Genomic DNA, 144,179 nt, shown 5'->3' with positions numbered 1-144,179 from the left:
CGTTGGCTGACCTGGCTGTTACTGTGACTCCACATAGAACTCTCAACTCCTCTCAAGGTGTAATCTCAGAAAAGGAATTACAGTCTGAGACAGAGGTGGAACTTCTTTAGGCGCTTCAACCTCAAGGAGTAACTTCTGTCAAACGAATTGTAATCCGCAGAGCAAATGAAGAAATCCCAACCAAGCATCTTGTCCTAACATTTGACTTCACAACCCCACCCGAAAAGGTCAAAGTGGGCTTCCTAAGCTGCAATGTACGACCATATGTCCCTAATCCCAGGCGATGCTTTAAATGCCAACGATACGGCCATGGAACTCAATCATGTCGAGGAAAGCTGACTTGTCCTAAATGTTCAGAGTCCGACCATTCGTCGGATGACTGTCCAAACATCACAGTCAAGTGCCCGAATTGCAGTGGTCCACACGCTGCTTATTCGCGAACCTGCCCAAAATTCAAAGCAGAAAAAGAAATACTACAACTAAAAGTAACAGAAAACATCACCTTTGCTGAGGCACGCCAAAAGCACAAGCTGCTTTCGGCTACATCTTATGCAGACGCTGCCCGCCGGGGGCTGGGGCGGCGTTTGGTCAGCACAGCGACACAGTGCAGCCTTGCTGCTGATGTGTTGCTGTCCCAGCCCCCAGCTGAGCAGCCACCTGCTGCCTCTATAACACCTGTAGAGGCTGCGGGGGCCCCGCCTCTTGCCGGACTGCCTTCGGTAGTCCAGCGGTGTCAGGACTCGCCCAGTGTGGCGACTCCAGCAAATGTGGCGATTGGAATCGCCGCTGGGAGCTCTGCCGCTCTCACTGTTTCCTCTTCACCTGCCCTAGGGACACCTGAGGGCAGGGAGATGGAGACGGGGGGGCCCACAGCAGCGCCCATCCTAGCTCCACCGCCTGCCCCGCCCGCGGCGCAGGCAAAGAACACCCGACAGGGTACCAAGTCAAGGGGGCCCAGTCCACTGGTCACCCCCTTGCCTTCAGATGACGACATGGACGTCGAGCCCTTCCGCCCCGCACGGGGCACCTTGAGTATTCATGGTGACGGTGTTGGCGACACCGCGGACCCCGAGCCCCCAACATAAACTGTAACCTACCGTGGTGATGTGTTTAAAGGTGAAGGGTAGAAGCCTCAAACGGTGGCCGTCGGAGCCCAGGTCAAGCTCCGGCGGATGGGCTCCCTGTCTGTTTACCAGGCAGGGAGCTCCGGGACCTCTCAGGCTATCAGGGTAAGGTTTGAGAAGAAAGTACCCCCGTCCCCTGCTTTTTTCTATGCTGTATGGAAAATTCAAAACCCCCCTCCAAACGTGATCGGTCCCTGAAAAGGGGCCGCACCGAAGTATCTTTCCCTCCACTTTCAAGTATGAGCTTCCCAAAGCCGGACAAATACTCTCGTTTCCTTGTTGTCGAATCTCTTGATTCAGCTCGCCCTCTTGCTTCACAATCAGTATTTTTAATTACAAAATACCTTGATGGAATAATTGGGAAAACCTACAATGCCAAAAAACAACGCACAGGTGAAGTCCTTGTTGAAGTAAAAAACCAACAGCAGGCAACCACACTTCTTGGTCAGACGAAAATGGTCGATCTGGACATCAGGGTCACACCCCACCGCAGCCTGAATAGCTCGCAGGGTGTGATCTCTGAGGCAGATCTTCTTAATGAGACAGATGCCGACATTCTTGAAGGTCTAAAGGATCAGGGTGTCACAGCCGTGCGCCGCATCACGATGCGTAGAGATGATAAGGTAATCCCCACGAAACACATTATCCTGACCTTCAACTGCTCCTCACTTCCTGACCATATCAACGCAGGGTTCATCCGATGCTCCATTCGTCCCTACATTCCAAACCCGCGCCGCTGCTTTAAGTGCCAGCGGTTCGGGCACGGAACCAACTCCTGCCGTGGTCGTCTGACCTGCGCAAAGTGCGCTCAGCATGATCATCCTTCCGATAATTGTCCATCGTCAACCCTCACCTGCGCCAACTGCCAGGGACCCCATGCCGCCTACTCTCGAACGTGCGAGAAGTTTAAGCAGGAGAAGGCGATCATTAATGTGAAGGTAACTGAGAACATCACCTTCCCAGAGGCGCGAAAGAGGTTCGCCTCTTTCCCCCTGGGGAGGTACGCCGACGCGGCTCGCCGGGGGGCGGAGCGGCGTCTGGTGTCCACAGGGACCCAGTTCAGCGAGTCTGACCTGGTCCCTCCTCCGCCCCCCCTGGGGTGCCTCAGGCAGCCCAATCCCCTGCCACGCCGCTTGCTGAGGCAGCAGCGGTTGTGGTGACAACCTCTTCTGTGGGGACCGGTGCGGCTCCCGCCTCTGCCTCCCCGTCCTCCAGTGCGTTGGAGGTTGCCGACCGGATGGACACCGGGGGCACCGCATCGGCTCCCTCCGCCACCGCCCCTCCCGTGCCACCTCTGGTGCCCCGGACGGCCTCGGTGGTGGCAGCTCAAACGAAGGGCTCCCGAAAGGGGGCCAAGTCCGGGGGGCCTGGTCCGCCGGGCACCCTTCTGGCATCCGACGAGGAGATGGATGTCACGCCGTTCCTGCCTGCTACGCAGCGCAAGGAGCGGCCTCCGATGTCCAAGCAGACAGAAAAGCCTAAAAATCCTAGAATAACAGCCCCGAAAGACGACACATGAACAAACACACACACACACACACTCCAGTTATTCTTAAACTTAAATAATGGGAACAGAAAACATCATCCAATGGAACTGCAGAGGCCTCCTTAAAAATCTTGACGATGTGTATGAGATTCTGCATGCCAGTCAGCCAAGTGTCATGTGTCTCCAGGAAACCCACCTCAATTCTAAACAAACAAATTTCTTAAATAGGTACATGGTTTTCAGAAAGGACAGGGTTGGCTGCACACACTCTTCAGGAGGTGTGGCAATTGTCGCCCGGAAATCCTTAGCCTGCCACCTTGTCACTCTGAACACTGTCCTTGAGGCTGTAGCAATCCGTACGATAATATTTAATAGGTTAATAACGGTATGCTCCATTTACATTCGTCCTGATTTTGCACTTCTGAGCTCTGATTTCGAGGCGCTGGTTGACCAGCTGCCCGAACCATACATACTAACAGGCGACCTTAATGCGCACAACTCTCTTTGGGGCTCCTCCAGAACGGATGCCCGAGGTCGCCTGATAGAGAAGTTTCTTACATCCTCCGGAGCATGCCTTTTCAACAAAAAACAGCCTACATACCATAACTTAGGACACAATACATACTCGCATCTTGACTTGGCGATTGGTTCTGCAGTTCTCTTTCCATGTCTTGAGTGGGGTGTGGGTACGGACCCATATGGTAGTGACCATTTCCCCACTTCCCTAACGTACATAGGTAAAGGCCCGAGCAGTCCATCTTCCCATAAAAGGTTTAATGAATCGAAAGCAAACTGGAGTACATTCACACAAACATCTCAACTACACCACGCATCCATAAAACACCTACACGTGGAGGAAGCAGCCCAACTCGTCACGGCACACATACTCGACGCCGCCGAAAAGTCCATGCCCCAGGCCTCCAGTGCCTCCCGCAACCCAAGGAGGCCCTGGTGGAACGAGGACTGTAGGCGGGCGCGAGAGGCCCAGAACAAGGCGTGGGGTGTCCTTCGCCGGTACCCCACGTCAGATAACCTCATTTCTTTTAAACGGGCAAAGGCTTTTGGGAAGCGAGTGCGTCGTGAGGCGAAAAGGGAGAGTTGGCGCACCTTCCTCACATCTATCAACTCATACACTGACACACACAAAGTCTGGACACGAATACGAAAACTAAAAGGACAACAGACACACAGCCTGCCCCTGGTTAGTACAACAGGGGACACACTGGAAGACCAGGCCAACACGCTTGCACAACACTTCGAACACGTGTCCAGCTCTGCACACTACACAGACACTTTCCTGAAACATAAAAATACTTCTGAAAAAAAGTCCCTACATGACAATAACAGGTCAAAATCTGGTTATAATTCTGAATTTACACTGTATGAGTTGAGGGCTGCCCTGAGCACATGTAAACCTTCAGCTCCAGGCGCAGATCAGATTACATACACCATGATACAACACCTACACCCAGATACACTTGAAACACTACTACACCTATACAATAACATATGGCTTTCGGGGCACATCCCAAAATCTTGGAAGGAGGCTATTGTAGTGGCGTTTCTGAAGGAGGGTAAAGACCCTTCTTCTCCTGCCAGTTATAGACCTATCGCCCTCACAAGCTGCCTGGGCAAGCTTCTCGAAAAGATGATCAACAGGAGACTCGTGTACTTTCTTGAGTACAATGGTCTTCTCGAGAGCTGCCAGGCGGGCTTCAGGGCGGGGCGGTCTACAAATGACCAACTAGTAGCGCTAGAATGTTACATTAAAGATGCCTATCTTCAGAAGCAGTATTGCATGACCGTGTTCTTTGATATTGAAAAGGCATATGATACTACATGGCGCTATGGCATCCTTAGAGACCTCAAATCCTTTGGTATATCTGGTAACATGCTGAACACTCTGTCCAGCTACCTATCTTTACGAACATTTCGTGTCAGAGTTGGTTCGGCACTCTCAAACGTTCACGTGCAGGAGAATGGCGTACCTCAAGGTGGTGTTTTGAGCTGCACTTTGTTTATAGTCAAAATGAATTCAGTTCGGAAGGCATTGCCACCAACAATCTCCTGTTCGATGTATGTGGACGACATACAAATATCATTTAAATCGTGTAATATGTCCATATGTGAACGACAGATCCAGCTTGGGGCAAACAAGCTTGCTCGCTGGGCGGATCAAAACGGTTTTAGGGTTAATCCTGGAAAGAGTACCTGCGTCGTTTTCTCAAGGAGGCGCGGTATCCAACCCGACCCTGAAATTAAATTGAATGGTGACTTGATTCCTGTAAAAAAGGAACACAAATTTCTAGGCGTCGTATTAGACGAGAAACTAACATTCATCCCTCACATCACACAACTAAAACATAAATGCATCAAAGCAATAAACATACTTAAGGTCCTTTCACACCACTCCTATGGTGCGGACAAGCAACTCCTCTTACGTGTCTTCAGAAGCTTGGTGGGGTCCCGCTTGGACTATGGGAGCGTGGTTTATGGGTCAGCAACAAAAACAGCGCTGAAAATGCTAGACCCAGTGCTTCACTTGGGCCTCCGCCTCGCGTCGGGCGCTTTCCGTACAAGCCCCGTACAAAGCCTATACGTCGAGTGCGATAAATGGTCCCTAGATCATCAGCGAACATACATAGATCTTCTGTACGCTTTTAAAATTTCATCTATAACCGACCATCCTTTCAAACCATTTATTTGTGATGCACCCATGTCCCAACTTCTTCTTAATCGTCCATCTATCTCTGCTCCGTTCTCACATAGGGTGAGACAGGAAGTGTCAGAATTATCTATCACCTTTTCAGACACCTACAAATCAACCCTTTCCGACTTTTTACCACCGTGGCAGCTTCGCCCCGTGTCGTGCGATTTGTCGTTTGTAGCGATTGACAAAAAACGAGTACCCACAATTGTAATTCTTCAGCACTTCATGTTCCTTCAAGAGAAATACAAGTGTGCAGAATTTTTTAGCGACGCGTCAAAAACAGCCCGTATGGTTTCGTGTGCTGCGCACGGACCTGATTTTAGGGTATCTAACACCCTAAACTCCAAGAGCAGCATTTTTACGGCTGAAGCCTATGGCATATTTCTGGTTTTAAAGCACATAGTTCATCATAAAATTCCCAAGTCCATCATCTTTACAGATTCCTTGAGTGCAGTACGTGCATTGTCATCTAAGCAGCTTTGTAAAAACCATGTTATTCATTTAGTTTACAAAACCATTATGTCAGCATATGCATTAAGTCTTGAAGTGACCATATGCTGGGTGCCAGGTCACTCGGGTATCACCGGAAACGAGACAGCAGATCAAATGGCCGCTGCTGCTGCACTTGCAAACACAGTGGACATAAGAACAATACCATACACTGACCTTAAGTCACTCATTAGACAACACCTTCGCAATACATGGCAAGCACACTGGAATGAACAGGCAGACAACAAACTACACGTTATAAAGGCAGTCGTGGGAGCATACACCACTGACACACACAACAGGCACAATGAAGTTACCCTGGCTCGATTACGGATAGGCCACACGCATGCAACACACTCACACCTGCTCACGGGATCTCCAAGACCCTTGTGTAGCAGGTGTGGAGATGGCCTATCCGTGATCCATGTGCTACTTCAATGTAAAGCACTCCACACAACACGACAGAAACACTTCGCCGACCTCTACAGACAACACATTCCACTACACCCAGCATTGTTTTTAGGGGATGACCCCATGATTCCTGTACAACGCACCTTTAAGTTTCTTAGTGACATCAAGTTTTTACACCTCGTTGCCTATCACGCGTAGTTGCTTTTAAACACGATTTCATGCCACGCACAATCACAACCTGGCCTTTTACACCAGCCATCCTCATTGTCTTTTACTGAATTCATTTGTTTTTGTTGAACGGTTTTAGCGTTTACGGTTACATCCTTCATACCTAATCACCGTTTTGGCGCTCTTTGCCCTCGTCGGCCTTGCGCCATAAAACACCAAACATCATCATCATCGAGCCCTTCCGGCTTCCATCCCAGCGGAAGGAACGGGCTGCGGCGTCCAGGACAGTAGAGAAGGCCAGAAAACCCCTTCCAAGAGTCCAAGCCCCAAAAGACCCTACATAAATAGTCACACTCCAGTAGCTCCGAACACATCATAATGGGAAGAGAAAATATTGTTCAATGGAACTGCAGAGGCCTTCTGAATAATCTTGATGACGTGTATGAGATCCTGCATGCCAATCAGCCAAGTGTAATGTGTGTTCAGGAAACACACCTGAATTCCAAAAACACAAATTTCTTGAACAGTTACTTGATATACAGAAAGGACAGGGATGGCTGCACGCACTCTTCTGGGGGTGTGGCCATAATTGCCCGAAAATCTTTAGCATGCCACCCTGTCACTCTGAACACTGTCCTCGAGGCTGTGGCAATTCGAACAATAATATTTAATAGGTTGATAACGGTATGCTCCATATACATTCCTCCTGATGTCACACTTTTGAGCTCTGACTTCGAGGCGCTGGTTCACCAGCTGCCCGAACCATACATTCTAACAGGCGACCTTAATGCTCACAACTCTCTTTGGGGCTCTTCTCGCACGGATGCCCGAGGTCGCCTGATAGAGAAATTTCTTACATCTTCAGGAGCATGCCTTTTCAACAATAAACAGCCTACATACCATAACATAGGACACAACACATACTCATATCTTGACTTGGCGATTGGCTCTGCAGTTCTCTTTCCTCTTCTCGAGTGGGGTGTGGGCACTGACCCATATGGCAGTGACCACTTCCCCACCTCACTAACATACATAGGTAAAGGTCCATGCAGTCTATCTTCCCATAATAGGTTCAATGAAGCACGAGCTAACTGGAATACATTTACAGAGACATCCAAACTACACCACACATCCATAGGACACCTACACGTTGAAGAAGCTACGCAACTGCTCACGGCGCACATCCTCGACGCCGCCGAAAAGTCCATTCCCCACGCCTCTGGTGCCCCGCGCAACCAGCGGAGGCCGTGGTGGAATGAGGACTGTAGGCGGGCGCGAGAGGCCCAGAACAAGGCGTGGGGTATCCTTCGTCGGTACCCCACGTCAGGAAACCTCCTCTTGTTCAAACGGGCCAAGGCATACGGAAAACGTGTGCGCCGTGAGGCAAAACGAGAGAGTTGGCGTACATTCATAACATCAATAAACTCCTACACAGACACACGGAAAGTATGGACACGTATACGCAAACTCAAAGGACAACAGACACACAGCCTGCCCCTGGTCAGTACAACAGGGGACACTCTGGAAGACCAGGCTGACACCCTCGCACAACACTTCCAACACGTGTCCAGTTCAGCACACTACACGAACACTTTCCTGAAACATAAAGCCTGTTGTGAAAAGAAGTCCCTACATGACAACAACAAATCACAGACTTCTTACAACTCCCTGTTTTCACTACATGAGCTGAGGGCTGCTCTGAGCACATGTAAACCCTCAGCTCCAGGCCCAGACAACATCACTTACACAATGATACAACACCTGCACGCAGACACTCTTCTAACACTCTTACACCTATATAACATGATTTGGCTTTCGGGGCACATTCCAAACTCTTGGAAGGAGGCTATAGTTGTAGCTTTCCTGAAGGAGGGAAAGGACCCGTCGTCCCCCTCAAGTTACCGTCCTATTGCCCTGACGAGCTGCCTGTGCAAGCTCTTCGAGAAGATGATAAATCGCAGGCTCGTGTACTTCCTTGAGTACAACGGTCTTCTCGAGGGCAGCCAGGCAGGCTTCAGGGCGGGGCGATCCACGAATGATCAACTCGTAGCTCTTGAATCGTATATTAAGGATGCTTTCGTGCATAAACAGTATGTCGTAACTGTCTTTTTCGACCTCGAGAAGGCCTACGACACCGCTTGGCGCTACGGGATCCTTAGTGACCTGAAGTCTTTCGGTGCTTCGGGCCATATGCTCAACACTCTGGCTAGTTATCTGTCTCACAGAACGTTTCGCGTGAGAGTTGGTAGCGCACTGTCAAGGATTCATGTGCAAGAAAACGGCGTGCCGCAAGGTGGAGTTCTAAGCTGTACTCTTTTTATAATTAAAATGAACTCTCTTGGGAAGGCATTGCCACCTACCATTTCTTACTCTATGTATGTAGACGACGTACAGATATCTTTTAAATCTTGTAATATGTCAATCTGTGAACGTCAGGTCCAGCTTGGTGTTAAAAAACTTGCCAGCTGGGCCGACAAGAATGGTTTTAAACTCAATCCAGGAAAAAGTTCTTGTGTTGTGTTCTCCAAAAAGCGCGGGATCCATCCGGACCCAGATATTACTCTGAATGGCGTTTCAATTCCTGTTAAAAAGGAGCACAAGTTTTTAGGCATAATATTCGATAACAAGCTAACATTTGTCCCACACTTGAAACATCTTAAGCAAAAATGCCTAAAAACTATGAATATTCTCAAAGTTCTCTCTCACCAGTCATATGGTGCAGACAGGCAACTCCTTCTGCGGGTTTATAGCGCCCTAGTGGGATCCCGCTTGGACTACGGCAGTGTTGTATATGGGTGCGCAACAAAAACGGCACTGAAAATGCTGGACCCGTTGCTGCATTTAGGGCTACGCCTCGCATGTGGTGCTTTTCGCACTAGCCCTGTCCAAAGTCTCTATGTAGAATGCAATAAATGGTCCCTAGATCACCAGAGGGTGTACATGGACGTTTTATATGCCTCTAAAATCATGTCTATGACAAATCATCCTTTTACTCGGACCATTAATGATGCATCCTCACAGCAACTCTTTTTAAATCGTCCATCAATCTCCATGCCGTTTCATCTAAGAGTGCGAGAAGAAGCCTCTGAGCTTGAAGTCTCGTTTTCAGGCATTCACAAGACGCCCATCATTGATTCAATTCCACCATGGCATCTCCGCCCTGTGTCATGTGACCTGTCTTTTATGCAGTTTAGCAAGAACAGGTCACCAAGGATTGCGATTCTGCAGCATTTCTTGTTTGTGCAGCATAAGTACCGCTGTGAAGAGTTTTACAGCGATGCGTCCAAGACTGCAACTGCTGTGGCTTGTGCTGCGCATGGGCCAAACTTTAACGTCAGTAAAACAATGAACTTTTGTAGCAGTATATTCACAGCGGAAGCATACGGTATTTTAATGGTAATAAATCACATAGTCCAACATCAAATCGTAAAATCCATCGTGTACACGGACTCCCTTAGCGTTGTACAAGCACTTGCATCAGGAAAGCATTCTAAAAACTTTGTCATCAATCACGTTTTTAAGGCTATCATGTCTGCATATGCATCAAACCTTCAAATAACTTTCTGTTGGGTTCCAGGGCACTCTGGAATTGCCGGGAACGAAACTGCAGATCGAATGGCCACTGCAGCTACACTCTTGAATACAATGGACATTGCAACAGTGCCATACACAGACATGAAGCCACACATCAGACACCAACTTCGCAACAGATGGCAAACACACTGGAGTGAACAAACAGATAACAAGTTACACGTTATAAAACCACGCTTGGGACCATACACCACTGACACACGCAACAGATACACAGAAGTTGCCCTTGCTAGGCTACGGATAGGGCACACACATGTCACACACTCGTATCTCCTCACGGGGTCTTCAAGACCCCAGTGTGGCAGGTGTGGAGATGCCCTATCTGTAGTTCACATACTCATTCAATGCAACGCACTTCACACAACACGACGCAAACACTTCCCACAGCTATACAGACTACACGTCCCACTACACCCAGCGTTTTTCCTCTCTGACAATCCCATGTTTTCTATCAAGTGCGTTTTTAAATATTTAGAAGAAGTTCAATTTTTAGACCTCATTTCATACCACGCGTGATCACTCCCTGGCCCTATACACCAGCCATGCTCATTGTCGTTTTGTTATTTTACTTGTGTTTTTGCTGACTTTTCGTAGTGTTTCAGGTTTCACCCCGCATATATGACTATTGTCTTGGCGCTCTTTGCCCCAGTTGGCCTTGCGCCATAAACATCCAACCATCATCAAGAAAAGCCTCTTGCATCACAGTCCGTGTTCCTAATATCAAAATTTCTGGAGGGCATCATTGGTGACAAATATAAGGCCAAAAAACAAAGAACTGGAGAAATCCTGGTTGAAGTACACAACCAACAGCATGCAAAGATCCTCCTTGAACAAACTCGCATAGCCAATCTTGAAATCAGGGTGACACCCCACCGGAGCCTGAACAGTACTCAAGGTGTCATCTCCGAAGTAGACCTGATGAATGAGACAGATGCAGACCTGCTGGAGGGCCTGAGAAATCAGGGCGTGACAGCTGTGAGGCGCATAACTATGAGGAGGGATGACAAAGTAGTTTCGACCAAGCACATTATCCCTACTTTTGACCGGTCCACACTCCCAGAGTACGTCAATGCAGGTTTTGTACATTGTAATGTCAGGCCCTACATTCCAAACCCGCGCCGCTGCTTTAAGTGCCAGCAGTTCGGGCACGGAACGAACTCCGGCCGTGGTCGTCTGACCTGCGCAAATTGCGCTCAGCATGATCATCCATCCGATAATTGTCCATCGTCAACCCTCACCTGCGCCAACTGCCAGGGACCCCATGCCGCCTACTCTCGAACGTGCGAGAAGTTTAAGCAGGAGAAGGCGATTATTAATGTGAAGGTAACTGAGAACATCACCTTCCCAGAGGCGCGAAAGAGGTTCGCCTCTTTCCCCCTGGGGAGGTACGCCGACGCGGCTCGCCGGGGGGCGGAGCGGCGTCTGGTTTCGGCGGGGACCTAGTACCGCAAGTCGGACTTGGCCCCGCCCCCGCCCCACCCCCCCCCCCAGGGTTGCCCCAGGCAGCCCAACCAGCCACTGCACCGCTCGTTCACCCAGCAGCGGCTGTGGTGGCAACAACATCTGTTGGGGATGCCGCTGCATCCACTGCTTCCTCTCCACCGGCCCAAAGCACATGCAAGGGCACGGAGATGGAGACGGAGGCAGTCGCAGCGACCTCCTCCCTCGCCTCACTGCCTGTACCGTCTGTCGTGCCCCCCACGCCTTCGGCACTGGCAGCGCAGGCAAAGAACACCCGAAAGGGTACCACGCCAAGGGGGCCCAGTCCGCTGGGCACCCCCTTTCCTTCAGATGACAACATGGACGTCGAGCCCTTCCGGCTTTCATCGCAGCGGAAGGAACGGGCTGAGGCGTCCAGGTCAGTAGAGGAGGTCAGAAAACCCCTCCCAAGAGTCCAAGCCCCGAAAGACCCTACATAAACAGTCACACTCCAGTAGCTCTGAACACATAATAATGGGAAGAGAAAACATAGTTCAATGGAACTGCAGAGGCCTTCTGAGTAATCTTGACGACGTGTATGAGATTCTGCATACCAAACAGCCGAGTTTAATGAGTGTCCAGGAAACACATCTGAATTCCAAACACACAAATTTCTTGAATAGTTACCTGGTATACAGAAAGGACAGGGATGGCTGCACACACTCTTCTGGCGGTGTGGCCATAATCGTCCGAAAATCCTTAGCATGCCACCCTGTCACTTTAAACACTATCCTTGAGGCTGTAGCAATACGCCTAATAATATTTAATAGGTTGGTAACGGTATGCTCCGTATACATTCCTCCTGATGTTGCACTTACGAGCTCTGACTTCGAGGCGCTGGTTGACCAGCTGCCCGAACCATACATCCTTACAGGCGACTTTAATGCTCACAACTCCCTTTGGGGCTCTTCCAGAACGGATGCCCGAGGTCGCCTGATAGAGAAATTCCTAACATCTTCTGGAGCATGCCTTTTCAACGAGAAACAGCCTACATACCATAACATAGGAGGTCGCCTGATAGAGAAATTCCTAACATCTTCTGGAGCATGCCTTTTCAACGAGAAACAGCCTACATACCATAACATAGGACACAATACATACTCAAATCTTGACTTGGCTATTGGTTCGGCAATTCTCTTTCCATGTCTTAAGTGGGGAGTGGGCACTGACCCATATGGCAGTGACCACTTCCCCACTTCACTAACATATATAGGTAACGGCCCAAGCAGTTCTTCTTCCCATAATAGGTTCAATGAAGCACGAGCTAACTGGAACACATTTACAGAGACATCGAAACTACACCACACATCCATAGCACACCTACACGTTGAAGAAGCTACCCAACTCCTCACGGCGCACATCCTCGACGCCGCCGAAAAGTCCATTCCCCACGCCTCTGGTGCCCCGCGCAACCAGCGGAGGCCGTGGTGGAATGAGGACTGTAGGCGGGCGCGAGAGGCCCAGAACAAGGCGTGGGGTGTCCTTCGTCGGTACCCCACGTCGGGTAACCTCATTTTGTTCAAACGGGCCAAGGCGTTAGGAAAACGTGTGCGCCGTGAGGCGAAACGAGAGAGTTGGCACACCTTCTTGACATCCATTAATTCATACACAGACACACACAAAGTCTGGACACGTATACGCAAGCTCAAAGGACAACAGACACACAGCCTGCCCCTGGTTAGCACAACAGGGGACACACTTGAAGACCAGGCTAACACGCTTGCACAACACTTCGAACACGTGTCCAGTTCAGCACACTACACAAACACTTTCATGAAACACAAAACATCTGCAGAAAAAAAGCCCCTACAAGACAAAGACAGATCAAAAACTTCTTACAACTCTGAATTCACTCTCTATGAGTTGAGGGCTGCCCTGAGCTCGTGCAAACCTTCAGCTCCAGGCGCAGATAAGATTACATACACCATGATACAACACCTACACCGAGACACTCTTGAAACACTCTTGCACCTATACAATGAAATGTGGCTTTCGGGGCACATTCCACGCTCTTGGAGGGAGGCCATAGTAGTGGCTGTCCTAAAGGAAGGGAAGGACCCTTCCTCTCCCGCCAGTTATCGTCCCATTGCCCTGACAAGCTGCCTGTGTAAGCTCTTCGAGAAGATGATAAACAGGAGACTCGTGTACTTCTTAGAGTACAATGGTCTTCTCGAGAGCTGCCAGGCGGGCTTCAGGGCGGGACGATCTACCAACGATCAACTCGTTGCGTTAGAGTCTTATATCAAAGATGCTTTCCTCCACAAGCAGTACTGTATGACAGTATTCTTTGATCTTGAAAAGGCGTACGATACTGCTTGGAGGTATGGTATCCTCATCAATCTGAAATCCTTTGGCATAACGGGTAACATGATAAACACGCTTTCCAGTTACATGTCCGAGAGGACGTTTCGCGTGCGACTTGGAACTGCACTCTCTAGGGTGCATGTGCAGGAAAATGGAGTGCCACAAGGTGGAGTTTTAAGTTGCACCCTTTTTATTGTGAAAATGAATTCCCTCAGGAAGGCATTGCCACTGTCGATTTCCTGCTCCATTTATGTAGACGACGTACAATTATCCTTTAAGTCTTGTAACCTGTCTGTCTGCGAGCGCCAAGTCCAGCTTTGTGTTAACAAGCTAGCTGGTTGGGCAGACAGCAACGGTTTTAAATTTAATCCAGGGAAGTGCACTTGTGTCTTGTTTTCCAAGAGGCGTGGCATCCGGCCGGATCCAGACATTCAACTCCACGGTGTCTCGATTCCTGTCAAAAAGGAACACAAGTTTTTAGGTATAATCTTTGACGAAAAGCTCACATTCATCCAACACATAAAACAACTAAAACATAAATGCTTAAAAACAATGAATATCCTGAAGGTTCTCTCGCATATCTCTTTTGGTGCTGACAAACAGCTTCTGTTGCGTGTTTTTACCAGCTTGATAGGCTCACGATTGGACTATGGCAGCGTTGTCTATGGGTCAGCCACTAAAACATCCCTCAGAATGCTGGACCCTGTGCTTCATCTAGGGCTCCGCTTGTCCTGTGGCGCCTTTCGGACTAGTCCAGTCGAAAGCCTGTATGTAGAGTGCAACAAATGGAACCTACAACGTCAGCGAGCATACACAGACCTCCTCTATGCTTTTAAAATTTCATCCATGCCTCACCATCCTTTTAAATCAGTTTTTCATGATACCTCCATGGCTGAACTCCTTCTAAATCGACCATCGTTCTCTGCGCCCTTCTCTTACAGAGTTAGAGAGGAAGCGTCAGAGCTTGCTGTCTCCTTTTTAGATACCATCCAAAGTTCTGTAACAGATCTCATAGCACCATGGCATCTCCGCCCTGTCTCATGCGACACATCATTCACACATGTAGATAAAAACCGAGCTCCCACATGTGCAATTCTGCAGCATTTCTTGTATTTGCAGCAGCAGTATGAGTGCTCTGAATTTTATACGGACGCCTCTTAGACTTCCACCTCGGTGTCCTGCGCGGCGTATGGGCCCGGCCTTAGTGTCACTAGAACTCTGAATAGTCATACTAGTATCTTTACGGCAGAGGCTTACGGTGTACTTCTTGTTGTCAATCATATACTTCAAAGCCACATCCCACAATCCATTATCTATACAGATTCTCTCAGTGTTGTGCGGGCACTGTCGTCAAGAATGCCTTCGAAAAACCACGTTGTCAATCTGATCATCAAGGATATTATGTCGGTGTATGTACGCAAATTTGAACTGGTTCTTTGCTGGGTCCCCGGCCACAGTGGTATAGCCGGGAACGAAGCAGCGGACCGAATGGCTGCTGCTGTACACTCTTGAACGCCGTAGACATAACCACATTACCCTACACCGACGTGAAACCACACATCAGACAACAACTTCGCACAACATGGCAAACACACTGGAGTGAACAAACAGACAACAAGTTACACGTAATAAAACCTCACTTGGGACCGTACACCACCGACACACGCAATAGATACTCTGAAGTCGCCTTGGCCAGATTACGGATAGGGCACACACATGCAACGCACTCGCACCTTCTGACTGCATCTCCAAGACCTCTGTGCAGCAGGTGCGGAGAGGCCCTATCCGTGCTCCACATCCTCATACAATGTAAGGCACTTCACACAAAACGACACAAACACTTCAGAGAACTCTACAGACAACATATCCCACTACATCCATCGCTGTTTCTAGGTGACGATGCCAGTGTTTCCGTGAAACGTGTGTTTGAGTATTTGTCAGAAGTCAAGTTTTTAAACCTCATTTCCTATCACGCATAATCAAATCTGGCCCTATACACCAGCCATCACCATTATCTTTAATTGATTTTACTAGGTTCGGTTTACACGTTTTTTACCTACCCTTTTTCTGGTAAGCACTTCATTAAATAACCTTGTCTCTGGCGCTCTTTGCCCTTAGTCGGCCTTGCGCCATAAAAAAACCCAACCATCATCATCATGGAACACGCTTGCCAGTTACCTCTCTGAAAGAACGTTTCGCGTGCGAGTTGGAACTGCACTCTCTAGAGTTCATGTGCAGGAAAACGGTGTTCCGCAAGGTGGAGTTTTGAGTTGCACTTTGTTTATTGTAAAAATGAACTCTCTTCGGAAGGCTCTGCCACCAACCATTTCCTGCTCAATCTATGTAGACGACGTGCAATTATCCTTTAAGTCGTGTAACCTGTCTATCTGCGAGCGCCAAGTCCAGCTTGGTGTTAACAAGCTAGCTGGCTGGGCAGATAGCAATGGTTTTAAATTTAATCCTGGAAAGTGCACTTGTGTTTTGTTTTCCAAGAGGCGTGGCATCCGGCCGGATCCAGACATTCAACTCAATGCTGTCTCGATTCCTGTAAGAAAGGAACACAAGTTCTTAGGTATTATTTTTGACGAAAAGCTGACATTCATCCCACACCTAAAACAACTAAAACATAAATGCTTAAAAACAATGAATATCTTGAAGGTTCTGTCGCACATCTCTTTTGGTGCTGACAAACAACTTCTCTTACGTGTTTTTACCAGCTTGATAGGTTCACGATTGGACTATGGTAGCGTTGTTTATGGGTCAGCAAGTAAAACATCCCTCAAAATGCTGGACCCAGTGCTTTATCTAGGGCTCCGCTTGTCATGTGGTGCCTTCAGAACTAGTCCGGTCGAAAGCCTGTATGTTGAGTGCAACAAATGGAACCTACAACGTCAGCGAGCCTACACAGACCTCCTTTATGCTTTTAAAATTTCATCCATGCCTCACCATCCTTTTAAATCAGTTTTTCATGATACCTCCATGACTGAACTCCTTTTAAATCGACCATCGTTCTCTGCGCCCTTCTCTTACAGAGTTAGAGAGGAAGCGTCAGAGCTTGCTGTCTCCTTTTTAGATACCATCCAAAGTTATGTAACAGATTTCTTAGCACCATGGCATCTCCGCCCTGTCTCATGCGACACATCATTTACACATGTAGATAAAAACCGAGCTCCCACATGTGCAATTCTGTAGCACTTCTTGTATTTGCAGGAGAAGTATCATTATTCTGAATTTTATACGGACGCCTCTAAAACTTCCACCTCGGTGTCCTGCGCGGCGCATGGGCCCGGGCTTAGTGTCACTAGAACTCTTAACAGTAATACAAGTATCTTTACGGCAGAGGCTTATGGTGTACTTCTGGTTGTTAATTATATCCTTCAAAGCCACATCACACAATCCATTATATATACAGATTCTCTCAGTTTTGTGCGGGCGTTGTCGTCAACAAAGTCTTCAAAAAATCACGTTATAAATTTAACAGTCAAGGGTGTTATGTCTGTGTGTGTACGCAAATTTGAACTTGTTCTTTGCTGGGTCCCTGGCCACTGTGGTATAGCCGGGAACGAAGCAGCGGATCGAATGGCTGCTGCTGCTACACTCTCGAATGCACTACACATAACCACATTACCCTACACCGACGTGAAACCACACATCAGACAACACCTTCGCACAACATGGCAAGCGCACTGGAATCAACAGGCTGACAACAAACTACACATTATAAAGCCACTCCTGGGAGCATACACCACTGATACTCACAACAGACACAACGAAGTTACCCTGGCTCGAAAACGGATAGGCCACACGCATGCAACACATTCCCACCTGCTCACGGGATCTCCAAGACCCCTGTATAGCAGGTGCGGGGAGGGCCTATCCGTAGTCCACATACTAATAACATGCAAGGCACTTCACACAACACGACACAAACACTTCAGAGAACTCTACAGACAACATATCCCACTACATCCATCGCTGTTTCTAGGTAACGATGCCAGTGTTTCTATGAAACGTGTGTTTGATTATTTGTCAGATGTTAAGTTTTTAAACCTTATCTCATATCACGCATAATCAAATCTGGCCCTATACACCAGCCATCAGCATTACCTTTAATTGATTTTACTATGTCCGATTTACATGTTTTTAAATGCATAGCATTTTAGTAACTCACAATGTCACGCGGCGTTGGCGTGCCTTGTCGTAGTCCGCATGCGCGCCTTGTCGTAGTCCGCATGCGCGTCTTGTCGTAGTCCGCAGCCAGGAAGAAATAACAGTTTCCGGCGCCCGGTTTCGAACCCATGACGCCGCGGGCGGAGCGCAAGGTGCCCGGCGCACTACCGACCGAGCCACGAAACCCACACAGATTTCGATGCACCGAAAGCGCCTTATATCCTTCACTCATTTCTCGTTTGTTTCGAAAGCGCCACAAGTTGTCCCGCGCCTCCAAAAGATGGCGACACGGGTCCCGCGATCGAGAGATACGACTTGCCGGCGCACCCCCTCGGAAATGCTGTGCATTTGATCGTGCCCCTCGCGAGGGGGATGTCTTTTTAAACTAGCTTTGAGAGCGCAGAACGAAAAGGCTTGGTTACGCTGTAACGAGCTTTTCTCTTTTATACCTACCTTGTGGTAATCACTTCGCTTCATCATATAACTTCTTCTTTGGCGCTCTTTGCCCTCGTTGGCCTTGCGCCATGAAACACCAACCATCATCATCATCATCATCGAGATGCAACAGAAACTTGGCCTACAGCTTACTACCATCAGAGAGCGTCTTCGCTCGTTCGGGCTCCGCAGTAGAATATCCTGCCAGAGGCCACTTTTAATGCGACAAAACAAGGCGCATAGGTTGGAATTTGCCACTAGGCATCTTTTGTGGACAACTGAGGAATGGATGAACGTTGTATTCACGGATGAATCCACCTTCAGCAGCAAGTGGGACCAACAGCGGCGCGTGTGGCGCCCGTATTGTGCCCGGTAAGTCATTCAGTTTCCGGTGTTTACGTGCATAGAAGAGACAGTTTGACTTTGTACTTGTATTTGTTTTAGTCAATTTGTTAAGAAGAAATTATGCAGTGTTTACGGCAGCTGTGACAGCGCTAATTTTATTTTTTCTAGTTTTTGTATTCCTAGTAGCATCTGAGAGCTCTAATTAACTAGTTAACGTCTAATTTGAACGCTACTATGAGAATTTCCGGAAAGATTTAGGCTGCTGGGTAACAACCAAAATACAAAATGTCTATTATTTTTTGTTACAGGTACGAACCAGGGTACACGCAACACGTCGCCGCTAGCGGTCGCCGGTCCGTTAATGTGTGGGGTGTCATAACATACCGAGGGCTTGGACCGCTCATCCGGATAAATGGAGCACTCACTGCAGCAGCGTATGCGGACATCCTCGAACAAGTTCTCATTCCCTTCATTCTGGGTGGCCCATTTCCAGACGGCTGCTTGATTTTTCAACATGACCGGAGCCCCATTCACACCAGCAGGTATAATTACTGGCAACCTATATGCCCCCGGCACGGAAGGATTAGCCAAATATTTGCTGAAAATTGGTTAATAAATGTGATGATATGGTGTGAGTGTATTTAAATGCACAACTAAAAATCTTATTTGTTTGTAATACTCAAAGTGGAGATTCCCGGCGCATTTTTCTGTTTACGAATTATTGATAGCTCTATTTTGTACATAGGATCTATTATAAAGTACATTTCTGGCTAATTAATCAAAGTAGTTGTTATTAGTTGCTTTTTTTTTGGCTTATGAAACGGCACGTTCCAAAGAGATTCTGTTTTCTCAAACCATCTTTACAATATTTGAAAAAAAAAAACTATTCGCGAGGCCTCCAAGATTTCCCTTAAGATTATTTCCCTTCAAGATTTTATGGTGACCAAGGCTTCCGTGGGGAAGCCAAAGCGTTAATTCCTTTTAAACTCGACAGAACTCGTGGTCGGCGTCCTGGTCTTTCTTCTAATTCAAAATGCATCCCGACCAGACGGGCTTCCGTCATACCCTTGACTTCAGGCCTCCACATAATAGCGCTGAATTTCATTTAATGCAAGGTGATAAATTGTGTTTTGTTCTTATCCTTTGGATACTCGAATAGCTTTTTAAACTTGATGGACTGAAAATATGTCTAATTTTTTTAGAAGGCTAGTGAGGCAGAATATCGAGCAACTCTGCATTCAGGAGCTCCCATGGCCTCCAAAAAAGAGCGGACCTGAATATCATTGAAAACGTGTGGGGCCTGATGAAGCAGCGACTGGCAAGGCTGCACCTACATGGAGCGTCAACAGATCTGCTTTGGGAGGCGGTGAACAATGAATGGACGCGACTTCAAGGCCTCCCGGATTATGCAAGCACCCTCTACGCCTCGCTGCATGCGCGCACGCGCAACGTTGTGGAAGCTGGCGGAGCGTTCGCGCTTCATTAATACCCTTGCGTAGACGAGCTGATTTTAAATAATCAAAAGTCAATCAATTATTTTAATTTAAGTTGAAATTGTCTATCGTTCTGCAACTTTTTTTCTTGAAGTTCGGTAATAAATTTTGCAATTATGTCAGAGGCAATAAGGATGTAACGCTGTGCTGCGTTCATTTTTTTGCGGGAAAATAAACTCGCGTGTTGAAAGCGCTCGTTCTTGTGGCTTGCATTTTTACTCGTGCCGACAGCTTTTGACACTGTCGTCCAGCAAACTGCGAGCTTGGGTGAAAACTGCGATAAGAAAAAAACACCGCTGCTCCCAACGCCAGCTACAAAAAAAAAGAAGAAACGAAGGAACGTTCGCAGCAAAGTTGCCGCACGATTCTGCGGATAAGCGGCGTGCTAGCTATCATTTCAAATGCAAGCTGTTTGTGGGAGTGCTTAGCGCCGACCACCCCTTCTTAAGAAAATGGAATGTGCCTGGCACTGTCGCTGTAGGAGCGCTAAATGACAATATCACCGCCTGCCGCGATCATTCCGCTCTAGTCATGAATCACTTGTGTCAATCTTTTTCCGTTGAGACTGTACGCGCATATGATATTTTGCGTGTAAGGCATCAAGGAACACCACGTTTTCATCCCACCACGCGCATCAAAGTCCGCAAAGCTCGCCTAATTCCGCACAAAACACCCCCGAACAACCTTCCTACAGTTGGATTAAATTGGTTGGCACCTGGATTAAATTCGATGGCGTTTGGATTAAATTAGATGGCACTTGGATTAAATTCGCTGGCGCTTGGATTAAATTGTATGGCGATTGGATTAAATTGAGCGGGAAAACCTGCAGTCGTTCACCATAACAGACGAAGCCATCTGTTACGTAGAGTTCACTTCTTGAGTAGAAGGGCTTGACCGACGGGTGAACCTTCGAGATTTTGTTTGGCCAACCGTGCTCGATGTAGGTCATTACACGCTTCAGGGTGTCATCTGCTGCCGTGCTAGCTTGGATTTCAGCCAGCTTTGCCGTGGATGCTCGAACCAAGGTGCAGACCAGGACACCATGTTCTTCATCAGCTGTGCTGATGTTCTGTGCTGGGTCAGGCGTGCGAGAGAGTGCGTTGGCAACTGCCAAAAGTTTTCCAGGTATATGAACCAACTTCAGAGTGAAACGCTGAATGCGAAGAAGCAATCTCTGAAGTCTGGGGGAAACCTTGTGGAAGTCTTTTTTGTGTAATCCATGGGGGGTTTGTGGTCTGTCTCAACAACGATGCTGCGACCACAGATGTAGTAGTAAAACTGTTCACAAGCAAACACTACGGCCAACAGTTCCTTTTCAATTTGCGCATAGGGTTGCTGTGCTGGCGTCAGTGCTGCTGATGCGTATGCCCCTGGGTATCCGTTCTGGAGAAGGACGCTGCCAATACCATACGAGCTAGCATCGGTCGATATGACAATTGGTTGAGCTGGATCGAAGTAGTGCAGCACTGGTGCAGTTGTCAGGCTGCCTTTGATTTCGTTGAATGCATCTGACATCTCACGGGTCCAATGCCACGCGACGTCAGACTTCAGGAGCTCACGCAAAGGTTGCGTCTTTGATTAAAAGTTTGGAGCGAACTTCATTAGGTATGTTGCCATCCCAAGGAATCGAAGGAGCTCTGCCTTTTCAGTTGGTGGTTGTATGGCATTGATTGCCTTTACCTTGTCGGGGTCAGGGGCAATGCCGTCTTGGGTAAGCTGGTGTCCAAGGTAGGTTACTGAAGACAATCCCAGCTTGAGCTTGTCTTTGTTCAGCTTGAGGTTGTTGTTGCGTGCTGTCATAAGCACCTTTCGCAGATGGGTTGTGTGCTCACTCGATGTTCTGGAAGCTACCAAGATGTCGTCGAAGTACGGCATCACGATTGTTTGACGCTCAAAGACTCTGTCGGTGGCTTGTTGAAAAAGCTCTGGGGCTGTGCTGAGGCCATCTGTAGCGACCCCAAGGCGTGGCGAATGTGCACAGGTACGAACTCTCTTCATCAAGAGCTAGCTGCCAAAAGGCGCTCTTTGCATCAAGCACCGAGAACACAGTGCACCCAGATAGTTGTGCAAAGAGTTCTTCTGGAACTGGGATGCGGTAGCGGTGCCGCTTAACTGCTGCATTCAAGTTTCTTGGATCCAGACAGATTCGCTCAGTTACATCCTTCTTTGTGATGATGACGATGGGATGGACCCAATCTGTTGGTTCTGTCACAGCCGTGATGATGCCATTGTCTTCCATTTGTGCAAGCTCAGCCTTAACAGTCTCTTCAAGAGCACTTGGCACTCGGCGAGGGGCAGTCACTGTAGGCTTTACGTCAGGCTTGAGGTGAATGCTGTATTCTCCTGGTAGTCTACCGATGCCCTTGGATACATCTGGAAATTCTTGAAGGACGTCTTCAAAATCTGATGCAGGGTGAGGGGCCTTCTTCGTTGCCTCGGCGAGCCTCACTCGATGCAACAGGTCTAAGGCTGTGCACGCAGATGCTCCAAGTATAGGCTTGAAATTTCCTTTTACAAGCAAAAACTTGAGGTTGGATTGGGTGTTCTTCACAGTGCAAAGGAACTGGCACTCATTCTCGATGTGGAGTTGCTCTCCCAGGTAGGTCGTGACCTTTGCTTTAGTTTTCTTGACCGCTGGATGGGGCTTCCATTTGGACACAAGTTGCTCTGGGAGAATGTTGACATCGGATCCCGTGTCCAGCTTGAACGTCACTGGGTTGCCGCTGACGTTGACAGTCTCAAGCCAGTCCGAGTGCGACTCTTCTGTGATGTCGTTTACAGTCAGGCTGCCCAGTCCAAAATCTTGAACAGCTACATCTTCCTCCATATCTAACATTCGGACGTGCCGCGGTGCTGCTCGCTGTTTCTGTCGGCAAACGTTTTGAAAATGCCCGAACTTCCCACAGGCGTAGCAGGTTGTGCCATATGCAGGGCACTGTCGGGGCAAGTGGGTGGTTCCACACCTACCACAACTTTTCTGGGGCTTGGCTTCTGAATGTTGCGGCTGGTTGCTTCTTTGTTGAAACCGGAGCTGTCTTTTCGGCTGTTGCCTGTTCTGCTGTCGATGTGGCTGCCTTCCGCGGTTCAGGTTGTCGACCACCACTTCTTGTTTGTCAAGAGTCGTCGCCAGGGAAGACACGTGCTGTTTCGAGATCTCAGCCGCTCTGCATGTCGTGATGATCTTTTCTAGAGTCAAGTCCCTCTCCCGAAACAGGCGTTCTCGCAGAGCTGCGTCGCGGATTCCGATGATAATCTTGTCGCCTAAAAGGCGGTCGTGCTGGTCGCCAAAATCGCACTTTCTCGACTGGCACTGCAGCTCAGCTATGAAGTCGTCAACTGGATGATTTTCCTTTCGGTACATGCAGTTGAAAACAGCTGCCGCCTGCGTAACGTTTTTGTACGGCAGGTACTTTTCATCAAACTTCGCAAAAATGGCAGCGACGGTGTCGGTAATTGGCTCACCGCTTGCTGGGGCTGTAAAGCTGAAGGTGTCGACGATTTTCCATGCAGCGGGGCCGATATATAACGTGTAGTAGTAGTGCTCTCCTTGTTGCTGGTGGCTTTGTTGTGTACTCACACGCTGCTTCGTAGAGTTCGTAAGCCATCTTCCATTCCGACCACGTTTCGGCGGGCCCCGCACGGGGCACCTTGAGTATTCTTGGTGACGGTGAGTGGCGACACCGCGTACCCCGAGCCCCCCATACTTAAGCTGTCACCTACCGTGGCTAGAAGTTGAAAGGTGAAGGGTTAGAAGCCGGGAACGGTGGCCGTCGGAGCCTTGGTCAAGCTCCGGCCGATGGGCTCCCTGCCTGTCTACCAGGCAGGGAGCTCCGGGACCTCTTTGACTACCAGGGTAAGGTCAAAGGAGAAAGTACCCCCGTCTCCCTGCTTTCCAATGTATCATGTGGCATTTTCCAAACCCCCCCCCCCCCCCCAGACGTGATCGGCCCCCGAAAAGGGGCCGCACCGAAGTTTCCTTTCCACCACTTCCAGACTTGAGTCCTCCGAAACCGAACAACTATCCTCGCTTCATCGTGATGGAATCTGTAGACCAATCAAAACCTCTTGCTTCACAGTCCGTATTTCTCATTTCAAAGTTTCTTGACGGTATTGTTGGAGGGTCGTATAAGGCCAAAAAACATCGAACCGGTGAAATTCTTGTCGAGGTCAGTAGCCAGGATCAGGCCAAAAAACTTCTTCTGCAAACCAGCATCGCCGATCTGCCAATCCGAGTCACGCCCTTAACAGCTCCCAGGGCGTGATTTCCGACTATGACCTACTGAATGAAACTGAAGCCGACTTGCTGGAGGGCCTTCGTGGCCAGGGCGTAACAGCGGTCAGGCGAATAACTATACGAAGAGATGATAAACACATACCAACAAAGCACCTCATCCTAACCTTTGACAGGTCGAGCCTTCCGGAATACATCAATGCAGGTTTCGTGCGATGTCCAGTCCGGCCTTACATCCCGAACCCGCGGCGCTGTTTCAAGTGCCAACGGTTCGGGCACGGCACGAACTCCTGTCGCGGCCGACTTACCTGCGCGAAATGCGCCCAGCATGACCATGCGTCCGAAAATTGTAACGTGCAACAGCCTCTTTGCATAAACTGCCAGGGTCCACACGTCCTACTCCAGGAAATGTGAAAATTTTCAACTTGAAAAGAAAATCATAAACATCAAGGTAACCGAAAACATCACCTTCTCAGAGGCGCGGAAGAGGTTCGCCTCCTTCCCTCTGGGCAGGTACGCCGACGCAGCTCGCCGGGGGGGCGGAGCGGCGTCTTGTTTCGGCGGGGACCCAGTATCGCGAGTCGGACTTGGTCCCGCCACCGCCCCCCCCCCCCCCCCGGGTTGCCTCTTGCAGCCCAACCCGCCTCCGCACCGCTCGCTGGGCCAGCAGCGGCTGTGGTGGCATCCACATCCGTTGGGGATGCTGCACCCTCTTTTTCGTCCTCTCCACCTGCCCAAAGCACACGCGAGGGCCCGGAGGAAATGGAGACGGAGGAAACCGCAGCAGTTCCCACCTCCGCCGCACCACCTGTGCCAACCGGGGCGCTCCTGACGCCCTCGGCGGTCGCGGCCAAAACGAAGGGCACCGCAAAGGGTGCCAAGTCCGGGGGGTCCGGTACGCCGGGTGCCCCTTCCAAATCAGATGATGAGGTGGATGTGGGACCCTTCCTGTCTGCTTTGCAGCGGAAGGAGCGGGTCCCTCCATCTAAACCTCCAGAGGTGGTAAAGAAAACCCGTCCAAGAGTCCAAGCCCCGAAAGACCCTACATAAATAGTCACACTCCAGTAGCTCTAATACATCATAATGGGAAGAGAAAATATCATTCAATGGAACTGCAGAGGCCTTCTAAATAATCTTGATGACGTGTATGAGATTCTGCATGCCAATCAGCCAAGTTTAATGTGTGTCCAGGAAACACATCTGAATTCCAAACACACAAATTTCTTGAATAGTTACCTGTTATACGGGAAAGACAGGGATGGCTGCACACACTCTTCTGGTGGTGTGGCCATAATCGCCCGCAAATCCTTAGCATGCCACCCTGTCACCTTGAACACCGTCCTTGAGGCTGTAGCCGTTCGCACAATAATATTTAATCCCCGCACGGGGCACCTTGAGTATTCATGGTGACGGTACTGGCGATACCGCGGACCCCGAGCCCCCAAACATAAGCTGGATCCAACCGTGGCGATGTGTTTATAGGTGGAGGGTTAGAAACCACGAACGGTGGCCGTCGGAGCCCAGGTCAAGCTCCGGCGGATGGGCTCTCTGTCTGTTCACCAGGCAGGGAGCTCCGGGACCTCTCAAGCTATTAGGGTAAGGTTTGAGACGAAAGTACCCCCGTCCCCTACTTTTTTCCAATGCCACATGGATAAATCAAAACCCCCCCGCAAACCCGATCGGTCCCTGAAAAGGGGCCGCACCGATGTTACGTACCCACCCCTTCCAACTCTCACTCTCCCGAAACCTGATAACTATCCCCGATTCTTGATTATCGAATCCCTTGAAAAAGACAACCCAGTTGCCTCAATGTCCGTTTTTCTGACTACAAAATTCATAGAAGGAATAATAGGTAAACACTACAAAGCCAAAAAGCAAAGAACTGGAGAGTTGCTGGTAGAAGTCACCACCCAGCAACAGGCCACAAGCCTCCTGAGCCAGACCCGTATTGCCGATCTTGGCATCAAGGTCACGCCCCACCGCAGCCTCAACAGCTCACAGGGCGTGATCTCAGAGTCAGATCTGGCAAACGAGACGGAAGCCGATCTTCTAGAAGGCCTGAGAAATCAGGGTGTGACGGCAGTCAGGCGGATAAACATAAGACGAGACAATAAGGAAATACCTACCAGGCACATAATTCTCACTTTCGACCGTGCAACTCTTCCAGACCATATCAATGCAGGATTCATCCGGTGCTCTGTCCGAGCGTACATCCCGAATCCGCGGCGCTGTTACAAGTGCCAGCGGTTCGGGCATGGTACCAACTCGTGTCGGGGCCAACTAACCTGCGCCAAGTGCGCGCAACAAGGTCATCACTCTGATAATTGTCCCTCTAACCAATTGCTTTGTGTGAATTGCAAAGGACCTCACGGCGCGTATTCGCGAGCCTGCGAGACATTCAAAATTGAAAAGAAAATCATCAACGTCAAAGTCACGGAAAACATCACCTTCCCGGAGGCGCGAAAGAGGTTCGCCTCTTTCCCCCTGGGGAGGTACGCCGACGCAGCTCGCCGGGGGGCGGAGCGGCGTCTAGTTTCGGCGGGGACCCAGTACCGCGAGTCGGACTTGGTCCCGCCGCCGCCCCCCCCAGGGTTGCCCCAGGCAGCCCAACCAGCCTCTGCACCGCTAGCTCCCCCAGCAGCGGCTGTGGAGGCAACAACGTCTGTTGGGGATGCCGCTGCATCCACTGCTTCCTCTCCACCGGCCCAAAGCACATGCAAGGGCACGGAGATGGAGACGGAGGCAGTCGCAGCGACCCCCTCCCCCGCCTCACTGCCTGTGCCACCTGTGGTGCTCCCCACGCCTTCGGCACTGGCAGCGCAGGCAAAGAACACCCGAAAGGGTACCACGCCAAGGGGGCCCAGTCCGCTGGGCACCCCCTTGCCTTCAGATGACGACATGGACGTCGAGCCCTTCCGGCTTCCATCGCAGCGCAAGGAACGGGCTGCGACGTCCAGGTCAGTAGAGAAGGCCAGAAAACCCCTTCCAAGAGTGCAAGCCCCGAAAGACCCTACATAAATAATCACACTCCAGTAGCTCTGAACACATAATAATGGGAAGAGAAAATATTGTTCAATGGAACTGCAGAGGCCTTCTGAATAATCTTGACGACGTTTATGAGATTCTGCATGCCAATCAGCCAAGTATAATGTGTGTCCAGGAAACACATCTGAATTCCAAACACACAAATTTCTTGAATAGTTACATGGTATACAGGAAAGACAGGGATGGCTGCACACACTCTTCAGGCGGTGTTGCCATAATCACCCGCAAATCCTTAGCATGCCACCCTGTCACCTTGAACACCGTCCTTGAGGCTGTAGCAATACGCTTAATAATATTTAATAGGTTGATAACGGTATGCTCCATATACATTCCTCCTGATGTCTCACTTTCGAGCTCTGACTTCGAGGCGCTGGTTGACCAGCTGCCCGAACCATACATCCTGACAGGCGACCTTAATGCTCACAACACTCTTTGGGGCTCTTCTCGCACGGATGCCCGAGGTCGCCTTATAGAGAAATTCCTTACATCTTCAGGAGCATGCCTTTTCAACAATAAACAGCCTACATACCATAACATAGGACACAACACATACTCATGTCTTGACTTGTCGATTGGCTCCGCAGTTCTCTTTCCTCTTCTCGAGTGGGGTGTGGGCACTGACCCATACGGTAGTGACCACTTCCCCACCTCACTCACATACATAGGTAAAGGCCCATGCAGTCCATCTTCCCATAATAGGTTCAATGAAGCACGAGCTAACTGGAATACATTTACAGAGACATCCAAACTACACCACACATCCATAGGACACCTACACGTCGAAGAAGCTACCCAACTCCTCACGGCGCACATCCTCGACGCCGCCGAAAAGTCCATTCCCCACGCCTCTGGTGCCCCGCGCAACCAGCGGAGGCCGTGGTGGAATGAGGACTGTAGGCGGGCGCGAGAGGCCCAGAACAAGGCGTGGGGTATCCTGCGCAGGTACCCCACGTCGGGAAACCTTTTATTGTTCAAAAGGGCTAAGGCGATGGGAAAACGTGTGCGCCGTGAGGCAAAACGAGAGAGTTGGCGCTCATTCGTAACATCCATAAACTCTTACACTGACTCTCGCAAAGTCTGGACACGAATACGCAAACTAAAAGGACAACAGACACACAGCCTGCCCATGGTCAGTACAACAGGGGACAAACTGGAAGACCAGGCTAACACACTCGCACAACACTTCCAACACGTGTCCAGTTCAGCACACTACACTAGCACTTTCATGAAACACAAACAATTGGCTGAAAAGAAGTCTTTACGTGATAATGATAAGTCAACCTCCTCTTATAACTCGGAGTTTTCACTCCATGAGCTGAGGACCGCTCTGAGCACTTGTAAACCCTCAGCTCCAGGCCCAGACAACATCACATATACAATGATACAGCACCTACACTCAGACACTCTTCTAACACTCCTCCACCTATATAACAAGATTTGGCTTTCGGGGCACATTCCTCGCTCTTGGAGGGAGGCCATAGTAGTGGCTATCCTAAAGGAAGGGAAGGACCCTTCCTCTCCATCCAGTTACCGGCCCATTGCTTTGACAAGCTGCCTGTGCAAGCTCCTCGAGAAGATGATAAACCGTAGGCTCGTGTACTTTCTTGAGTACAATGGTCTTCTCGAGGGCTGCCAGGCAGGCTTCCGGGCGGGGCGATGCACAAATGATCAACTGGTTTCTCTAGAGGCCTACATAAAGGATGCATTCATTCATAAGCAATACTGTATGACAGTATTTTTTGACATTGAAAAGGCATATGATACAGCATGGCGCTACGGCATTCTTAGAGACCTAAAAGCTTTTGGTATCTCGGGTAACATGCTGAACACTCTTTGTAGTTACATGTCTTCACGAACATTTCGTGTCAGGGTCGGTTCGGCACTTTCAAATGTTCACGTGCAGGAGAATGGCGTGCCTCAAGGTGGCGTATTGAGCTGCACCTTGTTTATAGCTAAGATGAACTCTCTCCGAAAGGCACTGCCGCCAACCATATCCTGCTTGATGTATGTAGATGACGTTCAAATATCTTTCAAATCGTGTAACATATCCATTTGTGAACGTCAGGTCCAGCTTGGGGTAAATAAACTTTCTCGCTGGGCAGATGAAAATGGATTTAAACTTAATCCTTCTAAAAGTACCTGCGTTGTATTCTCAAAAAGGCGGGGCATCCTGCCCGATCCCGACGTAAAACTCTTTGGTGACTCGATTCCAGTAAAAAGTGAACACAAGTTTTTGGGTGTGGTGTTTGACGAGAAACTCTCATTCATACCCCACATAAAACGACTTAAACAAAAATGCCTAAAAACAATGAATATTCTAAAAGTCCTGTCTCACCAATCGTACGGTGCAGACAAACAACTCCTGCTTCGACTTTATGCCGCGTTGGTAGGGTCACGGTTGGACTACGGAAGCGTTGTGTATGGGTCAGCCACAAAAACAGCACTTAAAATGCTCGACCCAGTGCTTCACTTAGGGCTTCGCCTGTCTTGTGGGGCGTTCCGTACCAGTCCTGTCCACAGTCTTTATGCAGAGTGCGACAAATGGTGCTTAGCGTACCAGCGAACTTATGTTGACCTCCTATATGCCTCCAAAATCTCATCAACGAATAACCATCCCTTTCAACCGGTTTTTAATGATACGTCCACAACTAAACTCTTTTTAAACCGCCCATCTATTGCTGTTCCTTTCTCGCAGAGAGTGAGGGACGAGATGACTATTCATGACGTCTCCCTCTTAGACACATTCAAATCATCTCACGCTGATCTTGTAGCACCATGGCATCTTCGTCCTGTGGCATGTGACTTGTCTTTCGTACAATACAACAAGAACAGGACACCAAGAAGTGGGATTTTGCAGCATTTCATGCATCTACAGAATAAATACAGGGCTGCAGAGTTTTTCAGCGATGCATCTAAAACGTCCACTGCGGTGTCTTGTGCTGCGCATGGGCCTAATTTTGAAGCATGTAAAACAATGAATGTTAATACAAGTATTTTTACAGCAGAGGCATATGGCATATTTCTAGTTGTAAGTCACATAGTTGAACATCATATTCCTACATCCGTCATTTATACAGATTCGTTGAGCGTCGTCCGTGCATTATCATCCGGAAAGTCATCAAAAAACCATGTCATTAATCTTATCTTCAAAACGATTATGGTAGCTTATTCTTCAAACCTTGGGTTGACTGTGTGTTGGGTGCCAGGCCACTCTGGCATTGGCGGTAATGAAGTGGCGGATGAAATGGCCGCCAATGCTGCACTCCGAAACACAGTCGACATGGCAACACTACCTTACACAGACCTCAAGCCACACATTAGACAACAACTCCGTAAAACTTGGCAAGCAGACTGGAGCGAACAGACAGACAACAAACTACACGTAATAAAACCACACTTGGGACAATACATTACTGACTCACACAACAGGCACATTGAAGTTACCTTAGCTAGGTTACGGATAGGCCATACGCATGTAACGCACTCGCACCTGCTCACGGGATCTCCAAGACCCCTGTGTAGCAGGTGTGGGGAGGGCCTATCCGTAGTCCACATACTCATACAATGCAAGGCACTTGACACAACACGACACAAACACTTCAGAGAACTCTACAGACAACATATTCCCCTACACCCATCTCTGTTTCTAGGTGACGATGCCATGGTTTCTGTGAAACGCGTTTTTAAATATTTGTCAGATGTTAAGTTTTTAAACCTCATTTCCTATCATGCGTAATCATATCTGGCCCTATACACCAGCCATCACCATTATCTTTATTGATCTTACTATGTCCAGTTTACACATTTTATACATAGCTTTTGTGGTAATCACTTGTTTTCATTAAATAACTTCTCTGGCGCTCTTTGCCCTCGTCGGCCTTGCGCCATTAAACACCAACCATCATCAATAATATTTAATAGGTTGATAACGGTATGCTCCATGTACATTCCTCCTGATGTTGCACTTACGAGCTCCGACTTCGAGGCGCTGGTTGACCAGCTGCCCGAACCATACATCCTTACAGGAGACCTTAAAAGGACACTGAAGTGATTTGTAAACAATGCGGGATTACGAGCGCAAACTGTAGTCCGGAGTCCCTGGGCCCTGTTTCGACCACTCTGTGCGCGTTTACGCGAATTTATTTAGTAGAAAAATCAATTCGAAAATGCTGTCCTCCTCTCTTTACGCTCGCCCATTTTCTGTGGCGTTTTCGTGTGACGTCAGCAGGAGAGGAGCTGACAATTGGCTGCGCTACTGCACGGCTCGCCGACCTTCCGCGACCGAGTCAGTCGGCCCACCGTTTAGTCCGCCGGCCGCCGACGGGTCGTCGCAATTCGCTCGATCAGTTGAAACTAAACCACAACACGTTTGGGAATGGAAAAATGCGCCTTTCTTAACTTCGTTGTGTTGTTGTGTTGTGTTTTATGGCGCATAAGCAACTAAGGCTATCATGCGCCAAACAAAAGGTTTTGTGTTTTTTGTGGATAATAACCGATTGCTTTATCTTGTTATAGCTTGTTTAGAAGTGTAGCTTCCTTTAAAAAACTAAAGACAGAGGGAAGTTTGACAACAGCATTCTCTCCTAGAAGTAGGCTGGGGTGAAATGGAATTTGCTCGCTGTAGAACAGCCTAAAATGTTTTTTCCTCAAGGCCTCGAATTTCGTACATGAGAATAAGATGTGATTTACTGTAAGTTCCTGGTCACAATCTTCACATCTCGGTTTGTCTTGTTTCATAAGAAGAAAGTTATGTGTAAGATGTGTGTGTCCAATGCGGAGACGGCATAAAATCACTTCTTTGAGGCGTTCTTCATGTCTGCTTGATTCCCACTCTTCTATCGTGGGTTTAACCAGGTGGAGTTTGTTGTCGATTTCTTTATCCCATGAGGACTGCCAAGTTTCCCTCAGTTTGCTCTGTATAAATTTCATGCAGTCGCTGTGAGGAATCTGTACTGTCTCTATTGTTCCGTTACCCGCCTGTGCGGCACATACGTCGGCTCTCTCATTTCCTTTGATTCCCACATGGCTAGGGACCCAGCACAACTTAATTTCCTGTGTTTGTGTTGTGATTGTTACCAAATTGTGTATTATTTCTCCTACTAGAGGTTGAGCTGCATTTTTGTATTGCACTGCTGTGACTGCGCTGAGAGAGTCTGTATATATAATACTGCGTTTAATTTTATTCCTCATTATCCTTTCTACCGCCACAGCAATGGCATAACATTCAGCTGTGTAAACCGAAGCGCACTGGGGTAGCCTGATCACCTTTTCCCATTTCCCTTGCACTACTGCACTCCCAACATAGCATGATGTTTTGGAACCGTCTGTGTAAAATGAGGTGTAGTCTTTGTATTTTTCGTTTAGTGCCAAAAATTCCTGCAAAATATGTTCTTGCGGTGTCTGTTTTTTTTGAAGGCGTGTTAGTGTGAAGTCACATGTTGTAGGAAAACTATACCAAGGGGGTAGTTGGTTCTGTCTATGGGAAATTTGAGGTAATGTGTGCAGCGTAGTGAATTCTTGGCATCTCTCTTCAAACCGAAGAAGCAATGGTCTGATAGCTTGGGGTTTATTATTGAACAGTGTTCTAGATGGGCATTTTGTAACTATGGGGTAACACAGATGTTTCGGCAGTGAACGGATCTTTAGTACGTATGAGCATGTGAGCATTGTTCTTCTATATGTGAGTGGTGGTTCATTTGTTTCTACGTAGAGGCTGTTTATTGGGGATGTCCTATACGCCCCAGACGAGAGACGTAAACCTAAATTGTGAACGGGATCCAATCGTTTCAAGTAGGACTGTCTCGCGGAGCCATAAACAATGCTACCATAGTCTAGGCAGGAGCGAACAACGGAGCGATAAACTTGTAGAAGGCATGATCTGTCGGAACCCCAGTGTTTCCGTGACAGAACCTTAAGTATATTTACAGCTCGCGAAGCTTTCTTTTTAAGCATATTGATGTGGGGCAGGAAAGTGAGTTTTTTGTCGAACATTATGCCTAGAAATTTGTGTTCGTTTTGTATGGGTAAGTCGGTTTCCTTGAGGTGTAGGGTCGGATTGGTCTGTAAGCCTCTTTTGAGAGAGAAGAGAATAGCCACTGTTTTGCGTGCTGAAAACTGGAAACCATTTCTGTCTGCCCATGTTGTCAGTTTGTTTATAGTCAACTGTACTTGTCTCTCGCATGTTGCTACATTGGAAGATGTACAAGCAATTTGAAGATCATCAACATAGACAGAGTACATAATCGACTTTGGAATTATTTTGCATATGGAGTTCATTTTTACGACGAACAGTGTTGTGCTTAGAATACACCCTTGAGGGACCCCGTTCTCCTGTACAAATGTTCTCGAGAGGGTTGAGCCCAGGCGTACTTTAAATGAACGGTTTGCCATGAAGTCATTCAGGCAATTCAACATTCTTCCACGGATGCCTAACTCTACTAAATCCCGCATTATTCCAAACCACCACGTAGTGTCATAAGCCTTCTCCAGATCAAAAAAGACAGCAAGACAGTGTTGTTTGTGTATGAATGCTTCTCGTACGGTATTTTCGAGGCGGACAAGATGATCAGTTGTTGAGCACGCCTTTTTAAAACCGCACTGGTGAATGTCAAGAAGTTCGTTTGATTGTAGTACAAAACTTAGCCTGGTATTCACGACAAGTTCAAACGTTTTGGCTAGACAGCTCGTGGGGGCTATTGGTCTATAACTACTTGGGGAGGTTGGCGGCTTTCCGGGTTTGAGTAAAGCTACAATGAATGCTTTTTTCCAGGCTACCGGCATCCTTCCCGATACCCAAACTTTATTAAAAAACTTCAGAAGTACTTCTACAGAAGGACCCGAAAGATGTGCGAGCATTTCATAATGTATATCATCTGGGCCGGGTGCAGTCTGCTTACCGGCCGATAGAGCTCTCTTCAATTCTTGGAGCGTTATTAAACTATTATAAGGTTCGTTTATACCACCGTGTGTTGGAAGTTTTTGTTTCTCTACAGTGTGTTTGTATTTTAAAAATGCTTCTGCATAATGCACAGAACTGGAGACGCTGGAGAAATGTTCACCCAGTATATCCGCCTGCTCTTCTAGGCTACTTTGTACACCAGGTGCTGTTAGAAGAGGAACTGTAAAAGGGGAGCACGTGCCATTGAGTTTCCGAACTTGCTCCCACATTTTTTTTGATGTGACTGAGCTGTTTATAGACGAGACGTAATTTTTCCATGAATCTTTCTCGGCATTCCGCCGTATGTATCGGGCTTTAGCTCGTTTCCTTTTGAACTCTAATAAATTTTCTTGCGTTGGATATCTTCGCAAGACTCCCCATGCTTTGTTTTGCTGCTTTTTGGCTTCCTTACACTCTTGTGTCCACCATACTTTGTTGTTTTGTCTCACCATTCCCGAGGACTGTGGAATAGCTAAGCGTGCAGCCTTAAGAATGCAAGATGTAAACCTTTCATTCAATTCGTCGATGCTCAGTGTGTCCGAAAAAACTTGGTCTAAAGTAGCTTCGGAAGTAAAAAGACCCCAGTCGGCAAACTGAAGTTTCCACCTGCGTGGTTTTGTCGGGATAATGGTTGGTGATGATGATGTTACGCTAATGATTACAGGTAGATGATCGCTCCCGTATGGGTTATCAATGACATCCCACTTAATATCGCTAAAAACACTCGGTGAACTAAAGGATAAATCTATGCAGCTCATTTTCCCTGAGCTTGGAGAGCAGTATGTAGGTTTTCCGGTGTTTAAAAGACAAACATTATTGGATAAAATAAAATCCTCTAAAATCTGCCCCCTTGCGTCAGTTTTTTCGCTCCCCCAAAAAGAAGAGTGGGCATTAAAATCGCCAACTATTAAAAAAGGCTCCGGTAGTTGGTTTACCAAGTCTTCAAAATCTTGCAGTGTTACTGTGAGGTGTGGTTCAATGTACACGCAGCACACTGTAATTGTTTTAAATGCAAGCAGGGTGACCGCCACTGCTTCTAGCCTAGTTTTAAGTTTGTCTTCACGAGTTGCTATGCCATTTCGGACAATTATTGCCACTCCGCCCGAGAGCCTACTCGCCTGCTCTCGGTCGCAGCGAAAGACCTGGTAACCTTTGAGTATATTATGGTTCTGGAGGTTCGCTGGAGGTTCGTGCAGAACGCACGTGTGTCGAACTGTTTGACCTCACCGTGTGGGGTGAGGCCTTGGAGACTGCCGAACCAGGGGTCCGTGCAGCCCGCTTTGGAGGTGGTGGCGCAGCGCTAGCTGCTTCCACTGGGGGCGCGGGGTGCCTTGCTGGAACCTCACTCTGTGTGGCTTCAGCAAGCGCCGAAGACCGCTGTGATGCTGCGCCCTGTTGCACCACAACGGAGTAGGGTCGCGTATGCGCCGAGGAGAGTCGCCTCCGTGCTTCGCGAAATGTCAGGTTCTCTGTTACTTTGAGTGTTATTATCTCTTTTTCTTTTTTCCATGCAGGGCAAACACGTGAGTACGCTGCGTGGTTGCCCTCACAGTTAACACAAAGATATGTTTGGGCTTGACAGTTTTCAGGAGGGTGTTCATGAGAGGCACATTTCGCACATGTCTGTTGGCCCCGGCAGTTCAATGAGCCGTGGCCATAGCGTTGGCATTTGTAGCATCGCCGTGGGTTAGGGATGTAGGGTCGAAGTTTCATTTTGGTATAGCCCACCTCCACAGATTCTGGGAGGATGCTTGATGCAAAGGTGAGGACCCCCGCACGGGGCACCTTGAGTATTCATGGTGACGGTGAGCAGCGACACCGCGGACCCCGAGCTCCCAACATAAGCCGTGTCCAACCGTGGCGACGTGTTTAAAGGTGAAGGGTAGAAGCCGTAAACGGTGGCCGTCGGAGCCTTGGTCAAGCTCCGGCCGATGGGCTCCCTGTCTGTCTACCAGGCAGGGAGCTCCGGGACCTCTTTGACTACCAGGGTAAGGTCAAAGGAGAAAGTACCCCCGTCTCCCTGCTTTTTTCTATGCCATATGGATAATTCAAAACCCCCCCCCAAACGTGATCGGCCTCCGAAAAGGGGTCGCACCGAAGTTTCTTTTCCATCCCTACCAACCATCAACACTCCGAAACGTGACAACTATCCCCGGTTTTTGGTCCTTGAATCAGTAGATAAATCGAAACCCGTCTCCTCCCAGTCTGTATTCCTTGTCTCCAAGTTCCTTGAAGGAATCATTGGCAAATCTTTCAAGGCAAAAAAACTACGAACAGGCGAAGTACTAGTTGAAGTAAAAACTCAGCAGCAGTCCGCAATCCTCCTGAAACAAACCCGCATGGCAGATCTGGAGATCAAGGTCACACCCCACCGCAGCCTCAACAGCTCTCAGGGTGTGATCTCTGAGGCAGATCTCATTTCTGAAACCGATGCCGACCTTTTGGAAGGCTTAAGGGATCAGGGCGTCACGGCTGTAAAGCGCATATTCATACGCCGTGATGACAAACAAATAGCCACTAAACACATTATCCTGACCTTCGATAGATCCATCCTTCCAGAATCTATAAATGCCGGGTATATACATTGCAATGTCCGCCCGTACATCCCGAACCCACGGCGCTGTTTCAAGTGCCAAAGGTTCGGACATGGCACAAACTCTTGCCGTGGCCGACTTACCTGCGCTAAGTGCGGTCAGCATGACCATCCCTCAGAAAATTGTGAATCCGAAACCTTCAACTGTGCCAACTGCCAGGGATCCCATGCAGCGTACTCGCGAAAATGTGAAAAGTTCAAGCAGGAGAAACAGATAATTAATGTCAAGGTAACAGAGAACATCACCTTCCAGGAGGCGCGGAAGAGGTTCGCCTCTTTCCCCCTGGGGAGGTACGCCGACGCAGCTCGCCGGGGGGCGGAGCGGCGTCTTGTTTCGGCGGGGACCCAGTACCGCGAGTCGGACTTGGTCCCGCCCCCGCCCCCCCCTGGGTTGCCTCTGGCAGCCCAACCCGCCACCGCACCGCCTTCTAAGTCAGCAGTGGTTGTGGTGGCATCCACGTCCGTTGGGGATGCTGCTGCACCCTCTGTTTCCTCCTCTCCACCGGCCCGAAGCACATGCGAGGGCCCGGAGGAGATGGAGCTGGAGGAAACCGCAGCAGTTCCCACCTCCGCCGCACCGCCTGTGCCACCCGGGGCGCTCCTGACGCCCTCGGCGGTCGCGGCCAAAACGAAGGGCACCGCAAAGGGTGCCAGGTCCGGGGGGTCCGGTACGCCGGGTACCCCTTCCAAATCAGATGATGACATGGATGTGGGACCCTTCCTGTCTGCTTCGCAGCGGAAGGAACGGGTCCCCCCATCTAAACCTCCAGAGGAGGTAAAGAAACCCCGTCCAAGAATCCAAGCCCCGAAAGACCCTACATAAATAGTCACACTCCAGTAGCTCTAATACATAATAATGGGAAGAGAAAATATCGTTCAATGGAACTGCAGAGGCCTTCTAAATAATCTTGACGACGTCTATGAGATTCTGCATGCTAATCAGCCAAGTGTAATGTGTGTTCAGGAAACACACCTGAATTCCAAGAACACAAATTTCTTGAATAGTTACCTGGTAGACAGAAAGGACAGGGTTGGCTGCACACACTCTTCTGGCTGTGTGGCAATAATCGCCCGCAAATCCTTAGCATGCCACCCTGTCACCTTGAACACTCTCCTGGAGGCTGTGGCAATTCGAACGATAATATTTAATAGGTTGATAACGGTATGCTCCATATACATTCCTCCTGATGTTTCACTTTTAAGCTCTGACTTCGAGGCGCTGGTTGACCAGCTGCCCGAACCATACATCCTGACAGGCGACCTTAATGCTCACAACACTCTTTGGGGCTCTTCTCGCACGGATGCCCGAGGTCGCCTCATAGAGAAATTCCTTACATCTTCAGGAGCATGCCTTTTCAACAGTAAACAGCCTACATACCATAACATAGGACACAACACATACTCATGTCTTGACTTGGCGATTGGCTCCGCAGTTCTCTTTCCTCTTCTCGAATGGGGTGTGGGAACTGACCCATATGGCAGTGACCACTTCCCCACCTCACTTACATATATAGATAAAGGCCCAAGCAGTTCATCTTCCCATAATAGGTTCAATGAAGCACGAGCTAACTGGAATGCATTTACAGAGACATCCAAACTACACCACACATCCATAGGACACCTACACGTTGAAGAAGCTACCCAACTCCTCACGGCGCACATCCTCGACGCCGCCGAAAAGTCCATTCCCCACGTCTCTGGTGCCCCGCGCAACCAGCGGAGGCCGTGGTGGAATGAGGACTGTAGGCGGGCGCGAGAGGCCCAGAACAAGGCGTGGGGTATCCTTCGTCGGTACCCCACGTCGGGAAACCTCCTCTTGTTCAAACGGGCCAAGGCATTAGGAAAACGTGTGCGCCGTGAGGCAAAACGAGAGAGTTGGCGTACATTCATAACATCAATAAACTCCTACACAGACACACGGAAAGTATGGACACGTATACGCAAACTCAAAGGACAACAGACACACAGCCTGCCCCTGGTCAGTACAACAGGGGACACTCTGGAAGACCAGGCTGACACACTCGCACAACACTTTCAACACGTGTCCAGTTCAGCACACTACACGAACACTTTCCTGAAACATAAAGCCTCTAGTGAAAAGAAGTCCCTACACGACAACAACAAATCACAGACTTCGTACAACTCCCTGTTTTCACTACATGAGCTGAGGGCTGCTCTGAGCACGTGTAAACCCTCAGCTCCAGGCCCAGACAACATTACATATACAATGATACAGAACTTACACACAGACACTCTTGTAACACTTCTTCACCTTTTCAACAAGATATGGCTTTCGGGGCACATTCCAAAGTCTTGGAGGGATGCCATAGTTGTAGCATTCTTGAAAAAAGGGAAGGACCCTTCTTCTCCCGCTAGCTATCGACCCATTGCCCTGACCAGCTGCCTGTGCAAGCTTCTCGAGAAGATGATAAACCGGAGGCTCGTGTACTTTTTGGAGTATAACGGCCTTCTCGAGAGCTCCCAGGCAGGCTTTAGGGCGGGGCGATCCACAAATGATCAACTTGTGGCACTAGAGTCGTATATTAAGGATGCCTTCGTGCATAAACAGTTCTGTTTAACTGTGTTTTTCGACCTAGAAAAGGCCTATGACACCGCTTGGCGCTATGGGATCCTTACTGACCTGAAGTCATTCGGTGTTTCTGGTAATATGTTTAACACCCTTGCTAGCTATTTGTCGGAGAGAACCTTTCGCGTCAGAGTTGGTTCTGCACTGTCAAAGGTACACGTGCAAGAAAATGGCGTGCCGCAAGGCGGAGTTCTAAGCTGCACTCTCCTCATAGTAAAAATGAACTCCCTTGGGAAGGCACTGCCGCCTACAATTTCTTACTCCATGTATGTAGATGATGTGCAGATATCTTTTAAATCATGTAATATGTCCATCTGCGAACGTCAAGTCCAGCTCGGCGTCAAGAAGCTTGCCGGCTGGGCAGACAAGAATGGTTTTAAAATTAATCCCGGAAAGAGCTCTTGTGTTATATTCTCCAGGAAGCGTGGGGTCCACCCGGACCCAGACATCACTCTTGCGAATGTGCCAATTCCTGTGAACAAGGAGCACAAGTTTTTAGGCATTTTATTCGATGAAAAACTTACATTCATTCCTCATGTCAAACAGCTCAAATGTAAATGCCTGAAGGCAATGAATATTCTTAAGGTTCTCTCACATCAATCTTATGGGGCCGACAAACAACTCCTGCTGCGCCTGTACACAGCGTTGGTGGGGTCCCGGCTCGACTACGGCAGTGTCGTGTATGGGTCGGCGACAAAGACCGCACTGAGAATGCTCGACCCAGTGCTGCATCTTGGCCTTCGCCTCTCATGTGGCGCATTCCGCACTAGCCCCGTTGAAAGTCTTTATGTCGAGTGCGACAAATGGTGCCTAGGGCATCAGCGGGAGTATGTTGACCTGTTGTATGCATCCAAGATCGTGTCACTGACCAACCATCCTTTTAATCCCATCATGAATGATACATCAAATTTACAACTCTTTTTAAACAGGCCATCTATTCCCTTACCGTTCTCTCTCAGAGTTAGGGAGGAGGCTTGTGCTTCTGCACTCAATGTCCCCCTTTCAGACACGCACAAGACACCCATTCATAATTTTATCGCACCATGGCATCTTCGTCCTGTAACATGCGACCTGTCATTCATTCGTGTAGAAAAAAATAGGGTACCCAGGAATGCAATTCTGCAGCACTTCCTGTTCCTGCAAGACAAGTACAGGTGCGCAGAATTCTATAGCGACGCGTCCAAAACTAATTCTACTGTCTCTTGTGCAGCGCACGGACCAAATTTTAGAGTTATCAAAACAATGAATTTTCACAGCAGTATTTACACGGCTGAAGCGTATGGCATTTTACTCGTGTCAAATCACATCCTCGAACATAAGATTCCAAAGTCCATCGTCTACACAGATTCTCTAAGCGTTGTGCAGGCATTGTCATCAGGAAGGTCGTCAAAAAACTATGTAATCAATGTTCTTTTAAAGGTCATAATGACTGCATATGCTTCAGATTTAGAAATAACCATATGCTGGGTACCAGGTCACTGTGGGATCCCTGGCAATGAGACCGCTGATCAAATGGCTAGTGCTGCTGCTCTCATTACCAAAGTTGACATAACAACAGTACCTTACACCGACCTAAAGACACACATCAGACGACAGCTTCGTAACACATGGCAACTACATTGGAGTCAACAGACAGACAACAAACTACACGTAATAAAACCACAACTGGGACGCTACATAACTGACTCACACAACAGATACACTGAAGTTGCCCTGGCTAGGCTGCGGATAGGCCACACACATGCGACGCACTCCCACCTGCTCACTGGAACTTCGGGACCCACGTGTAGCAGGTGTGGAAAGGGCCTATCCGTAGTCCACATACTAATCACATGCAGAGCACTTGACACAACACGACACAAACATTTCCCTGAATTATACAGACGACACATTCCTTTGCACCCATCATATTTTTTAGCCGATGAACCAATGTTTTCTAGTCAACGTGTTTTTAAGTTTTTAGCTGAGGTAAACTTCCTGCAGCTCTTGTCATATCATGTGTAATCACCCTGGCCCTATACACCAGCCATCTCCATTGTCTTTTGTTTTGCATCACCTTTACTTTTAGTTACATGTTTTAGTACTTACGGTGTGATGAAAACTCAATAACTTCTTCTTTGGCGCTCTTTGCCCTCGTTGGCCTTGCACCATAAAACACCAACCATCATCATCAAAGGTGAGGACGATATGCCTTGTCTGAATTTCTTTGTTTTCTCTTTTGATTTTGATACGGTAGACATTTGTCACATTTTGTTCCTTCAGACCTTCTAGAAGCTCTTCCTCGGACACATACTTTAGGTCGTCATCTGAGATGACTCCGCGGACTGTATTTAGTGATCGGTGCTCACTGACAGTTACAGGAATTTCTCCGAAAGAAGTTAACGCTGAGAGCTTGTCGAGCTGATGTTTGTAAAGTACTTCGAGTAGAAGGTCTCCATTTGCAAGCTTCTTGATCTTATAGCCTTCCCCAATGGTGGCAGTTAGGGTCTTTGCGACTAGAAATGGCGATACAAGTCGGGCAGTCTTCTCTTCGTCACTGCTGTGTATTACGTGGAAGCGTGGAAAGTTGGCAACGTTCTTCGTGAAAAACTGGGCGGTTGCATCGGTGCCTCCTCTTTTACGAGAGGGATCAGATGGGCGAAAAAAGGAAGCCATAAATTGAAAAAACTGTTCGGCCATGGTGCCAGCCACCCACCATGGAGCCCAACAAGGGGACGGGACATGAACTCGTGACCAAGTCATGCCTACGCCAGCTGTACACCGCGACTATAACCAAATATGGCTGAACACAGGGTTGTCCGCCACACAAGGTTAACCCTAGCCGCCAGGAAAAAAGGAAACTGAGAAAGAACGAGACGACAGGAAAGTTGTTAGAGAGAAGATAGGAAAGTGAAAGGTTGAAGGGGAGGACAGGAAAAGGCGACTGCCGATTCCCCCCGGGCGGGTCAGACCGGAGGTGCCGTCTACGAGAAGCGGAGGCCAAAGTGGTGTGTTGCCTTCGCCAAGGGGCCTTAAAGGTCCAAGCACTCGGCGTCGGCTCAACCACCAGGACCCTCTTTTCCCCGGTCACGGCGCTGCCACGTACGGCTAGACGTGGGTGCTCGGGGTCCGTGGTGTCGCACAGTACACGCAAACATCTGCTTTAGCAGATGCCCCCTGCGGGGCCTTTCTTAACTTCGTTAGTTTGTACTCTGTATCTAGCTCCAAGTCAAGGTCGCTTCACTCAAGCGCTGCACAAGCGCACGTGCGACGCTTCGCTGACTGGTACGCCAGTAGGAAAATATAAGGCCTCTTGAATGGAGAGAAGAGTGAGCGAAGTCAATATAGGTACTAAGGAAATAAAATCAACTGATATTTTTACCGTACAGCGTAAAACTAGGGTGCGGGAAGCACTTTTTTGCGCTGGGCGAACAAGCAGAGCGGTCAGCAGCACGACTACGCATCTGCGAACGCTTTCCTGTCTACGAAATGCAATTGCTAGACGTAAGCTTTGTGGAAACTCGGGGGACACTTACTGCACGAGCGCAATACAACAAATAGTCACCTAAGCTGCTTGAAATACTAAAACGAAATAAAAGTGTAAACTGGTTATACATTATATACCCTATATTTTCCATCGCCGCCAGCGGCCCTCCGTGGCCTAGTCGTCTGGAGCGCTAGGTCTAGGTATGTCAACCCCAGTGTTTTGCCGGTCACAAGTTCGAATCGCTGCGGGTACATGCTTTTTTTTTGTGAGTTAACTTTTTCGTTTTTCGCCGATGTTTTCTATACTGAGTTCACCTTTTTTTGGGCCGCAACGTTCATTGCTCCACGAACTAGTCCACAGAACTCGCGCAGGCTGGCACTGGCGCGCTAGCGAGTTCTCGTTGGCGTGCTGTTGCCATAAGTACCGACTGCTTGCGGGCAGTGGGCACAGCCCAGAATCAACAGACCCTTGGCCTGGTGCGAACACGCTTTTTACAATACAGGCATGAGCAAGGCAAGCTCCAAATATGGGGGAAAAGCGCATGCATTTGAGCGTCTGCGGGAGGCGGAGGGCGTTCATGCAGGCCTCAGATAGTGAATGCTACGATTCCAAGCCGTCCTGGGAGGCTTATCTTATGCATTTTACAGCCGACAACATGCCAGAAGCGCGGTACTACGATAACTGGGATATTGAGAATGCCCATCCAACGACGCCATCGAATGTCAAACATGTTGTTTTAAAACCGAAACCGAAACTTGTTTGATTGCTAAGCTTGGGCATCGTCCAATCACGGCGCCCCTCCTCCTAACGTCACAGCTTAGTTTGTGCGGCCGCCGCAAACCGCACATGGTAGTTTTTCTTCTTTCGCGCTTTGTAGAATAATTACCGATTTGTCAACCGGATAAACGATGAAAAGTGTGCTAATTTGAGTCAGTCTACACAGTGCAAGCAAAAACGGGAGCTTGACAAATTCACTTCAGTGTCCCTTTAATGCTCACAACTCTCTTTGGGGCTCTTCCAGAACGGATGCCCGAGGTCGCCTGATAGAGAAATTTCTTACATCTTCAGGAGCATGCCTTTTCAACAATAAACAGCCTACATACCATAACATAGGTCACAACACATACTCACATCTTGACCTGGCTATTGGTTCTGCAATTCTCTTTCCATGTCTTGAGTGGGGTGTGGGCACGGACCCATATGGTAGTGACCATTTCCCCACTTCATTAACGTATATAGGTACAGGCCCGAGCAGTTCATCTTCCCATAAAAGGTTTAATGAAGCAAGAGCTAACTGGAATACATTTACAGAGACATCCCAACTACACCACACATCCATAGGACACCTACACGTTGAAGAAGCTACCCAACTGCTCACGGCGCGCACATCCTCGACGCCGCCGAAAAGTCCATTCCCCACGCCTCTGGTGCCCCGCGCAACCAACGGAGGCCGTGGTGGAATGAGGACTGAAGGCAGGCGCGAGAGGCCCAGAACAAGGCGTGGGGTGTCCTTCGTCGGTACCCCACGTCGGGTAACCTCATTTTGTTCAAACGGGCCAAGGCGTTATGGAAACGCGTGCGCCGTGAGGCAAAACGAGAGAGTTGGCGTTCCATAACATTCATAAACTCCTACACAGACACACGGAAAGTATGGACGAGAATACGCAAACTCAAAGGACAACAAACACACAGCCTGCCTCTGGTCAGCACAACAGGGGACACACTCGAAAACCAGGCTGACACACTCGCACAACACTTCCAACACGTTTCCAGTTCAGCACACTACACAAACACTTTCATGAAACACAAACAAATGGCCGAAAAGAAGCCTTTGCATGACAATGACAGGTCAGCCACTTCTTATAACTCTGAGTTCACACTTCATGAGCTGAGGGGTGCTCTGAGCATGTGTAAACCCTCAGCTCCAGGCCCAGACAACAGTATACATATACAATGATACAGAACTTACACACAGACACTCTTGTAACACTTCTTCACCTTTTCAACAAGATATGGCTTTCGGGGCAGATTCCAAAGTCTTGGAGGGATGCCATAGTTGTAGCATTCTTGAAAGAAGGGAAGGACCCTTCTTCTCCCGCTAGCTATCGACCCATTGCCCTGACCAGCTGCCTGTGCAAGCTTCTCGCGAAGATGATAAACCGGAGGCTTGTGTACTTTTTGGAGTACAACGGTCTTCTCGAGAGCTGCCAGGCAGGCTTCAGGGCAGGGAGATCCACAAACGATCAACTTGTGGCACTAGAGTCATATATTAAGGATGCCTTCATTCACAAACAGTTCTGTTTAACTGTGTTTTTCGACCTAGAAAAGGCCTATGACACCGCTTGGCGTTATGGGATCCTTACTGATCTGAAGTCATTCGGTGTTTCTGGTAACATGGTTAACACCCTTGCTAGTTATTTGTCGGAGAGAACCTTTCGCGTCAGAGTTGGTTCTGCACTCTCAAAGGTACCCGTGCAAGAAAATGGCGTGCTGCAAGGCGGAGTTCTAAGCTGCACTCTCTTCATAGTAAAAATGAACTCCCTTGGGAAGGCACTGCCACCTACGATTTCTTATTCCATGTATGTAGATGACGTGCAGATATCTTTTAAATCATGTAATATGTCAATATGCGAACGCCAAGTCCAGCTCGGCGTCAAGAAACTTGCCAGCTGGGCAGACAAGAATGGTTTTAAATTGAATCCTGTAAAAAGCTCCTGCGTTGTGTTCTCTACGAGGCGCGGGGTCCATCCGGACCCAGACATTACTCTTAATGGCGTGTCGCTTCCTGTGAACAAGGAGCACAAGTTTTTAGGTGTTGTTTTTGACCCCAAACTCACATTCATTCCACACATCAAGGAACTTAAAGGGAAGCTGAAGCACTTTCCAAAAAAATTGAGTTGGATTAACAGTTATGTAGTTTCTTGCGCGCTGATTCCGAATATCACATTGAAATTTATCGTACATGAGTCCAAGTGGCATTTATCTTGCAAAAAGCGCGGCCCCGTTTGAAAGACGCGCGCTTTTCGTCTTTTGACGCCCCTGATTGGTTACGCCCGTCATGACGTCAAAGGAGCACACCCTTCGGCCGCGCGGGTTGTCGGAAGCATTGCGAACGATCGCACGGTTGCCTTTGCGGCAATTTAGCTTGCAGGTTAATTTTCGCACATGACTGGAAGTTTGTTTTATAATTTCCCGTGCTGTTGGTTCAATTATCTAGGAGCTTAAATTTGCTTTACATGACAGAGAACCCCAAAGCAGTGACTGTGACGTCGACTAGTGGGTTCCATCAAAATATTTTTGAATTAGGCAACCAGCATAGGGGGATTTTATACATTATGTTAATATTAGGTACTGCCTTAACTGTTTCTTATTATACACAAAACCATTTATGCCGAAGATTAATGGGCGTTTTATAAACAATCTACCAACGAAAAGCACGTACGTGCACTGCGCGAAAAAATGGCGTTCATGCGCTGTAAACGTATATGCGAGATACATCTTGCCGGTACACGCATAAACCAACAAGCAGACTCTGCTTCCGCATTTCCTTTGCTCGTTGTCGACCACCCCAGCCCCGTTACTCATCCCCGTACACAGCCCCACACGCGCGCGCCATTTCGGCAGCGGCGCTACGGCCTCCGCGATTGCTAGCTGCACTTCGATGAGTGGCGTCTTACTGCTTCACATGCATTTATTCTGAAAACACTGCAGCTTACTAGTGCCTGCTCAGCATTATTGGCTGTAATAGGGCTTGATTTTCGCTTGTGCATTGCGCATTCTGCTACAATATTACGGCCACGTCGTTATAATTAACAGACCAGTCGGACAAGGCAGTTACGTTGTAGTTACGTTACTTTAGGTAACAATCACCAAACGTTTGTGATAATGAATCGTTGGCCTGTTTCAGCATTTCTAGATTTAAGCATTTACCGCGCTAGTCGGACAGAGGCCGTATATTTACTCTTCGCTCCTAATTTTTTTAGTATCATCATTATATATATCACCGACTATCACTGGAGCACACTTGAGGTTCAGTGACAACAAGTTGATTGATTGTGGGGTTTAACGCGCCGACGCAACGCAGGCGATGAGGCGCGCCGTAGTGGAGGGCTCCGGATTAATTTTGACCACCTGGGGATCTTTATCGTGCGCTGAAATCTCGTACACACGGGCGTTTTTGCTTTTCGCCTCCATCAGAAAAGCGGCCGCCGCGGCCGGAATTCGAACCCGCGACCTCGTGCTCAGCAGCACAATGCCTTAGCCACTGAGCCACCGCGGCGGGTAGTGACAACAAGTGCTTGCCAGGTTATAATATGCAGCCACACGGAATCTTGGGAAAAAAATTAGGCCCCCGCAGTCAACACAAATTATGGCACGGTGGTGGTTCGGAGTGGTGTTTTTTTTTTTAATTCCAGACAAACATCACCTTATCGTGACATGTATACTTGCAAAATAAGTAATCTGGTTGTCTTGGTTCTTTTACTTTGTAGGAATACTGTTTACCTCTTAGCCGGGAGAGAACTTCTATCAGGATTGGCCCCTTGTTTTAGTTTCGCCAAAAAACTGTTTTTTTGAACACTGTCCTGAGCCCATAGGGGAAGAAAACCGACGCGTTTAACGAAACAAGTATTTCCTGAACAAATGTGACTTGGTTTTCGGAATGGAACGAAACATCCCCGGCCAAAGTACAGCAGTATTCCCCATCCTTCCTAAATATAGAATCTAATGTGAAGATTCACGTCCGTCGCATCAAAAAAAAACGCATTGGAGCGGTTTACAAAGTATTTAACGTAGTGTAGTATATTCTCTGTCATCAAGCACAGCCACCTCGGCTGTCGCTTCCGTACGTTATCAAGCATCCCGGCGTGGCATTATTCTGCTTAGGAATACGGCATGATAACGTATGCCTCGTTTGGCGTTCGTGCATACTGTTTGAACAGGAAAATTGTACAAATGAGTGCTATCAACCACAACAACAAGTATCATTCACAAGGAAACACGACTAAAAGAGCATGGCCGAGGCGGTCGATCCGGCCGGAAGTCCAGGTCTGACGTTTTTCAGCCGGTTTTCGCCCGCGCTCTTCGGTCTTCCGGCATCGCGCGGCGAGATGGGGGCGGGGCATCGGGCCACTTTTGTTTGCTCATTGCGCCGCTTCTATTGCATGTATTCCGAAAATATTTCGTACACATGAACTATTCAATGTGCACTTGCTGCTAGTCAACTTTTCTTTTAATTCTAAAACCGCTTCACCTTCCCTTTAAACATAAATGTCTCAACCCCGCACGGGGCACCTTGAGCAATCTTGGTGACGGTACTGGCGATACTGCGGACCCCGAGCCCCCAAACATACGCTGGATCAACGCCGCCTGTATCAACATTGCCTGACGCGTCGCGCGCTTTTCAATGGGAAGGGTAGGGACGCTTAGTTCAGGCACTGATCCGCTATGTGGCGCGTGCCGGCGGACATCTCGCCTTACGTCACTGCTCGCGAGTCGCGAACGCTGCACCCACTTCTACGACGTGTGTCTGTCAGCTTGCCTGTTGGGCTTCAAGGGCCGTTTCGCTTACATCTTAGCCGTGACGGGGCGCTAGTTCTGTGGCGCACTGGGGATCTCGTTCAACGTGTCGCTCGCTTCATACTTGCTGCATTTTTCCAAAGATAAAGACGGAGGCGGACTGAAATAGTCTAAGAACATACTGATTGTCGGGTAGACATATAGCTAACAGAAAAACGATATTTTCGGATGGGGCAGCCATTATTTTACTGATATTTTTCTTTCTGGAGTATTTAGAGAAGAAAAAATTGCGTGCACGTTTTTTGTTCAGGCGCTCACTTCTACGATTACTTTCCAATAATATCACGTGCTTGTAAACTTCAGAAAATTATAGGAAACAAAAGGATAAGCAGCTTGGATCCCGCCACGCTGTCCGGGCGCTTCTACAGTACAGTCCTCAATTTTAGAAGTGCGTACCGATGCGGAGTGCGAACAGGGGGGTCAAAACAATACCTAAATGCGGAGGGGATAGAGGGGGGATGCCCCACTCAGAAAATTTCAGGGCCTGTGATCCGAGTAGATAAGCGCGCAAAGCCGGCATCAGCCTGCGGCAGCGCAAGGGATTTTGCTTCGTGACAAAGGAAGTTTTATCAGTGACAGACCAAGACAGACAGGCATGGTGAAAAACAAGAAGGCGTAGGAGCGCCGCCTCGGGAACGCTAAACAAACTTTCCACTATTTTGCATAGTTTCCGAGAAGCGGCGCTGGCTGGCGGACACGAAAGCACGCTGGAAGGCTACGGAGCGGGGAAGGGTAGGAGAGAGCAACAGGAGAGTGGCTGTTCGGCCATTTTTCGCTCACGCGTTAGGCACTGTTTATACAGGCGGCGTTGGCTGGATCCAACCGTGGCAATGTGTTTATAGGTGGAGGGTTAGAAACCGTCGGAGCCCAGGTCAAGCTCCGGCGGATGGGCTCCCTGTCTGTTTACCAGGCAGGGAGCTCCGGGACCTCCTCAGCTATCAGGGTAAGGTTGTGGAAGAAAGTACCCCCGTCCCCTGCTTTCCAATGTATCATATGGCATTTTCACACCCCCCCTCCAAACGTGATCGGTCCCTGAAAAGGGGCCGCACCGAAGTATCTTTTCCTCCTTTGTCTTCGATCTCCATTCCAAAGCCCGATAATTTCTCGCGCTTCCTGGTAATGGAATCCCTGGATAAATCAAACCCCATCACTTCCCAGTCTGTCTTTATCATCTCCAAGTTCCTTGAAAGCCTTGTAGGCAAATCGTACAAAGCTAAAAAGCTCACAACGGGAGAAGTCCTAATTGAAGTTCAAAACAAGCAACAATCTTGTAACCTCTTGAAGCAAACGCGCATGGTCGATGTCGACATCAACATCACGCCCCATCGCAGTCTTAATAGCTGCCAGGGCGTGATCTCTGATAGAGATCTAATAAATGAGACTGAAGCAGATCTGCTGGACGGGCTTAGCGATCAGGGCGTAACAGCTGTGCGGCGAATCACGATACGCCGAAATGACCAAATAATACCTACTAAACACATAATCTTGACATTTGACCGCTCAACACTTCCCGAATCGGTCAGCGCAGGTTTCCTGAGATGTCCGGTCCGACCCTACGTGCCGAACCCACGCCGCTGCTACAAGTGTCAGCGGTTTGGACATGGCACTAATGCTTGTCGTGGTCGACTAACATGCGCCAAGTGTGCACAACATGATCATGCATCTGACAACTGCCCATCACAAACCCTCATCTGTGCTAACTGCAAGGGACCCCACGGGGCCTACTCTAGAACATGTGAGAAATTCAAACAGGAGAAGGAGATCATCAAGGTAAAAGTGACTGAGAATCTTACCTTCCCAGAGGCGCGAAAGAGGTTCGCCTCTTTCCCCCTGGGGAGGTATGCCGACGCAGCTCGCCGGGGGGCGGAGCGGCGTCTAGTTTCGGCAGGGACCCAGTACCGCGAGTCGGACCTGGTCCCGCCCCCGCCCCCCCCCCCCCCCCCCCCGGGGTTGCCTTTGGCAGCCCAACCCGCCACCACGCCGCTTGCTGAGGCAGCAGCGGTTGTGGTGGCAACCTCTTCCGTCGGGACCGGTGCGCCGCTCCCGTCCGTGCCTCCCCATCGTCCAGTGCGTTGGAGTGTGCCATGGACACCACGAGCCCCGCACCGGCTCCCACCGCCACCGCACCGCCCGTGCCACTTCTGGTGCCTCCGACACCACCGGTGGTGGCGGGTCAAACGAAGGGCCCCCGAAGGGGGGCCAAGTGCGGGGGGCCCGGTTCGACGGGCACACCCAGGACATCGGACGACGAGATGGACGTCGTGCCGTTCTTGCCTGCAATGCAGCGCAAGGAGCGGCCTCCGTCGTCCAAGCCTACAGATAGGCCACCCAAAAAGCCCAATCCAAGAGTCACAGCCCCGAAAGACAACACATAAACATACACACTCCAGTAGCTCTCACACTAAATGATGGGAAGAGAAAATATTGTTCAATGGAACTGCAGAGGCCTTATGAATAATCTTGACGACGTGTACGAGATTCTGCATACCAATCAGCCAAGTGTAATGTGTGTTCAGGAAACACATTTGAATTCTAAACACACAAATTTCTTGAATAGTTACCTGGTATACAGAAAGGACAGGGATGGCTGCACACACTCTTCTGGGGGTGTGGCCATAATCGCCCGGAAATCTTTGGCATGCCACCCTGTCACTTTGAACACCGTCCTTGAGGCTGTAGCAATACGCTTAATAATATTTATTAGGTTGATAACGGTATGCTCCAATATTCCTCCTGATGTTTCACTTTTAAGCTCTGACTTCGAGGCGCTGGTTGACCAGCTGCCCGAACCATACATCCTGACAGGTGACCTTAATGCTCACAACACTCTTTGGGGCTCTTCTCGCACGGATGCCCGGGGTCGCCTTACAGAAAAATTCCTTACATCTTCAGGAGCATGCCTTTTCAACAATAAACAGCCTACATACCATAACATAGGACACAACACATACTCATGTCTTGACTTGGCGATTGGCTCCGCAGTTCTTTTTCCATGTCTTAAGTGGGGTGTGGGAACTGACCCATATGGCAGTGACCACTTCCCCACCTCACTCACATACATAGGTAAAGGCCCAAGCAGTCCATCTTCCCATAATAGGTTCAATGAAGCGAGCTAACTGGAATACATTTACAGAGACATCCAAACTACACCTATGGTCCCTAGAAATTGTGCTAGTCTGCCGTCCGCGCGCTTTCTCTATGGGAAGGCGTGTCCGCGCCGCTGATGCACGCACAGCGCTGCGCAGAGGGCGCTGCGAGCAATCGGAGCGCCCGAGCGGCCGGAGCGAGAGCGGCCGGCCTGTGCCGCGCGCTACTGCCGCGGAGCGCGAGCGCGCATCGGGGTTTGTCGGCCACTTAGAGCGGTGAAATCGAATGGTACGAGGTACATCAGCTCACAATTGAAGGTACGATAGTACTATAAGACCTTTTAGTTTCACGCCCCAAGTTTTTCGCGGATTGGAGCCTCTTTGCGGCCGCTGAATTTCGCGAGTGAGACCGAAGGATGAAACCGCAACAACCAGCGTAGCCGTTTCACTACCACCGCTTGAACCATTATTAAAGTGAAGCTTTCTATGTCTCACTGGTGGCGTATGTCGCCTCGAAAAAGCATTGCAGGAAAGCCAACTGTCTCTGATGACGGTGATATTTGTGAGTAAAGTGAGAGGGGAAAAAAAACGCTTCCCGTGGTCAGAATCGAAGCTGGCTCCATCGCGTTTTGAAGCCGACGTCTATCTCAATGCGCATTTCCAACATGGTCAAAGCAGTTTGGATTTGGAGAGGAGTGCAGCCAGAAAAATTATCCACTCTTCCACTCCGCAACGATGGTTGAACACGAAGCTTTCTTCGCGTGAAATCAAATGGCAAAGGGTCGATGTCAAATCCGACGCGATCATAAGTCCAAAATGCGTTCGGGTCAAAGTGAAAGCTCAATGAGTCAAATTCAAAACTCAGACGACAAGGAATCCCTCACAAGAAAGCTTCGCGTTCAACCATCAATGTTCAGACAGTGAATCCCGTTCAAAAAGAGCTCCCTGCGGCACCAGAAGCTGCGTTTGTTCCACATCGAAACTACCGGGTCATTCCCGAACGTCATTGACGGTGACAAGCACGCAGACGGCTGGTAGGCTGACAAAAAGGAAAGCGAAAGCTTGAGTAAAATGTTTTGCCAGCAAAAACTTGTTCCTATATACTTTGGGCAGAGTGCGGGGGGAGGGGGGAAGGGGGATAAAGCAAGGTATATATGGTCATGACAGTATAAATCAACCTCAATATTTTTACTCCTTGGTTTCAAACTGCCGCGATTATAATGATTGGCCATAACACAAATATTCTCGATCCCGTTTTGCTTTCCCCGCGTGCGTCTCGCGATTCCCTCCGAGTGTGTGGGTGACCAAAAAGAACCTGCAGCAATGAGGAATGCAAGCGAAGTTGCTGATTTGCAGCGGGGTGTTATTAAAAATCAGTTTCACGTACCCAATGCTGGCGAATGTTTCAAAACGTGGTATTCACGAAAATTACAGGCACGCAAAAGAGGTTTGATAGTACCCAATTTTTCGAAAATTTCGAGGTAAACGGAGTGTTTTAAGGGAAATGAGAAAAGTGTATGGCCAGATCACTGGAATAATAGCTAGTCCTGGTAACAAACGCTCCAATGCACAGGGACGCTTCCGGAATACAGGCAAAATAATTTTCAGAAAAAAATTTTTTTTTTAGGTATTGCGGAAAAAGAACTGCGTGATGCACGCCTGTTTCGCTTTCGCATCTGGTCCCAAAAAAGTGTTTTCGAGCCTCATTTCCTCATTAAACCTCATTTCCTATCATGCGTAATCAAAACTGGCCCTATACACCAGCCATCACCATTGTCGTTAATTGATTTTAGTGTTATTCTGGCTTTAGTAGCCACTATTTTCTTCTAAATACTTTTGTTTGGCGCTCTTTGCCCCAGCTGGCCTTGCGCCAAAAAACTCCAACCATCATCATCATCATGTTTTCGAGCTTCTCAATGCCGCATCAACTGTTGGTCGCCAACGCTATATTCCATCTTGCTGTGAAGCAGGCAAAGCTAATGCTTTTCTTGTTCCTGCCGTTTTTGGCACTTCTTGAGACCCGTCGTCGTCCACATGATCAGAAGCGTCTTCCCCAGCTATATCAACAATGTAGGCGTCGGACAGCACTCCGCTAACGGGACATCGGCCGCGCACAGTGCGTACCCCGCCCAAATTGGCCGTTCGCGACGGTGTTCGGCGGGTAATGGGAGCTTTTTAACCAAGAGCTTATCAGCTGCCTGCAGCGGATGTTGCATTGCGTCCTCTTTGTCAACATTTCGAGATATCCGTGATCCCCGAATGGACGTTTCGAGACAAAGGGTGGAAAATGTCGCCTATGGCAGGTATATGCACGGTAAACAAAGGTTTCGACTTAACCGGTATTTCGAGATATCCGAGCAGGAGAAATCACTGTATCTGATGACTGAAGGTGATTAAACTTCGTATGCATGTGCACACGTCTTGTTTTTTTATTCTGAATTTACATTTAACAGATTCCCAGTTGACTGGACGTAACTGAGGGGGTAGCGAAGACGCGCACTTAAGGGCCTCCAGATCAACGATGCGAAAGGTCAGAAGGCACCGGTTCGAGCTGCTTTATTTACATACATGTACAGGCCTAGGGGACAACATCTTGGGAAACTGCAAAGAAAGACGGTTCCAAAGAGCCATACAAAAAAGCGGAGCGCCGACGCACCACACACACATTTTCAGGCGCTGACTAATCCATGAGTTAACAACGGCGGGGATATTCACAAAGAACGGTTGTTTGCTTGGTAATGTAGCTGAAGTGCCGCATGATGTTTCCAAGCTGGAAAACGATGCCGTGCCGGCAGTGTTCCCGAAGCTCCCGAGTATGTGCCAAAATCGAAATAGCGTAGCGACACGATTCCGCGGTTTTTAGGAAACTCGATCCTTCATAATACGCGAAAACGTACTCCTGTCACTTCACGCTTCGGTTAAAACTCTTCGTACTGGTAAGAACCAACTTATTTGGCTAATCTGGTTTGTCGACAGAAGCGGATAGGGTTCGAAAAGGGGCAATTAAAATGGGCTGAACCCGCCCAGAAACAGGGCAGAAATACGAAGGCAGCAGCGGCACCGCAGAGCGCCGTCCGCCGCTGCCCATTGCGCCGGCCGGCCACCGCGCTCCGATTGACTGCAGCGCCGCTGCTGCATGCATCACGGAGGAGCCCGAGCCCCTTTCGCGGCCGGCGGACGGCAGACTAGCACACATTTCTAGGGACCATACTACACCACACATCCATAGGACACCTACACGTTGAAGAAGCTACCCAACTCCTCACGGCGCACATCCTCGACGCCGCCGAAAGGTCCATTCCCCACGCCTCTGGAGCCCCGCGCAACCAGCGGAGGCCGTGGTGGAATGAGGACTGTAGGCGGGCGCGAGAGGCCCAGAACAAGGCGTGGGGTATCCTTCGTCGGTACCCCACGTCGGGTAACCTTTTATTGTTCAAAAGGGCTAAGGCGATGGGAAAACGTGTGCGCCGTGAGGCAAAACGAGAGAGTTGGCGCACATTCGTAACATCCATAAACTCTTACACTGACTCCCGCAAAGTCTGGACACGAATACGCAAACTAAAAGGACAACAGACACACAGCCTGCCCCTGGTTAGTACAACAGGGGACAAACTGGAAGACCAGGCTAACACACTCGCACAACACTTCCAACACGTGTCCAGTTCAGCACACTACACTAGCACTTTCATTAAACACAAACAGTTGGCCGAAAAGAAGCCTTTACTTGATAATGATAAGGCAACCTCCTCTGATAACTCGGAGTTTTCACTTCATGAGCTGAGGACCGCTTTGAGCACTTGTAAACCCTCAGCTCCAGGCCCAGAGAACATCACATATACAATGATACAGCACCTACACTCAGACACTTTTCTAACACTCCTCCACCTATATAACAAGATTTGGCTTTTGGGGCACATTCCTCGCTCTTGGAGGGAGGCCATAGTAGTGGCTTTCCTAAAAGAAGGGAAGGACTCTTCCTCTCCTTCTAGTTACCAGCCCATTGCTTTGACAAGCTGCCTGTGTAAGCTCCTCGAGAAGATGATAAACCGTAGGCTCGTGTACTTCCTTGAGTACAACGGTCTTCTCGAGAGCTGCCAGGCAGGCTTCCGGGCAGGGCGATCCACAAATGATCAATTAGTTGCACTGGAATCTTACATTAAGGATGCCTTTATACACAGACAGTACTGCATGACCGTATTTTTTGATATCGAGAAAGCTTATGATACGGCATGGCGTTATGGCATTCTTGCAGACCTAAAATCCTATGGTGTGACAGGTAACATGCTTAATACTCTTTCAAGTTACCTGTCCAAACGAACATTTCGTGTCAGGGTCGGTTCGGCACTTTCAAATGTTCACGTGCAGGAGAATGGCGTGCCTCAAGGTGGCGTATTGAGCTGCACCTTGTTTATAGTTAAGATGAACTCTCTCCGAAAAGCACTGCCGCCAACCATATCCTGCTTGATGTATGTAGATGACGTTCAAATATCTTTCAAATCATGTAACATATCCATTTGTGAACGTCAGGTCCAGCTTGGGGTAAATAAACTTTCTCGCTGGGCAGATGAAAATGGATTTAAACTTAATCCTTCTAAGAGTACCTGTGTTGTATTCTCAAAAAGGCGGGGCATCCTGCCCGATCCCGACGTAAAACTCTTTGGTGACTCGATTCCAGTAAAAAGAGAACACAAGTTTTTGGGTGTGGTGTTTGACGAGAAACTCTCATTCATACCCCACATAAAACGACTTAAACAAAAATGCCTAAAAACAATGAATATTCTAAAAGTCCTGTCTTACCAATCGTACGGTGCAGACAAACAACTCCTGCTTCGACTTTATGCCCCGTTGGTAGGGTCACGGTTGGACTACGGAAGCGTTGTGTATGGGTCAGCCACAAAAACAGCACTTAAAATGCTCGACCCAGTGCTTCACTTAGGGCTTCGCCTGTCTTGTGGGGCGTTCCGTACCAGTCCTGTCCACAGTCTTTATGCAGAGTGCGACAAATGGTGCTTAGAGTACCAGCGAACTTATGTTGACCTCCTATATGCCTCCAAAATCTCATCAATGAGTAACCATCCCTTTAAACCGGTTTTTAATGATACGTCCACAACTAAACTCTTTTTAAACCGCCCATCCATTGCTGTTCCTTTCTCGCAGAGAGTTAGGGATGAGGTGACTATTCATGACGTCTCCCTCTTAGACACATTCAAATCATCTCACACTGATCTTGTAGCACCATGGCATCTTCGTCCTGTGGCATGTGACTTGTCTTTCGTACACTACAATAAGAACAGGACACCAAGAAGTGGGATTTTGCAGCATTTCATGCATCTGCAGAATAAATACAGGGCTGCAGAGTTTTTCAGCGATGCATCTAAAACGTCCACTGCGGTGTCTTGTGCTGCGCATGGGCCCAATTTTGAAGCATGTAGAACAATGAATGTTAATACAAGTATTTTTACGGCAGAGGCATATGGCATATTTCTAGTTGTAAGTCACATAGTTGAACATCATATTCCTACATCCGTCATTTATACAGACTCGTTGAGCGTCGTCCGTGCATTATCATCCGGAAAGTCATCAAAAAACCATGTCATTACTCTTGTCTTCAAAACGATTATGGTAGCTTATTCTTCAAACCTTGGGGTGACTGTGTGTTGGGTGCCAGGCCACTCTGGCATTGGCGGTAATGAAGTGGCGGATGAAATGGCCGCCAATGCTGCACTCCGAAACACAGTCGACATGTCAACACTACCTTACACAGACCTCAAGCCACACATTAGACAACAACTCCGTAAAACTTGGCAAGCAGACTGGAGCGAACAGACAGACAACAAACTACATGTAATAAAACCACACCTGGGACAATACACTACTGACTCACACAACAGGCACATTGAAGTTACCTTAGCTAGGTTACGATAGGCCATACGCATGTAACGCACTCGCACCTGCTCACGGGATCTCCAAGACCCCTGTGTAGCAGGTGTGGGGAGGGCCTATCCGTAGTCCACATACTCATACAATGCAAGGCACTTGACACAACACGACACAAACACTTCAGAGAACTCTACAGACAACATTATTCCCCTACACCCATCTCTGTTTCTAGGTGACGATGCCATGGTTTCTGTGAAACTCGTTTTTAAATATTTGTCAGATGTTAAGTTTTTAAACCTCATTTGATGATCTGATTGTGGGGTTTAACGCGCCGACGGATGAGGCGCGCCGTAGTGGAGGGCTCCGGATTAATTTTGACCACCTGGGGATCTTTAACGTGCGCCGAAATCTCGTACACACGGGCGTTTTTGCTTTTCGCCTCCATCAGAAAAGCGGCCGGCGCGGCCGGGAATCGAACCCGCGACTTCGTGCTCAGCAGCGCAAGTTAAACCTCATTTCCTATCATGCGTAATCACATGTGGCCCTATACACCAGCCATCACCATTATCTTTATTGATCTTACTATGTCCAGTTTACACATTTTATACCTACCTTTTGTGGTAAACACTTGTTTTCATTAAATAACTTCTCTGGCGCTCTTTGCCCTCGTCGGCCTTGCGCCATTAAACACCAACCATCATCATCATAAATGTCTCAAAACAATGAATATACTTAAGGTTCTCTCCCATCAATCGTATGGTTCCGAGAAAGAACTCCTACTACGGCTCTATACTGCTTTGGTTGGGTCTCGTTTAGACTATGGCAGTGTGGTATATGGGTCGGCGACTAAAACAGCGTTGCGAATGCTTGACCCAGTGCTACACTTGGGGCTATGGCTTGCTTCGGGTGCTTTTCGCACTAGCCCTGTCGAGAGTCTGTATGCCGAGTGTAATAAGTGGAGCCTTCAGAACCAACGGACGTACATGGACTTACTTTATGCTTTTAAAATTTCGTCGCTGAATAATCATCCTTTTTATTCTGTCTTTAACGATACATCAACATCTCTGCTCTTTGTAAATCGCCCATCCGTTCCTGTGCCCTTTTCACTTAGAGTGAGAGAGCGAGCCTCGGATCTCGGTGCTTCCTTTTTAGATGTGTACAGGTCGTCCTTTTCTAACAGTTTACCGCCTTGGCAAGTTCGCCCTGTGTCGTGCGACCTTTCTTTTATGAGACTTGACAAAAATCGTGTACCACGAGCTGCAATACTGCAGCACTTTCTGTCTTTGCAGTTTAAATACACATGTGCAGAGTTTTATAGTGACGCTTCTAAAACCTCCACTATGGTGTCGTGTGCTGCTCATGGTCCAAATTTCAATGCAGCCAGAACCATGAGCATCCACACAACAATTTTTACAGCAGAAGCGTATGGAATTTTACTGATTCTACGACACATTCTTGAAAATCAAATTCCCAATTCCATTATCTATACAGATTCTTTGAGTGTTGTTCGCGCACTGTCATCGCACAAGCCCCCCAAAAACCACATAGTAAATCTTGTATTCAACAGTATTATGTCCGTCTATGCACAAGGGAATGAGCTGGTCCTCTGCTGGGTCCCAGGACACGCAGGGATCGCTGGCAACGAGTTGGCAGACGAGAGGGCCGCTGCTGCTTTACTCAGGAACACTGTAGACATTACAACGATACCCTACACAGACCTCAAGCCACACATATATAAGACAACACTTGCGCAGAACATGGCAAACACACTGGGACGAACAGACAGACAACAAACTACATGTAATAAAGCCACACTTGGGACGGTACACATCTGATTCACACAACAGACACACGGAAGTCGCCTTGGGTAAGCTACGGATAGGGCACACGCATGCAACTCACTCGTATCTGCTGACGGGATCTCCTAGACCCCAGTGCAGCAGGTGCGGAGAGGCCCTATCTGTAGTGCACGTACTAATCACATGCAAGGCACTTCACACAACACGACACAAACACTTCAGAGAACTCTACAGACAACATATCCCCCTACATCCATCGCTATTTCTTGGAGACGATGCCATGGTTTCTGTTAAACGTGTCTTTGAGTATCTGTCAGACATTAAGTTTTTAAAACTCATTTCTTATCACGCATAATCAAAACTGGCCCTATACACCAGCCATGCTCATTCTCGTTTTTGTGATTTTACTTTTGTTTTTGCTGACTTTACTTAGGTTTTAAGGTTTCACCCCTCATATATGACTATTGTTTTGGCGCTCTTTGCCCCAGTTGGCCTTGCGCCATAAACATCCAACCATCATCATCAACGTTTCGGCGGGATTGCTGCCCGGCTCGAACGGCTTCGGCGGTTGGATCAGGGGAAAGGACATCACGATTTCACCGTTGCTCTACTGTAGTTGCTTTGTAGAGTTGCTGCGTTGCGAAATTTTAACTTCTGACATCATGTTATATACTGATTGTTGCTGATTGAATGAGAGACACCGGACAGCTCAAAAGTTGGGTTTTAACAGGCAAGCACGAGAGCTTCGCCGCTGCGACATTCCACAATAAAACACAATAAAAACGTAAGGCCGCCATTGTGTGTGTCTCTGCCGACGCTAGGCCTGTCTTTATTGACAAAAGAACCAGCACCCAGAGGGCGCTAGTGATGATACATATATAACAACTACCAGCCAGGGAGTTGGAAAGAAAAAGGAAAAAACGAGACACAGAGCGAATTCCCTCGTCCTTCTCCAAACCCGTCGCTGAGTAGTAGTAGTAGTAGTATGAAACTTTAATGAGCCTTATACGCCTCGAGATTCGCGATTGCTGTGCCGCCTGCCGCCGAATCTCCGCGGCGTTTACGGGATGTCCGCAGCGCAGCTGATAGCGGCTCATGCAGTGTTTTGCGCCCTAAACATCTTGTTATTGTGATGTCTGTATGCAAATAGTACGTTTAGGGCACTTCAAAAAACAGCTGCGTCCTGATTAGAGTTGTTAGAGTGCTCGACCGCCAACAAAAGTTGACCGGGGACGCGGTATCGCGCTTCTTCGTCGCTCTCACGGGCGTCGGCGAAGGCAGCGGCGTATCACCACTGTCACCTCTGAATATCTCAGGCGTAAGTGAATTCTATTGACGCCTCGTTTAGACCTGGTATTGGCACAGTGAGAGGTAGGTTTCGTTTTGCAGCGCGGACAACGAATTCGGGCTTGTTTTGAATGCATATGTCGTCCAAAAATATAATTCGGGGAGGTGATTACCTAATATACCTGGCAATACCTTGTGCTTTTATAGAAATAGAGGCCACGCGAGCATGTTAAGTACATTATAAGTCTATGGGTCGTTTAATATGTGCCCACTCCCGCCTGATAGAATGGACCAAGGAGAGTTAATGAAACCACGGAAAAATAAATGGTCTGCCAAGTCCAGAAGCAATGTAATAGGTCATGTGAGAATGAAAAAAACAAAAAAAACAGCGCAGCTTCGCAAATCCTAAAGACGTTCGTCTTACCTTGAGCAAGTTTGAACTCACTAGACCAACTAGATGCGAAATGCACTGATGTTTTCCAAGACAGGGAGGGGGAGGAGGGGGCGCTTATCTATCGTTGTGTACAAATGCGGAGTGAAATCAAGGAAAGACCGCTTTAATAAATCACACACAAGCTACGCGTTCCCCTCTTTTTTTTGTTTTTCGACTATAACGAACAGGGGATCACTCGGCGGACACATTTTTTGAAGTACAGTAAGTTCACGAGCGATAAAAGGTGTCATTGGATTGAGTGTGGTATATGATAAGGCCCCCTGATTTCACTTTTGTGCTAAATTCTACAGGCTTCCGGTGTCATATGATTATGTTTCGAAAAAGCGTTTAGTCACGGCCGGGGATATAAGCGGAGGATATATGTAACCGATGACTGTTTGGGGAAGCTCACCTCGCGACAAGACGACCCAGCCGCAAATTGTTTGTGCTGACTCCCGCATGTAATTTTGCATTACAGCTGAACCTCGTTATAAGAGACACTGATGTAAGAGACAAATGGGTATAAGAGACACTATTCACCCACATGGTTGGCTGCCCTATCTTTCCCATTAAATCGACCTCTTTTATAACAAACATCGGATGTAGAAGATTGGTTATAAGGGACAAGTCATCCTTGAACTTTAATCAATAATCTCGCTTGTAACAGACATTTTAACTTCAGACGCACTGCCACCAGTCACTAATTGCAGTTGCTTCCATCCTGGAAGCACAGGTGAATGACAGACGCCTGCAGTCACTATTTATTATAACTTCAGCAAACACACAGTGGTTCAGTCAGCTATGAAATGACGATGAGAAGCCCTGCCAATGGAAATGCAACTTACAGAAGTGGTTGAAGCTTACTGCCATCTATTGGATGGAGTGCGATCACACATGCGGGTTCTCCCACTCGCATAGCTCCCAATCAAGAAGCATCGCAGATGTTGAGTCCTGCAAGCATAATGAATAGCCCGAGCCCACAGCGGAAGAAGCTGTGCGCTCTGCCTATTCATCAGGCTTGTGAACTCAACATGTACGATTCATCTTCCACAAACGAGGAAAGAAAAAAAAGCTTGCAGAATTGGTTGTAAAATACAGTGTAAATACAGTCATGAAGCAAACAAGATTCAGAACTGTTTCATAAATTCTGGGGGCCGAACATAAATTAGAATGGATCTTTTGCAACATGCTGTAGCGTTCTTTTGAGCTTATATTAGTCATACAGTGCCCACATTGAACTAGGGTCTGATTAGTAAGTGAAAAAATGGTTCCCTGCTTATAAGAGACATCTGATATAAGAGACAGAAACTGCTCCCCGGTACGTGTCTCTTATAAAGGGGTTCAACTGTATCAATATTACTTATTACGTAGAATGTCCGTGATATTTAGCCACATTGGTTTGTTCAGGGTAGTGATCAATACCCGAGATATAAAGCGCAACTAGCGGGCTGTCTGGTATGAGTGCTCCGCTAGATTATGAAACCACACGAAACCGATTTACATCGCAGTGCATGGCCGTAGAATGAGCATCTGAATGAACGCTGCTTACGGAGTTACTGTCAGTAAATTTCAGGGCAGCGGAATTACAATCAGATCCATGCATACATGCCGGTTTCGTGACGCCGGCTTGTGACACACACCTGGCGCTTATGCGGACCGAATGTACCGCAGTAAGATCGCGCCAGAAAGTTTTTGCACTCTCGCAAATGCACCACGTTTGCGAACAGAGTGACTGCTCCACATAAATATGTATTTCGAACGCATACAAACGGAAAATATCAGTCGCGAACGTGCCTCAAAAGCAACGGAGACAGTGGTGAGCGGGCCGGCAACTCCCGCGACTGCTTTTGAAACGGGCCGCTAGGGGGATTTCAGTGGCGCCCCTACGGTCCGCACTCGAGGCGTATAAAGTAGGAGTGGTTCCCTAGTCCGGGAATCCAAGTGACGACCGGCGACCGACGCCCTAGATGCCAGTAGTTGCTGGACGTCCAGGTGGTCGCTGGTGATCAGGTTCTCCCACAGCTCATGGAAGGGGAGGGGGGAAGGAAAGGGTGGGAGGTCAGGGTTATGCGTACACTCTAATAAAATGTGGACGAGTGTGCCAGGCTTAGAGCAAAAAGTGCATTGGGCGGGAAATTGAGTGGGAAACGTGGTTTAAGCGAATTGGAAGGATGAAGGTATTCATTTGGATGCGACGAAGAGTCGTTTCTTCTGATTTGGACATCTTGGAGTGAGGTTGAGGGAATTTTGCCTGTCGAGTCGATAGTACTGTGTAATGTCCTGAAACGTAAGCAGTGGTGTGGACTCCGCTTGTTCTTCTGGGGCCTGGGAGGAGAGTGCGCAGGCTTGATGATGGCCGTAGAGAGCCACTGCAAGGCATGCCGGCAAGCCTTCCGGGCTCAGGGGCTGACTACATTCAGAGCCACCAATGCCCCGCACACTGGTGGGACACTGTTGGGTTCTTGAACAGATGCTCAATTACCACCACTTTCACATCTGCCATGCTCTTGATTAAATTTTAATGCACTAGAACTTGCGTCGTACAACAGTGGGCAAATATTGTGTAGAAATTCATGCTACAACTCACTTGGCCGCCGATTTACCAGCTGCCAAATGGCTACCAAAGCAGTGGCATCACCTCATTCATTTTAAAACTGCAACTGCTAATTGCCTACCACCACAAATGATACGAAACTCTGTACAGTTATAAAATTGTCTCGGAAATCAAATGTAGCACACTCAGACCTCGTTATAACAATAATAATAATATAATAATAATAATAATAATAATAATAATAATAATAATAATAATAATAATACTTTATTTGTACTCATGGTGGGTGGAACCAGGCGTACAGGGCCGCCAAAGGCAGAATTGCCCATACCAGTCAGGCTTGCGTACACAACCTGGGACCCAAATTACAAAGTTGAAGGGGAGCCGTAATTATTTCATTATATCCATTATAACAGTTTACAGCAGTAGATGCTTAGTTGGGTGCACAACTATAAGCATGCAATGAAGGAAACCACCTCGCCGCCCACTGTTCGGCTACGCAACCACATATGCTATAAAAATTGAATAGAAGACAAATATCTTGCTTGCTCAGTGCACACACTTCCTGTTTTATTGTCCGCTAGACATGGCAGGAAAAAAGTCTGCAATGCGCCTTTGTTTCGGACATCGCAAGCGAAAGACTTTCCAGCAGTGGCCACCGCATTGATGCCGTTTTAACCATCGCCATGGGCGCCGAATAAACGAAGGTCAATCACATCGAGTGCCTGTGACGACATTGGCCTGTTGAGCATGTGTGCATGAGAGACCTAGGTGCCTTTGTCGTCGCTTGCATCAGTTTGTCCGGTGACATCTGCGGCAATAGCATCATCAGTCGGCATCGGCATTGAGGGAAACCACCTTGCATTAGTGCTCACTGTCGTCCCCTGGCCCACCTGCCTGTTCGCCCTGCCCCGCTGGCTGAGAGAGGAGGATGGCTTGCTTGGCTGCACATGGCGTGGTTGCGCATGGCCATGAGGTCAACGTGGGAGTTTTAAAACAGCGATGTCGAACGACTCTGCGGAATTCTTCTCACACTGTCGTCAGGTTCTTTTTAAAGCAAAGCTTTCTACCTCTACTAGCCAACAGTTTTGTCGTGGTGTGCCCGACAAGAAAGTCCCATCCAGGCTAAATAAAACTACTGGCACCACCTTATCGAACCTCGGCCCGAAGAGAAGCGGAGCCAGAGCCCGTAGTCTTAGCGACTAAGCTACACGCCCACACGTGTAAAACGGGGTACAGATGCTGGTTTTTATTCAGCAGATGGGGAGGGGGAGTGCGCTTTGGAGGCGACATGAAAAAAGAGTGACGGGGAGGCAGTGAGAGATGATGCAGTAGCTGCCCTTCTCCTCACCCTTCGAAAGACGCCCCTCTCCATTTTCTCTCTGCTGATGCACGGCCGGGCTACAGTGGCAGCGTCCGCCGCTCTAGCCTGGTCGTGGCTGATGCTGCTGTATTCGGAACGCCGCCTCCACGAATCCCAGGTAACGGCTTCCAGAATCTCTGGTTTCGCTCTTTGTAGAGCCACGTGTGAGAGAGAATTCAAGTGACGTCGCATGGGAAATTGTTGTGGGTGTCGTTTACAGCTTCGCTTTCCAACCACCTTCACAGCATGGATTGGAACCAATTTTTGGGGGGGAGACTAATGTAGTTCGTTATGTCAATTGGCATGTCAATTTCACTTCTCTCCAACGAGGTTTGAAATGTATGGTTCTCTATGGAGATTTTAAGGGGAATTTCATTTACTTCGTTATATCCTGTTACGTTATAATGAGGTTTGAGTGTAGCATCATTCAGCTTTAAAGGCACGCATCAGGATGCAAGTGACGGCCATTTAATTCTGCGATGCAAGCTCTTGCCGGTTCGTACAGACAGTCACTAGCTTGAGAATGCCTTCAGTGTCGCTTTGAAATTTAGCGCACTGCGAGCAATGCACTTTGCACGGGGAATTTTCAATCGTAGCATTGTCCAGACACTCGCAGCAGCCAAGAGCGCGCCGTCGAGATCATGCAGTGCACCCTGCTAGCTGCACAGTGCTTGGAATGGACCAAATAAAGGTGCCCACAGGCTGCGTACTGGAATGGGTGCGAGAGAAGTGCGCATTTCCCTCCTTTGCAAGGCGACAAAACAACCACAGTTGCCACTCTGCAGGAGCTCGGGAAGTCCTCCTCAGGGGGCGGCCTTGCGCAGCAGGCAGGCGATGTAGCCCTTGCTCTGCAGGAAACCCCGGCACTTGACGAGCACCGAGTAGCGGGCCACCCAGGGTGCCCACCAATGGCCAAGCTCCTCGTCTACAGCGTAGCCCCGCAGCAGCCGCGCCATGCCTGCCTGGTCCAGCAGCACTGCGTACACACGGGGATGCTCGCTTGCTTTCGCCCATGCACAATGCGCTCCCCTTACTACAGCAAGAAAAAACGACAGGCAGTGACCAGCTTGGTCGAGTGCACACTTCATCAGCTCCACTAATGGAAGCTGTCCCAGTCCACACCCGTTTTCCAGATGAACGAATCAAAATCAGCTTCGTGTTACCTGTATGCTCGATATCAGAGGGTGCAGGGATGCTGAACACACATTGTTCCACAACTGTGAAAAAGTGAAAAGGGCACAATCACGAGACGCAGCGCCAAGTAGTAAGCTGATGCTTTTGTCAGCGTGACTTGCGCTGTTTAGTTGGTGAACAAAGTGTACAGCTCCAAGTTGTTGCGTCAACCACCAGGAATGCACGCAAGCAGTGCCCCGCAGAAACTGTTGCTTCAGTTGCTTCTGCCGCAGTGTTCTCTTGCCAACCATCGAGAGTGAGCAGAGGTGCCATTCCATGAACACCGAAAGCTCGCTCATCTGAAGAATGCCAGCACCTCTCTCGACCACAAACCCCACAGCCACCCCTGGGGCCATTCGAAATAAGTACGAGACACAAAACACTGTCCCACTCTTGCAGGCATACATGTCAAACAAGTCAGTCTTGTGCTTGCTACGTGTGCGAGACTCATTTTGTCCCTGCCGTGAAAATGAACTTCACAGTGAAACCTCAATTATGCAACCTTCTCGGGAATTGTGACCAGTGTTGCAAAACCAGTAGGCTAGGAACTACCCCATTTACTGTGCAACTAGTGTATGCGGAACCCTAACTGAAATTCCAAGTTCGTAAAAGCACATATTTTCACATCCCCACGGACGAAAAAAAGAGATGGCATCCTGTGGCCAATCTGAAACCGCATCTTGAACAGCGATCCATACCTCGCTTTTGAAACTATAATGAAAAAAGGCCTGCATAGGAAAACTGCACGGGGAGTTTGGCTATCAAGGGTGGCTGCACGACACCCGAGTAGTCCTTTCCTTCACACACACTTCACGTATGCTTGGCAAGGCAGGCAGCTAGTCACGTGCGAGTGGTAGGCGCATCTGCTACAGGTGAGAAGAACTGCAGTGGCTGGAAGTGGCACGACTTCATTGCTGTTGGGGGTGAACTCCTGAAGATTATCGCCACGCATATTATTTCAAACTGTTGGCAATAGTGTGTGCACCTTCCCTCTGGTGGCCAAAATGGCACACACACATTTTGAAAACGAACGAGCCACAGCTAAGAGCCCGAGTGATACAAGACATGCAGTGCAGGCCTCACACTCAGTTTGTCTGACTGCACAGCAGAGGCAACTCAGATGTAGTCAAACTGATGAAAGTCGGAGGTTGAAAGTAAGCGGTTAAGTTACAAATGGTTTCATCACCACCATCACCAGCCTATCTTTGCCCACTGCAGGAAAAGGCCTCTCCCATTAATCTCCAATTATCCCGGTCCTGTGTTAAATGCGACCAATTTATCCCTGCAAACTTCTTGATCTCATATGCACATCTAACTTTCTGCCGCCCCTGCCCTGCTGGCCTTCTCTAGAGATCCACTCTGTTACCCTTAATGACCAACGGTTATCTGGCCTTCGCATGACATGCCCGGCCCACGTCCATTTCTTATTCTTAATTTCTACTAATATGTCCTTAACACGCGTTTGTTCCCTCACCCACTCCGCCCTCTTCTTGTCCCTTAATGTTACCCCTATCATCTTCTGTTCCATTGCGCGCTGAGTCATCTTCAATTCATGTTGAACCCTCTTAGTGAGCCTCCAAGTTTTTACCCCGTAGGTGAGTACCGGTGAGAAGCAGCTGTCGTACAATTTCTTCTTCAGAGACAATGGTAGGCTGCCATTCATTATCTGAGAATGCCTGCCGAATGCACTCCACCCCATTCTTATCTTTCTAATTATCTGGACCTCATGGTCGGATCCGGGGTCATAGCTTGGCCTAAGTAGACATATTCACTTACCACTTCCACTGCTTCGCCACCTATCTCAAACCGCTGTGCTGTCCAGAGGTTATAGATCATTACTTTAGTTTTCCGCATATTAATTTTTAGGCCCACGGTTCTACTGTTTGTCCAGTGCAGTAAGCATGCTTTGCAATTCGTCCCCTAAGGTGGCAGAAATTCTGTTCGTGATTACCTTGGTAAGTACCTTGTAGATGACTAACAGGAAGCTGATCGGCCAGTAATTTTTCAAGTCCTTCATGTCACCTTTCTTATGGCTTAGGATGATGTTCGCATTCTTCCAAGATTCCAGTACACTCACGGTCATTAGCATACATGCCAGGTTTGCCGGGATGGCATTAGGGAGATCTGACCAGGGGGGGGGGGGAGGGGGGGCGGGTGGTAGAAACCACAGAATGGGTAGCTTTACACACATTTTTTATTTACTTACAACATAGCAGGAAATGAACTGTTTCTTCGTCCAAACTACCAACAAGCTACACCACTTAAATGTTCGACGTGGCTGACGGCGCCCTAATCAGAAAGTCCTGGAAATACAGGCGAGCCCGCTTATAACGAACACAACGGGACACCGAAATCACTTCGTTATATCCGCTTTTCGCTATATCTGGACAGAAAATCTATGTATACTAATGGTAACGGGAAACGAAGATTTCTTCGTTATAGCCGCTATATCGTTAAAACCGGGTTCGCTATAAGTGGGCTATACTGTACCGTATTTACTCGCATAATGAACCCACTCGCGTAATGAACCCTCCCCCCACTTTTTATGAGAATTTACTTTTTTGTCACTTTGAATAAAAAATGCAGCGGGGATATGTTTTCATCTCAGCATGGTTGCTGATGCTGTAGACAATCGCAGTAACTTGATATCTCGGCACAGTAAACGCAGAAATGCTAAAAACGCATTCCAACAAAAAGAAATCTCAATAGTAGATGGAGACGTGAGCGGGAAAGCTGTGGCTCACAATTTAAAAATTGCGCGCTTGCGGTGCACCACCTTCTGAACACAAAATAAACCTTGCGCCATAAAAACGTTGTGGCGTGCGAACGAAGCGCGAAACGTACTCTGCACTCCTTCCTTGCTCTTTGCCGTTCCGGCTGGTTTTGGCGGCGCGCAAATAAGGCACTAAACGTACTCCGCACTCCCCTGCTTTTGCTGTTCCGTGACCACCATGACTCTCTGCGGTGGTGTTGTTCAGCTGTGTTCCAACCTTTTTTTGTGCTCCTGGTGCGCGCCGTACGATGGGCCAGTACATGAGCTGCACAGACGGTTTCAAACTGAAGGTGGTGGAGCATGCGTTGATGCACATGGAAACGGCGCGGCTGGGTGGCACTTCAGTGTTGACCCACTGCGTGTATGCTACGGGAGAAAACAAGGTTTTTGGGCGGTGAACAAGGATCGCCGTGTGTTTCGTGGGCTCAAAAAAGGAAAGTTTCCAGGTGCAGAAAAGTTTTCGGGTCCCTTGACAGCACGGAAGAAGGTGCACTGTGGGCCGGCTGGCACGTTCAGAATAAAAAAGAAATTCTATTACATAATCCTCCAGGTGTTTTTACGAAAATGGTGAGGCCCTGACGCGCATCTCTTAGCAACTTTATTGTGTGGAATTTCAACTTTTAAAAAATCTGTTGCAATTTTTTCCCGCATAATGAACCCTCTCCCAATTCATGTTGAATTTTCTGGAAAAAAAGTGGGTTCATTACACGAGTAAATACAGTAGTAATGCCAAGTGCAATACAAAACAGCAGGAACTGAACTGTTTTGTTGTTTCGTCTAAACTAACAACAAGCTACACCACTGGAGACTTGCTAAATCTTCGACGTGGCTGACGCACCACCTTTTTCAGAAAGTCCAGGGAATACTGCCAGGCATAACAATGTTCACCCCTGTTACACTTCACCAAAAGAACATTGCCAAGGGTTGTGTCAGACATGGATGCTCAGAACTGGGTGCAATTTTTCTTTACTACGCTGAACTGCCTTTCACATTCAGTGTTGCTGTGTGGTATTGACAGGATTCCAAGCATTACTGCTGAGATACGGCCAAACTTCAGGAGCCCGTCTGCACCTTTGATGTGGGAAATGGTGTTCCACTTGACATCAGCTCGCTCCTCTAGAAGCACATTTGGAAAAATGTCAAATGCCTGCAGCTGCACAAATTCCATCTCCAGAAAGTTGAGAGCTTCGTCTTTAGACTCTTGCTGCTCCGCCAGCAATAAGGCTGGAAACCGCTCCACAAAAAAGACGATGTTCCGAAATGACATGGTTTCGATGGATTTCAGGTCCGCTACACGTGCGTTACTGAGCGCATCGTGAGCCAATGGAAATCTGAGGCGAATACAGTCACAAGAAGTGACCAAATATCTTCGAACTGCCTCAAAAAAATTGTTGTAACTCACTTGGCAAGAGTCTATCTACAATGTGTTTAGCTTCTTGCCAGATCACAATGTCACCATCCCTCTGTGCACCGCGGCTCTTGTAACAAATCTCAAGCAGGTCCTCGTGCTCCTTTATCAGGCCTAGCCTCACGAACCTTGACAGGAGCTCTGCAAGAAGCCCAAAGAGTAGCGATCCCAGCATGTGTATTTGAGGAGCTTGTGCTTGCAGGCGGCAGTTCAATGCCTCAAAAGCAGGGATAGTGGTTTTCAGAAAAAGGCAGCATGCTATGTTGAGATCAGAGCTCAAGAACATAAACAGCCGTTCTTCATGTGTTACACTTGGTAACCCTTCAGTTCAGTCTGCCACACCAGTGCTCTTAGCCTTTTTCAACGTCGCTGGTGTAGTTTCTGTGGTCTTTTTTCTCTTCTGGTTGCACAGAATGGGCTTTGACTGTGCAGTTGGCGCTGACGCCACCGTTGTCTTTGGAATTTGGTAGACCGACAGAAATTGTGGACTTGCGCCTTCTTTCTTCACCTCATTTAGGAAAAAGCTCAACAGAGGAGCCAATCGATTTAGTAGCATTTGCAGGCATTTCCCTAGCGACAGCCAACGGGTGGGCGCGTGCTTCAGGATTTTTCGGAACTCAACGTTGTGCATTTCGTGGAACTGTTTCAGGGCAACTATTTTTTTCGCACTCTTTTTCAATTCATAAAAAATATCCACGAGGAGTTCGTCCACCTTTAGCTGGGAGACAGGACGCTGCTTTTTCAGCCGCAATGTTTATCAAATGGCATGGAGAACCAATTAGGATAACATTTTCATTAGCCTCCAACAGCACTGCCACCACGCCATTTTTTCTTCCCAGCATTACATTGGCATTGTCAGAACGAAAAGCTATGCAGTTAGACAACGGTATGTTCATTGAAGTGAGGCTATCTATAATCAATGCGCCGATGTTGCGCCCTGTAGAATGGCCCTTCAAGGTGCTCAACGCAAGCAGTTTGCTTTAGACCAAGCCCACTTCTTTAACGAAATACCGTATTTACTCACGTAATGAACCCACTTTTTTTCCACAAAATTCGGCATGAATTTGGGGGAGGGCTCATTATGCAGGAAAAAATTGCAACACATTTTTTAAAAGTTGAGATTCCACACAATAAAGTTGATAAAATGAAGCGCGTCAGAGCCTTACGAGTTTCGTAAAAACGCCTGGGTGATTATGTAATGGAATTTCTTTTTTATACTAAACATGCCAGTGGCCCCCTACTCGCCATTGAGCTGTCCTCCTCACTGAAGTCGCTTGCGGCTTCACATTCGTAGTTGGCCCACAGCACAGTCTTCTGTGCCGTCAAGGCACTTCAAAACGTCTTTTCTCAGACCCGAAACTTCCCTTTTTTGGGCCCACGAAACACACGACGATCCTTGTTCACTGACCAAAAACCTTGTTTTTGCCCGTAGCGTACACACACTGGGTCAACACTTAAATGCTGCCCAGCCGCGCGGTTTCCATGTGCATCAATGCATGCTCCACCACCTTCAGTTTGAAATCGTCTGTGCAGCTCATGTACTGGCCCATTGTACGGCACACACAAAGAGCACAAAAAAAAAAGCTGAACAACAACACCACGGACCGTCATGGTGAAGTCGCAGAACAGCAAGAGCAGGGGAGTGCGGAGCATGTTTAGTGCTTTGTTCGCACGCCGCCAAAACCAGACAGAATGGCAAAGAGCACGGAAGGAGTGTGGAGTGCGTTTTGCGCTTTGTTCACACGCCTTCGACGTGTGAACAACCTTGCACCATAAAAATGGTGCAAGGTTTTTGTGTTTAGCAGGTGGGGCACCACAAGCGCGCAATTTTTAAATTGAGCCACAGCATTCCCACTCCCGTCTCCAGCTAGTGTTGAGATTTCTTTTTGTTGCAATGCGTTTTTAGCATTTCTGCATGTACTGTGGCGCGATATCAAGTTACTGCGATCGTCTACAGCAGGGGTTCTCAAGCATGTTGGTCCCAGGGAACCCTGCTAAGTTCCATTAAGTGCCAAGGAACCCCCCCCCCCATCCCTCCCGCCATTTTTCATTCCGTTCATGCTACATTCACGTGCAATAAATTCAAAAGCAAGCAGCGGTATCGTTTTTCCTCGTCGACTTTATGCGAATGCGTACGCTACCGGCACCTATCTCCAAACAGGAGAAACGCGCATGGGGGTAATATAAGGCCGAGATTCAAGTGCAATAGTTTAACCACATGGCCCATTTTTGGAGTCTGGCTGGCTACAAGCTGCTGGCGAGATTTATTGCGCAGCTCGCGCGTTTCTGTTATGCGCCGAGATGTGCTTACTGACACTCGGGCGTGAGTAATGGAGGTTCCTTAGATCAATCGCACCTCAAGTTCACCATACAAGACTTTGCGACTGCGGAACCAGGGAAAATTTATCAGTGGCTCGCAGAACCCTGAGGAGGGGCCTGCGGAACCCCTAGGTTCCACGGAACCCACTTTGAGAAACCATGGTCTACAGTATCAGCAACCATGCTGAGATAAAAACATATCTCCGCTGCATTTTTTATTCAAAGTGACAAAAACGTAAATTCCCAAGAATAAAAGTGGGGGGAGGGTTCATTACGCGAGTGGGTTCATTATGCGAGTAAATACGGTACGTAACAACAATTGGGTACAGCTGTGCTTGGCTGTTGTTACTGAGATCAATGGCAACTGAAAACACTTTCTTTTTCAGGGCGCTCACCGTGCTCTTTTGTGCGTGGCAAGCCATCTCACTGACGATTGCCGTGGTCTTATACCCCTGTCAAACGTGCCTATTTAAGTGCACTTACACAGAGAGCACTCGACTAAAATGTCATTCGGGAACAGCTAAACGGCAAACACGAATGACACTTCACAAGGAACGCAGTTTAAGCTGAGTGTGGTCCCCAAACACACTTTACCGGGGCCAGCTTGCCGAGTGAGTAATCTCGTGAACAGAAGTCCGAAAATCGGAAAAATTAACCTAAAACCGCAAGCATTTAGATGATAATAAGTAACGTTAAAATTTAATTATAGATATATTGCTTATTTACTTTTACAAAAATTGAAGCAGCGACGAAAAATAAGAAAATAACCTCTCCCTCAACAACGTGCCAGCGCCGCCTGGTGGGTGTTTTGCTAAAGAAAACTTAAGTGCGGCATGAGTGCGGCAAACAAACTATAAACTGATACTTTTTACTGTGGCGCTACCCAGCACCTGCCCCGCATCAAAGGGGACTAGGAACTTTACTTTACTTTACTTTACCATGGCAGTCGTTCTCTGCAGCGTTCTCGGTGGTTCCTTGTGGCTCTGCGATTGTGTTCCTGCTTCAGCCTCTTTCCGTTGTATTCAACGCTTTCAGATAATTTCCCCCAAACAATAACAACAATAATGCTGTCATTCACTGCGCAGTGAATAACAGTGAAGATATGAGCGCCGGTGTTCAGTCGCCGTCCAGACTCTGTTTTTGTGGTCTTGTGCGAGGCGTCGATTGCGATTTTAAACAATGTAAACACAACGAAACGTTTACATTATTTCTCACATGATAAAGAGGGGTAATTTCAAGTAATTTTGCGCAATATTTACACCGGCTATCGTCACTGACATCACGGCCAAGGGCACTTTATTTCGTCGTTTAGCAGCGCCCAGCCTGTGTCACTTGGGAAGCCCGAGTGCACTCGGCGGAAGCGCACTTAAATAGGCACGTTTGACTGAGGTATTAGTCCTAGAACATGCGTAGCGCTTCGCAACATCCGACTTCGGAAACATTTTGCGCAGCAACGATCCGATGTGCTCAGATGCACTCGGCGGGATGTTGTGCTCCAGCAAGAAATCTATGAACAGGCATCCTGCACTTATGACGTCGCTGTCGCTGTCTTCTCTACCGAAAAATTGTTGGAGACGATGTTGCTTCTCTTTGCTCTAAAGGTTGCTGGCATGTTTCTTCGATGCAACGTGCGTAGCGACGTCGGTTCCACCGCTGTGTGAGATGCTAATACAGTCTACGCCCGTTACAACGGACCCTCTGAATCCGGGAAAAAAACGTCCGCTGTAGCCGAAGTATGCAGTATCCGACGGGGGGGGGGGGGGGAGGCTATGATCCCTACAGTGGGTACTTTGACCGATATTGCATGCATAGTACATACACTTTGTTCTTTCTACACGCCTGCAGCACCTCTGCACAGTGTTCGCGCGAGGGCAAAGAATCGCGTAAACACCGTTTCCAAAACTTAGCACCGGCACTTCGAAAAGGCCTAGCGCATGTGGTCAAGCATGTAAAGACGCAAGATGAGCTGAGCAAATAACGCAAGAATATAACTAGGCGCAATTATAAACCAGCTATAAAACATCAGTCGTGCCCATCAGCATTAGCTAGGCTCTTTTAAATCCCCTCACGATGAGGCAGGTTTTCCCGAAACCGTTCGTCAAACAAATCGGATCGCTGCCTGACGTTCCCTCAAGGCAGATTCCACATTTTTAGCGATTTTATTCTGGTCATTGAAACAGATGTAATGAAATAATCTGATGACGGTCAGCTGTAAAATCGAAAGTTTGACCAGTTGGACTGCGCACGGTTACCGGCAGATTGCACACAATGCATGGGGAACAACCCCTACTTGAGGCATTTCTTACCTTTTTCACCGAACGGAACGGGAACGATGCATGCGTGGGAATAATAAAAGCCGAACTTCACTGAACCCGAGTTTTTTATTACATAAAAAAACTGACGAGGGCAGACTCGCCTCCGAGTGCACCACTTCGAGTATTCGATTGCCCTATTTTCAATCTCACCGGAGTCGCGTTTATCGGCAGCGGCCTTGTTCTTGACGGTACAGCGGACACTGTGCTTAGACAGGCCTGTACTTCTGGCGATGTCAGCCTGTTTTTCCTCGTGTTCAACAGCGTTAATTACGCTTAATTTATCCGACAGTGAAATCAGCTACACTGCCACTCATGGCGCTGGTCGCACAAAAAAAGCCACTGGCTTGGCTTGGCTGCACCAACGACCTGGCTGCCAGCAATGTTGCCAGACATAATAGTTTTCTTGCCAAAATAAACGAAAAAGCACACCGGGAGCCATCCCCGCGAAGTCCGCTATAAACGTTCAGTCGAAACAATTTTCGCCTAAAATTTAGTCTGTTGTAGCCGATAGTCTGCTCTAGCCGGGTCCGTTGTGAGCGGAGTGGACTCCATTTAAAATGCATGGGTACCAGACAAACCAACAGAAATGGTCTGTTGTAACCGAAAGTCTGTTGTTGCCGGATCCGCTGTAACGAGCGTAGACTGTATCACAATTGCACACAGTGCAGAAGGCATAATGCTCCCCTTTGTGCGACGCCAAAATGCACCCAAACTCTGATGCATACTGCTTCAAGAATACTTGCGGATATCTTTTATGCTGTTTGCTCAACGCCATGGCTAAGCCATGCACCGCCCCACCAGGCACCGGTGACCGGACTCATTAGAAAGCTCACAAAGCTCCCAGATGAGGGTGGAGAAAGCCTAGTGCTGCCAGTGCTGCGGTTGCCTGCAGCAGCAAGAGACAAACGGAAGTGGAGAAAAACTGCGATAAAAATAATCGGACCCTAGCACCACGCAAGGCACTGTGTAGAGTCCAGAACGGCCGTGCACGTGCATAAATTAAAGCGGTGGCGGTGCTGCATTTCTATAAACAGTAAACTAACAATGGGCCGAACAGGTTCACCATCTGTGCATGGCCGACTACGCTTTTTAAGTAGTTCACTGATAATGATGCCAATTGGTGTCGGGTTGGATTATCAGGTATACCTCCGGTGCATTGTGGCCAGACTGGGAAAAAGATTTGGCCAAAGACTGGTGCGTTTTCGGGAGATCTTTGTTTCGGTCGTACAATCGTACAAAACCATGAAAATTCGGGAGTCTCCCGGAACATTCGCGAAACCTGGCAAGTATGCATTAGGCATTGCGCATACAGGTTTGCCAGTTTTACTAGTACAATTGTATAAATTGTGGCAATTACAGAGGTCCGCCATGTTCCCTTTCTCTCTTGGCTCGCTGCAGAAGCGAGAGGAGGAAGTCCCTCTCTCTCCCTGCGGCCGCGCATTTCCCAGTCGTGGGAGGATGACGGCGGGGGGCGCTGCCGAACCCCTCACGTGACCGGTTTGTCCGGAAGCTCCAGGCGGGCTGGTCCGGGGCCGATGACGAAGGAAGGGCCTCTTTAGATACAAGCCATCATCGGGAGCGGCCGTAAGTACGTGTCGCTCCTTTTGGGCCTTTCTTTGTCAGCCCTCGCGCCTGTTTCTCCCACCCATCCTGGTCAAGGTGGTCTTGGTGGTGGTAGAGCGACGCGCCCGACATCCCTTATTGCAGTGCAATAAAGGTCGGAGTGGGCGATTTCCGTGTCTTGTGTGTGTTCCTTGCTGTTCACTGCCACTACGCCAAGTTGGCGGTTCGTGGCGCCGTTCAGCGGAGCTAGCCTTGCGGCTGAATCTCTAAGATTCTGTAAGGTCGCTTACAGCGACTCTGTAAGCTTGCTGTAAGAACCCTGGTCCCCACAAAATGTGCAAGTACTAGTACAATGTACTAGTACAAATGTACTAGTACAACTGTAGTTTTATTATAAATGGTTTACACTGTACAATAACAATGACTGGTGTAGTCCGACTGAGGGGAGTAGGTGCGGCAAATGCAGTGCATCGTTGACGTTGAAAACTGGCCAGGTTGTGGCATGCGTACGCCGCTACGTTCAACTGGCACCCTCGACATGTGCAGCTATAGTGCGCAACGCCCATTGCACCACCGCAATCCTTGAAGGTGTTCCGAGAAAGCTCACCGCCTGTCAACAGAGCATGAGCAGTCTGCGGTGGCAGAGTTCAATATTGGCCGCGCGGGCCACCACTGGAGAGGCCGGCGCTGCAATTGTTTTGACGTCACTTGTATGATCCCCGTTCCTACCATGGAGACCTTGATGCATAGTTGGCTTGTAGTGCGTGACATTTCGTTCAGGACGCGCCTTCTAAGTGTATTTTCGTGTTAATTTTTGGCCTGTGAAGTTAATTATCAGTCCGTGAAGCGTAGTTTTACCTCATGGGGACTTTATAACCGTGTCAACCGTGGTAGGCTGCCCGCAAACGACTTGAGCGTGGTGGTGTATGCGGGCGTATGCGACCGAAGCCGTTGTAAGCATAAGCTGCGGCTCGTTTCCCCGATCAACATTGTAGGCTACGACGATCGCCGAGCTAAATTTCTAGATTTCGCTTGTTGTTCGCAGGAAATCATGAAGCGTTTACTGCTCGCAGAAACGCTCCGCACACACGTCCGCCGTGCCTGCCCGCCAGCGGCTCGAACCAACGCAGGTCGCGGCAGCAACACCTTGTTGCCGCTTTTTAAAATCAGACCAATCGCGAATAAGGAGTTCCACATTCGCGAAAGTGGATGTTAGTGTGGTGAAAAATAGTGATGATGATGATGATCGTTAGAGTTTTTTGGCGCAAGGCCACCTGGGGCAAAGAGCGCCAAACAAAAGTATCTAAAATAAAATAGTGGCTACTAAAGCCAAAATAACAATAAAATCAATTAAAGGCAATGGTGATGGCTGGTATATAGGGCCAGATATGATTATGCGTGATAGGAGATGAGGTTTAAAAACTTGACGTCGGACAAATACTCAAACACACGTTTCACGGAAACAATGGCATCATCACCTAGGAAAAACGATGGATGTAGGGGAATATGTTGTCTGTAGAGTTCTCTGAAATGTTTGTGTCGTGTTGTGTGAAGTGCCTTGCATGTGATTAGTATGTGCACTACGGATAGGGCCTCTCCGCACCTGCTGCACTGGGGTCTAGAAGATCCCGTCAGCAGATACGAGTGCGTCGCATGGGTGTGCCCTATCCGCAGCCTACCCAAGGCGACTTCTGTGTGTCTGTTGCGTGTGTCAGTGGTGTATGGTCCCAAGCGTGGTTTTATAGCGTGTAACTTGTTATCTGTCTGTTCACTCCAGTGTGTTTGCCATGTTCTACGCAAGTGTTGTCTTATGTGTGGCTTGAGGTCTGTATATGGTACGGTTGTTATGTCTACAGTGTTCCTGAGTGCAGCAGCAGCTGCCCTCTCATCTGCCAACTCGTTTCCAGCGATCCCAGCGTGTCCTGGGACCCAGCAGAGGAGCAGCTGATGCTTCTGCGCATACACAGACATGATAGATTTAAATACAAGATTAACTATGTGGTTTTTGGGGGGTGTATGCGATGACAGTGCGCGAACAACACTCAAGGAATCTGTGTAGATGATAGAATTGGGAATTTGATTTTCAAGGATATGTCGTACAATCAGTAGAATTCCGTACGCTTCTGCTGAAAAAATTGTTGTGTGCACGCTCATGGTTCTGGATGCATTGAAATTTGGACCATGAGCAGCGCACGACACCATAGTGGAGGTTTTAGAAGCGTCACTGTAGAATTCAGCACGTGGGTATTTGAACTGCAATGAAAGAAAGTGCTGAAGTATTGCAACTCGCGGTACCCGATTTTTGTCAAGCTTTATAAAAGAAAGGTCACAGGACACAGGGCGAACTTGCCAAGGCGGTAAAATGTTTAAAGAGGATGACCTGTACACATCTAAAAAGGAAGCACCGAGATCCGAGGCTCGCTCTCTCACTCGAAGTGAAAAGGGCAGAGGAACGGATGGGCGATTTACAAAAAGCACAGATGTGGATGTGTCGTTAAATACAGGATAAAAAGGATGGTTATTCAGCGATGAAATTTTAAACGCATAAAGTAAGTCCATGTACGTCCGTTGGTTCTCAAGGCTCCACTTATTACACTCGGCATACAGACTCTCGACAGGGCTAGTGCGAAAAGCACCCGACGCAAGCCGCAGCCCCAAGTGTAGCACTGGGTCAAGCATTCGCAACGCTGTTTTAGTCGCCGACCCATATACCACACTGCCGTAGTCTAAACGAGACCCAACCAAAGCAGTATAGAGCCGTAGTAGGAGTTCTTTGTCGGAACCATACGATTGATGGGAGAGAACCTTAAGTATATTCATTGTTTTGAGACATTTATTTTTAAGTTCTTTGATGTGGGGAATGAATGTGAGTTTGTGATCAAACACAACACCTAACAACTTGTGCTCCTTGTTCACAGGAAGCGACACGCCATTCAGAGTAATGTCTGGGTCCGGATGGACCCCGCGCTTCCTGGAGAACACAACGCAGGAGCTTTTTGCAGGATTCAATTTAAACCCATTCTTGTCTGCCCAGCCGGCAAGCTTCTTGACACCAAGCTGGACTTGACGTTCGCATATTGACATATTACATGATTTAAAAGATATTTGTACGTCGTCTACATACATAGAATAAGAGATTGTTGGTGGCAGTGCCTTTCCAAGAGAGTTCATCTTTACGATAAAGAGAGTGCAACTCAACACGCCACCTTGCGGCACGCCATTTTCTTGGACGTGAACCTTTGAAAGTGCACAACCAACTCTTACTCTGAACGTTCTCTCCGACAAATAACTTTCAAGGGTGTTCAACATATTACCCGAAACACCGAATGACCTGAGATCACTAAGGATCCCATAACGCCAAGCGGTGTCATAGGCCTTCTCGAGGTCGAAAAAGACAGTTAAGCAGTACTGCTTATGCACGAAGGCATCCTTGATGTATGAGTCAAGTGCAACCAGTTGATCGTTCGTCGATCGCCCCACCCTAAAGCCTGCCTGGCAGCTCTCGAGAAGACCATTGTACTCGAGGAAGTACACAAGCCTGCGATTGATCATCTTCTCGAAGAGCTTGCACAGGCAGCTCGTCAGGGCTATTGGACGGTAACTTGAGGGGGACGACGGGTCCTTTCCCTCCTTCAAGAAAGCCACTACAATGGCCTCCCTCCAAGAGTGTGGAATGTGCCCCGAAAGCCATATTTTATTATATAGATGTAGAAGTGCTTCAAGTGTGTCTGCGTGTAGATGTTGTATCATTGTGTATGTAATGTTGTCTGGGCCTGGAGCTGAGGGTTTACACGTGCTCAGAGCAGCCCTCAGCTCATGTAGTGAAAACAGGGAGTTGTAAGAAGTCTGTGATTTGTTGTTGTCGTGTAGGGACTTCTTTTCACAAGAGGCTTTATACTTCAGGAAAGTGTTCGTGTAGTGTGCTGAACTGGACACGTGCTGGAAGTGTTGTGCGAGTGTGTCAGCCTGGTCTTCCAGTGTGTCCCCTGCTGTACTGACCAGGGGCAGGCTGTGTGTATGTTGTCCTTTGAGTTTGCGTATACGTGTCCATACTTTCCGTGTGTCTGTGTAGGAGTTTATTGATGTTATGAATGTACGCCAACTCTCTCGTTTTGCCTCACGGCGCACACGTTTTCCGAATGCCTTGGCCCGTTTGAACAAGAGGAGGTTTCCCGACGTGGGGTACCGACGAAGGATACCCCACGCCTTGTTCTGGGCCTCTCGCGCCCGCCTACAGTCCTCATTCCACCACGGCCTCCGCTGGTTGCGCGGGGCACCAGAGGCGTGGGGAATGGACTTTTCGGCGGCGTCGAGGATGTGCGCCGTGAGGAGTTGGGTAGCTTCTTCAACGTGTAGGTGTCCTATGGATGTGTGGTGTAGTTTCGATGTCTCTGTAAATGTGTTCCAGTTAGCTCGTGCTTCATTGAACCTATTATGGGAAGAAGAACTGCTTGGGCCGTTACCTATATATGTTAGTGAAGTGGGGAAGTGGTCACTGCCATATGGGTCAGTTCCCACACCCCACTCGAGAAGAGGAAAGAGAACTGCGGAGCCAATAGCCAAGTCAAGACATGAGTATGTGTTGTGACCTATGTTATGGTATGTAGGCTGTTTGTTGTTGAAAAGGCAAGCTCCAGATGATGTAAGAAACCTCTCTATCAGGCGACCCCGGGCATCTGTTCGAGAAGAGCCCCAAAGAGAATTGTGAGCGTTAAGGTCGCCTGTTAGAATGTACGGCTCGGGCAGCTGGTCAACCAGCGCCTCGAAGTCAGAGCTCAAAAGTGTAACATCAGGAGGAATGTATATGGAGCATACCGTTATCAACCTATTAAATATTATTAAGCGTATTGCTACAGCCTCAAGGACGGTGTTCAAGGTGACAGGGTGGCATGCTAAGGATTTGCGGGCGATTATGGCCACACCGCCAGAAGAGTGTGCGCAGCCATCCCTGTCTTTCCTGTATACAAGGTAACTATTCAAGAAATTTGTGTGTTTAGAATTCAAATGTGTTTCCTGAACACACATTACACTTGGCTGATTGGTATGCAGAATCTCATAAACGTCGTCAAGATTATTCATAAGGCCTCTGCAGTTCCATTGAAATATATTTTCTCTTCCCATTATTTAGTGTGAGAGCTACGGGAGTGTGTATGTTTATGTGTCGTCTTTCGGGGCTGTGACTCTTGGATTGGGCTTTTTGGGCGGCCTATCTGTAGGTTTGGACGACGGAGGCCGCTCCTTGCGCTGCGTTGCAGGCAAGAACGGCACGACGTCCATCTCCTCGTCCGATGTCCAGGGTGTGCCCGTGGAACCGGGCCCCCCGGACTTGGCCCCCCTTCGGGGGCCCTTCGTTTGAGCCGCCACCGCCGCTGGTGTCGGAGGCACCAGAAGTGGCACGGCGGTGCGGTGGCGGTGGGAGCCGGTCCGGAGCCCGTGGTGTCCATGGCACCCTCCAACGCACTGGACGATGGGGAGGCAGGGACGGGAGCGGCACCGGTCCCGACGGAAGAGGTTGCGACCACAACCGCTGCTGGCTCAGCGAGCGGTGCGGAGGCGGGCTGGGCTGCAAGAGGCAACCCAGGGGGGGGCGGGGGCGGGACCAAGTCCGACTCGCGGTACTGGGTCCCCGCCGAAACCAGACGCCGCTCTGCCCCCCGGCGAGCCGCGTCGGCGTACCTCCCCAGGGGGAAAGAGGCGAACCTCTTCCGCGCCTCTGGGAAGGTGATGTTCTCGGTTACTTTGACATTGATTATTTTCTTTTCTTGTTGGAATTTCTCGCAAGTGCGGGACCACGCTGCGTGGGGCCCCTGGCAGTTGGCACAGGTAAAACTCTGGGTGTTGCAGTTTTCGGATGGGTGGTCATGTTGGCCGCATTTTGCACAGGTAAGGCGGCCGCGGCAGGAGTTTGTGCCATGCCCGAACCGTTGGCACTTGAAGCAGCGCCGTGGGTTCGGGATGTATGGGCGGACAGAACAATGTATGTAACCGGCATTTATGAATTCTGGAAGGGTGGATCGATCGAAGGTTAAGATAATGTGTCTAGTTGCTACCTGTTTGTCATCGCGGCGTATTGATATGCGCTTTACAGCTGTGACGCCCTGATCCTTTAAGCCTTCCAAAAGGTCGGCCTCGGTCTCGGAGATGAGATCTGCCTCAGAGATCACACCTTGACAACTGTTGAGGCTGCGGTGGGGTGTGACCCTGATCTCCAGATCTGCCATGCGGGTTTGTTTCAGGAGTATTGTGGATTGCTGCTGAGTTTTAACTTCAACTAGCACTTCACCAGTTCTGAGCTTTTTGGCGTCATATGTTTTGCCGATGATACCTTGAAGGTATTTAGAAACAAGAAATACAGATTGAGAGGAAACCGGCTTCGATTTGTCTACAGATTCAATTATCAAAAAACGAGGGTAGTTATCTGGCTTTGGGAGCGAGATAGAAGGCAAAGAAGGAAAGGATACTTCGGTGCGGCCCCTTTTCAGGGACCGATCACGTTTGGGGGGGGGTTTTGAAAATGCCATATAGCATAGCATAAAAGCAGGGAGACGGGGGTACTTTCTTCTTTGACCTTACCCTGGTAGCCAAAGAGGTCCCGGAGCTCCCTACCTGGTGAACAGACAGGGAGCCCATCCGCCGGAGCTTGACCTGGGCTCCGACGGCCACCGTTCGTGGTTTCTAATCCTCCACCTATAAACACATTGCCACGGTTGGATCCAGCGTATGTTTGGGGGCTCGGGGTCCGCGGTATCGCCAGTACCGTCACCAAGATTGCTCAAGGTGCCCCGTGCGGGGGGTGAAAAATAGTGCTAGGTAGTGTCATTAGCAGTGATTTTCAAAGCGATGCTCAAATAACAGCTGACAGGCCGCGGGCGTCAGTCCCGGCACTGCCGGCACCGCCAGCCCGTTCCCGCATGCTGCAGCGAGCGGCCGAAAAGTGGCGATAACTGCGCGAAAAAGTCGGCCTAGACCGTGGCAGGTATTAGATGCGACGCTGAGGAGCATCTCTTGCCGGCGGCCCTGTCCTTCCTGCGTCGTCGTTGTCCGCGTCCGCACAGCTGAGTCTCTCCTCCACTCACCCCCTCTCCTCTTGCCGTGATAGTGCGCCCTCTCCCCCAACATCTGTGGCGCGCCAGTGAGGCGCGCTCTCTCACTCCGCCAGATGGGCGGTGCTGCGCGCGGCACAAGCGCGCTGTGCGCATGTGCAGCGCCCTCTCTCTCCGCGGTCTCCTCTCCTTCGGGCGCGCTGCGCATACAAGCGGAGTGCCGCGCTCTGGCCGGTCTCTCAGTCGACGGTCGTCCGCGCTATGCTCTCTCTCTCTCTCTCTCTCTCTCTCTCTCTCTCTCTCTCTCTCTCTCTCTCTCTCTCTCTCTCTCTCTCTCTCATTACCCGACGATTGCTCACGCAATTCGAGTAATCGACCCTACGGAAACGCACAATGAAACCCCCTTCAGCGTCGCATCACACCAGGGTTCCCGCGAGGGGAGGTGGGCGTAATTCTTTTGATCATCGATCGCTTAAATCGAAGACACCGCGGATACAAACTTCCACATACGAGAAAGGGGGTGATAGTATGGTGAAAAGTAGTGTTAGGGACTGTCATTCGCGACTGTAACGATAGCGGCGATGAAATATCTGCTGCGACGCTAAGCCTAAAGTTCCCAACATCGAACTCCCCGTATCCAAAACCGGCGGTGAGCTAGCTGTTGGAGAAGACCCTCTTCGAAAACTCGTCGCGCACAAGCGTGTTGTTTTGGGTTCCCCTAACTTATTGGGGGGCCCCCAACGCTTGGTTCCCCTATTCTAAAACTCCCCATTACCTCACGACGTGTTTCGCCTCGTACGCACCGTGCCTTTTGTGAGCAGTCGTGAGTTCTCGAACTTGATGCTAGAGAAAGGCGCAGGATCATTGTAAACAGACAAAAGCCGTGTTGCAATTACAAAATTTCCACGGCGAGGCCTTAATTAAAAATAAACACAGGCACGTCTAAACCCGCTCGAAGGCGTTGAAAACTTGTGTTATTACCATTCATGCATTGCGAAAAGTAAACATAGCGGTACAGAGTACTAGTGATCGTTAATCAAATCAGGGCATAAATATAAAGAAAAAAAATTGGAGGGGAAATGCAGGAGGGAGATGCAGATCGTACCACTTAAGCCTGTGCGGCGAAGCGATCCACTCACCGTTCTCACGTAGTCATTCATTTACCAGGCAATGCACGCAGTACGCGTGGAGATATCACAACTGAGTGGCATGTTTCTGTCGCTGTTGCAAGGTCTATTTTCTGTGCACACACGGTCTCGTACATGTCCCGTCGCAAGTATTTCATAATGATTAACAGCGTACTTTTCTCGGCACCAGTTGCATCGTCCTTGGCATTAGCTGGCTGCGTACGAGCTGTCGGTGGCGATGGTAGCAACTACCTAGCCACGGCGGTGTCGCCGGAAACAAGCAAGTCGCTGATTGCTTGCCCGGATTATTCGGTCTTTGGCCACTTTTTTTCTGTAACTGCATCAAAACCGCGAGGAGGGGCACGTGGTGGCCACAACAAAAAACGAGCGGTCGCATAAGCATAGGAAATGTGTTCTAGCAGACGACAACATAGCCCGGCGTCCTACAAGTCACGCCACTCGAAGGTGGCGCCACGGTATGTCCTCGAGGCCAATACCCATTTTATGTCCGTTCCTGTTCAAAATAAAAAATTAAAAATGTGTGCGATTTTCCGAGTGATATAGAAAGCATTCGATATAGCAATAATTCGATGCACCCCTGTTTGATATATCGAGGTTTGACTGTAAATGGTCCACAATGTATGTGCATCTGGTATGTGCATCTGAATAGATTTTTGTAATCGAAGCAAATAATGATTTCGTTCCAACCGTGTGAATCAAGGAAAAATTTATTATCTAGAAAAAGAAAACAATTTTGAAGTTTGCAAGTACGCTTCAGTAACTAGCCCTAGAAAAATAAAAGGCTCGTTTAAAATGATTTGCAATATTTTCCTATGGCATAAAACACAAAGAAGCTATTCTGCAGTCGCCAGCTTCATTGGTGATGTATTTTATACCGGGGCAGCTCTCACCTAATGTGGTGACCTCAACCACAAGCGTTTCAGTGCCATGAAGCTACATATGTCAATAAGATGCGATTAACGCCTTTCTCCTCAAAAAAAGACAAACGTAAGCAGCAGTTCTGTGAACGTTGATATCCGTTCAAGGAAGGGAACTCAACGTATAGGGCAACGCAAGGCGTGAATAATTAGCCCAATTCTTAACCCTCACTAGTACGCCCTCATGGCATGGTGGCGTGATCCTCGCTTTGCACTTCCCGGCAAAAGCACTTGTGCACTGGCCAACTGCAACGAATTTCAGCTCCTTAAATGCACTATTTTCCCGGTAGTATTACCTTAAAAGTTGCTACCTGCTAAATTTGGAGGCCCAAATGTGCATCACTGAATCATGAACGAAGATCAAAAACACTCTTTTCAAACCGAAACTGGAAAAAAAGGGCGGCCATTACGGACAGACAGAAGTAACGTTACACTCAGGAATCGAGTGGGCACAGCCGGTGGATTCTCCCACGGCTGCCTGTGAGAATATGGTGCGCATTCGATGTGTTTCAGGTTGTCTGTTTCTTCAAACATTTAAAACATGCGCGAAAAGGGGTTGGGAAGTTCGTGCAACCATAATGAACCGTTATTGCTTTGCTCAGAGCTGCTGAGATGTGCCTATAGTCGTCTGGAAAAACGAAAACACAGGCATCGCGAGACGTCATGGCAAAGCTGGGAGCTAAGAAATACCGTATTTACTCGCATAATGAACCCTCCCCCCACTTGTCTTCCTGAGAATTTACTTTTTTGTTACTTTGAATAGAAAATGCAGTGGGAAAATGTTTTCATCTCAGCATGATTGCTGATGCTGCAGTAACTTGATATCACACTACATTACGCAGAGAAACGTCAAAAACGCATTCCAACAAAAAGAAATTTCAACAGTAGCCAGAGACATGAGCGCGAATGCCATGGCTCAAAATTTAAATATTGCGCGCTTGTGGAGAACCACCTGCTGATCACAAAACAAACATTCTGGCGCCATAAAAATGTTGCGGTGTGCGAACAGAGCACAAAACGTACTCCACAGTCCTTCCCTGCTTTTTGCTGTTCTGGCTGGTTCCTGCGGCGTGCAAACAAAGCACTAAACGTGCTCCGCACTCCTCTGCTCTTGTGGTTCCACGACTTCGCCCTTATGCTCCGTGGTTTTGTTTTCTGCTGTGTGTTGACTTTTTTTGTGTGCTCCTGGAGCGTGCCGCACGATGGGCCAGTACATGAGTTACACAGCCGGTTTTAAACTGAAAGCTGTGGAGCATGCGTTGATGTACATAGAAACAGCGTGGCTGGGTGGCACTTCAGTGTTGACCCAGTGCGTGTACGCTACGGACGAAAACGAGACGTTTTTGGGTGGTGAACAGGGATCACCAAGATTCCCGGTATGGGAAAAGAAGTTTTGGAGTGCCTTGACGGCAAGAAAGACGGTGCGCTGGGGGCCGACAACAAATGTGAGGCGTCAAGCGACTTCAGTGAGGAGGACAGCTCCATGGCGAGTAGGGAGCTACTATCACGTTGTGAATAAAAAACAAGTTTGATTACATAATTACCTACGTGTTTTCACGAAAATGGTAAGGCTCTGACAGCGCTTCTCTTAGCAACTTTATGGTATGAAACTTCAACTTTTAAAAATCTGTTGCAATTTTTTCTGCATAATGAACCCTCCCCCCAAATTTGTGCCGAATTTTCTGGAAAAAAAGTGGTTCATTACGCGAGTAAATACGGTAGGTACACAAAAGGCAGTGTTGAGCGCTAGATGGGTGCCGGCACAGCCAATATGCCCTGTGCCGATCGAACCAGCCTGTGTTGATGAGAGAAAAGAGTAAAAAAATCTACTGTGGGAGGGAAGAGTCGAAACATGCCGACAGCGTGTAAGAATTTTGTTAAGCGCATGTTATCAAAGTTCAAATCCAGAATATTGTTATTTTTGTTTACACGGGCAGTTTTGTTCTGTTAGAAGGGTGCCCACGCCAAATCTTTAGATAATGATGCCATGCAGCGACAAAAGCACTGCAGTGTCTTCACTCGTCATGAAACTGTGACCTTTCCCGAAGCAGAATGCTGCCAAATGCTGCCAGAATGCTGCCAGAATGCTGCCCCATTCTTTGTTTTTCTTTTTTTCAATTGGCGAGAGAAATGTTGCAAATAGTGGCTAGTATTTATTTGTTTTTTGACGAAGTTGTTTGAACTGAATTGATTACGTGCAGTGCGCAGCGTGCTGTACTTGTTCACGCCGCATTCTGTACACGCGTTTCACGTGCTCGTCGAGTCGACCGAGAGCCTGCTGCCGCCGTCGCAACCAAGAAATCGGCCGTTGTGCAACTGTCGTACCCGCTCGCCGACGGTGCATTGCCTCACGTAGACCCGCCCCTGCACTTTCCGAATTTGCTCTTTATGTCTCCTGCACACAGAGCTTCTTCAGCCTCTCGCATTACGTAAACGTGTGAAAGCAATCATTCATGCAAGACGCACGAATTACACTGCTCACTCGCGTGAGGCCACATGTAAAAGGGCTACTAAGGAGAGGTGACGGCCGCACGGAAGTCCTGACTGGCACGTCACATTCGGAAGTTCGCTGCAGTGGTGACAAATTGTGGCGACACTCCGCTAGGTGCTGTGTCGGCTGAAGTGACGTGTTTTCGAACGGTTTTAATAAAAAAACTTGGTATTTGTACAGTTTAAAATTAGGTAACAAGAGACTTAAATAGAGACAGTTGTAAGTCAGCGCTCGTGGTTGGTCTGTGTTGCGCTGTTCCCCTCCGTGTTTATGATCGTTCATCATTAAGTGGAGCATACGACACGTTGAAGCAGAATTTGGGATAGGTAAATTTTCGTTGCAGTTGGCCTTTAAATACACATTCCACAAAGGGCATTTTGCACCCAATACAAAGAAGTGAGGCCCAAGATTGGGGATAGTGGTGAGAAACGGGCACGGTCGGTAGGCTAGCTTGGTGAAGGTCAATGCCTTCTTGTCCAAAAAGCAGTATCTGGGAGCACAAATTTCAGCATGCAACTCTGACCAGAAACCTCATTAGGATGCGAAAAGAGAAGTAGGGGGGGCACAGTAGCCTTCAGCAGTGCATTGTGGCACAGCCTGTCACCGCTAGCAGAGCACGTTTCCTTCAGCTAATCGCAGGCATCCAAAGCGTGATGTATACAGCGCCCAACTAGGTCAAACTTTGTAAAGAATACACCTGGAATGTGTTTTTAGAGGGGTACTGCTCATTTTCAACAAGGCATAATTTTGTGCACCCCAGTCACGGAGCAGGAATATACAGGAGGCGAGACGGCCCATTGCGGCAAGTGCGGGCGAGTGACCAGATAAGGTCACAATGGAAACCAAGGCGGACTGCCAAGCTTCGTAGCTGGGACGGCGAAGCAGAGGGCAGCGGCACCTGATGGACCAACTGATAGCGGCCGCACTTCATTCCGTGGCTGCGCAGTGCAATGCCGATCGCGGTGGCCGCGCAGTTTCTTCACCCGCGGCAGACGCCGCTAGCTTAACGCATGACGAGCACTTGTGACATTATCTGGCCGCGCTAGCAAGCTTCCTTTCCCCTCCTATCTTATTCTTGCTCCGTGACCCCAGTCCACTGAAACAACAGTCCCTTTGCATGCTAAAATAGGACAACAGTGCCCAGCATGTATTCTTCCTGCCACGTGCAGTCCACTGTCCCCGAGGAGAGTCAGCCCATAGGGGCAAAGGTCCTGTACTGCACAGCATCAGGCTGCATGTGTGTGGCTAGAAATGTACAAGGCAGGGCAAATGCTTTGCTTTGCTCGACACACACTAACATACACCCCAAAAAGTGGTGGACATACGGGTGCACATCATTCTTATTTCGGCATACAACGTTACACCTGTGCGACACACGGCATTTGAATAAACATGTTCGTTCTACACACACCCAGAAAACAGGCTTCACTGTGAGAAGTTATCTACCCCGCGCGTCTCCAAGGCTCAATGGGTCGAATCTCCAACCACACTGATAAGGATCAGATTGCAAGCAGAAACTCCCTGAGGGCGTCTTAAAGGGACACTGAAAGCACCTAGCAAGTTTGGTTCAGACCAAAGTCCAACTGCCTCGCAGCCCTCTCAGCATTTATTTGGCAGCGCAAGATGTTTCAATAATGGAGAAATTAGCCGTTAAATAATGCGTTTCTCTCCCTCTCATTTCTCTTGCATTATTTCATGATGTTTTGCGAGATGGAAACCGCGACTGCAGGCGAGTGAGGCAGCGGTTTTGGTCTAGCAGGAAAATTAAAACCTAGCAAGTGAAGCATCGGTGCCGCTGGTCACATTGAACCTGCAATAACCATCGCAGCAACTAGTGCAACAGTGGCTTGGCAGCTTGTGAATGCCGCCATGGCTCGAATTGTACCTGTACATTTATAACTGTTTATGACTTATGAAAGTTAATGTGTAAAGAAATATTTTACATGTTTCTTTGAAGGCTGTGTCTAGCGTTCCGTCCAGACGGAACGGTATACAAGTGCTAAAGTTCCGTCCAGACGGAACGGAGCTCTGCGGGTTATCCTTCCGTCCAGACAAAGCCGGCGTGAAATTTGTACAGTTCCGTCCAGACGAAAGCAAAACCGGCTGATTAGGCGCCACGCTAACTCTTCAGATTTGGTGTAGAGGTTGCGCCTCGAATAATGGCGCAATTGTACCACGTTCGATTCCCCCCGGTCATGATTTTTTTTTTTTTTTTTTTTGCATGGTTGTGCCAGTGTTTAGTAACAGCTAACTTCGTGCCCACTTTACAATTGACACGGTGAGAGCAGTCGGTCTTGATTCTGCACTTAACCGGCCGCTCCGCTACCGCTGACTAGAGCCAAGGCCGACGTATCCATCGCCAGAGTTCCGATCATCAGTAGTTCGTAATGGTGATCACTAATTAACGGTTATTCTGGCTAGTCAATGAGCAGAAGCGGTTCGTTCGGCTGGGTAAATATCAAGAAAGACTGCTCTCGCTGCTTGTTGTGAAGCGGGCGTGGTCGAACTTGGCGGTTTGTTTGACGGCCGATCATCTGTAATTATTGAGAGTGATTATTAATCAAAAGTGACTCTGGCTAGTCAATGAGCGGAAGCGGTGTGACCGGTTGGGTAAAAATCAACAAAGGCGATTGGACTATTACCCTAGTTACACGGGCACAGTTAACCATGGTTAAGCGAACCACGGTTAGACAAAACCGCAGTTTGCTGCGTTACAAGACAGACGAAACTGCAGTTACCCCGCTAACCGTGGTTAATGCACACTGAGCTTGGCCACCTCAGTTCGGTCACGCTATCCCCAGTTCCCGCAGCCGCAGTGCTCAAAATCGCACAAGTCAGTTGGGACGCAAGTTGCGGCGCATCAGCGAAGGTAAAAAAAAAAAAACACCTGGCGTTTGGAGGAGACGAAGGTTCTCAAATAGCAGGCGCCCCAAAGCTGCCCCCAAGAGGCGCTTGCATTCTTTTCGCCGCTCTCGCAGTCAGCGCGATTGCCAGTCCGCAGCGGCTCGTTTCCCGATCCACCCGATCAACTACGATGAAAGCCGTGCTAAATTTGTCAATTCCGCACGTCGTTCGCCAAAGCAGGCAATCATGGTGCATTTTCAGCACTCTGAAACGATCGGCGCGCACGTCGGCCGTGCCTGCAAACATGCCGGCGCGCCTGCCCACATGGCACTGAAACCGGCTCAAACCGGCACAGAGCACGGCAGCAACAGCATGTCGCGGCTCTTCGAAATCAATCTGATCGCGGAAAAGAACTTCCACATGCGAGAAAGTGGATGTTAATGTGGTGAAAAATTGTGCTATGGATTGTAATTCGCAGTTGTAGAGATAGTGGCGGTCAAATATCCACCACGATGCTAAGCCTAAAGTTCCTAACACCGAGGAAACGTGAGGAAACCAAGCCGGTTGTGAGCTGTTATGGAAGCCCCCTCTCGCCGCACGCGAGTGCGTTGCGTTGTGTTTGGGTCTGAAGCCACTGTTTCAACAATATTTCATTTTGTCTACACTGCTTCCATTTTGTTTTTTATTGTCAAGTTAAAAGTGTGTTAATTTATTTTTGTTACGCTCACAACCAAGTGACCGCGGTCACCACACTTTGAATTTCGCGTGTAACAGCCAAAACCGCAGTTTGCCATAACTGCGGTTAGAGTTTAGTAACCACGGTTAGACTTAACTGTGGTTATTTCTGCCGAGTCTCCATACAATAACTCCGTCAAACGGAACTCCAAGCCGCCACTTCGACCACACCCACTTCACAACAAGCAGCGCGAGCAGTCTTTCTTGATATTTACCCAGCCGAATGAACCGCTTCTGCTCATTGACTAGCCAGAATAGCCGTTAATTAGTGATCACCATTACGAACTACTGATGATTGGAACTCTGGCGATGGATACGTCGGCCTTGGCTCTAGTCAGCGGTAGCGGAGCGGCCGGTTGAGTGCAGAATCAAGACCGACTGCTCTCACCGTGTCAATTGTAAAGTGGGCACAAAGTTAGCTGTTACTAAACGCTGGCACAACCAAGCTAAAAAAATAATCATAATAATAATAATAAAAAAAATAATAATAAAGCATGACCGGGGGGAATCGAACGTGGCACAATTGCGCCATTATTCGAGGCGCAACCTCTACACCAAATCTGAAGAGTTAGCGTGGCGCCTAATTAGCCGGTTTTGCTTTCGCCTGGAAGGAACTGTACAAATTTCACGCCGGCTCCGTCTGGACGGAACACTAAGCTCTCAGTTGTATTCCGTCTGGACGGAAGGATAACCCGCAGAGCTCAGTTCCGTCTGGACAGAACTTTAGCACTTGTATATCGTTCCATCCAACGCTAGACACAGCCTTCTTTGAAAGCTTGTGTGCAACACTTCTCATTCTGTTGGTTGTCACGTCACCCTTGGCCCAGCCTTGGCTCAGCCGCTGTTGACGACATTACTACCGGGCAACTGATAGCTTCACTGTTTGATTATTTACAAGATTATTTTAAAGGTGCTGCCCCAGAGACTGGTATATTTGTTTTCTGGGGATGCCAATCTATCTATATAGATAAACTTTGGTTTTGTCCTCAGTGTCCTCTTAAGAGACGGACTCATTCTGCATGGTGCACTGCACAGTGCACCCAGAAGTTGATGGCAAAATTCACCTGGCAGGTGATTCAGTGGTGGCAGGAGCTCACCTGAGGCACACGCTTTGTACAGTCGGCCAGAGCTAATAGGAAAGACACAAGGCGTGGCTTGGGCTGCTGCCAGCATTACGAAACAATATCCCTCGGGTGCGAGGCAATGCTCCCGGCATGCCTTTGGCAGATGGTGCTTAGATGGGCCCTTAGACAGCGCTCACACCCTCGGGACATTCCTACGCTTGTGCCTCTGCTTGCAGATGTAGCCTTCGTGTTCCAGCACCGCATTGCAGGTTTGTTGCTATGGCACACAAAGGCGCATTTCACATTTCTTGGATCTCACTTGTACCATAGCCTGAACGTATCATCATCATCATATCTATATTGCCTGAACGTATATCAGCCTGAACGTATATTGCCTGACTTTGCACTACACTGTTTCCGTTACGCCCATGAGCAACACTTGGTAGGCGCGTTTCCCGAAGGCAGCCCGAGCCCTTGGGAAGAGGTAGGAACAGCCCCCCCGTCGACAGGCTGCCCACCTTTGGGGTCGCTGTGCGTCAGCAGCTGGATGTTGTTGGCCTTGGCAAACTCCTGCATCTCCTGGGGGATGACGCAGCACGAGTCCAGGTTCACCTGGTTCACGCTCGGCTTCACCTGCGGGCAGGGCATCCACAGCTGCACGTGCCGCCTCCCCCAGCCACACTACGGCACAGAACTGCACCGTGTCAATCAACCGGGAACACAAGTCCCCGTGCTCGGACAGCCGTCCGCCCTCATTAGGACGAAGCCAGACCGTATCAGCCAACATAAAAGGAGATCTGTGATGATGATGATTTCGGGCTTAATTAATGGCGCAAGGCCGACAAAGGCAAAGAATGTCGTGATGATGGTGGAATGAGATGAGAAGGATCTGTAACAAAGGAACTAGTTCAAAAAACTTTACTAAGGGAGTCATGATGAGTACAAGCACCTTAGTTGTAAAGCCTCAGGTTCCACCACTGTTTTGCAATGAGTAATAAACACAGGTGCGGTTATGGGCAGTACGATATGTATTTTAATAAGCCAACATCTGCAAGGTAACTGAAAACTTTTTTTGTGTAAGGAAACACCGGATGGTCTGATAGAAATGATGAAAGGCACACGGGAATGCTACATATGTGTAAGCTTCATTAAAGTGACGTTTCCTTTCAATATTGCACATATCACAATTAATGAGCATATGAACGACAGATAGCTGCTCCCTCCCCAAATCGATGGCACTGTGGCTTGTTGTGTCAGTTAATGGGAATTAGAGCATGATGTCATCGTCATCATCATCATCACCACCAGCCTATCTTTGAGCCTATCTTTGCCCACTGCAGGGCAAAGGCCTCTCCCGTTAATCTCCAATTATCCCGGTCCTGCGCTAACTGCAGCCAATTTATCCCCGCAAACTTCTTGATCTCATCATCTGCCCATCTAACTTTCTGCCTGTGGTGTGTGTGGCCAATTCTAAGTCAGCATAAGGCCACCTCTATGGATCTGGCATGTTTCTCAGCAGGAGGCTTTCCTATTTCGGTTTAATGACATGTAATTTGTTGCTTATTTCTTTATCCCACTGTTGTTGCCAGTGGTCTCACAGGTACCTCCTCACATAAGGTTTCAGGTCTTGATATGGAACAAGGTTTTTGTCTATGGTGTCACGAAGGGTAGCTCCTGCGGCACTTTGGTCAGCGGCTTCATTTCCAGCAATGCCACGGTGGCCCAGAACCCAGCCCACTGTGACAGCAAGCTTGAGACTATAAGCCGAGTACAGAGCTCTTAGAACAGAATTCAAAGTTGGGTTACTACTAGCCTTCAGAGGTGAAGGCTTTGAAACAACACTAAGAGTCTGTGCACATAATTGAGCTCTCAATTTCGTTTTGGAGAATGTGGTTCAAAGCTAGCAGGCTATCGTATGCCTATGCAGTAAATATACAGTCAAAACTCGATTTAACAAAGTTGAAGGGAGTCGCGAATTATTTCATTAAATCGAGATCTTCGGTAAATCAGGTTAGGCATTTCTTGGTCACTTAATACAGAACATTTGATTATATACTGTAGCGGCATCCAGCAAGCTTACGCGGCACCGTATCTGGGAAACGTAAATCCTTCGAAAATAAAATTGCGGTCCGCGCGTATGAAAAGAGACCACAAAAATTGTTCCATGAACAAGAATGGTCACCAGGGAACTAAAAATTTCCCACCAAAGTCGGTGATGTTTGTGCGTTTGCACTTTGTAAGCAATGGCCACAGATTTCCCTTAAGTACGTAGTGCGCCCAGTGCATCTTCCGTATCCTCACGCGTTCCGGCAAACAACTGCAGCAGATCAAGGGCATCCATCACTTGACCCGGTGTCGGCACAGGAGCTTCGACATCATAAAAGTCTTTGCCAGCATCTTCAGCCACCACTTAGTCATCAGCCCTTTTTTGCGCGACGAGTTCCACGACAAAGTGGCGCAGAGGATGTCGCCTTTCCCTTTCAAATATCATGGAAAGAGTACTGGCTGGAATATCATGTGCCGCAGCCCCATCACATTTCCTTTGTCCACTTGTTACTGCATGAATTATGTCCAGTTTCTCACCAAAAGTAAGCCTTTTTCTTTCCTTGAGCTTTCATGTCCGACACGCCCGTCACAAGGTTTAGCAGTGCGTTTGCTTGCACACACCACTCCTGCACACACAAGTAGAAACGCTAGATGGACTGTAGGCTTAACAACTTGCACTTCACAAAAACAACACGAGTTCTAACAGAGAACAAGTAAAAGAAAGGTGAAATCACAGGAACTCCCCACCGAACAATTGAGAATGAACAACACAAAACACGCCCTGAAAAATCCAATCGTCAAAGAACTAATTGGAACATCGAATTGTAACGTGTGAACAAAACTTTTTATTCCCGTGGCACCATCTGGTGAAGTTAACTCAAAATTACAACTCTCGTTTTGCGCCGCACAGTTTCATAAAAGCGAGACAGATGCTCCGCAATGTTATCTTTGGTGCGCCATGAATCAATTCTGAGGCAATCTGTACAGAAGAGACCAAAAAATGAACACTTCTTGGGGTGCATTTTTTGAGAAAAAGTTCATTAAACCAGGACAGATCATGATGTTGGTTTTGTTATTTTGAGTTAGTCAAAGCATTGCGTTCTATGGGTCCCTGAGGGGGGATCAGGATATCTTCACTAAATCCTGACCTTCTTTAAATCGGGTTTCGACTGTACTAGTGTTCCTGTTCATTGTTTTGGACAAAGTGAATAGGAGGCCATTTGCAGCACAAGACACAGCTGCAGAAGTTTTCAAGGCATCAGTGTAGAATTCAACTGCTTGGTATTTGTCCCTGAGGGACAGAAAGTGCTGTGTAATAATAAAGTTTGATACATTTTTCTTCGGTATTTCTCTGAAGGACATGTCGCAATGAATTGGACAGATGTCCCACGGAGCAACCAACTCATGATTAGAAGTGGAGTAAACCTTAGTAAGAGGAACTTGGAGGTCCTTTACAAGGTGCGACACCACCAGAGGAAAAGGTGGTGCTATGGATGATTGGTTTTCAAAGAGTTGAATGCCTGTGTTATTTTTTACAATGGCGTTCAAAGGGTGCTCCTTCATACAAGCAATCTTTAGCAGCATACATTAGAGCTCTGTTGGTACTCTAAGGACCACATGAAGGGATGGAATGGGGCTCGTTCGATGTGCACCTGTGGCCAAGCAAAGCCCCAAGTTGTATACCGGGTCCCACAGTTTCAGTGCTGTTTTGGTAGCAGACTGGTATGCAGTACATCCATAGTCCATCCTTGACCTAACAAGGCTATTTAGAAGTAAAAGCAGACCCTGTGTCCGTTCTCCATGACTGATGGGATAGTACCTTTAAATGTTTCATTGTTGTCAGGCACTTCATTTTTAAAATGATCATTAATATGCGGTATAAACGCGAGTTTGTGGTCAAGTAAAATACCCAGAAACGTGTGTTCATTTTTCATTGGTATGGGCAGGCCTTGTAACGAATACAGGAAAGGGGTGGACGCCGTGTTGCCTGGAAAATACCACAACAGCACTTTTACCCGCATTAAACGTAAACCCATATACCTCGCCCCATTTAACCAGTCTGTTGGAACTTATTTGGATTTGGCGTTCACATATAGATGAATTACAGGACTTAAAACTAACTTGAATGACGTCAATGTAAGTGGAGTAAGACTGTTCGGGGTAGAACATTTCTTAGTGAACTCATTTTAGCAAGGAAAGTGCACAGCTCAGCACTACCCCCTGGGGTACGCCCCTTTCTTGAACAAAAGTTCCAGACAGCACATTAACCACACAAACAAGCAATGTGCAATCAGAGAGATAGCCCTTAACAACACTGAGCATATTGCAAGTAAGGCCAAACGACTGCAAATCCAGCAATATATGCCATATCACTATGTTCTATCATAAGCCTTCTCCATGTCAAAGAACACGGAAAAGCAGTGTTGTTTATGGACGAAGGGGTGTTGTTTATAAATGGAGGCGTCTTTTACATATGATTCAAAAGCAACCAGACTATCTGTCGTTGATCTGCCAGGCCTGAAGAATGTCTGATTTTTGCCTAAAGGACCATTAAACTCGAGAAAGTAAAACAGTCGCCGGTTTATCATTTTTTCGAAAAAGCTTACATTAACAGCCAGTCAAGGCGATATGCCTGCAACTAGCAACAAGAAAGGATTCTTTTCCTACGTTCTTAAAAAATGACCTGTCCTTGGAAAGTGCAATATTTTGTTAGAGACAGAATATTGCATAGTGAGTGTCACCGTGTAGGTGTCTGATCATGTCATAGATGATTCTGTCAGCTCCAGGGGCTGACTTATAAAATGTCGAGAGTGCCCTCATGAGTTCAAGCACAGTAAATGGGGCATCCCTCAATCGAATACTGGTTCACACGAAGAGACTGACGCTCAAGCTCATGTGCTGTAAATCCTGATTGTAGGGCTTTACGCGCTGACGGAACGCAGGCGATGAGGCGCGCCGAACTGGAGGGCTCCGGATTAATTTTTACCACCTGGGGATCTTTAACGTGCGCCGAAATCTCGTACACAGAGGCGTCATGTGCTGTAAAAATGTTTGTATATAATACGAAGAACTGAATACATGTTTAAAGTGTTTCCCAAGAGCGTCTGCTTGATATTTTACTGTGTTACCCACACTGCTTACTAGGGGAATAGATGGGTCTTGTAGCCTTAGTTCATTCTTGTCCATACTTTCCTAGAATCCGTATGAGTTTATAGATGATACAAACCTGCTCCAACTTTCATTCTTTGCCATGCACTGCGTACGCTTTCCTTTGGCTTTTGCCTGTTAAAGGTCAACTGCACTCAAATTTTCGACAACGTAAAAATAATGCCACTTACTAGTACACATAAAAAGGGTGCGAAATGCAAAATACTGCGTTTGAAACATCAACGCGCGCGACGCAAACGGCTCGCTACATTGGGGTTTTCGGAACCGAAACTGAATAGAAAAGGTGGCCACTGCCGCCGGCCGGACGTGACGTACCTGATGGAACGGAAGTGACCGCACCAGAACCGGCGGCCATTCACAGCCGCCTTCAAATGCGCGTGAGCGTCGCGTTTCGCACTGTTATTTCCACAAAAGAACTTCCACTAATGTTTGCCCGGGATAATGGAGTTACGCGCATTTCCTGCACTGCGTTGCTGTCAGTCGAGATGAAGTAGGCCGTCCGACAGTAATTTTTTTTTCCATCAGAATAACTGCCGGAGTAACAATTCTTGGCATTGCGAGTAAAAAATCAGGCCCTGATTTACAAAGTTACTAGCTCGTACGATATCAAAAAGCATCTTTCGTTAGCCGGCACCTCGGGTATCACATCGCTCTCTTTGGAGAGAACAAACGACACACGGGTGGAGATCAATCACTATTTCTACTATACATTACGTGAAAACAGCTTAGTGAATATCAACCAGTATTTTTCACCTTGCTGTACATCGAGAATCGAATCATTAAAGTGGTCTGAAACTCTATAAGCCAGCTTCCACATCTAAACGATGCACTAAAACACGAAAAAGTAACCTATCGACCGCTGTTTTCTACTTTCACCAGAGACATGTTCTGTTGAACACATTTTACTTCCAAGTAAACTAAATCTAACGCTCTACAAAAGTAAATAGTTCATTTTGGAATTTAACAGAAATCTAGTACATTGTTTAGGTGAGGAGCAGTTTCGTTAGCTTTCGGACTTCGCGAAGACGACGGCCGATATCTGTGCGGATGTATTTTTGCAACGAGAAAGGCTGATCTTGGTTCACTTAGCGAGTGAGGCAAAAGTTGCAGAAATATTTATACCCGCGTTTACAACTATAGTTAGGTCGTAAAACTTTCGGAAAGGTCAAAAGAATGGAGGTGGCGTAGGGCACGCCCAATATGGCAAATACTGGATGCCGAAGTGTAAGTGGTCAAGAATTTGTCTTTTTTTCTGTGGTAGATGCAATAGGAATGACAAATGTAAGGCAAGTGCATGTTTCGCGCTATTTTTTCCTTTGAGTAAAAATATTATTTTCAAGTAAAAAAGGTTTTGCTAACTGCAAAACGTTCACAAGCGCGTGAATAGTTTGTAGGCTTCTAGTCTCCTTTACTGCACTGAGAAAAATGGCAGATATTGCTACCAATGCGGTTAGTTTTAAACATGTGATGGCTACGGTGATACAGCGCGCTGGTGTAGCAGAGAAATCCCGGGCTAACGCATCCCTGCGCCCGGCGGAGCGCCGTGCAAGTCGCCGGAGAAGCGCGAGCTTCACGAGACAGGTTGCCCAACCTCCATCACAGGCCGGAACTTGTTTCGGCGACTCTCCGCCAGGTGCAAACGTCGTCTGCTCGGAGCTACTTTGAAAGACGGTACCTAGTGTGCTCTTTGTTTTGAAGCTTATTTTATGAAGCTTAGGATTTCGCCATGGTGATTTTAAGGGCTTAGACTACTGATTTGGATACAATTTGGACAAAGAAAAAATTGAGTGCAGTTGGCCTTTAAGGGTGGACGCGGGGGGTCTTAGAATGGTCCAAAATCGCGAAAATACGCATTTTGCGAAAAACACATTTTTGAAGTCTTTCCACTCTAAAAGTTTCACCGCTGAATTTGGTCGGGAAGAATCTCAAAAACGACTTTAAAAACGCAGCGGGAGCCGCAAAACGCCGAAAATCAGGCTTAAAAGGGTTGAACTTCGCGCGCGCGCCACACTCGAAGCAGACTGCCGGTGGTGGCCATCTTGGGCTCGCTTTGTACCTGATTTCTTTGTGCGTATTTTGCGCCATCTCAAAATGGCAGGAGCATGCGCGCTCAAGTCGAGCCCCCTATTCCGCGTCTCTGATTGGCCGGCGCGGTTGAGCCCCCTTTTTTTTTTTTCGTTTTGTTTTTGCAGGAGCACGTTCGCCACCACAGTATTTTCAATTCGGGTGCGTTTTCTCTGCCGTTAGTGACTGCGATTCTGTCAAAACGTCTTTATGTCTCGTGCCGCAATGCCTGGAGACCTTTACCTCAAAGAACTATGGGCTGCAAGCGTACGAAAACACGATGGAAGACACCGTAGACGGCAGTGCCGAGATTGCCTGTCCCGTACGAACTTGGTCCGAGAAGCACCGCATGGAAACATCCAGATTTAGTTAGCTGTTGTGCTTCGGTTTTATTCGTGAAAAAAAAAAACAAAAAAGTCTGCAGAAAATATGCTTGTGCTTTTCTTTAGTTTGCATCGACGCTGAAGGAAGTGCAAAGTAGGAACTACCGTACGTGAAGTTCCGCAAAAAGTGCAGTTTTCCACCGCTGTTTACAAAAGTTTTTTATTAATTTGCAATAAATAGATCTAGAAGGTGATGCTTTTTTGTATCACTCCGGTATCAATCGCCAAATTGAAGTTCACCTGCAGCTCTACAGTTTATTTGTTAGGTCACGCTCTTCCTTGTGGGGTGTTTCCTTATCTTACTCTTGAGCCAGGAAAACAAGACTGGTATAATTTCACTTGTATTGAATTGGTCTAGCAGGTGATGCTATTTGTATCACTGAAGCATTGATCACCAAAGTGCATTTCTCCTACAGCCTTGCTGTAGGTTTGAGATGCATTGCAGAACAATCTCTAGTTCTGGGTGGCTGCTGCGCTTTAGTCTCATTGGTAGCAAAAAAAAAAAAACAGCAGCACATGGTATCCGTGCCTTTCTGTATTCTGAAAAGACACTGAGAGAAAAGGTGAACGAGGACGTACAGGTTCTGAAGTGTAACAGTAGAAAGTTTAATTTTCCTTCACAATTTGTATGGTATTCATGTGAATTTACGTCAATCTTTCCAGAGTTATTCTTGTGTTACAGTCATATACTTGGTGTGCTTTTCTTCCTGAAGAACATAGCTACAAAATGATGCTATTTATATATTGTTGTAGCTATGCCGTAGAAAAAGTTACCGTGATCTGAAACTTCAGATGCATTTTTCTCAGTTTCTTTTTTTGCAAGACTATGCTCTGCCTTACGGGGGGTTTTGTAATGTTGCTCTTAGGCTAAGATGAAGAGACTGGTACCATTGTATTCGTATTGAATTAATCTAGGGGGTGACGCCATTTTTTTTGCTCTGTCATTGTTGACCTATTTGCAAGAATTAATAAAGATGAGGCAATTTTAAGCAAATTGTTGATATTAAATGTTCACCTTTTTCATGCTTTGCAGAAAGTCTTCGAAATGAATAAAAATAGCATAGCCCCCCAGAGTAGACCTTTGGTATAAATCGTCACTGAGTTTGCTAAAGCGAAATTGCTCTAAACCCCTGTAAGAAATGCCTCAATAAATAAATTTCAAGGTGTTGTATTTCTTGAGCAAATGCAGTTATGTTAAAACCAATTACATATTTGAAATCAGCGTAAAAAACTGCTCAAGGCTGCTAATTTTCATCTAGCTGGCACTAATAATAAAAAAAAAATTGTCAAAAGACCCACCTCCCCCCTTAAAACTTGAGCAGGTTGTCGGCTGTGGGACAGCGGTTAAAAGTGACCACGATTTGTTCTGTTTGGACGGTGCACGCCCGCAGTCCTCATTCCACCATGGAGTGGTCTGGGCTTTGGAAGAGTTTTACATGAGGTCTCTGGAATACCGTATTTTCGCATGTATAACCCGCACCAAAAATTCAAAAATTTCAGTGGCAAAGTAGGGGTGCGGATAATACGCGGGGTTTTTTCTTTAGTGCAGCTTCACGGCAATGCGCGTTGTGCCGTGAAGATGACCTTGCGTACAAGGGTGAGGACTGCAGCTGAAGTGATAGCTGCTCTAGGGAGAGCAGTGGCACTGAGTGAATTGTGACTTCCGTCTTGCAGACAGTGTATTCTACTTGCTAAATATATGCTGTTTCTATCTACATAGTAAGTGATGTGTCAGCTTTGGTGCAGCCTTTCCTGTGTCAAATGTGCGGGCAATACGCGAGGATTTTTTTTTCTTTTCCGGCGGGCTGAAAGTAGAGGTGCAGATTATATGCAGGGGTGGGTTATATGCACGAAAATATGGTACTTTTGTGAGCACAGTCAACACTGTGGGCCGTAATCAATGAACTTGCTGCTTCAAAATTTAGATGGCTTATAAATGTAGGAGGTACCCTAGAAAGTTCTTTGTATGTTTTCTAGTCAGCTGCTTGTAATTTAAAAGTTCGAAGCGGCTCTGTGTCTTGAGAGTCATTGTTTAGCTCTTTCGTTACTGCCAGACATCGGATGCAGATGATTACACGTGCTTTCCAATGACACCAGTTTTAATAATGTCTTCATTAATATTATTGTGAAAAAAATTATTGAATTGAAAATTCTTGCCCAGGCGTCAAAGAAAATAAAAATAAGGAAGTTGTGCATAACAAACCACCAGTCGTAGAAACAATTCATAATATACAATTTGTTATTTAAACATTTTAAAACCCCATCCTGGAAGAAAAATGGGTTGCACTGAACAATTTGTCAGATATCAAAAGAAATGTTAACGCCTGGTGCCCATGCCTTGTGGTGAAGCTCAACCTTTCAAATTGTGCAATTTTGGATGGTTCTCTGAAAGAAATCAGGTGGTTTGATCTTATTAGAGGCACCAGTTAGTCCCCACATTATGTACAAATACATTGTCAATGACTACAGCCATGACAAGATTCATGGCAAGAAAGCCATGCGATCTGATTGGAGTTGGAAAACTAAACTCGTTGGTGAATGCTTGCTGACGTTCTCATCATCACTTATCAGTCAGAACTTTAATTTGTGGTTTATTATCGTCTTCTGACTTGCTATGGTAGCCCTGATTGCAGGAATAAGGTGCAATGCAGTAGAATCGTGCCCACCAAGCGTTCACCAAGCAGCTGTTGCGCTATGAAGAGAGTTCAGCACTACGAGCCTGCTACGTTGCAGCGCCACCTAACCTTTTCAAAAAGAAACAATATCAAACCTACTGCAGACTTTGTCAGAAGAGATAGTTCTACTAAGAAGCAACATTAGGCCTCAGAAAATACCCTTGTACGGTAACGAAAGTAGCCGTGAACAGCTGGCGGCATTCAAGTCCGATTGGAAGCGCTCTCCTCGTCTGAACTGATATCTGATGACTGGGTGTTACCTTTAGACTTTCAGCTCTAGCTGTTACCGCAAAAATAAGGGATGGGTGAAGTGGAATCACGAGTGGTGTGCTTTTATCAGGGATTAGTAGTGGGCGACGGAGGCACCATGGCAGATTGGCTTTGAGTTGGGTAACTACATAGTAGCGACAAATATGAATTTCGCAACATTAAAAAAAAACGAAACTGGTTGAAAGTGCAAGGTCTACTTGTTAGACATGCCGGGGACATTCAGAACAAAGCCTTGGCAGAATGACGCTACTTTTTCTCTGAACCAAAGCTCCGTAGTGAATATTGCATTTACTCACCTACCACTCGCGTAATGAACCCTCCTCCCACTTGTCTTCTTGAAAATTTACCTTTTTGTAACTGAATAAAAAATGCAGCAGGAGTATGTTTTTATCTCAGCATGGTTGCCGATACCATAGTCCATCGCAGTAACTTGATATCACGCTACAGTACGCGCAGCAATGCTAAAAACGCATTCCAACAAAAAGAAATCTCAACAGTAGCAGGAGACGTGAGCTCGAATGCCGTGGCTCACAGTTTAAAAATTGCGTGCTTGCGAAGCAGCACCTGCTGAATGCAAAACAAACCTTCTTGCGCCATACAAACATTGCTGCGTGCGAACAAAGCACAAAACATACTCCGCACTCCTTCCCTGCTCTTTGCGGTTCCGGCTGGATCTGGCGCCGTACAAACAAAGCACTAAACATACTCTGCCCTCCTCTGCTCTTGCTGTTCCGCGACTTCTCCATAACGCTCCGTGGTGTTGTTTTTCAGCTGTGTCTCGACCTTTCTTTGCACTTCTGGAGCACGCCGTACGATGGGCAACTACATGAGCTGCACAGACGGTTTTAAACTGAAGGTTGTGGAGCATGCGTTGATGCACATGGAAATCGCGCGGCTGGGCGGCACTTCGGTGTTGACCCACTGCGTGTATGCTACGGGCAAAAACAAGGTTTTTGGGCGGTGCACAAGGATGATGATGATGATTTCAGGTTTAATGGTGGAAGGTCGACAAAGGCAAAGAGCGCCATGACGATCGTGAATGAGATGAGAAAGATTTGTAATAAAGGCAGTAGATTAAAAATTTTTTAAGAGAAATGGTGTATAGAGCCATGTTAAAACATAATGAGTATACTAAGAGAAAGGGTGCCTATATAGGGTCACATTAAAACACAGTGAGTGCAGGCCCCTAAGGTGTAAAGCCTCAGGTTCCGCCATTGTTTTGCAACATGTCATGAGCACAGGTCAGGTTATGGGCAGTAAGATATGTGTTTTAAAAAATCTACGTCTGCGAGGTAGCTAAAAACTTTTTTGTAAGAAAACATGGGATGGTCTGCAAGAAATAATGAAGGGTGCAAGGGAATATTATATGTGTAAACTTTATTAAAGTGACGTTTCCTTTCAATGTTGCACATCTTGCATTCAATAAGCACATGAAAGAGATAGCTGCCCTCCACATCGATGACACCGTGGCTTGTTTGGGTCAGTCAACAGGTATGAATGTGTGATGTGCTCAGTGGCTAAGGCGTTGCGCTGCTGAGCACGAGGTCGCGGGTTCGATTCCCGGCCGCGGCGGTCGCTTTTCTGATGGAGGCGAAAAGCAAAAATGCCCGTGTGTACGAGATTTCGGCGCACGTTAAAGATCCCCAGGTGGTCAAAACTAATCCGGAGCCCTCCATTACGGCGCGCCTCATCGCCTGCATTGCGTCGGCGCGTTAAACCCTACAATCAATCAATCAACCAATGTGTGATGTGTGTGTGGCCGATTCTAGGTCTGCATAAGGCCACTTCTATTGATCTAGCATGTTTCTCAGAAGGAGGTTTTTCAATTTTAGGTTTAATGACGTGCAATTTGTTGCTTATTTCTTTATCCCACTGTTGTTGCCAGTGCTCTCGCAGCATCCCCCTCACATAAGGTTTGAGGTCTTGATATGGAACCAGCTTAATATCTATGCTTTCACGAAGGGCCGCAGCTGCAGCACTTTGGTCAGCGGCTTCATTTCCAGCAATGCCACAGTGGCCCGGAAACCAGCACGCTGTGACAGCAAGCTTGAGACTATAAGCAAGCTTGAGACTATAGGACTCGCACTCAACAGAGCAGTTTACATTGCTAGAGACTCCAAATCGAAATTATGTTGGAGCCCAATATTACTTGAAGAATAAAGGCTGCTCGTCATTGTAATTGGTAATTACGGTGCGTAGTAAAAGCAGGCGAACTTTCCAATGAGGTTGCATGTGGCGCCACCCTCTGGATGCGACAAACGACAGAAGAGCGGGAGCAGTGGGCCCAGCCCTCTTTTAATTCACAGTGCTGAGGCATGCGAGAAGAACACTGTTGGCTGAGTGCAATCTGAAGCTAACCAATCTCATCAAAGAAGGGAGGCTTCCTTTCCTGGGTGCCCACACTGATCACCAGCCTGCTAGCCCTGTCTGTTTGCACAGCTACACTTCCCCCTTGTTGAATGACAACATCTCTGTCTGGCCTTCTATGTTTCGCGAGTCGAGAAATCTGGAGTTGACCACATCCAATGGCGGGCAAAATCCACGTGCCGTGCGCAATCGTCCAACGGAAAAAGAGCACGATCATGAAAACTGCTACATCGTGCCTGCGTCCCTCTCGTCACTTTCCTCCTTTCTCTGTTCTCGCTCTAGCAAGAGAGAAGCACTCACGTGTGCCCACGAGTGGAGGTGGTGCAGCTGCGCCGTGTCCAGGTCACTGACGCCGACTGAGAGCGCCACACCACGCCGGCAGAGCTCCTCGGCGGCTGCCCACAGGGGCCGCACCTGCTGCTCATCCGCACCGGAGGGGAAGGCCACGATCAGAGAGTCCAGCTCCGACACACCCAGCTCCTGCAGCACTGCAGCAGCGCCACCACCCAGCACACAGTCTTGCCTCCGGCACACTATGGAGCATACGCCACTCCCACAAGGTCCCTCAAGGGCCAAGGAGGAGGCACAAGAGCTCCCAACACCTGCCCTCCCCCACTACGTGGCCACAGGTGCACAAACATCGGGCCACTCAACTCCCAGCGCCCTCTAGAAAGGCACCGTAGCAGGCCAACACAAATCAGTGGCGTCCTCTTGCCCTCTCGTTCTCGTGGCCCTTCACGCTCTTAAGCCAATACCAACCTGCCCAAATGTACTCAATTTAGGTAGCTAAAGAATTTTCTGTCATTTCAATAGCGTTGCAAGTGGGTTAGGCATTATTCACACTGATGAGTAAAACTGAAGAAATTTACGATACCTTTGTCTACAGCACTCTCCAAGGCGGCTGCATCATAGCCACCCAGGAAGACTTTGACTGCGAGAAAAATAAGCAAAAGCTAGTTAATTCAAACCACAAAGGAACAGCCGGCTCAGTTCGAATGAATGAAAGTTTAAAGTAACGATAGAACCGCTGTGACTAGGAGGCCGCTGCAGGGCACGTCAACAAGTGTAGTAACGCTTGACACAGCAGTGCACGATTGCAGCTGCGGTTTGCTGTCCCTGAAGGCCAGCAGCACCTCTGGGTGCAATGCGCCTGCTCCACTGTGAAGAACGAGGCAGCCATGCAGCCACGACCTGCGGCTGCATGGCTGCGCTTCAGACCTGAGAAATGATCTATGAGGGAACCACAGACCCCTGCACTTGCCTCCGCATCAACATAGTCCACCAAGGAGACTAGCCGGGATGTTAACTGGAAAATCATGCTTGGCCTGATTTCACCGTCCCCCTCCAATGTTCTCCACTGCAAAGGCAGTGCTGCCTCGTGTAGGCAGTGGCTGTGTGTCTTTGGTAGTGTGCCAGGCGCCAGGTCACTGGCAAGCTGGCCACGAGTTCAAATTATTTATGGCAGAAACCACTCGAATTAAGAGGCTTTATTATAGAGTGCATTCTATGGGGCTTAGCCACATTTGTACAGTTGAAATTGTACACAAATCAAAATTAGTCAAGTCTGAATTCATGAGCTTTCACTGTACGTCAAATATACACTAAATTATTTGCTGAGCCCACTGTTACCTGTAAAAATTTTTTTTATCCCATTAACCCTTGGACATAAGCCTCCCCAGTTGTACAACATAACACATGCAAGCTTTTTAAGTGCAGTGCACTTTAGGCGCTCGCCTTGTCATCCTAGCTCGCTCGCTCGACCCAGGTATCTAGAGCACCCAGGCACCGTCCCAGGGTAACGCTTGTCCCAGGGTAACGCTCTTGAAAGCCAAGCAGTTTATATAGTCATAAGTGTTCGAAACTCGTGAAACGCTGGCACTTGTCATACATCTTGCCGTTGTTTAGCACAAAGAAAAGTATAGGTAAATTTGAGGAAAAATGTACGTAATTAACTGGCAGCGCCTGCGTTCCTTTAGTTAAGGACGCCTGTTGGGTTGGTTTTTACGAAAGCAAACGCCAAAATGTGGCAGTGCAACGCCGGCACGTGCGGGGAGAAAAGCACAAAGAGAACAGAACTCCCGCTAGTCCAGTTTCAGGCAGGAGGCGCGCAAGCACTGTGAAGGCAGGAAATTGGAATTGCATTTGGTGGTAACAGTGAGCGGAGAACGGTGCTACAGCCCGTAATGGCGAATCACTGCTCTGCACTTCCAACAGCTTTCACATTGAGTGGAATGGCTTTCATTTTTTTCGTTAAAATGGACCTTCAAATAAAAGGCACCTTGGCCTCACTAAAACGCCTGGCTAACGGAACAACGCTGCAATAGCAGAGGAAAATGCGACTGAACAGGCCCACTTCAAAACACCCTGTTCACTCGGCATAGCAGGGCAGAATCACTGGGCGGCGACAACTCCCAAGGGCACCCAGCGTTGGCCCACATTCTGGGCCACACGCGAGGTAGCCCTCGGTCGTCACGCTGCCGCAAGGGGAGCCCCAGCCCCAGCACTGGTCAGGCCGAGAGCAGGCAGTACCTGTGATCTTCAGGGTCGACCGCTCGTTTTCGGCCACTCGACACGGCAGCTCCCGGTTGACGTACTGGAGCACCTTGCCGTCCTGAAACAGGCCACACTGCTGCAGCTCCTCGCAAGGGAGCGCGCCTGTGGCACCACCGAGGTGGGCCGCCGCAACAGGGAGCCCTCCTGCTCCTCCTTCAGACCCACCTGGCCAGCCTGCTGACCGCTCACTCACAAACGGGGCCGCACACAGGCTCTAATGGATACGGGGTCCTTCACTTCCTTGCTGCATGCTTTCTTTACTAAGGAAAGCATGCAGCAAGGAAGCCAATATTCTGGCCTCACTCTCAATGCGAGAAATTCAGGCTTCATTGCGTTCGCCCACAAGAACACAACATCCAGTGACACTGATATCACTGAAGCTGCAGAAAGCTTTTACACAGGCAATGCTCACAAGAGGACCGGTCACCACTTAAAAGCGACGTTTTCAAGCTCCAGCAATTAGTTACGTCCTGGCGGAAAGCCACTTCATTTTATCTACACTATCTATGCTCAGGGCACAGGCATCACACAGAGGGTTGTTCTAAAACAGTGAACACCTACTCAAGCAGTGCAGCAGGTTTCGCCTACATAATTCGAAAAAGCCAGTCAGCAATAACTAGGTAACGTAAGAAAAACTATAGCGTGCTTAGAGCACTTACCAAGAACGCTGGCAAGTGAGCAACAGAAAAACAATCACACAATGTGACCAGACGTTTGTTTCAACTGCCATTCCAATCATCTTAGGGATCATCAAAATGACAGTCAGTCCAGCTGTTGGGGACATTGGAATGGATGGGCCGGAAAATACTACGATGGAAAAAGCAGTGATTGTTGAATCATGTGGTTGGCACGACACAGTCCATGGGAAAGACAAGGAGGTAATACTAGTTTCAGGCGCACAGATAAACGGACCCCATTTAGCATAGTTTTCATAGATGTGATACTAGCAGTGCGAACGCAGCTGGGCAATACGAAATGCTCTAACGTTAAGAAGGTGTGAGGGTCCTTAGTAAATAGTGATGCACGCCCCACCTTACGTCGCACTAATGTTTTTGTACAATGAAGCATTCCATCTGACGAAGCAAGAGCAAAATTTGATTGTAGGGTTTAACGCACCGACGCAATACAGGTGATGAGGCGCGCCATAGCGGAGGGCTCCGGATTAATTTTGACCACCTGGGGATCTTTAACGTGCGCCAAAATCTCGTACACACGGGCGTTTTTGCTTTTCTCCTCCATCAGAAAAGCGGTTGCTGCGGCCAGGAATTGAACCCGCGACCTCGTGCTCAGCAGCACAACGCCTTAGCCACTGAGCCACCGCGGCGGGTGAAAGCAAAATTTCACCACAGAAAACCAAGTGTGCCATCAACGTTATTTGTTACGTTCCATGCGTGCCTTCCACAAAAGATGATTCGACATATAGATGCCAATATATTTGTAACGGGACACTTTGGTTTGGGGAATGTGGTTGAGTACACGCTCATGATACGTCTGCAAGTTATTTGCATTACTTTGCATTTAGCTGCATTAGCACCAGGTTACACCAAGGTCAGATTGTAAAGCACTGTGATCAGTGGGACTCAAATATCCGTGACATATAACACAGTCCACGAAACACCTCTTAGTAGAGGAAGTTGTATTCGGTAACCTGTTGTTGGGAGTGGCGAATAACATCTGTCCCAGAACAGCCCCATATACGGGAGACCCCCACAAGTGACTTGGCATTGCGGGGAATGTATCACTGGCTCAGCGGAGAAACCTTTCATAGCATTTACATGTGGGTTAGGTCAGCTTAAGTTAGAGTCAAAAGCCTTTGCCAAATCGATGCAAATACAGCCAGCAAGTGAAGAACGATTGATGGCGGCACCGCTAGGAACATGTGGTGCTCAAACCCTTTCGTCTTTCTGCTACAGGGATTTCTTGGATGCCTGGTGCCCAGTTGCGGATCCCCTGAAGACGCTCATTTTCGCAACATTGGACTGTGGACAGCACCGATCGTGGAAACTGGGCAATGCTTTGACATGGCTGGCAATGCGTCATGGTCTTGCCACCTCCGCAGCTTCAGCGATGTACTCCCCTACCGCGCACCGCCCTAAGTGACATCATGGACAGATCGCCCCTATAAATTGGACGGCAACTTCAACAGCAGCATTGGGCACGGCGGCACCGCTAGGAACATGTGGTGCTCAAACCCTTTCGTCTTTCTGCTACAGGTGAGGAAGTGATCTGGTAAATGCTATCGTAGTAACGACCCATTCCTGTTAGTGCTGCCGTGCCCAACGCATATTTTGTCTTCGTTGTGTGCCTATGCCGCCCCGTTCAGTTATCTTTTATTGTTGCTGGCAGGCGATGTAGAAAGCAATCCTGGGCCGGACATGGCCGAATTGTTGGCAGAAATCGGCAAACTCTCTGTAGATATTAAGAGTATTAAGAGTAACAACACATCTACTAAGGAATCTTTGCTGGCTATCCATGACAAGTTAGATAAATTAACCCAACTAGAAGAAAGAATCGTAACACTCGAGGACTGAATATCGCACCTTGAAAGCAGCATAAACCATCTCTCACGCCAAAATGACAATTTCGAAAACCAAAGTCGACGCTCAAACATAATTATCTACGGTTTACCAGAACTGAACGACGAAACGGAGGCTAGCCTTTTGAATGAAGTATCGCGTAATCTTGTGCAAAAAACACTTGGTGTTACGGTTTCCGGCATTGAAAGAATACATCGTCTAGGGACTAAGAAGACTGAAAACACACGCCCAGTTATCCTAAAACTGCTCGAATTTAGAGATAAAGTCAAAATATTTAAAAACTGCCCCAAACTTAAAGGGTCGGATATATCAGTAAGCCAAGACTTTTCGGCAAGGATCCGTAACGTAAGGAAAAAACTTTGGGACAGTTGCAAGCCTAAAGGCACATTCCCACTGGCGATGCGCCTCGTCGCGCGACGAAAAGCGACGTCGCATAGCGACGAGCCGGCCGTCGCTTTTCGGAGTTTTGCGACGGCGGAGCAGATCGCTCTAGGTCCGAATTCCCTCGTCGCGCGACGGCCCCGCAAAACCGGTAAGCCAATCATGGCCGCGGAGTAGGCTGACGTAGCCGGAAACGAAACGTTTCTTTACATCCGGTATGCAAACGCTGCGGGCGGGCGGGCGAGCGCCGCCACCGCCGCTGGCTCGCTCGGCCAGGCGCTTGGCCCGCTATCGCTGTACCCGCCCGGGTCGGGCCGGCAAGCAACTTCCCGTGTGCATCGGTTCTTTGGTCAGTGGCTTCAGCGTACGCGTGCACTAATCAACGAATAGCGTGGAACTCATCAGTGTGGAGAAGCGTGTATGGATTGTAAATAGAGCTAGGTGGACAGCGAGACGGTAGGTTGACTTGCAGTGCTTGCAGCCTCTTCGTCTATCGGCGACTGGTAAACACGCGTAGAGTTCGGAGGCGTCAGAACGTTGCGCCTGTGAAAAGAAGCGACATTTGTGGGCCGTGATGCGGGTGTTGTGGCGTGAAAGCAAGCGTGTGCATTTCTTCGTGCAATAATATGTTGAAAAGAGCCTTCGTGAGTTTGTTATTTTCTGCTCCTCCCGCAACCCGCAAATGCTTTCGGCATTGCTCCAGGTTAGTAGCATGTGTTTTAGTTTGATTTCTACCTGCTTTTGTCGCGTATTCTTTGACTTCGAATGGTTGACGCACCAACGAGGTCGTATGTACAAGTCGGGAAGCAGCTGCGCTGAACGCAGTCGCATCATCGCTCATCGCAAGTGCGAACACCACCTCAAGGCCTCATCGCGCGACTCGCGCCGTCGCGCGACGAGACAAATCGCCAGTGGGAATGTGCCTTAACCGTGACAGAAAAGAGAAGGTAAAGTTGATTTTTTGACAAAATTAAGGTTAATGACCAACTTTTCATTTGGAATGATGAAATTGGCGACAAAGTTCCTCTAAGCAGCCCACGCCAAAAAAACGTGAACGAGTAATTCGATGCGAGACTTCATCAGACCTGGTGATCGTCAATATTAATGCAAGGAGTCTTGTTAATAAGGTATCTGATCTTGAAGCTTTCCTGTTTGAACATGACCCTCATGTTATCACAGTCACGGAAACATGGCTCTGTTCCAATATTCCTAACTCGACCATTTTTCCACCTGGCTACACAATATTACGCAACGACAGAGGCTCTAGAGGCGGTGGCGTAGCCATTTTGGTGAAAAACCATGTACTCACCACCCCTCTCCCTGATGTAAGTGGCGCAGAAGCACTCTGGTGCAAAATTAAACTTAGTAATTCCCCACTTTATGTGGGCACTATGTACCGACCACCCAATTCGAGCATTGACCGCCTCAATAAAATGTCAGATTATATGCAGCACCATTTTCACCCATCGGATAAAATTATACTTACTGGTGACTTTAATCTGACTGGAATAAGCAGGCCACAAATTGTGAATCGTCAGATAATGCTCTTGGACAAGCTTTGTTAGACACGGCGTTTATTTTCAACTTAAAACAAGTCATTCTTGAACCAACACGGGTAACGCCCCACTCGCAGAACATTCTCGATTTAACGTTCGTAAGCGACAACTTCACCAACACAGAAATAGAGTGGGAAATTATTGATGGGATATCAGACCACAACGCAACAAAATGTTCTCTGGTCTTGGAAGAGGCATTGCGTACAGAAAAAGAGATAGCATGGGTATACGATTGGGCAAATGCAGACGATGTCAGTATTATAGATGCTTTAGCCTTAGCGCATTCCACTTTCACCAGCTGCTTTTGCGAACGTTCCGTATCACCGGATGCGCTCTGGAAATTCTTTAAAAGTACAGTTGAACGCTGCTTATCGACGTATGTTCCCAAAAAAGTAAAACGAGTCAGGAAAAATAACCCTTGGATTACACGAGACATCATCCACTTAAAGCGTAAAATCTGTCGGCTGCGCAAGTTAAAAAATAAATGTGCATTGCCCTTCCATGCGCCAAAAATAAAGGAACTTTCCATCAAATTAAAAGCTGTCATCAAAGAAGCGAAGCGCAAATATACTAATGTAACACTAAAAAACTTTATAACGTCCTGCCCCCAAAAGTTCTGGCGTTACCTCAATGCTAAGAAAAATAATCAAAATAGGATACCCCCCAGTGAAGCCTTAGATAAAGCTAACATGTTTAATAAATTCTTCCAGTCAGTATTTACCGTAGACGACGGAAACCACCCGCAAATAAGGCGGCCAGCTCAAGCTACAAACCACCAAATAGATGAAATTACCTTAACTGAATCCGGAATATTTTCTTTATTACTTAACCTCAATCCTAAGAAATCATGTGGCCCCGACAATATACCTAATGCTTTCTTGGTAAGGTACACGGAGTGGGTTTCAAAGTATTTGCTCTTAATATACAAAAGGTCACTAGATTTGGGTAGGCTCCCTAAGGATTGGAAAATAGCTAAAGTTGCACCGGTACCTAAGTCTGGTAAAAGCTCTGATCCCTCAAACTACCGACCCATTTCTTTAACTTGTGCATCAGGAAAAATCTTAGAGCACATAGTCCTCAAGCACATAATTGCCTACTCTGAAGAACATGGACTAATCAATCCAAATCAACATGGCTTTCGAAAAGGCTTATCCACGGTAACTCAACTCACAGAAACATTACACGACCTCGCTTTGACTCTAGATAACCGAGGGCAAACAGACATAATATTTCTCAACCTATCGAAAGCATTCGATCGCGTATCGCATCCTAAGCTACTTTATAAATTACACAACTTCTTGGGGGATGGAATGGTTTTTAAATGGCTTGCTTCATACCTCTCTGATCGACAACAGTTTGTTTATTGTGCCAATCAATCATCAGACATCTTAGAAGTAACCTCAGGAGCGCCCCAAGGTTCGGTTCTTGCGCCTATTTTGTTTCTTCTGTATATCGATGATATTGCCTACGATATTGATGTTACAGTCCGCATGTTCGCGGATGATTGTATTATTTATAAAGTAATTAACAGCAAAGACGACCAGATTGCACTTAACCAGGCCCTCTCCAAAATATCATGCTGGTGCCAAGAATGACAGATGTCTATTAATGCACAAAATACCGTCGCCATGACAGTGAGTAGAAAAAAAAAACACTAATCTTTTCTCATGAAATTCAGCAAACACAATTAGAAAGGGTTCAGGACTATAAACACCTCAGCATAATTATAACAGAAGACTTAAAGTGGGATAAACAAGTAGAATTTGTAACCAACAAAGCCCTTGCTTCGCTATACTCTCTTAAAAGGTCCATTTGTATGGCCTCACCTGATACAAAATTACTTGCCTACAAATCGCTTGTACGGCCGATCCTGGAATATAGTATAATCTGCTGGTTCCCTCACACAAAACACCTTATTGCTAAACTAAAAAATGTACAGCGGAGGGCCATTCGGTTCATCTATAATAAATATAAACACTACGACTCTCCCACGGAATTACTCAAACGAGCTGAGCTACCTACAATAGGTCAACGCGCCAAAATTTTGCGCCTAAAATTTTTGTTTCAACTAATCCATGGCGGACTAAAAATACCTTGTAAGAAATTCATTACTCCATCTGTTTCCAGGTCTACAAGAACAAAACACGACAAACATCTTATTGAGTACAGGTTCCACAATGAATCCTTTAAATACGCTTATTTTCCATGTGTAATAAGAGAATGGAATTGTCTTCCTAATGAAATTGTTACTAGTTCATCCCTTGATAATTTTGCTTCTAATGTGTCTAAGTTTTTGCTTAATAATCCTTCTTGATATATGTTCTGTACTCCCTATTGCTGAATATTTCATGCGCTTCTGGTTGTTATCACTTGAATTGCCACGTGTTAATGTGTGTAGTCTGTTTGGCTGATATTGTTGTTTTCACCTTGACCCTTGTTTCTGCTTTCGTGAATTGTTTAAAAAGAGCACGCTTATTATTCATGTATCCCCCAATCCTGCAACAGCCTCCACAGTTGAGGCTAGCAGTATCAATAAATAAATAAATAAATAATAAATAAGAGGCCATTTTCCCAAGAGAATGCGCGCACACACACACAATAACGAAAAAAAAGCATCAAAGCAAAATAACCCCTACGAAAAAAAAACTGGGGCGCCTACTCTTTCTCCGGTCAGACGTGCTGTTTCCTTTTGCTGAAAAAATAAAAATCCACAGCAATGAATTTACACAAATTAAAAATAGAAAGACCTTTCTTTCTTTGCTTATTTTCTTCAGCTCAAGTACACGTTCTCTAACTCACTCAAAGACTTCAATATGACGTTGTACTCCACATAACTCTGACTGACTGGCTCATTCATTCCCCCACTGAAACTGCAGAATGTCTCATCTTCATGGAGAGGACATCCATCGAAGCCACATGTGCTCGGTGTCTCGCTTATCCACACAAAAGCAATTACTGGCAGTCACCACTAGTTGACAGGCAGAGTTCGTTTTGTCCCCTCGCGCATGCCAGTGAACTTGGCTAGGCCTTTCCGGTTCATTGCTATTTGATCCACGAATTAAAAATTTGCAAGCAGCAAGACTAGTTACGCATGTCGATGAAAATACACCACCTAAACGGACCGCGAAGGCCGCACACAACCCATCAAAAGACTGCCCCGTCAGAGTAACACTCACGCTGCTTCTAATGTAAGCTCTGGTCAAGTAAACCATACACTAAGGCAGTGGTACTCAAATGGGGGTGACCCCAGGGGGCCCGCGAGAGCACTTGAGGGGTCCACAGAGCCTCCACCGAAACCTTTCCTCCCACCATTGTTTGCTCCAGTTTGCCATAATTTGCTGGCAATGTAAAAGGGTGGCTTCGCCGCGTGACATGTACGTGTAGTTTCTTCACGTAGCACATATTTTAACATCGGCTTTTTGCACAACATGCCAGCTATGAAAGAAAAAAAAAAACAGAAAAGGCAGCATATGGGTGTTCAAAGCACTAGGTATTCAAGAAAAAATTGTTTAGCATTACGACACACTTAGTCATAAAATTCAGACATAAAAAGGGGGCATTGAATAAGTTTGCGGGCCCCGTAAGTCGCAAGTGCAAACTGTTTGACATTACGACACCGATCAACAAACATTTCATTATGGAATCCCCCAAAATTTTTGCAAGCCCAAAAGGGGTCCCCAGTGCACTCATGGCTAAGAACCACTGCCCCAAGGGTAAATAGGAACTCGCCAGCTGCTTTCCCAAACTTCCTTTAAAGTAGAAATGTGCAAAATAGTGATTTATGAATACAAATTGAACCAAAAATGAATACGAATTGTTTAAATAGTTCAAGAATTGACGCAAACATTTAGCGATTTCCAATGAGAAAACCAAAACTTGCAGTTTCTCAAGCATGCTTCTGTAGCTAACCTCGAGAAAAAGAAAGGGTCCCTTCAAAGGGTTTGCAAAATTTTTCCCTCGTGCAACACAACACACAAGCTATCCTGCTCCTTCTGGCTGCACTGATAGCACTGCATTTTATACGAGGGCAGCTTTCCCTCAAAGTGGTGACCTCAACTACAAGCGTTTCAGGATGAGTGCAATAACGGTATACTATATTCCAACAAGCTGACATCAACATGTTTGCATTTCATGCCCAATATACAAATATATAGAAAGAGCCGAGACAAAAATTGGGCAAGTGTGTGATGACAAACGAGCACGCTCACGAAACTAGCCTCGCGAGTGCCACAGCATCACTGCCTTCCTCTCAGGAAAGCCCGGTCATGGACTCTAGCAGCACAAAGCTAGACAAGTCCATCGTTTCTCCTATGTGGTATGTAGAAAGAAAAAAATTACGCCCACCTCCCCTCGCGGGAACCCTGGTGTGATGCGACGCTGAGGGGGGTCCAAGCGCAAGCGGAGAGCAACCGTCGACCGAAAGGCCGCCCGAGAGCGGCACACCGGTTATATGCGCAGCGCGCTCGAAGGAGTGGAGACGGCGGAGAGAGAGAGTACTGCACATGCGCAGCACCGCGCGCAGCGTCGCCCACCGGCGGAGTGAGAGCGCGCTGGGCCGCACACCCGCAGATGTTAAGAGAGAGTGCTCGCTCTCATCTGGGCAAGCAACGGCGCCAGTGCGTCTGCCGCGGCTATGACGCAACACAATCCACTTTAATCCAATCCAATCCAATGCCCCTCCCGAGATAATGTTCGCCATCGGAGAGGAGAGGGGGTGAGCGGAGGAGAGTGCGGACGCCGACGCCGGACGCACGCAGGAAGGACAGGGCCGCCGACAAGAAATGCTCTCAGCGTCGCATCTAAAAATGGGACACTGCACGTCTAAGCAAAATGCCATCACCTTTGTTGGCCATGACTTATCAGGAAGCAGAGACTTATCAGTGCGCAGCTAGGTGACAGTACTGACTGGGGCAACCACTCCACTGTACGTGCAGAGCTAAGGAGGCCAGCCTCTACCTCTGGCACCTTGGCCGCACGTCACTGGTGCCCTGCAGGGAAGCCTGCCAACACCAGTGGAGACAGCCTCCATGAGTGATACTGCCCCATTTAGTTCAAACTCCTGAAAAAATTAATTTTGCACACATTTTTAGTGGCACTTGTAATTTTCAACACATTATAGTTTTCATGTATCCGAGTACATTGAAACAACTGTCCCTTTGTGTTTTATAACTTCAAAAATATTTGAAATTTTCAAATGGCACTACATGATTCAAAGCTAACATACGGCATTATTTGGTTCAATATTTAAAAACCTTGAATATTTAATGTTAAATCTTCTATATTAATAAACTATGCACAGAAGCTGCTGTATTCAGTGCTTCCTTTTACGCTCCGAGTGATAATCTGTAACTTACTGGCTGGGTTTCTTCATAATGTCTTAATTTTTTTAGGCAAACAAAATGCACAAAAAGCACAACCATGCCATTTTTTTAATTTCTCAGTTATTTTACCTTTGTAATGTACCAGGGGACAGGCTGAGGCTGCCGCTTGCCCAAAGTTTTGTCTCGCATGTGTGTGCGCGTGCATGCATGTCTGTCTGCAGCCACGCAATCAGATAGCAGTGCTAACGGCAAACCAGCCGCACATTTCAATAGAGCGCAATCAGCATTGGTGTATTTTCAATGGCACCAGGTTCTCAAGGCCAAACAAAGAATGCCAAGTACACCTTGTGAGGTCGGCACAAAATAAAGCAGTGCCACTAACAGACTACGCGTATAGAAGAACTGCGACCATGGCATATGACCATAAAACATGGAGTGCTGGCGTAAAATGCCCAAAATCAGTAACCACAAGTCGTGCTTAGTGGTCTATGATTACTTTTAACCTAATCACTCAAACCGAGTAAGGCACTAGTGCAGCTACGAGTGACTCCAAAAGGATGCGTGACCACTGCGTAAGCAAGAGCAAAATAAGCCCCGAGCACAGCACTCCTTTCAGGGGTGGGACAGGCAGGGTTCACAGATGGCCACACATTGAAAGACCAATAGCATCGGGGAGGGATGCACAACGAAGAGGCACGTGGCACCAGTGTGCCACTGGACCCCACTACAGCTTCTGTAGCTGCAGTTTCTTATGCTTACACTGGGACACACAATCCTGATCAGCGCTGGCAAAGACTGCTCAAGCAGGATTCCACTCACGTGAAAATGGTTGTCGTCGCCCGAGGTCTTCCACTTGACGAGCGACAGGGCCAGGCTTTGTATGAGCTGCAACACCAGGCCAAGCACAAGCACAATCACGCCTCGAAAGCGCTTCAAACAGAGCACACTCAAGGGACAGAGTTACTCGACATGCACCAGTTGCGGAACTCCCCATAGGGCCCCCCACGTATCAAAAGTCAGTCCACAGCTGGCCCCCCTGCGCTGGGGCAAACAGGGGCACGCAGGGGTCAAGTTGATGAGCCTGTCAGCAGAAAGCTGAAGTGGTAATCAGCCGTGCTTGCGGCTGCTGCCATGAGTGAGTTGTGCTATTAGGTAAACATTTGGCGAAGTCCAGTTTTTGCCATTACACCTGCCCCTCAACTTCAAGAACAAAGAAGGGGTACTCGTGACGCCCATATTCTTAAGCAGCAGATTTTTGCCACTGGTGTATGTGGAGGAACTCTGGACCAAGTTCAGTGACTCGCAGTGGAGAAGCAGGCACTGCCAACAAGAGAAGGTAGTCACGCTAAAAGCGGGCAAGTTCATAAGTGTCCACTTTCGCAGCGCAAAACAGTCAGGACTGAGGAAGGGGGTGTCCCCTCTGCGCTGTGAAGATGAACAAGAGAAGGAGCTAGGCCCCACATATGGGGGGTGTAGTGCAAAAAAGACGAGGACAGTGGCAGACGAGACAGGCACTACTGACAACTTCAAAATTCACAGTGTTTCGTTCTTCGCTACATTTGTGGTGGGGCTGCTTTTCCCTCATTTGTGAGCGCCTCAGTTCACCTGTTTGCAAATTGTCAGCGACTGGGCATTGCCGAGACCCCCACAAAATATCTCGTTTGGATTTGCGCAAACATACTTTCTATTGGCCCATCAAGGACGGATATTTTTGTCCAGGACCCACTCATGATCTGAGTGTGTGCCGCATTGCTGCTGCCAAGTTGAAAGTTGATTACTGCAATGGCAATCTGTAACTCTTCCCTTGCTGCTGATGATATGGTATAGATACTATACACTGAAGGGTGCAATTTCAGCTGAAAGTCAGTGCTCTTTCATACCCCCCCCCCCCCCCCCCACCACCACTGCATGAAGCGGTTGGAACCAAAAGCACTGCTAAAAATAGTGAAGCATAAAGCCCACTCAAAACAAACAGTTACTCTCTAGGGCTGTGTTAACTGTTCCATACCACTGTAAGTGCCTCAAATGAGGCAACACGAACAGTGAATACTGAGCGAACCAGTTTGCATTACATACACAACATAAAGTGAGATGCCAAGTCTCCTTGTACTCACCTGTCCAAAGGCACCACTGTACGAAGAAAAAGCAAAAAGCTTTGGTACCACTATAAACTATGCCTGGTGGCACATGTGTTGCAGCCTTTCACAAGCAGCAATGAGAGGTTGGCCTGCCTGACTGGGCGCAATGCAAAGAGGCTTTTTGAGGGAGCAGTAGAAGACGGGCACACCCAACAAGCGGGCATGAGTGCCTTTGAAATATTTTTGTTCACCCTGGGGACTTTCTTTTTGTAGATGCCCCTTTATTATTACAGCTGCCCAGTGTACCCAGCGATTTCCCAGAGGTCGACAGGAAGCAGCAAATTTGCCTGTTTCGTTTGTGCTTCCTTCACTGCCGACGGCTTAAATCAGCTTCCCACACAGGCCAAACATGTGAAATTCGGCTACACTGCTCAAGATGTGCTTTCAAAGTGCGAGCGGCCCAAGAACTTGAGAAGCGAGCAAACCCGGGCGTGGCCAATGAATGCCTCCTAGGGGCACTGTGGAGCCGCTGTGACGAGCTCTCTGGAACGGTGTCCCGGCCCGTGTGGCACAGCTCTGGCTGTGCCTTCATTTGCGGCCACTATATACCCGTGAGGCCACCCGCTGTAGTCACTGTACAGCACTCAGTGCAAATACCGAGCTCAGTTTGGGAGGACGGGTCTCCGGAAGCCTTGCATCTCTGCTGGCGTTTTCCCAGCTGCTCTTAGCCGACCCTGTGTTTGGACTTCCACACCACACAGTGTGGCCCCGTAAGAAATGGCTTGCACTGGGAAGGGATTTCTGCCGGTGATGAAAGTGGCTGAAAGGACAGAAGGCCTGTGATTGCCCTCCACAGGCTAATGCAAGCTTAGCTCGTAACACGTACGCATAAGCAAACGTGGAATGCTTTAGTGCTGAAACTATGGCGGTTTCCACTGCACTAGGAGGCATGACTCCCAGGCCCAGCTTATGAAACACTGCACGGATCATTTCACTCTAATCCGGCTCCATACATGGCGCGAGATCACGTGCGCGTCGCCCGTACTCGCGACGGAATGAATGAACAAACTGCATGGGCGGCTCTTGCGGCGTTCTTCCCACTTTGGGCAGCCACAGCATGCGCGTTATGCCCCGACAATTCTTACGAAACTGATCCCAGCCACGGTCGCCGTTTCACAACACCCCAGTGCCGGAAAGAGCACGATCACCCGTCGCTGCCACCACTCAGCGGTGGTGCCGCAGTTGATAAAAGAGAACGGGCACTCGCCTCTTCCCCGAGGGATTGAAACACTTTCTTGGTGAGATCCTTGCATCCGAGGATGTTGCCGGTGTTCAGCACAACCTTCTGCACGGACGCCGGCAGAGCAGCCGAGCACTCGTTGTTCATGGTTACGTCGAGCAGCGCGGCTCCCGTCGTGCGCCGAGCCAGCTGGCAATAACACAGAACAGGGAAATCTCTGCTTCCGATGTGCTCAATACCCGCCTACGTGCATGGTACGTCACGCCCTGCGACTACACTAGACAGCATCGTAAAGGAAGGGCCTGCTACGTTCCTTCGCGCGATCACGTGCAAGGCAGGCGATAACAGGCGAATGAAAAAGCGAGCACGCCCACTGGTGACGTTCACTCGCCCCACTCGAGACAGCTGACAAGAAGTATGGTGCAAGAAGCTTCACCGGTGCGACATTCCTAACAAAACCATAATGAACAGAAGTGACGTCACTTGAGCTAACCTCGCGCTTGGGGTCGTTGCTATAGCAACGGGAGCACATTGTCAAGCGAGCTCCGAGACCGTACGAATCGTGGGCGCTGACATGATACAATTCCCATGGTTGCCAGATCAATTAAATTCAGCCTTCTAAAAATTCCTGCCATAATTATTTAACTAAAACAAAGAACTGAAGCAAAATAGTTACAAATAATTGCCTCAGTAATTAAAACTAGCTTTATAAAAAACTTTTAGTGTAATTAAGTTCTAATTAGCGAAGAAAGAGTAAGTGCGTAGTTCAGTTTTGGTTTCGATTTTTTTTAAGTGTGCTAGGAAGTGGCGAGGCCCTTGCGCCTGACTTGCGCAGTGTGTGTGTGCAGTCTCCGGCTCAGATCTGCGTGCGTGCAAAACGTATACAAGTTATACAACTCGGATGCCCGCGCTGAGCAAGTGCCTCCCCGGGTGCTTGCGAGGCTGTCATTCTTTCTCCACGTTAAGCACCCTATCTATTGCCCCTCAACTGACGCCGGAACAGCGATTCCGATCTGACCTTGACTACCGCAAGTTCACTACAGGCTACGGAGTGGCAGCCAGCGATCGTTCCCGTTGGAAGAGAAATAAAAAGAGGTTTTATAATCCTTCGGATCCAGTTGTTTTATTCATGGAACTTCTTACAGCTCTTCGTGCTTCGAACTTTCGCGCAATCGTTCGTGAAGGTAGAACGAAAAAATGGGTAACGAAATGCAGTTTCTTTTTTAATCAGTCACAATAAATCAATAAGTCAGTGTTCTGTCCTCGCGCGCTATGTGCGGCAAATTACTGCCCATTCAATACTGCGCATTCAGTCCCGCAAGCTTTCCCTTTGAAGTGGTGGAAAGCAGCTAGAACTTGACGAATACAGACAGAAAGGAAAACGGGACACGCCGCGGACTGTATTTCGCATACTCCCTTGGCATGCATTCTTCCACTCCGTTGGCCTGCGATCGACCGCGCTCTTTCGTTCCTGTGCTTCAAAGCGCCGCGACTCACCGGCAATATCAGCGTTGGCCCATGCGATGTTTTTTTGCATGTGTCAATAAAGGTTTTACATTGAGCTAAAGCCACAGTTCACTTCACTTCGTTTGAAAAGCCTTGAGCAACTCGCAAAATGTCACAGAATGGCAAATAAAGCGGCACAGCGCGAAAATGCACGGAGATCATACAGAGATTCATTTTTCTGTGCGCCCAATACGGATCAGCTGACTCCCTGGCGTCCTCGCGCATGCGATCAGTCGCATTCGAGCTTGCGCGCAAGTGTTGTGTGAGCGTTGCCACATCTTGCTCAAATAGTCTCAGTACATATAAGTCACACGTACGCTAAACCGAAAACACGTCGGTTACCTACCCACAGGAGATAAACTATGCAATGCTGTCGACGCCGCCTACACAAAATCCGCCTGGCCAGCCTGGCCAGCGGTCCGCCATGTTACAATTAATCCCGGCATGCTTCGCTAGCCGGACGCGGAAACGCCACAGTAGCACGTTGCCAGATTACAACCCATCGCTTTCGCCGTTTTGAGTAAGCAAAAACTCAGCTGGCAACCTTCAAATTGTTGTATCATGTCCGTAGAAAAGACAGCGCCGGCAGCGAGAGTGTCAGCTGAGGAGGGGACGAGTCACACCTCGGTACAGCAGTCAAGCCACAGGCCCCCCGAAGGCCTCCTGCGAGAAGTCTTGGTAGTTGGTGACGGAAATGTTGGCAGGGTGGCAGCTACACTGGTAAGAGATATTGGGATCCCAGATAGTGTAGAATTTCTCTACAGGAGAGAAGCGACGGCGAAGCAGGCCCACGAGTTCGTCACAATGTACGAAATGCAGGCCCGGGACGTAGCCAGGTCATACGTGCTACACGTGGGCCTAAACGAGGTGCTACGCGGAGAGGCGGAACAGTTGACACCCAGGTTGGAGGAAATGTGGAAGGGAAAGGAGGCCAGTCTCGTAGTCTGCTCAATACCTGAGGTCACGACCAAGGGTAGAGAGGTGCAGGCGAAGACCGTTCTGGTTAACGAGGAACTTCATGCGTGGTGCAGGAGATCTGGGGCCCGTTTCCTTGACTTGGCAAAGGTGTTAAGCCCAAACTGCTTTACAAGGGACGGGGTGCGGTACTCGCATGAAGGCGTGCAGCGGGTGGCCAGGGCGATGGCGGAGGCGGTAGCTCCTTTTTTAGGGAAGCAGCGCCCACCAGTGACACCCGCACCCAAAGACCGAAAAGGAGGCCGCTACCCCAGGAAGCAAGCCCTGTGGAGGGCCGTGGAGACGCTCGTGGAAGGCCTAAGACAGAACTACACCCCCACGGCGAACAGGAGGTGGCAGCAATGACGGGCGGCGTGGAGGGGGCAAGACCGGACATGGCGGTGGAAAGCACGGAGACCGGACGCCCAATGACCCGAAGGAAGTCCAGGAGGGGGAGGAAGACAAACGGGAGCGAGAAAATCGCTTTCCTTAACATGAATGGGGGCAGGACGGAACGGAAGTGGGAAGAGATATACAGGGCAATGGAAGGGGAGAAGTTGAGTGTATACGCGGTTGTGGAGACTCATTTCCGGGAAGCGGAGGGCCCACCAGGGCACACAGGTCTGTGCTGGGAGAGTTGCAACAGAGATGTAGGGGGGCGAAAAGGGGGTGGGGTCGGAGTCCTGTTCACACCGGACGGTGGATGGATGCGGGCCAGACCGGAGTGCCAAGAACACCTGTGGCTGACTGGCATACTCGCGGGACAGAAGACGGCGATGGGCGTGGCATATATGTGGACTGGAGAAGGGGCAAGAAAGAAGAACGAAGACCTCTGGAGGTGTTTACAGGATGACATTAAATCGTTCTGGAAGGATCATCGCATTCTCGTCGTGGGAGATTTTAATGCACACGTGGACTGCCTGGACGGTACCACGGATTTCAATGGCCAAAAGCTGATGGACATGGGAGAGAACCTGGGACTCGTTCTAGGTAACCTTGAGCCCAAATGTGTGGGACAGACCACATGGTCCACAGCAGGACGAAGCTCCACCATCGACTACGCAGTGATGTCTCCTGTACTGCGGGACAGGCTCACCAGAATGATCATTGATGAGCAGGGGGATCACAGCATAGGGAGCGACCACAACAGGCTTTTACTAGAATTCGGTGGGCGCCGAGGGAGATCCGCGGAGGACGTGGGGGCAAAGAATGGCCGCCGCCTATCGGACAGCGAAGTTGAGCGTATGGCGGAACGCCTGGAAGCGTCACCGGTAGATGAATGCACACGCCTCGTCGAAATGGTACGTGAAGAGCTGGAAAAAAAGCCAAGACGGAAAGGCCGACGGCAGAAGTACAGATTGAAAAGGTGGTGGGATAAGGAGGTCCAACGCGCGGTGAGTGAAAGAAAAGAGGCTTGCCGGACGCATCGACAGGCGGTCAGGATGCGGCAGCCGGAGGCTGTCCGGGAGCACTGCTGGAACAGGTACATGGCGAAGAAACATCGGGCAGCAGCCGTAATCCAGGAGAAGATCAGGGCAGTTGACCGCCAGTTCCTGGATGAGCTAAAGAGGAGTGGCCGGGACGCGCCTAGAAAATTCTGGCGGCATCTGCAGCGGGCATACCAACATGCACCACCTAAACAAGACCTGCGTCACCCTGAGTCCGATCAACTGCTATCAGAGGACGAGGGATGTGATTTGATGGCGGAGCAGATCAGAAAAGCTTTCGGGCGCAGAGACACAGCTGATTTGCCCTGTACCAGTGAAGAAGAAGAAGAAGAGAGTACAGAGCTTGAAGAGTGGCTGGGCCCTGTCGGAGAATTGGAACTTAAGAACATCATAAGGCACATCCAGGCAGGGACTGCGACAGGATTGGACGAGTTCCCAGCAGCGCTGCTGAAGAAAATAGGCCCTCAACAACGACGGGCACTGCAAGAAATGTTGAGTGCCATATTGAGGACTGGGACAGTACCCAAGGAGTGGAGGCAAGGAAAGATGGTGTTCCTGTACAAGGGGGCGGGAGACCGGTGCAGCTGGACTTCGTACAGGCCCATTACGGTGACCCCGGTGCTGTATCGGGCTTTCGCTCAGGTGCTCCGCGGTCGTATACAGGCCTGGGCGGAAGGGAGTGGCATCCTGGGAGAGCTACAGAACGGGTTCCGTAGGGGAAGGCGCCTAGAAGACAACCTGTTTGTCATCACCCAATGTATAGAGATGGCACGCACGCAGGGCAGAGAACTATGGATGGCGTTCCTGGACATCGAAAAAGCGTACGACTGCATCGGCCATTCCACTCTGTGGAATCAGCTGCGACACAAGGGCCTGCCAAAAGAGGTTGTTGAGCGACTCCAGGGGCTGTACTCGGGAGCGGAGGTGATGGTGGAATGGCAGGGCAGGCGGTCGAGTCCAGTGCCCCTTGAGCGAGGTCTTCGTCAGGGCTGCCCGCTGTCCCCATTGCTGTTCATGTTGCTCCTGTGTGACCTTGAGACGGACCTGGAAACCTGCGGCCTCGGCTTTGACGTGTCGTACATGGATGGAGGGAAATCGGTGCGCCAGACGTTACCCGGCCTGATGTATGCGGACGACGTCGTGTTGACAGCCGGCACCAAATCGGAGCTGCAGAGCTTAATGGACGTATGCTCCAGGCATGCGGATGGCCTCGGACTCCGGTTCAGTGCGCGGAAATGTGCGGTGCTGCGGTGGGGCGTCACGGGTGTGCCGAACCAGAATGACCCACTGACCATTCAGCGACAGGTGATCCCGTACGCGACATCGTACCAGTACCTGGGAGTGACCATCGGAACGGCGGCCGGCTATATGGAGGAGCACGAACGAAAGCTGAAGAAGAAAGCACTGCGGGGACAGAGTATACTCAGATGCAGGGCACTATGGGCCTTCAACCGAATGGAAGTGGTACGTAGCCTCTGGAAGGCGGTGACGGTTCCGGGGCTGACATTCGCGAACTCAGTGATCTGCCTGTCAGATGCAACACGGGAGTACATGGAGCGCAGACAGCGGGAGGTAGGTCGGATGGCCCTGGGGGCACACAGAGCGACGACAAATGAGGCCGTTCAGGGCGACCTTGGGTGGTCGTCGTTCGAGGCTCGGGAGGCAGTGGCGAAGCTGGGGTTTGAGATCAGGTCTTGGGCCCTCGGAGGGGACCGATGGGTACACCGGGTGCAGATGTGCATGCTGTACACTGGGGTGACGTCCCGGTGGAACCGGCGAACGAGGGCTCTGGCCACTAAGTATGAAGTGCCGCTGCCAACCCTGAACGACCTCAAGGGAACGAGCTTGGGACTGAAGGCACTGCGTGAGCGGGTGTGCGCGGCTGAGACTCGCATGTGGGAGCAGAGAGCTCGGAGCAAGCCGGCACTACGGACGTACAGTGCGCACAAGACAACGATCAGCCGGGAGGGTTTCTATGACAACAGTCGTGGGAGTTCCCTGCTGTTCGAGGCACGCTCTGGAACTTTAAGAACCGCTGTGTGGTGGGCGAAGTGTGGCAGGGAGGGGGAAGTGAGGTGCTCGGCGTGCGGAGAGGAGGAGGAGTCTTTGGAACACGTCGTGCTAGAGTGTAAGGCGATCCAGCCCCACCAGCCTAGTGGAACTACACTAGAGCGGGCGCTGGGTTTTGGATTCAGCAAACCGCCAGGTGGCGGGCCGCAGGCCAGTGAGGCGAATGGTGGAGGAGACGATGCAGCGGTGGACATTGAGTCACAGGCAGAGACCACCGAGCGGACGAAGCGTCGTCTCGAAAACTGGTTTGCAGTAGGGAAAAAGAGGTGTGGCGTCGTAGGCTAGGACCCGTGCGGAACATTTTTCCGAACGTTGTGCTCCGCCCGTTTCAAAGGGAACAGCCATCAAGACATCATCATCATCATCATGTCTGCCACTGTGTGTCGTACGGTTCCAATGCATAGGCTCAGCGGCGCGCTTTCCCTCTAGAGTCAGTAGAGCTTCGCCCATGGATTCGCCGCTGCGACATTCCATTGACGAGAGTAGAGTGAACTAGAATACGAGAGCTTCGCCGCTGCTCTATGGTACATGGGAGCGGTTTTTCGCACTTGAGCTCACCCCCACTGCTCTCTGCGCATGCGCCGCGTTGTTATGGCAACGGAGACGCGTCGCCTGCGTCGTCTGCTTCCCCTCCGCCGCCTGCTTCCTCTCCGCCGTGGCTGCGCTCCGCGAGCCGAAGTCAAACGGGAGCGCGCGGCCTCCATGGCGCGCGGCACGCCGTCGGCAACGAGAAGCGTGTAGCCGCGTATGCGATCGCGATGGAAATAAAAACAAAACAAAAACAGAAAGAAAAGAAGATTCGAACGCGGAGATCTAGGCATTGGGCACATTTTGCTCAGCCCAGCGATGAACAGCTGATCTCACGATTCGTGTCATATGCGCTGGTTATGACTAAGCTAAATCGGCGCTAGCATGGGGTTTCATTGCGATGGTCACTTGATACAATCGGCGCCCTTGACTGTGCATCCCATCCTTGTAGCGCCTGTTTCAGAACTTCTTACGCAGATTATCAACTTTTGTAAGCTGTGTATTTGATGTGCTTCCTTTGTCCGGGACGATGCTAGTCTCGTACGTGTTGATCAGTCTTTTTGTTGTTGTCGAAGTTGTTCTCTTCACCCTCCTGTGCTGGGCCTAAATAGAGGCTTGCTGTACAAATAAATAAATAAATAAATAAATAAATAAATAAATAAATAAATAAATAAATATTTTCATTACTAACTATTTATGGAAAACCCGAATGAAAAGGGCAAAGGTTACGCGCAACTGCAGGGTTGAAAGCCTTCCGCAAGCGCAGTGTTTTTTTTTTTTTTTTTTCATTAGGCCGGGAAAGATGAACCACGTAATGAAAGAAGCTTCATTCCGTGTTTGTTTTTCGGTTCTTTCATAGACCCCACAAAGCAGAATTCGGCAGCAAGTAACGCGAACGCTCTCAAGCAGACGCGTTCATGCACCGCACAAGGCCATCGTGAATTTAAAGTTGCCAAAAATTACGCAATAATAAAAATATAATACACGTGCCATCATTGCGTAGAAAACGGCAAGGCCTCTTAAGCATTTCTTTTGTTCGAGCCCTGATCGTTTGAGATGGATTATGCTATGCTTCAATGACAAAGGGAGGCTGGTTATAGCACATGATCCATGAATCATTCATTTATTTAAAAAAGCACAGGACATATTTATTACATGCGACAATTAACACCAGTTTTGTTGAATATACACGTATGGGGTACACATATGTAGGAAAACATATCAAAATAGGAAACTGCTCCTGACTCGAAATTGTTAAACCAGAACAGAGTGTACTAAACCAGAATGAGAGCGTAGATTGTGTCCTCTAGTAAATCTATGAGAGTGATTACACGTGTCCCAGAAACAATATATTCATCAAATAAAAACAGGACAGGTAAAACAAAGCATACATTCTTTGCTAAAGACAAAAATGCGTCCCATGACCAGATGCGCATACATGGATTATGTTACTAGAAGCTGTGAAAAAATATACCTAACTGCAGATGTGGCGAAAAGGGCGCAGCCACACGTCGGATGCTGGGTTCGGACTCCAAAATGCGCCCACGTGCGTTTAGGGGCGGGTCGCAGCGTTATTTATGGCCTGGGAGAGAGCGACATCGCGCTGCTGAGGAAAAGACTGCACATTGCACGTCGAAACTGTGTACTTCCAGACATCAAACGCCCCATATCGAGACTGAAAACTAAGCGCTTATCCTCCGACTCGCAACCTGTTGACAGCACTGGGAAAGGTAGCGGCGCCCAAGTCAATCATTCAATTCAATTCAATTCAATTCAATTCAGTTTATTTCAACATCAAGGATGTTTGGAGGCACAGACAAAAAGCCATACAAAGGCTTGACAGAGGTCCGTGCCCCCTACATGGCACACGGGAGGCCGTGTTCATATTGGCAACAAAGCAATTACATGTTTTTCGCGTACAGAAGCAGAGCCAAGGTAAATGTAACTGGTAGCGAAGGTTCCATAGAAGCCCATACGTTCAGAAAATGGCGGCTCTCGAGCTGCTCATGGGGCTTAGCGCCATCTGTGTGAGGAGGGAACACTTCCGGCGGAACAAAAAATAAACCGGATGTGAAGCAAGATCCGGTCAAAAAGTGACGTCATTTTGGTGGCATTAGCGCGAAAATTTGACTTCAAAATATTTTTAGCGCGCCTCTGATCGCTCAGGGCTCATGTCATTGCCATCTGACGCAAGTTGGCGAGCCGTTGGCGTGTGTGCTTCCAGTCAACGCCAGCCTAACTAGTACAGACTCGTAACTACAGAAACGTACTTAAGCATACTGTCGTATGATCAACCTCGGCGTTGCTGAAAACATCTTGCATTATCTCTGAAACTTTATTCTGTATTCATGTCTTCAACTGCTGTACAAAAGCAATCAGTTGTTTATTTTGATTGCAGTGGGTGGCAAACCGGGAACCGGGCACGTACACCCCCAACCGGAATTTTTTTTTTCTGCCATAGGATGCAGAGCACAAAATGACACTCAACCACTCTCCCCGACCCCCTCCCCCCCCCCCCCCCCCTTCATACCAAAAAAGTGCCCACTCCTCACCCCGATACAAATGTCTACCAACGCCACTACTGGGCTGTTTAATTGCGTCGCACATACGCAGGTTGCGTGCGTGCCTTAAGTATAGATCGATGTTATATAATGCTTGCTCGGCTTGTGTGCTTCAGTTCTAAGAGAAGAAATAACGCATAGTCAAGCTGTAACCAAGATATTTGAATTTTATTCCAGCATAAACATAAAACAACTTTAACACACTGTACAAAATCAGCACGTATACAATAAGTACAAAATGTTCGTGGAAACTACATGCATATGATTTTTTTACGAGCCAAAAAATTGACTTTACCCGTAACACATAGCATTATGAGCAATGAAAGCCTCAACAGCAGAACTACTTCGAAACAAGTGAAAAGAACTAGGCACTGTATCTTGATGCAGAAAACCAGGCCGCAGTAATGCGGATTCACGAAAGTGAAGCGAGCACACCGCAGCTGTCCCGGCGTCTTATCAAGTAGACATGGGTTTTTCAGAACTTCACCCAAGATTCACGCCGGCAATTTTATGGTTGCATTGTTTAGGCAAGTGTCGCAACAGATAAGTAAAAAAAGCAGGAAAGATCTGGCAGCAGGGCAGCACGGAGCAGCACAACACAGTACTGCGATGGGAATAATGCTTGCGGGAAGCGACGATCACTACAAGCGTTGTAATGCAATAAAGAAGGCACTGAGATCGACAATTAAAGTGAATCATTTGAATTCAAGTGTGAATACGCTGAGAAGTCCTAGAGTGATTGACACCACTTGCTCCGATGCAACCTGAGGTGAAATCAAGAGGTAACTGTGACATAACAAAGCTTTAGACCCACGATTTTTCGAAGCACCACCACGTCCCCTTGCACAACCCCCGTGCACGTATTAACAGTACCATATTTTCGCGTTACCTGTGAAAAAGAGAGGAAAGTGGTGCAGTGAAACGCCAGGCGTACGGGAGTTGCTGTTGAAACCTTGTACAGCACATCGTTTCCGTAGGTACCGAGGAAAGCGCTCCGCTCCAACCGTTGGCAGCATCGTCCCGTAGTTCACCGTGCCCGCCGGGCACGGTACTAAACGTGTTCACCCACGATACGACGCACCTCGCAACTCCACGCACAGCAAAAATTAAGGGCACACTAAATTAACAAGGAAGAACGAATGCAAATGCGCACCACCAAAACACGCGAGGGGCGTTTCGTAGCAGACGAACTTTAGGTGCTCCTTTCCGAACACTACAATGACTGCATCACAGAAAAATGACATGTGCCATTCTTCAGAGGGCGCTACAAAAAAGGTTTTTAAGAATGAACAACATTTTCATGAGTTCTTTGCACACTGTGCCTAAATAAATGTGATTCAGAAATAAATACAGTTCGTAAAATATAAAGGTTGCTTTATTGTTGAATAAAACTTGGTTTTTTGTTCCTAGTGTTTGTTCCCTCCTCACCTAGTCGCGCTTCAATCGCTACTCCCATAAGCCCCCATGCTGATGTTGCTGGCAATAGGTTCTGAACCGCTTTTTGCGCGAGCCTTCGCTACCATTTATATTTACCTTGGCAGAGCGCCACTTTTGTAAAAAAAAAAAAAACTACAACAAAGAACAGAGACCGTAGTATAGTGACTAGATAAGGGAAAGGATTTTTGTGTGCACCAGGAGGTCAGTACGGCATTCCATAATGTGTGACGCTAAGAACAATAGTTAATCCGGGATTGCAGCAACATATAAATGTCATTGATAACAAAGGAGAAACAGAATACAATGAAAAAAAAAAACAAAATATGCAGGAGGTCTATGAGACAACTACAGAAACGCGTTACGCAGATCTTTAAAAGAGACTGTAAAAATATCAGTTCCATGTTCGCAATAAAGTCGATTTCGCATTGAAGGGAGGCAAAATTTCAGCATTTGCTTTCCATAATTTGTGCGGCACGTGTCAACTTGCCATTGCTCTAGGACTACGGGCCGGGGTTGCATAAGAAATGACGTTTTTTCGTAGTTTCGCAAGTTCGGCCATTGTGCCAACGTTTCTGGCTGTTTCTGAATTAAAGTTCTGAGATAACTTAAATGGATTTTACATTGATAATTTTAAGGTCATGAAACAGACTACTTGTATGGGATAGCGGAGGTACTTTATTTACAATCCGGATAACTCGTTTCTGCATAAGGAGTAGTTTTCCTATGTTTTGAAGAGTGGTAGTGCCCCACACTAATACGCCATAATTCAATAGAGATGAAAAGAGACCATTGTACAAAATGATATTAACAGATATGGGAAAATAAAAGTAGCTGTTTCAGCATACAGCCAGTCACAACCGATAATTTCCCGTTTAGGTAACTAATGTGTTTATCCCAGGACATATGCTCTGAAAAGTATACACCTAAAGTTTGGAAATGCGCTACTATTTCGATTTCGGTATTATCTATATGAATGGGAAGCAATGTGAAATATTTATGTCGGGGGTGAAATAGAATTGCCTTTGTTTTGTCGGTGTTGATCCTGAGATCATTACTAAAGATCATCCATGATAGAGCGCACTACATAATTGTGCTCCTACGCGCCTGTCGCCTCCGTAAATGTGACAGGTGTCTTTCTGACCTGTTGTTTTTTGAAAGATCTGCAAACGACGAAGGTTTCTGCTGTGGAAGTCTAACGGGTCCCAATGTCGTTGTCCAAGCAGTCTTCAAAACGCAAAGTGGAAGACGAGAAGAGGTGCTTTCAGGAGCGATGGGAACTTTCTTATTTCTTCACGGAATCAAGAGACAATGTGTTGTGCTTAGTCTGCCATCAGACTGTGGCTGTGCCGAAGGAGTACAATGTTCGACGCCACTTCATGTCTTGCCATCACGAGAAGTATGGTGCTCTTACTGGCAACGTTCGCGAGCACACCGTGACTCAACTGAAGGCGGCGTTGGGAAAGCAGCAAAACCTGTTCAAAAAGGCTGCCAAAGCAAGAGACGAAACGGCAAGGGCAAGCTTCGTCATTTCTGAGCTTATCGCCAAATCATATCCAAGCCCTTCACTGAAGGTCTGTTCGTGATGCAGTGCCTGCTCGGAGTCGCTGATGCTACCTGTCCCAGCATGAAAAAGACATTCGAGAAAATAAGCCTCTCTCCAAACACAGTCGCCCAGAGAATTAACGAGATCAGTGGAGACATTGAAAAAGGATTAATCAACCGATGCCACGAGTTTGAAGCATTCTCTATTGCAGTTGACGAAAGCACTGAGATCGTGAGATCATCTGTTCATTGCTATAGGCAGAGAAAAATGCGCCCAATGCCTCGATCTCCGCGTTCGAATCTTCTTCTTTTCTTTCTTTGTTTTGCTTTTGTTTTTGTTTCCATCGTGATCGCATACGCGGCTACACGCTTCTCGTTGCCGACGGCGCGCATCGACGAGCGGCGTGCCGCGCGCTCCCGTTTGACTTCGGCGCCGCGGAGCGCAGCCGCGGCGGAGAGGAAGCAGACGACGCAGGCGACGCGCCTGCATTGCCATAGCAACGCGGCGCATGCGCAGAGAGCAGTGGGGGTGAGATCAAGTGCGAAAAACCTCTCCCATGGTATAGTGCCTGGAATATACTGGCTAGTGTGCGGAGCGCGCGCATTCTCTACGGGAGAGGGTGGCTCCGCCGGCGATGACTGCGCGCAGAGGCCGCAAGGGGCGCTGCTCGGCGAGAGGGTGCATGAAAGCCGCCAAGCTCCTCTGTCGCGGCGGCGTATTCGGCAGCCCACGCTTTGGTCGGCGGCGTGTAAGCACTGCCGAAGTAAACAGGTAGTCCTTTTTCAGAAACTGTTCGCCCATCCTTACTGTAAATAAGCTACCAATCGCCTGGCTATTTTGTGATTTCATCCAGAAACCCAAATTTAAGCTCTCCTAAGGCAGTATATGGTATATGCCGACTGAGCGGGAAATTTAATTTGAATGGTTTATTAATAAAATATTCTGAACCTGCGGGGAGCTAAATCTGTTAGAAAAAGTGGCGCTTTCAGGAAATGAGATGGATACCGAACATCACAAAAATATTTTAATAATAAAACATAGTTCACTGTTAAACAGGTAACAGATTTAATTTGCAGGCACTATATATATTTATAACAGAAAAAAACACATTCCTATTGCATGCGGCTCTTTTCCTCTTAAATGACTAAATAAATAAACAAAATTTTCTATACCTTACGCGCGTTTCGACGAAATCCAACCTTGAAATCGGGCATGTGTACGTATATTAGCATGCTTTCTGTTTTTATTCGTGTTTTAGGAATAGATAAAAAGTTCTGCACGTTTCTACAAGCGTTTCCGTTTCACTTGCTAGTTTGATGATGATATCCTCACCATTGACGCTTTTAAGAATCTCTGTCCCCACGCTGAGCAGCGACAAATCGCCGAGGCAGCTGTCAGTCACCACTGATCAAAGCGGTTTTTGATCAATTTCAGCTGGCTGAATGACCTTCACAAGTGAAATTCATTACCGACAAGCACAAAAAAAATGTAACAGCAACATAAACATCTGGGAATGAACCTTCAAAGTTTTCACGGATTTGAAGTTTCGCCATGTCTGTCACAGAAGAGCAGCCTTCGTTGCTCGCATATGAAATAAACTGCCCAAGCTTATCGGAAAATATGTGCCAGCCTGACTCGGACGGATACTTTTTGCAATGTCCATGTCCAGTGCCTGCGGGCTCCTCGAACTGGGGAAAAGCAGTTCCAATCTTTACAGCAAACTGACAGGATACTTCGGTGTACGACATTTGAACGAAGTTGCTACAATGGTTTAAGTAATGTATTGCTTGCGCGCGCGCACGCACGCACGCACGCACGCACGCACGCACGCACGCACGCTCGCGCGCGCGCGCGCACACACACACACACACACACACACACACACACACACACACACACACACACACACACACACACACACACACACACACACACACACACACACACACAAGCACAAGCACACGCACGCGCACGCACGCACGCACGCACGCAACTAGCAAGTGAAGGCGGGCCTGGATTAAACGTTACATCAACGAGAACGCCGCCAGAAGACTTGAGATGTCCTCGAAAAGCTTCCAGCCCGATTGGTTTTATGTTAAGGGCCTGAACAAGGAAAGAGAAGGTCAAAGGCAGCGACAAAAACACCTAAAGTTGCGACGCTGCCAGTAGTGTGAAGTGTATATAGTTCTCATTTGACTCCTTCCTTGAGTACCTAATTTGTTTGTTCGAGATACCCACACTTTTTTCATATTACCGTTCTTTGCCTTGCAGTTAGTATTTGAGCGCGTCTCTTTCTGTGTAGAACTATGTATAAGTGTGTATATGTATGCGCAGACAAATATATTTATTTTTGTTTATTTTCCGACGACAGAGAGTTCTCTCAATTGTGCTGTAATTCTTTGTTGTTGTTTTTTTTTTTTTTGCTCACAACATTTCTCATACTCCCTTCCTAATTGCTTTATATTTTTTTCCTATTCCCATATTTGTAAGAACTATTTGCTCTGTTCGATTGCATGCATAGACAAGAGTGGTGAAATTTACGTTGTTGAGTGTTTAGAGGGCTGAGGACCTCCGTCAGGCCATCTGTGCCTGACGGAGGTTTTTTTTAATGTTCTATTTTCAATTATTGTGTTCAGTGTTCTGTAAAGTACTTCGTTTCATGTCTGCATTGCACATTTGCACAGATTTTTGTTTTCATATTTTTTGTCATTTTTATAGTTTCCAGATTGCCTAGATCTAATTCATACACTTGCCAGTGGCGCGACTCATTGAAACAGAGCACTTAAACAGTGGTGTGAAAAAAAGGCTTTGGCTGAAAAAGCTTGTTTTTTAGGATGCAAAAAGACAAACAGGTTAAATAGTTGACCTGTTTTGGCATACACCAGCCTCTACATGCTGCATTGAACACAGTGCTTCAGTTCTTAACATCACACTGAGCTACCTGCTAAGTAGGTTAGTTGAATCACGAGGAAACTTCTGGAATTGGTTAACGTGTAATACATCGTGGTTTATATTGTTGGTCAGGCCCTTTGTGAAAGATAATTTAAAGTAGCAGATATAACAATGTTTTTAATTTACTGCCTGGTGAAGCACAATAGCTGCTTTGAGATTTCGAACGCCAATATTATTGTCATTACGACAGGAGTTCTGAAATATAATTCATGTTCTGTGTAGTTATTTAATGCCGTAATAGGTGAATTGCAGGTTGTTAATTATGTCTTCGGCAACGATTGCAGCCTTTGGAGACATATTTACAAATATCCATGTTAAACAAATCGAAGGTGTCGCTTTAAATGTCGCTGCCATAATGTTTTCTATTTCACCTCAGATATTGCCGCACATGTTATCTTATCTCCTTTGATTGAGAGAGTGTCGCAAACTAACGTCACCAGCCCAGAATAAGCAGCGCAGCGCAGAATCTCAAACGTTGCTTTAGTCGCGGTTATTTGCTTGACATACTTGCCATTGCTATTTTGTTTTCACTTCATCTCTGGCAGAATGCAGGCCATGTGGTAAGGGGTTTCAAACTTCATGTGATATTTCTGCTCTCAGAAGCAAAGTAAATAAAAAATCGGTTGGGTGGTTACTGACAAGTAAAGTTTTTTGAGGGCGGGAGGAGACGGCGAAGTTTACGCCACACATTTATCTACATTGGGTTTAGCAAAATGCGTGCATTCTAAAAGTACTCGCGTAGTTCTTATATAGCATGGCGTTTTGAAACGAACGCTCCAAACACACGAAAAAAGTAAACGCCCGCTTCGCGCTACTCGGCTAACTTGAAGCTTCCCAGCGCTTGGGGAGCACGCGGAACGCTGCGCGGGCTGGCGCGGACGGGTGTCCCTATTCGCACGCCCCGCGGGAACAATTTTTATTTTTAGTTCGCACGCCGCGTGGGAACAATTTTTATTTTTAGTTCGCACGCCGCGTGCCAACAAAAATAAAAATTGTTCGCACGCCTTTGAGCCTTCGCCTGCTTCGCCCGCTTCGCGACCCGCGCTGTGACCAGCGCGGCTTGCGCTGTCCTGGTCTCTGTTGGCATACCTCAAGCTTAGCATTGTCAAGCTGCCCGCATAGCTGTTGGCTAATCTGTGTTAGTAAGCAGCTCAATAGTTTGTTAGTTGCAGCAACAAATTTGATAAACACGTTGGTAAACATGTTGGATCCGCGGAGCCACACGTTGAGTTGTTCCTGGTTGAATGCTTGAATTGTGTTTCGGTGAGTTCAGTGTTGAAGCTGACTTATCTCCGCCGTTTAATTATGTTATTTTGTAATTCCGGTAGGCATTCTGGTGTTGCTCCACCGGGAAAATCTCTACCCCTGTAGTTTTTCTGGGCTCTACCATATGCGACCGATGAGCAGTTCTCGGAGAACCATCCGTGTTTAGCGGTTGTGCTGCTCATTCAAATATGCATATTTCTAGAAATAGAGCACTTGATACTTTATGTGAGTAAAGCAGGCACATGCAAGATACTGTGGTGAGGAAAAGCAGTGGTACATATTGATGTTACATTCTCTGAGTAGTGTTTTGTTTACCATATCGGAAATTTTTGCAGAACATGAACTTCTCAACGTTTTAAAGCCACAGTTAAGAAACTTTGGAATGTGAAAGATGTATCAAAATTTTGTAGTTTTGGTGTCAGCTTGCTGAATCCAAATATGCATTGTGTTGATAGGAAATATTTTTGGTAATAGAAGTTAGAATTTGGCAGGTTGTTTTCGCCAAGGAAGCACCGCTGTCACCTCATTGCGTTCAATGTGGTAGAACCAACTGGAGCTAATGTATTTATGCACAGGACAATTAGATTTGTGGATATCTACAAAGGAATAGGGAACTTGTAAACCAGCAAGGGGGAGCGGACCCGCACACATTCTAGTGTAACCATTATTAACTATACCGACAATAAATGGTATATTGTCTTTAGCAGCAGAGAGCAAACAGGTTCGCGACGTGCATTTTATTTTTCCATCTTTGTTGAAATGTTTGAAATTGAGAGGGGCAGGCACACAGTTAAGTTTGGTTTCTCTAGTGTTCTTACCTAATTTGCATGTATTGCAAGTGCCTGGCGCAGAATTTTGATGCAATACTGCACTACAGTGCATTTTTTTGTGCTACATGCACATTTGTGATGAGATGGTGAGGCAGGAAGTGCTGCAACAAATCCAGTGTAGTTACGTTAGGCCCCAGTGTTGTACCTGATGCTGCCGGTCGCACAACCTTCCATGTGTCTTCTAGGTGACACCGTGGAAGGGCAGTGGCATAGGGTACCAGCCGCCAGATCTCATTGCGGTGTCCTACCCAATGTCTACACCTGTCATTAGTGGTTGACCCAATTACCACGTGTCTATCAAACCAGTGAAGATTTGGCCCTTGCTCAAACTTCATATTCATGATTCTTCCTTGACGACGCTGACCAGCTGTACTGCACTGTCACTACCTTGTCAACTAGGGACAACTGCATCACCCGAACTCTTCCAAGCCTTACCTTCTCCTTCACAACGGGTGCACCCAAATCTCAGAAGGCTTCACCTTTCTATCGTTACATGCTTTTAGGTATATAGCCCAATTACTTTTCTATTCCCCATTCCCAAGTTTGCACCTTGCACCTCCACATTGTTTCTAAAAAAACATTCAATTCTCAAAATTTTCTCTAATCGGAATTTTTTTGCATTATGATTTAAAAATATGGGTTTAAGCTTGGAATTAACTTAAACTGTGAAGAAAAAACTGCTATGAAGGGCAGCTCTGCCTCAATGCCTGCCAGTCACCAAACAAAAAGGGAGCAGTAGGTTTGCATTACTTATGCATAGTTACTCACAAGCCAGTGCAACATCACGATCATTGTCGTTCTTGTCATTGTCTGAAGCCATTGTGCAGTCACAGAGAAAGTCGGACTCACTGGAGACAAATTCGAGGTGTTAAGCAGACGTTGCTGCCCGAAGTATTGCAAAAAAGCTGTTTTTTTTTTGTACAGACAATGCCACCACCATCATTCCTCATGTTTGACACCATTTTTGTTACATTTGCCAAACAGGTTTTTTTCCAAAGTTCTGAAGGGCCCTTGGTACTAGAACTGATTACGGACCGTAAAATCACCTTTGGTGCCGAGAAGCACAGCATTGGCCGCAACGAGTGAGGCTCGCGATTAACTTTCATGACTTCTCTAAAAGTTATTCCTTATAACTGCTTCTAGTGACAGCTGCAAGATAGCTACAACAAGGGTTAGGTCACATGTGCTGCCTCACTGTGGGCAAATTGCATGAGGCCCAGCCCATGTTGGTTACAGAGCAGCGCCTCAGAGAATTCATCCACAGTGTGTCGTCAGTTTCTGCTGCTGAGACTTCACGTTTCTGAGGACTTTATTAACCACTGCACATTACACCACTCGGGAAGCCAGCCCTGCGTTTCACACAGCACCATGTCGCCTACGGGGTCCAGTTCTGCAAGTGCCTTGCCATGGTGGAGCTGGTGAAGGGGGTAGAGCTGTTCCAGGATCTCGTCCACTGTGAGACGCCACCAATGTCAAGCTGAAGGTGGCAGTGGGGAAAGTAGGGAAAAGTGCTCCAAGTCCCATTGCCGAATGGATGGCCTACCAGCACACCACGCTGGCTGCAGATGCCATGCCAACTGGCTGGCAGGCAGGGACGAGCTGGATCGCGCATTGACTGGGAGGTTTACCTACATGTCGCAAGCTCTGGGGTACCTTCCAAACTGTCCAGAGGCCTCAAAGCAACTGGAACCCACTGGAAGTTATGTGGTTGGCCCCAGTCATTTTGGACTGTTTGGGAGCAGCAATAAGTCTGTTTTGGAGAGAAAAAATAAGGGAGTTGTAGCAGCCAAAGATTATTTCGAAGCAATAAAAACAACCCACAGAAACATTATATGTATATACAGTCCAACCCACTCATAACATCATTGGACATAATAATGTCACGGCACCATCAACTTACCTATATGTTGTATGGTAAAATAAACCGCTTATTAATTACACTTATTCTTATTATTGGTTATAACGAATTGAGCCTGACGGTACGAGCCGATGTACAATATAGTATCTGGAGATCTGTGAAAGAATATGGGTACATTGTGCGTGTGACCAGGCTGTCATCCATTTTGCCCACCGTTTCTCTGTTGCGATGCCGGATTTCAGCCTACCGAGTAAAGCAGTGCTTTCACATTTATGGCGCACAGCAATGGAACACCAGACATCAGGGCCTGAATTCTCTAAAATTATGGCTGTAATTTTTATGCAATGTGGCATTAATGTGCACGTTTTCCTTGGTTAGGGAATCCTGTGGAGGAGCAGGAGAATCAGGGTGCATTGTTCTGCCTGTCGTTTTCAGGTCGAGTAGACGTGCACAGTAGCAAGACGTACTGTGCGATTTCTACAATCTTCCACTCCTCTGCGGGACTTCCAACCAAGGCACACATGCATTTGTGCACCGATACTGCATCACTTCAAAATGACGACGATTATTTTAGAGAATCTGGTGTCAGTTCAGCCACAGTCAGAGGAAGATAGCTGCTTAACATAAATGCACCAATTGAAAAAATCTCTCCAATTACCCGCTCAAAGATCAGAGGGCCCTAAACTCGGGCAACTGCAGTGTCAATTGGACTAAGATGGTCACTCATTGCCCATAGCTTCTTCTCCCACACCACATTCCTCTATTGCTTAAATAAAAGTTTACATCACCCTGTCTGTATGTCTAATCTTTGCCCCTAGAAATATATAGCTGCCCTTTATCTCTAAAGTCCCAGCTAAAGTGATGGTCACCATGCTGGCAGCGAACTGAAGCCTGTTCTGAGCAACTGTGCAGTCCCTCTGGTTTTTTATAATGCACACCACACTTTTTCAGCATGCAAGGTTGAGAGGAAGGAATGCCCCAAGGACGAAATTCCACCTCTGCTGAAAAATCTCAACTCAAAGATATTTTTAAAACACTCAGTAGCTTCTTGTGAATTAATTAATTGAGGGTGCCGAATTAGCTGTTTTTCATAAAACCAGCCACAACGATGGCCCTCGTGCCTTCGCTGAAGCAAACGTTGACAGGGACAGCTTGCATGTGAAGAAAATACAACCATGGCAAAGAACAGCAGCCCAATGAATTTATATATATGCCTTACACAAGAAAACGAAAATATGTAAAGGGAAAAAAATATGAGCACCCATATGCAAAATGTTCAGCTAAACCACTTAAGCTGTCCAAGCAACAGGGTCAGAAACACCGATCTTTCACCTAAAATGTGCATGCATGCAGGGCAACAATAAGAGCATTTAATTGAAGAAAATGAGCAGGTCAACTAGTGGAAAAGCTCTTGCGAGTTGATCGTTGTGTCAGTAGGTGGAAGGGGCAGAAAATTAAACACTTTTTAAAGGTACAGCAGACATGCCCACAAAAGTTCTTATTAAGGATACGTCAGACATACCCAGCTTTCTCGCTCAAAATTCCGACCTCTCAGGAACCTAGCAAAACCACTTCGAGAAAGTGATATTTGGCATAAAGCAAAAAGTCAACGTGAAGATGAAAACAGTAAGATAATTTTCCAGGATTCTGAATATTTTTTGTGTAATTCTCTGTCAAATCGTACTCCCCATGCATTTCTATGGGATAGTTTCCATGGCTCAGGAACCTAGTCGTGCAACTTGCGCGACTAGTAATCACTGTTGAAAGGACTGCCATGAGCAGGGAAAGCTACACGCAAAATTTTTTAAAGGTAGTTTGGAGCACTAGGTTGAACTCGGATGTATTCGAATCTTCACAAGCTTTCCTTTAGTGTGTGCATGCCCGTGGATACCGTTTTGTAATAGCTATACTTAATGCCCGTTTTACAATTCACGTAGTGAGAGCAGTCGGTCTTGATTTTTACACAACTGGCCAAACTGCTATTGCTCACTGAAGCTAAGGCTGACGTAGCTGTCGCAAGAGTTACGCCCAATCATTTGTTTTTATTATTAACAGTGGCTCAGGCTAGTCAGTAAGTGGAAGCGGTTTGGCTGGTTGGGTAAAATCATGGCAGACAGCTCTTGCTTTGTATTGTGAAATGGGTTTAGGCTAGCAGCTGAGCTGGCCTGAGGAGGCCGGCGAGTGCGGACGCGCTTCACGTCGGCTCCCGCTAATATGCCAATTATCGCCGCGCTAATTATCCTATACCGAAGTTTCATTGTTACCACAGTGGGCGGTACCATCTCCGGCACCGACTGACACCACAGTCGACCAAGTGGTACGTGAATTACTCGAGTTACGAACGATTTTCTTGTGCACAGCGTGGACGCCCCGCTAAGCCTAGCCGAGGCCTAGCGCGAGTACGGCCCCCGGGAGCGCCGGCACCGGCCGTTAGGCCTAACCGCTGCTCGGTATGGCCCACGCGGACACGGCGATGGATATTAGCACGGCACCGAAGGAAGATAGGAGCTCGGATCTGCAGCTCGGCAGCCACGACGGCCGCACGAGCATCGGAGTTCAAGGCAGCGACATAACTCCAAGAGATACGGCGGGATGGACGACAGTGGGCAAGCGCACAAAGCCCGCCGCTGCCGCCGACGACGCTTCGAAAGCCGGTGAGTCCCCATCGATTGAACATACGTCGAGAGCGCGAGAGCGAGCTAGTTACGCCAGGAGAGCCACGGCAGCGGCCACGAAAGCAGCACGCATGCCACCGATACTGCCAAAGGACGATATCAAGATAATAGTGCGGCCACGTGGAGGCCTGAACATAGCGAGGACCGAGGCGACGATTATCATGTCCGCCGTAGTCTCAGCGGCAGGAATCCCGAAACAAGAAGCAAACGCGGACACAATCTGCACTAACGTGGCCCAAAATATCATCGTGGTGAGCACCCCCGATCCCCGCCGAGCGGGGCTATATGTCAGCATGCAAGGCCTCTTCATAGGAGGCAGGAATTACAAGGTCAGCGCGTATCAAGCGGCACACGAAGACACCGTGAAGGGTGTGATCAGAGGAATCGCGATCGAGGACTCCCCCGCCGAGATCAATGCCAATATCGTAAATGAGGCGAACCCTCTGGCATTACAAGCACACAGAATCGGCAACACGACAGCGGTAATCGTCCTGTTTGAGGGGCCCAAGGTCCCCAACTATGTGAAATACGGCCCGATTCTCCTGCGGTGCGGCCTATATAGGAAGCACTTCGATGTATGCAGACAATGCGGAAAAGTCGGCCATCGAAGCGACGTATGCCCCTTCCCTGACACCCGAGTATGCATTGCATGTGGCGAGGCTACCCCTAACGCGGACCACGACCGCCATTGCACGCCTAAATGCAAGCTGTGCGGCGGCCGTCACGTGACCGGAGCTCGCGAGTGCACAAACAAGTTCAAGGTGCCCTATGTTGTCAAGCGCCGGCAGTGGAACCGCAAGATGGATGCTCTAGGCAGCCAACGCTTCCCGGAATACAACACAGCTGCCGATTTCCCGCCATTGCGCCCTGCATCGCCCGAAAACACACGAAGAAGATCGCGGTCGCAAACGCGCGGCAACAGTGGACACCGCTCTACCAGCAAGCGCAGCACAAGTCGCGCCCGACAGCCGTCCGTAACCCGTGAACGAGTCGCCTGGGCCGATACCCTCAAAACACCCAAGACGCCTGTACGACCATCCCAAACGGAGGACACCGCAATGAAGGCTCTCCAGAAC

General features: G+C 48.1%; 1 protein-coding gene across 1 annotated transcript; it reads right to left on the bottom strand.

Annotated features, from left to right (window-relative positions):
* Nucleotides 1-61,316: 61,316 nt before the first annotated feature.
* On the bottom strand, nt 61,317-121,938 carry LOC144176014 (glutamate--cysteine ligase regulatory subunit-like). Its single transcript, XM_077705117.1, has 7 exons — nt 121,503-121,938; nt 118,977-119,042; nt 108,339-108,420; nt 106,684-106,740; nt 106,110-106,297; nt 93,355-93,469; nt 61,317-66,019 (listed from the first exon to the last, which is right to left on the bottom strand). The coding sequence occupies exons 1-7, from the start codon at nt 121,620-121,622 to the stop codon at nt 65,847-65,849; spliced, it is 801 nt and encodes a 266-aa protein (XP_077561243.1). The 5' UTR covers nt 121,623-121,938; the 3' UTR covers nt 61,317-65,846.
* Between the last annotated feature and the right edge of the window lie 22,241 nt (nt 121,939-144,179).

The sequence above is a fragment of the Haemaphysalis longicornis genome, unplaced genomic scaffold, assembly GCF_048455015.1.
Source record: "Haemaphysalis longicornis isolate Haplotype H1 unplaced genomic scaffold, Haemaphysalis longicornis Haplotype H1 scaffold_1, whole genome shotgun sequence".
Taxonomy (NCBI): Eukaryota; Metazoa; Arthropoda; class Arachnida; order Ixodida; family Ixodidae; genus Haemaphysalis; species Haemaphysalis longicornis.
The sequence above is the reverse complement of the archived record's forward strand: the minus strand, read 5'-3'. Positions and strand labels throughout refer to the sequence as shown.

Bases quoted from the DNA above. Each gene is read 5' to 3' on its own strand.
- LOC144176014 (XM_077705117.1), bottom strand. From the start codon at position 121,622: ATGAACAACGAGTGCTCGGCTGCTCTGCCGGCGTCCGTGCAGAAGGTT. The intron at 93,470-106,109 runs GTGAGTGCTTCT...CCCTGCCCGCAG, and splicing joins ACCTCCACTCGTGGGCACAC to GTGAAGCCGAGCGTGAACCA. The intron at 66,020-93,354 runs GTGGGCAGCCTG...GTGTGTACGCAG, and splicing joins GACGCACAGCGACCCCAAAG to TGCTGCTGGACCAGGCAGGC.